The 144,179-nt window shown below is 42.1% G+C and overlaps 3 protein-coding genes across 10 annotated transcripts; 2 read left to right on the top strand and 1 right to left on the bottom strand.

The window, feature by feature from the left end:
- Positions 1-26,288: 26,288 nt before the first annotated feature.
- Positions 26,289-84,217, top strand: LOC310650798 (uncharacterized protein). 2 transcript variants are annotated; one of them, XM_083379535.1, is made up of 6 exons: positions 26,289-26,378; positions 26,535-26,874; positions 80,067-80,120; positions 82,391-82,720; positions 83,481-83,609; positions 83,962-84,217. In XM_083379535.1, the coding sequence occupies exons 1-4, from the start codon at positions 26,300-26,302 to the stop codon at positions 82,401-82,403; spliced, it is 486 nt and encodes a 161-aa protein (XP_083235661.1). In that variant the 5' UTR covers positions 26,289-26,299; the 3' UTR covers positions 82,404-82,720; positions 83,481-83,609; positions 83,962-84,217. The 2 variants fall into 2 exon arrangements, 1 of the variants encoding a protein (XP_083235661.1); XR_014494438.1 differs by lacking the exons at positions 26,289-26,378; positions 26,535-26,874; positions 80,067-80,120 and adding an exon at positions 80,944-81,129 and having other exon boundaries at positions 81,273-82,720.
- Positions 35,643-52,194, top strand: LOC310632486 (uncharacterized protein; the record flags this gene model as incomplete). The annotated part of the gene is made up of 4 exons (XM_083349706.1): positions 35,643-35,721; positions 50,827-51,155; positions 51,242-51,433; positions 51,844-52,194. The coding sequence occupies 3 exons, from the start codon at positions 35,643-35,645 to the stop codon at positions 51,260-51,262; spliced, it is 429 nt and encodes a 142-aa protein (XP_083205832.1). The 3' UTR covers positions 51,263-51,433; positions 51,844-52,194.
- SLC43A1 (solute carrier family 43 member 1) lies at positions 83,154-141,875 on the bottom strand. Of its 7 annotated transcripts, none has more exons than XR_014494435.1 (18): positions 141,473-141,875; positions 140,674-140,738; positions 130,019-130,197; positions 128,248-128,431; positions 127,747-127,802; positions 127,035-127,111; positions 116,914-117,006; positions 116,095-116,228; positions 113,209-113,390; positions 111,445-111,591; positions 111,233-111,268; positions 110,466-110,604; positions 110,217-110,358; positions 109,968-110,041; positions 109,137-109,260; positions 108,137-108,461; positions 91,136-91,307; positions 83,154-83,595 (listed from the first exon to the last, which is right to left on the bottom strand). XR_014494435.1 is itself a non-coding variant. In XM_083379531.1 (16 exons), exons 3-16 carry the CDS (start codon positions 130,170-130,172, stop codon positions 108,288-108,290), a joined length of 1,716 nt encoding a protein of 571 aa, XP_083235657.1. In that variant the 5' UTR covers positions 130,173-130,197; positions 140,674-140,738; positions 141,473-141,875; the 3' UTR covers positions 106,066-108,287. The 7 variants fall into 7 exon arrangements, 4 of the variants coding, with proteins under 4 accessions (XP_083235657.1, XP_083235660.1, XP_083235658.1 ...); XR_014494436.1 differs by lacking the exon at positions 83,154-83,595 and adding an exon at positions 85,802-87,063; XR_014494437.1 differs by lacking the exon at positions 83,154-83,595 and having other exon boundaries at positions 90,976-91,307.
- Between the last annotated feature and the right edge of the window lie 2,304 nt (positions 141,876-144,179).

Here is a 144,179-nt window from a genome sequence, read left to right as displayed (position 1 = left end):
ACTTCAGCATGTAACCAAAACCTAAGTTACCTCAATAATACTCTCAGCCCAGCACCCCTCGTGCAATTTTCTGAACCTTCTACAAGAAGTAAAGATGCTACTAGACAGCTTACAGAGAGCAATCTTGTGATCAAACAGCCAAACACAATAATTGAATAGTACTCACTGGTGCATGGATAACTGTTGTTGTTGTTTTTTTTAGAAAGAAGGGGATGTGAAGAAGTTAGTACTTACCAAAAAGATGAGCCTATTCATATTATAGGGAGAAATAGAATGCTCCTTGCAATATATTAAATTCCTGTTAGTTCCAGGTCAGAGTTAATTCTGAGCTGATCTTAGTAAATACAGTCAGTTTAATTCTTGTGTTATTATCTCTCATAAAAAGCACCGATTGTCATTTAAACACAATTAAGAATGTGGCCAATAGTTAGGAAATTAGTTTTGTATTCATGACATCTAAAATTTATCCCTTCCCCCCCCCCAAAAAAAATTCCATAGTTGCTGCTGCAGTAAACTAATTACCTACCGTCATGCATGTTCCTGAGGGGGTTTCACAGCTCTCATCACGGTAAACGTAAGTGGTACAACTCATACATGGTTTGTCTAATTTCCAACTAGTGGAAATGGGAGGTGTAATCCAACTCAATTCCCCAACAACTTGGGGAAAATTGAGCTAGAATGATGCTCTGGAAACACAAACTACTTGGTACTGTAATTTTACTTCATTGCAATCAGTTATCACTGAGACTAAGGTGCAAACTTTAAAGAATTTTTACAAATGAGCCTACATCCGCTAAAACAGGGGTGTCAAATTGCCGGCCCACAGGCTGGATGCATCATGGTGAAACCACGCCCACCCCACTGCCAGCAATGGGGAAAAAAGTCGTGATATGAGTTTGACACTCCTGCCTTAAATCTCACATGGTAAGATTGGCCCCAACCCTATTGGTCTTCCAGGAAGCCCTTAAAATTTGATTTTGCTATCAGGCAAGGGGAACTTATGGATTTGTGGAACGTAGACAATGGTTGCATGGTATCTAGATTTAGAAGGCACTCTGCCTTGTCTTTTTTGTTATTGCATACTTTTAAATTGTTTTTTATTGTATATTTAAATGGTTTTGTTCTATTTGTGTTGATTGTTTAGTTTTATGTTTTAATTTTGTGTGCTGCTCAGAGTCACAAGCGTGAAAAGGTCGGCTACATAAATTTAATAAATAAATAAATAGCACCAGGTATTATCAATACACATTGTTCCATAGTGATAATTGAGTTTCTAGAAGTTGAGAGGAAAGGGCTAATATTAAAATTCTTTTATATCTGTATTTAGTAGACAGCCTGTTCAGCTTAAATGCTGATGGTACACATGCATTTTTTTTAATTACCTTTTGAACCAGAGAAAAGCTTCTGGAGAAATATCCACTACTGTTATGCATGTTGATTCTTCCATTGTGGAAGAGATGAAGTCTGCTGGGAAATGCCTGTGGTTTATAAGATCTCTTCCTCTCCTTTTCCAAGTTTGGATCTGAGTAGCGACGACGACTGTGGGTTTTTAGAAGCAGCTCCATGCAGATATGAGACAACCCAGGAGTATTTCCATCCTGAGACCCAACTGATCCATCAGATTGCCTAGCAGGGTCTCCCCATGTGACATTAGCAGATGGTAAATGAGGCATCCCTGCACTTTCTGCAGGGCGTTAAGGCTGTCCTGCTGGACAAGCAGCCAGTGAGATTCACAGAGCATGATGTTTTCAAGTGGTTCCTCTCTTATTGTTCCATTTTCCTCCCAAAGCTCCTTTTTGCTGTAATTTTAACCGAGTACTGAAACGTGACATCACAGCATTGCTGTGACCCACTTTTCAGCCAGTCAGCAAGAGCTGAGGTTGCAATGGGTAGTCCCTGGGATCCAGGAGAACTTTTCACACATGCCCTAAACATCAGCTCTCCGTTTCCCTTGCACGCTATACATACAGCTTTGCTTGCACACAGTAGAGTAATAAAGATCAACAAACTTACACACGTTGCCTAGCAAAAAGTCCTACAGAACAGAATGCAGTTAGAAAAGCAGGAGACAGTTGCTGGGTCTTAGCAATTTCTCACATTACCAGAGAAATGTGCTGTTGCACAAATAAGCCATCTCAACCAGTTTATGTCCATTGTGACTCTAACTGCTCTCCCTTCTAGCTATTTATTTAATGGATTGATGGGCATTACAGTTTGCTCCGTGATGACACAACATCCAAGCAAATGTTACAGTCAAAACAATTTGACTTCAGCATTTTCCATTACACTGTCTCTCTCTCTTTGTCTGTTTTGGAAAATATCAAGCAATGACCTTTTTTTTTTAACTTTAAATTAATTTTAAACATATTGTAGCTCTCAGAGTTTAATTGTTTGTTTAGGTACATATTATGTTATTCTTTTCCCTCAATTAAACTCACATACATGCAAAAAGATCCTTAGGGGCAAATATCACATTTAATATATTGCAAATATTAAGCAATAATTTGAACTATTCTGTTTAATATTATAATATCATATGTTAAAGGAGAGCATAATGATTGACATAATTATTAAGGTGCCATGCTAGAAACCTGGAGATTGTAAATTCTAGTCCTGCTTTAGGTACAAAGTCAGTTGGGTATCAGTCAGCCAGTCTCTTTCTGCTCCTCCCTCCCCCCCTCCCTCCCCCCCCCAAAAGGAGGCAAGGGCAAGTCACTTCCAAAAATCTTATCAAGAAAACTGCAGACACTTATCCAGCAAGTTTCCAGGAGTCAAGTCTGACTTGAAGGTTTCCCCCCCACACAAAAAGGGGGGGGGAGGATTACAGTGAGAAAAGGAGAAAATATAGGAAAGTTAAACCTATTACACCACATTTATTCTGTAAAATTAGATCAAGCACCTCCAAGTCCTCTTCTTGGAGGGAGCACATATCAGTCTTGCACTGCTATAAAAGAGGATTGGATTTTTACTGTCCAACACTGCCTTGGACAGAAACAAGGAATAGATAATAAGCTGAACAGATATAAAATGACAAAATTTCATAGTACCGTAGTTTTGCTGTGTGTTGTTATCCTTTTGGACTTATGGCCTGTGCTTAATTTTTTATTGAGTACGGAATGTATTGTTTGTGGGATATATTCAGACCTTATAAGGCGTTTGAGAAACCTAATAAATAACAATAATAATAAAAAGGTCAAGGAGTCAACTTTCTCACTTGCATTTGAAGTAAGGCACAACTTGTGCAATTCAAGTGAAATACGATCAACTCTAGCTAGAGTTTTAATAAACCTAATTGTTTCATTGTTGGCCTGGAGCTGATAAATCTAAGCTTGTTAAGAAACTGGGAAACCATGGTGCAAATCTGCTAGTTTCAGCACTGTGAGTTGTTGGTCTCAGGTGTGTAGAAACAGGGTCTTCTATTTTGGGATATAAAAATGGGCCAGTTGTTTTCTCCAGTTCCACCATCCCATTGCTCCATAATCATTACAGTATAGACCTTGTGATGCTAGTCTATATAGAAACATGGAAATTAACAGTGAATGCTGAAGAGCCCTGTTGGGACTCGGGTCCCCAACCCCCAGTCCGTGGACCAGCACTGGTCCACAGCATGCCAGAAACTGGGCTACACAAACAAGCAAAGCTCCATCCACAGGATGCAGGCAACTGGTGACACCACGCCCTCTCTGGTCCATGGGAAAAACTTCTCTCCACGGAAGCGGTCCCTGGCGCCCAAAAGATTGGGGGCCTCTGCACTAATGTTTCTCAATCCCAGCAACCTTGAGATGTGTAGACTTTAGCCAGGTTGCTGGCCGGGACATCCCGGGAGTTGGACCTGGGATTGAGAAATAGTGAAACATACAAATGGAAACAGCAAATTGCATGAGCGAGGAGAATGGGATGCCACTAGCTCTCCCGCCTCTACTCCTTCTTGCCTGTCACAAAATGGGAAGCTATGCAATGGGATGTTCGATGCACTCTTTTAAATTCCCCATCCAGTTAAGAAGTCTGGAAGATGAAGATGGGTAGGTTCTCCTCCCTACCCTTGATTAAAGAGATGGTTCTCGATTCCTTCCAACTCCAAAGCAAGACTTGCCCAGTAGACAACTGCTTGATAGCCATCTCTTGGGAAATACAAACTGGGGGGAGGGGGGTTGACAGGCTTAGCCATTTCTAACAGGATTCCCAGGAAGCTTACAAAAGTTTTAATTCCCAGGATTTGGGGATTCTAAAGCAAGTACCGTAAAATATACCTAGGGCTTCCTCTAGTTTTGTGTACGGAACTTTTTTTTCCTGCCTGCACGAGTTTAAAGGCAGAGCCATGGAAGCCAAAGGAAAGCTCCCCCACTTTCTCTCTGCGTGTGTGTCCCTGGGAAGCTGGATGAAGTTAGGTAGTGCAACTCTATCTGAGCACTGAGAGAGCCCTCTTTTGTGAGACGGTTCACTTTGATGCTTTCATTAGGTCTTGGCAGGGCACTGTCAGGTTGGAAGCTTCTGATTGCTGTTGCTGGACTTTGACTGACAGTTTCCATTCTTTGCTGTTCATTGATGGAATGTGATAGCAACTCAGTGTTCAGCACACAGACAATACAAGCCTGTGGAGCTGGTAGAGGTAAGGGGGAGGGTGGATGGTAGGAGGGGTCAATAATCTCCATGAATTTTTAATATCACACACACACACACACACACACACACACACACACACACACACACACTGAATCTGCTGAAACCAGGATGATGCCCTTTTTACATTTTGGAGTTCTCCACCAATCTGAAGTCTTGCTTGAATTATAAGGAAGAAGATGGAGGGAGCTTTCAAAAAGTACCACTGCCTGTCTCAGGGGCTCATTTTCAAAAATGGGGGGGAGAGGGGGCTTAATTTTATTTTCAACTACGGTACTCTCTATCCCCATCCTACTCTCCCACCTACAACCCACATTTTGTACTTGTGCAGAACTAACTCCATTGTTTCTCCCCCTTCATAGTACCAAAGCTATGTTTCTTTTGCCAATTCCTTTCCAAGCATTTAAAGAGTGGGAAGTTTAAGACTCATCGTTGATTCTGATGAGATCATTCCAGGTTAATTAATCTAAATCAAATTTTTTCAGCTTCACCCAGAATTACGCTTCAGAGTATTCCCATAAACGTAAGCTGAAAAATAGAGAAAGGGGCTTTTGTTCATCCGGGTAATTCAAAGCATGCTACGACCTTATAAACCCATTCGCACAACTCAGGATTTTAAGAATATTCTTCAGCAGGGGAAGCTTTAACCCTTGTAGATGATCTTTGATTCTCTAGTCTCTTTTTTTCCCCTCTGTAGATTTGTGACCTCTCCTAATTCAGCTTTATTTTTTTCTTGTCCCCAGAGGTATTTTCTCTTGTATCAACCTGCATAGACTTGCTCATCCCGTAGCCTGGCTGATGTCCTCTCAAGTGTCTTGACCCATGCCCCTGTCTGTTATCTCAGGCCTGGGGTCAGAGATATCTGCCCAGAGAAGGCATGCAAGAAATGGAATGGTGTTGGGTAGAATAAGGTAAGATGAAGGCAAAGCAGAAGGCAGGATCCTGGTAGATCTCACGGTCCTTTGCAAAAGATTGCCAAGGATGTCTGTCCTTCAGCAAAAGCACCTTAAGTGATTCTGCTGAAATGAATATAGTTTGGGAAGAAGGTATAGAGAAAGCCATGAATTTGTGGGAAGGTGGTGGTGGTGGGGAATCTATGAACTCTTTTCCCACCTGAGGTTCAATTGCTGGGCTCCAAATTCTTTGACCCCGAGTGTAAGCATTTTATACCCAATTCCAGTTCCATATCCTCAGTGTCCAAATATTGATTTCAAAGGGAGGTTGCATCTAACTGAACATTGTCTTAATTAAAAGGAAGCGTCTGGAAACAAAGTTTGCCCTTGCTGTTGGGTTTGTTGGCCTATACCTTTTCGGCAGCTTGCCTGTTTGTTTTACTTAATTCAATCTTTTCCTGTTCCGTTTCTCACAGTCAAATCAAATCAAGTCAGCCTTGATTGCAATCATAGCCCAGTGTAGGTGTTTTCACAGGGCCCTTCAGCCTTTGGCAGGTGGCAAAAAGAGGGAGGGGGGAAGAGAGGGATCGCCTGGAAGGGGCAGCTGACAATTGGTTTGCACTTCGTAGCAGGAGGACATGGAAGGGAGCAATGAACTTTTTTTCCCTTTCCTGGCAAAAGAAAAAAAACATTAATAAAAGTTAAGGGTAGAAGGTGTCTTCCCTCCCCCACCCCCGGGTTGTTGAGTGTTGGTGTGAAACTGGGGAAATAATTGGCTGAAGGGTCGTTGTGAGGGGTTGGCAACTGTACCTCCTCTGCCACAGCCAAGTTGAAAGGCAAAAAGAACGAGAATTGTTACACAAATCACAACATTCTGACATCTGTATCGACCCATCTGGACTTGCCCGTTGGTCTCCAAGGGTGAAATGTCAGCAGCAGATCAGGAAAAAAAACATGGTATCACTTTGATTTTATGGGCAACAAAACTGAACTAAATAAAAGTGTCATTCCGTTTAATCCAGTCCCAAAGGAGGCTTTGGGGTTGTTTGGGGCCTGTTGCTCCTAAATTTGAAGCCATTATCTAATGAATGAAAACCTAGCTCCTTTGGGGGAGGGGGCTAATTTTACACCAGTCATTTATTTATGGACACTGAGACTGGGACAATTTATTATGGTCACCAATTGCAGACTTTAATTTGCATAACAGCGCATCCTGTTCCTGTAACAAAATTTTATGCAACTATCAGCCCTGTAAAGTAGGCCAGAGCAGGAAGAGCAGAACTATACAAGTAGTCCTCAATTTATAACAGTTTGTTGTTTAGTGACTGGCACTGAAAGAAGTGACTTAGGACCATTTTTAGCACTTGTGATCATTGCAGCATCCCTGTGGTCACGTGATTTATACTTAGATGCTTGACAACTGACTCACATTTATGACAGTTGCAGTGTCCCAGTGTCATGTGACCACCTTTGCAACCTTCTAACAAGCAAAGTCACTGGGGGAGCCAAATTCACCTAACAACCGGGTCTCTAACTTAACGACTGCAATGATTCATTTAACAATGGTGGCAAGAAAGGTCGTAAAATGGGGCAAAACTCACTTAATAAATGTCTCACTTGGCAACATAAATATTGGGCTCAGTCATGGTCGTAAATCGAGGACTACCTGTATGGACATAGGCCATAGTGACCAAATCTTGTAAATCAGCCAGTGTCTGTCATTTCCTGCTTCTTATATCTCAGGGAATAACAGGGGAATCATTTTTCTACCCACTGGGCTTTATGCATGATTCCCTTGCCTCATTGTTGCCCTAAATCGTCCGGATGCCTTTTCCAAGGCTCCCTATGATGGCAACTGCTCCAAAGGACCAGCAAAGTGAGGCAGCCACTCAGGTGGTGGATTTGGTGTATCTCCATGGAGTTTGCAAGCTGTCAAAAAAAGTACTGTCCTCCGTCCCACAAACAAACGAACCTATCTGAATTTTCTGGAGCTGAAATTTCTTGAGACTGGCTTCTGCCAGCCCAGGACTCACGTTAGGTATTTCCTTACGGATACGAAAAATCTCCATGTTTTACACATTTCCTCTTATTCTTCTTTTCTCCCTCTCCCCCTTTTTCCCTGATCTGTATTCTGTCTTAATTAACACATTTCCCCTTTCTATTTGTGATCCCCTGAACATGAAACACATTCCCTGAAATTTGCAGCCATGAGTAAGTGGCAACCAGCTCCTTCCCTCCCACACCCGAACGCTCCAATGCGGAGGCTTAACCCTTCCCTGCCATTCGGCTACCCAACATCTAGGAAAGGGGTCTGGGAAATACCAGTTCCCCTTGTTGACTGACCTTGGACAAGGACAAGGCCTTCTGAAGCCCAATCGTGCTGCATCTGTAAAATGTGAAAAGCAGCCCTCAGGTGCAGGGCAGTTGTGAGAACAGACACGATAAAAGTTGTATCATTTCATAGGGGACAAGGGACCAAAAGATGGCAAGTGTAGAGTGCGCTCCCATTTGCTTTGCTACTGTACTGCAATCTCTCCTAAACCGTGATAATTCTTTGCTTTAATAAGCAAGGTGACATCTGCACCAATACCCTAATCATAAATTATCTGTTATCGCCCTTACACGGTATTATTCCTAGACAAATGTGCTACAATGGGAATGTTTTGCGTTAAAATGTTCAGCAGAGAAAATAAAGCTGCTTTTCTTATTAATGTTATTAGCTTTATGCATGCATGCGTACTGAGCATTTCACAAGAAAGGAAGAGAAAGGCATAGCAAGAAAACCCCGTGATTCTCTTGAACGTAGCAGCAATGCAACTGATAAAAGTAACTATTTGCAATTCTAACTAATAGCTCAAGTTTTACAGCTAAGGAAAGAGAGGTGCAAAAGGGACCAGAGACTTTCTTTGGTGTCATTCAGTAAAATAAAGCCAGGACACCCAGATTTCCAGAATGATCATTTTTGTATTCTGTCACTAGGCAACGTCTTCTCTCAGATATGATTTGCTTTCTCCTAGGACGCTATTGAAAATGTTACTGATATTTTGTCACGGTGTTTGAAGCTAAAGCGCTTGTCTGTTCATCACCAATTTACCCTCCTGTTTCTTTTCTATTCCCCCCCCCTGAAACTGTTTCTATTTTGAAATTTTAATGGTTGAAACTCTTCCCTGCCTTTTGTTTTCAGACAGGTTCTTTGGACTACAATTTTCATATTGCACAATGACATATTTTCAGTAGGTGCAACGAATTAAAGTTTGTGCGTGTGTTTTTACTTCGGAATGGACGTTCTTTCTTTGGAACCGGAAACGAGGGCACTGGCAAAGGCCGGGCTTCATTTTTAATTCCAATCTGTCCAGGCTGATATGATCTGTTTCAGATGGGTCAGAAGTTTCTGTGAGAGCAATTATTGTCCCAGAGCAATAAAAAAGAAAAGCCTGTTCTCATGTTTCCCAAAAGGGACAGAGATTGACTTCGTCTCTGCTGCCTCCAAGATGGGGAAAGCTGTCATTTACAGGTTGATTTATTTATTTATTTTATATAGCCATTCATCTCAAATACAGGACTCTGGACATCTTAGGATTAAAACAAGACAACCTTCCAAACACAAACACACCCCCCCCCAGAATAATAGATAAAATATATAAAAAACATATAACATAATCTGTTGTTGTTGTTAGTTGCGAAGTCGTGTCCGACCCATCGTGACCCCATGGACAATGTTCCTCCAGGCCTTCCTGTCCTCTACCATCTTCTGGAGTCCATACATAATCTGTTACTGAGATATAAAAACACTCAACAATGGCCCATATAGCCACTTAAAAGTGGTGTCAGCCCTTAGAGGTAGTCCAAGCAAGAAGCACTAATCTTGCAAGTCTGAAAGCACATCTCTCCCACTTGCCTTTACAGTCCAAAAAAACTAGGGAACATCCCTTCTGAAATGTTTGCAATCCTTCCATTGCTTCTCTGGACTAAGCTGCCTCTTATCTGACCCCTCCTCCTCCTCCTCCTCCTCCCCCCTCTCTCCGTTGTCACACACATTCTCAAAGACCATTACAAACGTACATTCAGATTCTTCCCCCCCCCCCCCAGTGACAAAACCACATTTTTAAAGCCTTACAAAAGTCCACTAGGGTTAGGACCAATCTGAACTCTGAGATGATTTTTTTTTTGCATTTTTTCTCTGCTTATAGCAGATTCTTATCTTGCAATGACCAGAATATACACAATATTCCAAGCATGGCCTCACTCTAGAGAATGTTATATCGGCAGTTCTATTTTCACTGCTGATGTTTCTAAGCATGTGGCTTTACCATTTGACAGCAGCTGCTCCCTGGGTCAACCGTTCCTTTGCGTTCTCCACTTGCTGACTCTGCTCTTTCATTAATGTATAGGTGAAGTTTGCGGTTGTAACGCCCATATGCACCTCCTGGCCCTTGAGCTGCTTTTCTAAAGCCTCTCACCAGTTCGCAAACGGTGTAAAAATGTACTTTCAGAGCTCTTGGCAATTCCTTGTGGAGGTTATCGCACGGAACAGTTTGGAATCATCAGCAAACACCTCCACAATGGATCTCCATTTTTGTAGAAGAGCTGAAAAGCGCCAGCCCCAACATTCAACCCCGAGGGTCCTCACAACGCACCTCTTGCCAGTTTGAACAATGCCAATCTAGCCCTGTTCTTTTTTCCTATTCTTGAATCAGCTGCCAATCCAGGAGAGCTCCCGTCCTCTTATGCCATCAGCTGGGATTGCTCCAGCGATTTTACCAAAGGTTTTTGAAAGTCTAGCCATATAGTATTGTTGCCATATAGTGTTGTTTTGTAGATAGCCTCTAAAAATTCTAGAAGGATCGGGCAAGCAGGTTTTCTTTTGCAGGAGCCTGAATATATTCATTTTAGCAAGGTTCATTCTTCTATATGTTTGCTTATTTTCTCTTTCATAATACTCTCAATCACGCACTCCAGAACAGATGTTAATCTAACTGCCATATTGTTTCCTTTATCGCCCCTCGATCTGTTTTTAAAAATTATGATCACATTGGCTTTTTTCCAGTCCACAGAAATAGAAGCTGATGTCAAAGAGAGGCTGCATATTTTTGTGAAAAGATTAATATTTTCCTATGTAAGCTCTTTCAGAGCCCTTGAGTAGAGATTGTTCGGGCAAAGGAGGATTTTTTGACTTTAAAGTTTGCTTTTTTTTAGTTTGGTTTGTGCAACTTCCATCGCTTGCAACCTGTATTTATCTCCCATTTTTTCTCAGGAAAAAAAAATCCAGCCCAGAAACCAGTATTTGTCCTACAGGCTCAGCAGCCAAGAGGGAAGGGAAGAATTCATTCAGATCCTCTGTTTGTCTATTTTCTCTCACACCTTTACTGCCCTTGTCATCCAACAGAACCCTGATCATAAATAAATTGGAAGAATCCCATTGCTGCTTATCTTGAAGTTCTTTGTCATCTGCTTCTCAAAAAAAATTTTTTGGCATCTTTTCTTGATATCTTGCTATCTTTTGCCAGTGTTTTATGTTCCTTTTTATTTTTGCTCAATTGGGCAAAGACGTCTTCTATTTTGAAAGAAGCCTCCTTGCCTTTAATAGCATCTCTGCTCATTCATCGCTCTGGCATCCTCCTGGATTTTGTTATGATGACTTTCCTGAACTGAAGTATATCTTCTTTCTACCTGAGATCCAATTATTATTATGGGCTCTCCAAGTACTATGGAGAGAATTGACCTTCCTGACTTTCCCTTTTAACTTCCTTTTCACCAATACCTTTTTATTTCTATTTTATTTTCAAATTGCTTTTCTGAAGCTAAGTGTAATTGTGCTGAAACTTTCTCAATATGCCACCATTTACATGCACGCTGATATGAGGTGACAACATTATGAATACCATAGTTCTCTGACTATAAGGTTAGGAGCACTACTTTGTATCACAAGTGATGCCGAATCTCTTCCCATTGGTTCCTTGTCTAGCTGTTCCAGGTTGCAGTCTTTTAGTTATGTAGAAATTTTCATATTTTTGTTACAACTAGAATGGCACCCATTCATATCAGTGGTTGTTATTCAGATGCCTCTCTAATTACTCTCTCTTCTCCCTTCTCCTCTGAAGCCCTACCTTCAGGTAGACAGTAGACATCCACAGTGATTCCAGGGAAGAGTCTGTTTTGCTTCCTGGGATTCTATGGCCTCTTTACATAAAGGGCAACCCTACCTCTAGAGAAAACCATATGCCACTCGTTATTTCCACTCCTCTATCTTCTGTAATGCTTGATCAATCTAACATTAAATACCCTAGCTCTCACATTTGGCTCACAAGAGCCTGATATTTTTAGATAAACCACCTTGAATTCAACCTTGAATTTCTGTGGCATGGGAGCTTATGGCTTTCTTGACTGACTATCCTATTTTCCTTGTTCTATCCTGTCTCCTGAGCACTTACAAAAATTTTCACCCTCCTCTTCCAGAAGTAATTTTTCATGAACCAAATGCTTCTCGCATCCTAGCAGCTATTCCCTAGAATTAATTTAAAATCTGCTCTGCTATCTCCTGCCTTTGATGTTATGCACCAGCAGTCTCGTGTCTTCCAGTTTCAGTACAGCCATCTTTTTTCTACAACCATGGTTTCTCTCAAAAGTATAGCAGAACCTCACAAATCTGAATCGCCCCTCCCAACACCAAACTTTCATCCATAGATTGGATTATTCTACCCTACGCGTGGTCCTGCTGCTTGAGGAATAGGTAATTTTTCCAAGAAATCTACCTTAGCAGACCTGGGTTTCAGCATCCCATCCCAGGATCTATACTTGACTTATGGGATCACCTAATTACTTCACAACTTTGGTACCAACATGCATCACAAACAGTGGCTTCTTTTGCCCCACCTAGCGATCTGTCTTGATGATGACAACATTTGAACCAGGTAGGAAGTCCCCTATCTGGTCAGCATGCTCAAAGATATCTATATCTATCATAATCATGCACACCAGTACTAGGAGCTCCGCCTACCTGGAATATATTCTCAGTATGAAAAAAGTATGCTTTTTAGGGTTTCAAGACCCAAGAGGACACTAGAGGGCTCTTGAAACTTGAGATTTTGGTACCCAGATCAAAAGAGAAAAACAAATTTAGTAGTACTGTGGTACGACCAGCATGAATAACTATGCTAGCAATCTGATTCATGGTGTAGCCATGTCCAGTCACATATTCTCCAATTCCAGTTAATATGGATTTGGCCAAGCCAGCACCATTCAGGGAATTGAAGCTATTATATCTCTCTACTATAAATGTCTGCTTCCTCCAAATTCAACAGCTTTAAAGTAAAGAGGAATTCTTTAGAAAAAACAAGATCTAATAGGGCTGTTTACTTTCTATTCATCTTTATTTAATTGTTGTCACCAAAGGACTCATTCTCAAGTTCTTCTAGCTGCAGCATGAACATGACTCAGTAATTGCATTTTTGTACCCGGTCTTGGTATCATTGCCTTTGTCTCATTCTCAACCCATAAGAGGCAATTTGAAGTCACCCATGGAGGATATTATGGTCACATGGTCAGACAGATGTTTAAACTGGATTTGGCATTTTCATCCACCCATCGAGTCCTTCCCAAATCCTTGGGAGAGGCAAATGTTGTTTGATGGTGTTAAACGTATCATCACAAGATGTAAGCTGTCCCCGGTAAAGCTGCCTTTTGCAACTGACTGATGGTGAATTTGTCAATGTCAATGGTGTGAGTGGTGCTCCAGCTATTTTGGTATTCCACATAAGGCACTATTGGTGCAGTCTTTGCTTTCTTTCACTATAGTCATTTTACTTCTACTTGCAGGTCTTTGTATTTAGTGATTTTCCCTAGTTCTTTGTCTTCTATTCTGCTGCCTTCAGGTGCTGCAACAACCACTATCCACTTTTTTTGTGTCTTCTTTATCAACAATTGTTAAGTCTGGGGTGTAACATGGCAGGTGCATCTTCATTGCTAAGCTGTATTCCATCATCTTCAACAATTTTGTCTGCCTTTATGACTATAATTGCAAACTTGTTGATGCCAAATCACATTCCAATATCCTTATGCTTTTGTGCTTTTAAATAAGGAATCTACTTCGGCTTCTGTTTTTCCAAAAAAATTAAATCATCCATATAGAGAAAATGAGAAATTTTTACTCCTTTTTTTGGCCAATTCATAGCCACAATTTATCTTGTTGAAAACAGTTGTCACTGGGGCCATTTATAGTACAAAGAGTGAAGGTATTGATTAGTCACCTTGGAAAATTCTACCATTGATTTCGATTTTTCCTAACTCTCCCCCATCAGCAATCAGCTTCATTCACCAACAAGTCATTGAAGTATTCATAAATTGTCAAACGTTTCTTGCTGATTCCACAAATGTTGACATTGTTCTCAATCCAGGTATGTGAAACAGAATTGAATGCCTTTTTATCATCTATCCCAGCCATAAACAAATTTGTTCTTTTAAAAGAATTCTTTAGAACTAATTTGTCAATTATTAACTGATCCTTCATTCTCTCAATTTTTTGGAGTACCCTTTTGTTCTACAGGGAACATGTCATTTTGTTTCAAATAGCTGTAGATTTGATGTGCAATTATGCCCATAAGTAGCTTGTATGCTGTTGGGAAAATGTTTTGGATCTGTAGTTTCCAGGCTCATTTCCCTTCTCCTTTCTGAACTCCAGTTGTTAGCCATTCTGTTTTGTTTTGTTTTGTGTTTTGTTTTGTGTTTTGTTTTGTGTTTTGTTTTGTTTTGTGTTTTGTTTTGTTTTGTGTTTTGTGTTTTGTTTTGTGTTTTGTTTTGTGTTTTGTTTTGTGTTTTGTTTTTGTGTTTTGTTTTGGTTTTGTTTTGTGTTTTGTTTTGTGTTTTGTTTTTGTGTTTTGTTTTGTGTTTGTTTTGTGTTTTGTTTTGTTTTGTTTTCTGGGGCTTCCCAAACGCTATTCATCTGGTCTCCCAACTTCAAGCATAGATTTATCAATGATATCAGCCAGAATTCATAGAGCTCCTCTGGTCCAGAAGCATTCCAGTTTTTGATTGCTTTGATTGCTTTTGTACCACTTCCTCAGTTATTCTACTATCTTTCATGCAGTACTTTCACTGCATTTTCAACTTACTTGATCTATGTTGCGTTCCTGTTGTGACTCCTATTGCTTTTACCCAAAAACATTTCCAAAATTTTAGTGTCTCTTCTTCCACAGCCTTTTCATTATTTGTATCAGTCCTTTCCCATTTTAAAGGGTTTGTAGAATTGATACTGACTTACTCTAAACTATAAATTCTGCTGGATTTGAATTATTTGATTGTCATATCGCTTGATCTCTGCAATAGCCATGACTCTTTGATTGTTTTATAGCCTCTGCAATTTTTTTAGTCTCCAGGTTGTACTTTGCAGAAAAATTGCTTTTGATTTTTCTTATTTTTCAAATTTTCCTGCCTCAACTTCTTCAAATTGCTCAAATCCCTGCAAATTTTCTTTATCTTCAATTCCAATTGCCTTTTTCATTTCTTAATAACTTCATTCCTTATTTCCTGCCTGAGTTCTTCAGTGGTCACATAGGCTATGTCATATAGCTGCTGGTTCATCTGAGCCAGTGTGGCAGTTGGAGCTTCTTTTATCATCAGTCACTCAGTCCTATTTCACCCTTTTACCCATCAGTCAAGCTATTTTAGAACCAGGGTTAAAAAAAACTTTCAGAAAAATCAAATTTGAATCCAGCAGACAGCACAGAACATCTCCATACAGTTTTCTTGTAAAAAGTATGGAAATTGTCTAACACTGCCTTTCTCCTGGGGGTGCAAACTTCTTAATCCAACCTATATTCCTTGGCTCTCTTTGTGGCCTCCCTTCCAAGTGTTAAAGAAGGTCATGCTGAGTCAAAGCTTTGGAAGGACTGTCTCCTTCCCTCATATCTTTCTTCCATGCTGGTGGCCCATCAGCTGAGACAATAGCTAAAAATGTGGATGGGAGCATCCCTTATTCTCCCCCAGCCCCTGTGGTTATGTAGAGAGATTGATGGTTGTTCTCCCATCAGCAGGTGATACAGTGGGAGAGGAAACAAAACTGGGAGAATCCACCCATCCAATTATTGCCTGTTAAATCACTGGTGGAGGTGCCAGTTTCTGGCCTCCATCCTGGGCCTGAATAGGATTGGCAATGAGGTCAGCACTAATTTATGAGGATCAAGGGGGGGGGGGAAGAGAGCATTTTAATCCAGCTGTTGGGTTTGCCAGTTAATCTGTGACAAGAAAGAAAGAAAGAAAGAAAGAAAGAAAGAAAGAAAGAAAGAAAGAAAGAAAGAAAGAAAGAAAGAAAGAAAGAAAGAAAGAAAGAAAGAAAGAAAGAAAAAGAAAGAAAGAAAGAAAGAAAGAAAGAAAGAAAGAAAGAAAGAAAGAAAGAAAGAAAGAAAGAAAGAAAGAAAGAAAGAAAGAAAGAAAGAAAGAAAGAAAGAAAGGGGCTTGCTTGTCCAGAATCCAAGTCCATTAACCTAGATCAAACCCAAGAGGCCTTGAAGGAGAGTTGATGATGGTTTCATGGTGTTCAAAACATACGTGAAAGCGACTGGGTGAGAGAGATTTCGTCCTTGGAATCGGGCTGGACCCGCTATATGCACTCAGTACAGAGGATTTCCAGATCACAAGCAGCGCGGCTCGGCAAGCGGGGGATTTGATCCCGCAAAAACTTCCACGGAGCCGAGCAGCCTAAGCCGAGGGTCCATTTGCCGACCCCGCCCTCGCCCTCGCCGCCGCCCCCACTTCGCCTCGCCTTGGCAAACCCCTCTATGAATGAAAGAAGGGAGGGGAGGGGGGCAGTGGGTGTGGCCTGTGGGAGAGGCCCTGGTTCCGTCTTTGCTTTGCCACCGGGAGCTGAGGGGTTCAATCCTGCCTCTGCCGGGGCCCCCTCCCTAATCTCAGCCCCCGCAGGAGATGCAGCCCTTTCTCGCCATCTGTTCGCTGTTAAGCGGCAGAAAACACGTTGTTTTCCCCGCTCTCGGCCCCTCCATTTGCTCATCGCTGCCGCCTTCCCCCGCGCCCCATTATTATCTCTGGAAGCATATTTGGAACGGGTGGCGGCGGGGAGGAGGAGGAGGAGGAGGAGGGGAGGGCGGGGAAGAACAGAGAGGAGGGAGAAGATTGATCATGGCGACCCTCCCTGCCTCAGGTTCTCCTCTTGAGGGGGACGCCTCGCTCCTTTCTACACCTTTCTGCCTTCTTTTGCCCGGGAAAAGGTTTTCCTGCCCCTCCTTCCGCCCCCCCCCAACGGCGCCCCGGCAGGCAGAAATTCAACGAAGGAAGCTGAAGGGCGCCAGAAAGACCCGTTAGGGCAGGGGTCTTCAAACTTGGCCCTTTTGTGACTTGTGGACTTCAACTCCCAGAATTCCTCAGCCAGCATGGCTGGCTGAGGAATTCTGGGAGTTGAAGTCCACAAGTCACAAAAGGGCCAAGTTTGAAGACGCCTGCGTTAGGGATTAACCGGAGAAGGGAGATCTGACTCCGGCAGATTTGTAGTTTGGAGGTCTCTAGTAATAAAAGCGGCTGGAGCCTCCCCTCGCTGCCTCCCAAGTCGATTTTAAGCTCAGAAGTGGTTCTAGGGCGAATAAGTGGGCCTCCTAAGAATTGGCGCCTAACTTTGTCCCCAAGCCTCGCCACAACTTTTTCCTGTTAACTGAGGTGTTTTGGAGATTAAGAGGATGTTTCCTGGTCCAGGGAATTAACCCCCTCTCCGGACATAACTTCCTACTCAAGTCTGAGAAAAGTAACAGGTTAGGTAGACGTGGAACCCCGAGCAAAACTTTCTGTCTAGTAACAATAAACGCCAAACACGCATCATTGATTTGCACACAAGATGTAGGGCAGGCTTCTTCCAGATGTGTGAGACTCCAGCTGCAGCAGGTGGCAGCATGATCTCAAGAAAAACTGGAGGAAGGCAACAGCAAACCGTTTGGGGCTTTTGCCAATAAAACTGCAAGACTATAGGTCCATTTTATCACCAGTTCCACTCACGGGAAGATTTTCTTCTTTTATATAGCCTGCTGTGATGGAATCTACAGTTTGATATTCAAAAGGCACCAGATTGAGCAAGGCTTATAAAATATACAGATAGCTGGAGCAGCTTTCCAAGATCTTGTTTTTGTGAGAGGAACTTGTGAATTATCCTACATGCATTTAAACTGAAGTAAATTACCATAGCTCAAAAATAATTCTTTACAGAAGCAGTTTCGGTTTTCCAGTAAGTGTATCTTCCAAACAATGGAAGAACCACTCATAGGCTAGAGAATCAAAATGACCTTGACTGATAATTACAACTACGTATGCCTTTTTTCTTTTCTTTTTTTCTTTTCTTTTCCTTCCTTTCTTCTTGTTTGGAAATCAAGGTTAATTTTGGAAGATCTTGTAAGGCTAAATATTGAGGGGGTTACCTTTTTATTTTTGTACTACATCTAACATTTAAATGTTAAATTACTAATCCTTTATTTCCGTACACATTGTCACTGCTAGCTAGATTATGCATTCTCTCTCCTAAAACCTTACATGCTTTAATCAATGAATAATTGAATATGAGTGATCGTGGCTGCAAGATGTTTTTTTAATAGAGTGGGGTCACTTTTCTTGCTTTCTCTAAAGCGCCCCCACCCCCTTGAGATAGCATTATATCTCCTTGTTTTCTGATGTCCCAGAATAAGCTGACATAGTTCTGCAGTGCCACCTACTGGATCCGTCTTTCTCCCAGATACCATTTGACAAATTTCCTAACAAAACAAGCCATGCCAAGCTGGCCATTAAGGATGTTGAACAAGTTGTCCTCTTGCTGCCTTTGTTTGGAACAACAACTTGGAACATCTGGGCCTGATAGTTCCTTCCTGTCACATTGCCAAATACTGTGACTTGTAGCAGGGCATTTTCTCGATTTCCACTATTTTGAATTTTTCAATAAGTAAAATAAAAGTGTTTTAGCTGAGTTCAGCTCTGGTGACCATGGATAAATCCATACAAATTTCTAGGCAACAATGCAGTAATGGTTTGCTATTATCTCCTTCCAGGAAAGCAACTACAGTATATATCTTGTTTTCCCTGGCCTTTTCCTTTCACCAGCTCATGCCTCTATCAATCTGTTTTCTAACCTTTTTCTGGAGACCTTGCCTATTCTGTTCAGTTTCTTCCATATTTCGTTCTGCCAGCCCTTTCTCCTTCATATCCTCAAGCACCACTGCAGTGCTTTTTGCCTTGCCCCTCATTCTCCAGCATATTTCCTAAATATACTTGCTGCCAGTTGTGCTTCTTAGAAATACTGCCAGTCAACTAAAATTTAACTTAACGCTTGTCAGCAATTATCATGCTAACTTTATTGATGAAAATATATCTTGGGGCAGTGAGCAACTCACAATGAGCACGTTTGTCCTCATCCTGGGGGGGGAGCAAAGGAAGTAGAAATTGGTGAAATTGGAAGAAAGATGAGGCTGTAAAAATGGTGTACAGTCCCAGAGATGCCTTCAGTGGTAGCAAGAAACAAGAGGGTGATGAGCTGTGCAATCTTCCTTTGAGCACTAATCTGATAACTTCTGTCTCTTAGCCAAGATGCTCATAAAGAGAAAGTCGGGACTTCCTTGGCAATTCCCCATACTTCCCAACAGAACTCATCTTTCAGCATGAAACCTTCACACATGCATTTTGCATCACTTGATGATGGCATATATGAAGATGTTGCCATAGGCATACTATAACCGTGATGGCAAACCTGTGGCACGCGTGCCAGAGGTGGCACGCAGAGCCCTCTCTATGGGCACGTGTGCCGTTGCCCCAATCCTAGGCTTTCAGCTGGGTTTTCTAAAACCTTTTCGCTTTAGGCCTCCGCCGCTGTGTGCAAAAAACAAAGGTTCAATCAATCAATCAATTTCAACTTCTCACAGGGGAAAAAATGATCTCGCAAAGTTGGAATTGATTGATTGAACTTTTTAGTCACACCCAGTATGCCGTTACCACCGCAGCCACACCCACCCAATGGGCCACGTCCACCCGGCACCTGACGATACATAAGTGGGTTTTGGGTTGCAGTTTGGGCACTTGGTCTCTAAAAGGTTCGCCATCACTGGGCTATAACTATGTAGATGGAATTTGTATACTCAGCTGCCAGGCATCAGCTGCAGAGGAACCAAGAAATAGACATGTACATGTAAAGTTGTACTAAAACAGGGTTCTTCAAACTTGTCCCCTTTATGACTTGTGGACTTCAACTCCCAAAATTCCTCAGCCAGTGTGCCTGGCTGAGGAATTCTGGGAGTTGAAGTCCACAAGTCATAAAAGGGCCAAGTTTGAAGACCCCTGTACTACTAAAAGGTTAAAAAAAAAAGGCCAGTTGAACAAGATATAATTTTGTGGTTCATACCATCCCAAGCCATTCCCTTCTTAACCATGTTGAATCCTCGGCCAGGTTATCACCAGCGCTATGGTATCTTTGTCTCTAAAAATCCTGCTTCAAATTTTCAAATCTGTTCTTGTTTCATATTAACTATATTATACAACAGCTTGCTCCGTAATCTTGCATATTTATCTTTCTCTTTTGGAGATTATCTGAAAAATAATGTTTCTGTCTTAATGTCTCAGTGTGGCAAGTTGTAGCCTCTCTTTGCTGCACTGAACTCACCATGTAGCTCCCTTCAGTCCTAGACTCTTGGCCAGGGGCTTTTCAGCTCTGGTTACATATTCAATAAAGCCCTCCCGTGGTTCTACATAATTCAACCTAGTAAAATATCTGCTCATTCAACATTACTGCACAGGGATTTGTATCAGCCCAGCTTAGCACCCGTTTCAATATGCACTTCAAAGTGACTCATACTTCTTAATGGCTGGCCCCATCTACTTGAACTGTTTTAAATCATGATTGCTCACTCTGGCAGTCAGGGCATTGATTAGCCTAAGGAGCAATAATATGTACGTACCACTAAAATGTTTGAGAGCATCTGCAGGGCTCCCTCAATTTTCTGTTGACATGGGGGCTGGGGGGAGGGGCAGCTGGCAAGAAAACAGGAGGAAGAGACACCCGCAGAAGTCTGGGAGTCCAGAGGCAGGACAGTAAAAGAAGAAAGCAAAATGAGCAGCTCACATTTTTAATGCGTTTGCTTTAATTGCAGTTTGATCCAAGATGTCCAGGGCATTCTGTATCTCTTTTTCAAGGGATTAAATTCTCACTAAAGAGCAGAAGACAATGCCTAATGGCCTTTACACACCATGAAGCAGCCTTTGGACACTGCAGAAGAAGACAGGGAGAATTGGTATTGGTCAGCATAACTTAAGCTTCTCTTACAATTAGAAATAAGGTGATAAGGGCTTAAAACAGGGATGGACAATCCATGCTGATTTTTTTTTTGGGGGGGGTAGTTCTTCAGAATGATCCTGTCAATATTTGGCAGCAAGCAGCTGAACCATAAAAACAGAATTCATATTTATCCCTAGAAAGGGGGGGGTGGGCGAAATGGCTTTGCAATCATAAACCTAAAAAAAAAATCCCAAAGTACAGGTAGTCCTCAGGTTACAACCACAACGGAGCCCGAAATTTATGTCACTAAGTGAAACATTTGTTTAGTGAGTTTGCCCCATTTTACGACTTTTCTTGCCACAGTTGTTAAGTGAATCATTGCATTTGTTAAGTTAGTAACGAGGTTGTTAAATGAATCTGGCTCCCCCTTTGACTTTGCTTATCAGAAGGTCGCAAAAGTTGATCGCATGACCCCAGGACACTACAACCATCATAAATATGAATCCCTTGCCAAGCATCCAAATTTTGATCATGTGACCATGGGGATGCTGCAATGGTCGCAATTGTGAAAAATGGTCATAAGTCACTTTTTCCAGTGCCGTTGTAACTTTGAATGGCCACTGAATGAACTGTTGTAAGCATACTTGCTTAACATCAGGATGTTATTGTTAGCATTTTCTGCCCTGGCTGCCTAATATAACACTGTTTGCCCCTCTGGCTGTCCATAAGTTGCTTCCCAGTGATCTAAAAGGGCCCAGTGAATTAGAGGAAAATGTGAGGAGGGTTTCTGGCTCATACCTTTAAGGCCAATCTTCAACCAGAAAACAAATGGATTTTAAAGTCCCCTTTGCATACATTCTAACCTACTTCTGAAAGCACACACTGAATTAGACTTTATTTTCACTTAACTTGTCAAAACAAGTAAAACCACAAAGCTGAGCTGAAGCAATTGCTCGGAGCTGTCTGTAGAGCAAACGTGAGTGCTCATGGTGTTGGGAGCTGGTCTCAAAACCACCAAAGATCATTGCAGAAACAGGTGTTGAAAGATAAGGCAGCACAGATGAAAAACAAAATCACCCCACAGTAGCCCTCTTATACTGTAACTTTCCCGATTATGTACCTTCTGGGGTTGTTGGATTTGCACTGTGATATTCCAGAATTCCTGCCTGGTAAGATCTTTGGCATCTTTGCTGGGAATTCTGGGTGTTTTTGTCCTAATGCATACGGTGGTTCACAAACCGTGTCATGTTGCATTAACCAAAGTGCATGCAATAGTTGGGGGGGTTTTTTGCAACAAAATGCAGCTTTTTTGCATTTTGTTTGTGAGCCAGATGGCCAGTAGGTTGAAAAAAGTGCTTCTTCCCTTTTGCTTGCATCACTTAGCTCAGTTTGGCTTTGAAATGGACCTTTTGGGATTGTTTTTAGAGCGCATGTGATTGTGATGCACTACTGTACACCATCAATGAATTCATGTGACTCATACCAAAAGTGATTTAGTAGCATAGCTGGCCTTCAGAAATAAAAATCTTCAAATCATTTTATGGCTATACTTTTATTAGGAAACCTCACAGATTACAAAATAGTACATAGTGTTTCAAGAGAGCCAGAATTCTTCATCTGGTAAGATGAAAATAAAGCAAGTTTTAGGGAGTAGGAAAGAAGCTGCTGAGGTTAAAATCAGGATGTTAACATTTAAGGCAAGCAGGGGAGAGAGCTTGGTTTCCAAAGACATGCCCACAGCAGCAACAGAAATCAGTAAGAGCTGGGCAAAGCCCTTGCTGGATTCATGGCAGAAGTGTCACCTATCAGGCATTTAGCGAGGCTTATGCTGAAAGAAGATAGAGAGCATTACTTCTGCATGAATGCAGAAAATAAAGAAATAGCTTTCAGCAATATGCTGGGCTAAAAGAATGGCTGTGCCGTGCAGACATATCCTTCCAAGAATTTACAAGGCATCGTTGAGCCAAAATAAGGGAGTTGTGTAGATGTCCCTTGGTGATCTTCTGAAGATAAAGGTGCAGATTCTGATGTTAGGCTTTAATAAATGCTTCAATATTTTCTGGCTCACCTAGGATTGCTCTTAAAACTGCTTGGATGAAGAAATAAAGAATAATTGATCCGTTGTTTCTGAAAATATAAAGTGGGAATGTTATCCGGACTGATCTCCATCGTATGTCAAGTAGACAGGTGTAGGAGCACAGCCAGGCCAGAATAACTGAGCTCGCTCCCTGTTAACCCCACTTGATAGAGTGATAGCACTCTGTGGAATGAAGGGTGCAGTGTATAATGATGGCCAAAACATAGCAGAAGTGGCCCAGTTAGAACTTTTTCATCTGTGAGCTTATTGGTTTTATGTGCGCACATGTACAGCCACATGCTCTTCCGCCAACAGATGTCCTTCAGATGGCTTGAACCTCAGTGTCATATCTGTACCCAGTACAGGCTTAGATCATACTGGCTGCAGATTATGGGGCTGAAATCCAAGACATCAGGCTGGAGTAAGTTAATGCACATAGTAATGTGTATAATGTGCTTTACTTCAACATGTGGTAAGTTTGGCCTGCTGCATTCAGGAATTCAGCCAAAGCTGAAGAGCAGCATTTGAAAGGCTGAGCCGGAAATTGTCTAGATAAGAGATGGGTAATGGGCCTTCTCTGCTGTCACCGCTGCCAAGGTCTATTATGAGCAATGATATTGACGGTTCAGAATACTAAGGGAGAGGTAAAGGGCTGGTATACCCAAGGAGCCCCTACAGGAAAATCTTTTTCAGTAGCTCTTAGCATGGTTTTCTTTACCTCAAGAGTAAGATACCTGTGCACATTACTGTGCTCCAAGTGCTTAGCAGTTTCCTTGTCCACCTTGCTTTAAAAATATGCTTTCAATTAAATAATAATTAAAATTGCAAAATAGTGGAAAGCTGAAGCTCTGTGTGTGTGTGTGTGTGTGTGTGTGTGTGAGAGAGAGAGAGAGAGAGAGACAGAGAGACAGAGAGACAGAGAGACAGAGAGACAGAGAGACAGAGACAAAAGTCTCCTGACCGTGACTTGGAGGAGGTTCCTAGGAGACGGAGGAATGAATTCACTTGCCAGCAGGTCCTTTCGAAAATAGGTGTTTTGTAATCAGCAATCTCTCCACAAAGACCACTTTGTTTACAAGTAGACCAATTGAATATGCTGTCCTGCACCATTTGCTTATCAATGTTTACTTACACACATGCTTACCATTTTTGCAGAAGACTCAAGGCCAGGAAGAACCCCAAATTGTACATAGATTCTGTCTGGAGTGGTATAGATCGTGTCCAGAAAAAAAGATGGAAGGTCCCTAGTTCCCCCCTCCCCCTCCTCCTCCTCCTCCTCCTCCTCCTCCTCCTCCTCCTCCTCCTCCTCCCTCCTAAGATCTAGGTGCCCAGATCTTCCAGGAAGTAAAACAAGACCTCAATGACATTACACAGTATGGCTTTTGACATTACACAGAAGGTCTGAGATGGATATATAAAGCTAGATATCATCTGTATACTGGTAATAACTCACACTGAACCATCGGATGACCTCACACAGCAGCTTTTTCTACCCTGCAACACACAATATGGCTTCTGACAGGCTGAATCAGCTTTTCTTTTTGTGAGAAGACAGTTGCAAAATAGGAATTATGAAGTTTAAATTTCTTGTTGTACATTATCATCTTGCCATCTTTTCCAGTAAGCAAAAACTGATTGTTTCCTTGACTTTCTTTGTTCCACATATACCCAAAAATGCTTTATTGCGATTGTTGTTATTTCTTATTTAGAGCATTTATTGTAAGCCTTACTTCATTCTTAGCCTTAGCCTTGATTATTTCCCCTTCAGGATTTCCATCAATGGTATTGTTTCTGTTTTTCCCCTTAGCTTATTGAAATCTGCTCTCTGGAAATATAGACCACTAATTTGCTTGCCTTCAGTTCTCCCTGCCTGAAATGTAGTAAATTTCAGAATTGCATGGTCAATCTCTACCAAGGCTCCTACAACTTCCATTTCTTCAGTTCTTTCTTCCATGTTAGTAAATCTTGAATCCAATGTAACCGATGCTCTAATCCCCTCAAGTACCTTTTGGACAACCATGTTGTCCGTAAGATACATCAAGAACCTGTTGGCTTCCTTACTTGGCTGCATCAAAGGGTTTGCTTTCCAAGTGATGCTGGGATAGTTGAATTCTCTCACTATGACAGCAATGATTCCTGGATTCCTTGCCAATCTGATTGGCAAATTTTCATTTATCTCTTTGGCTTGATACATGGCCTGTATGTCAAATGCCAGGAAAATACAGTTCAAATTGATATAAAGGATTATTGTAAGCTTAAGCTTGGGGTCTTCAAACTTGGCCCTTTTATGACACTGGCTGAGGAATTCTTAGAGTTGAAGTCCACAAGTCATAAAAGGGCCAAGTTTGAAGACCCCAAGCTTAAACTCTCTACAAGAATCTGAAATTAGTCAGAGATAAGAGTAGAAGGAATTCAAGGTCAGCTAGCCTTAGATCTCTTGTGAGTGCGAAGGGACTCAAGACTGATGATGCATTTATCCCCTGGTCATCTCCTTCACTGTAATATCCTTTCACAACTTTCATTTATAATTAGGTTCTTTCCCCCCTGTTTATTTCCATCCAGGCCCCTTCAACAGAGTTTTGATCACCTGAATTTTCACACAGGCGTAGTAATTCTTTACATATAATGCAAAACCTACAGGTGGGTCTGTTTCTTTTGAATAAATTATATTCTGATGAATGCTATTCAGATAAAAAGTCTGGAATTATCTTTGTGAAATATCTCATCTTTTCCCTTTAATTTCTGTAAAGGGTGTTGACAGCCTAAGGCCACCATACAAACCACGTGACAGAATAAGGATTTGCTCTCATTCTTTTAAATTTAATTTATCTACTCTTCCACCTTAGCTGGAACAGTAGTTATGTGCAAAGGAGGTATAGTTCTTGCACCAAAATAGAAATCAAGAAATCAAGCATATTTCTTCATGCTGTTGTTGTTAGCTCTGAAAAAGAGCAAAAAATAGTGTTATGCAGAACACCAGAATCATGGGTTATTCCCTACACTTTTATAATCTTCTAAACACTCACATGTTTGTAATCCTTTCTCTGTAGGCTTAAGGACTAGAAACACTGCTAGTGAAAAAACAGACAATTAAATTTTTCAAGCTAAGCTAATGCCTCTCCATTGTCATGCTATTAATGCAACAGAAGCTATTTATAGCCAAGCCAGCAGGTGCAGCAAACCAGCCCCTCTCCAGAAGCTTCTATTTCTAAGTAGCAGAACACCCCTCTCCCACAAGAAGGCAAATGCGCCCCCCCCCCCGCGTTTCTGCCCAGCCTCTGATCTTCTTTCCTCCCTGAGCTCAGGAGCAAAGGCCCCGGGGAGGGGGGCAGGTGTCTGGGCATCCGGTTCCCACCAGCAGGGCCCAGGCTATTCCGCCCTTGCAGCCACATTGCCAGCACGTGACCGGAAACCCAGCAGCTTCTGATCTCTATCCAGCTGCCGCAGTAGCAGCCCCAGGCTGAGATGGCCGCAGCGCCTCTTCACTCCTGCTCTGGGCTCCCCGGACTCCGCTTCTCCCTTGCCCTCCTGGCCTTCTGGTGCAGTAAGTGCCCTGAAAGAGGCCTGGACCCTTTCCTTCATCAGAGCCCCATTTCCCTCCAGAATTCACTTTCCTCCCTTGACCTAATTCTTTCAGAGTCTCTTGGGCTCATCTCTAGCATCCTCGGCTGATTTTGCCTTTTTCTTTCTCCTTCTTCAGCATGTGTGGGCAGTGGCTCTGCCCTGACAGTAATCCAGACTCCAAGTTTTGTCAATGGCTCAACCAGTGACCCTACTGGTATTTCCATCAGGTGCTCTGTGGATGAAACAAGCTACAGGATTTATTTGTATCACCAACTGCCTGGGAAGACAAAACTGAAAGAGCTCGGGTACCTCCCCCCTGGTAGTAAAACCTTTGAGGATATTCCAGATGAATTGAAGGATCGACTGAAAGGACAAGGGTCACAGAGTACAAATCCACCTAAGAGGGAACTTCGTTTAGAACTGTCAAATCCTCAGGCGACTGACACCGGCTTCTATCTCTGTGCTGCAGTTACACGGTGAAAGGGAGAGGAATAGTGGCAGGTGCAAAACTGAGTATCAGGAACAAATCTGCCTTTTAGTCTTTTCTGTTCATGTCCATTTTTTATCTGATATCCGTGGGTAACCCTGACCTACATCCTAATGGTCTCATATTTAAAACAGACCTTGATTAATTTATGCCTTTCCGATTCCCAGAAATGGCATTTTTACAGGGGCTTTGAGGTGAGCCATTTGGTCTAATAAATTAAAACACCAGAAGAAAAAAACCCTGCACAATGAGGGCCAGGCTGTTGTAGGCCAGCATTTCACTTCTTTGGCCAGCCAGACTTCTCCAGGCAGCTGGCAAAGAGAAGATGGATATAGTGGAACTTGGAGACGTGGTGCCCCTAACCTGGAGGTAACATTGCTTTACAAAGGACAATAGAATCTGTCTGGTAAAATGGTTGAGATGTTGGACTAGAACCAGAAAAAGGCAACCTTTTTTGTATTGTCACCAAGAAAAGTGTATAAACATGGGTAAAAATAAGATAAATTGGGATGAAAGATAATGGGACCACGCCCTTTTCCCCAAGTTCTTTTTGGGGAATATAAATTATTTTCACTGCACATTCATTTATATATAGGTTGGGAGCATTACTATTTACTATGGCAGAACATTAGCTTTCACAAAAGGGGTTATGGGTGATGTAGTCCCATCAAAGCCACAAAGAAATGTCCTCACGAATACTGTAAGCATTGAAAGACATGTAGATTTCACAGGTGGAAAGCGATGCACTTCTGCCAAAACATATTTACCAAAAAGTTCTATACTTTGAAATCTGAAAAAAAAAATGCTGAAAATAAGCACAGATACACAAGGTTGTCCGCTGATGGGAGTCAGCAGTCTCAAAATGGTGGATGCAGCCCAGCAACGAATATTTTGCACGTATCAAAAAGGGCAGCAGCTTCAATCTCTCAATGATCTCTACCTTTTGGATGGTGCTCTCCTTCACACAACAGGAATCTGGGTTTTGGGGAGTCCTGGAGAGGAACAAACATTAGGACTATCCTATATGGGCCAAAATCTCTCTGGCCCTCCAAACTCTTCTGAGATTTCACAGCCATCACTTGTACATCTCCAACCTTATCTAGCCTTAAGAACTAGAAACATACTTACTGATAGGCAAAGATGCTTTTTTTGTATCGCCAACTGCCTGGGAAGACAGAACTGAAAGAGCTCGGGTACCTCCCCACTGGTAGTACAACCTTTGAGGATATTCCAGATGAATTGAAGGATCGACTGAAAGGACAAGGGTCACAGAGTACAAATCCACCTAAGAGGGAACTTCGTTTAGAACTGTCAAATCCTCAGGTGAATGACACCGGCTTCTATCTCTGTGCTGCAGTTACACGGTGAAAGGGAGAGGAATAGTGGCAGGTGCAAAACTGAGTATCAGGAACAAATCTGCCTTTTAGTCCTTTCTATTCATGTCCATTTTTTATCTGATATCCGTGGGTAACCCTGACCTACATCCTAATGGTCTCATATTTAAAACAGACCTTGATTAATTTATGCCTTTCCGATTCCCAGAAATGGCATTTTTACAGGGGCTGTGAGGTGAGCCATTTGGTCTAATAAATTAAAAAAACCAGAAGAAAAAGCCCTGCACGATGAGGGCCAGGCTGTTGTAGGCCAGCATTTCACTTCTTTGGGCAGCCAGACTTTTCACTGTACATTCATTTATATATAGGTTGGGAGCGTTCCTATTTACTATGGCAGAACATTAGCTTTCACAAAAGGGGTTATGGGTGATGTAGTCCCATCAAAGCCACAAAGAAATGTCCTCACGAATACTGTAAGCATTGAAAGACATTTCGATTTCACAGGTGGAAAGAGATGCACTTCTGCCAAAACGTAGTTACCAAAGGTTCTATACTTTGAAATCTGAAATAATTGCTGAAAATAAGCACAGATACACAAGGGTGTCCACAGATGGGAGTGAGCAGTGTCAAAATGGTGGATGCAGCCCAGCAATTGAAATCCTTCCCCCTTTTAATGTGCATATTTTGCACGTATCAAAAAGGGCAGCAGCTTCAATCTCTCAATCATATCCACCTTTCTGATGATGCTGCTCTTCACACACCCGAAGAATGGTTTTTGGGAATCCTGGAGAGGAACAAACATTAGGAATATCCTATATGGGCTGAAATCTCTCTGACCCTCCAAACTCTTCTGAGATTTCACAGCCAGCACTTGTACATCTCCAACCTTATCTAGCCTTAAGAACTAGAAACATAGTTACTGATAGGCAAAGATGCTTCAGGATAAGGGCATTTAGAGTTGCGTTCAATGCCAATTGAAATCAGCCAACGGCCTTTGGTTGGGTATATAGAGCCATCACTTTTGAAGGAACAACTGAAAGTGTGAATGACTTTGCCCTTAAAAGTATTTATAGCCAGGCCAGCAGGTGCAGCAAACCAGCCCCTCTCCAGCAGCTTCTATTTCTCAGCAGCGGAAACCCTCCACACACACACACGCACACACAGAAGGCAAATAGGGCCCCCCATTTCTGCTCAGGCACTGCTCTTTTTCCTTCATGAGCTAAGGAGCAAAGGTTTAAAGGGTGTCTGGGCATCGGGTTCCCTCCACCAGGGCCCAGGCTATTCCGCCTTTGCAGCCACATTGCCAGCACGTGACCGGAAACCCAGCAGCTTCTGATCTCTTCCTAGATGCTGCAGTAGCAGCCCCAGGCTGAGATGGCCGCAGCGCCTCTTCACTCCTGCTCTGGGCTCCCCGGACTCCGGTTCTCCCTTGCCCTCCTGGCCTTCTGGTGCAGTAAGTGCCCTGAAAGGGGCCTGGGCCCCTTCCTTCATCAGAGCCCCATTTTCCTTCAGAATTCACTGTCCTCCCTTGACCTAATTCTTTCAGAGTCTCTTGGGCTCATCTCTAGCATCCTCCTCTGATTTTTTCTTTCTTTCCCCTTCTTCAGCAATTGTAGGTAGTGGTTCTGCCGTGAAAGTGATCCAGACTCCAAGTTTTGTCAATGGCTCAACTGGGGAAAATATTACCTTCCACTGCTCTGTTGATGGCACAGACTATAATTTCTTTTGGTATAAACAACTGCCTGGGAACATAGAGCTTGAAGTAGTTGGGTCTCTCTACACTTACAGTAAAAATGTTGAAGAATTTCCAGAGAAATTGAAGGATCGACTGAAAGCAGAACGGTCAAAGAATACAAACCCGCCCAAGTGGGAAATGCGTTTAGAACTGTTAAATCTTCGGGCGAGTGACACCGGCTTCTATCTCTGTGCTGTGGTGTACACGGTGAAAAAGAAAGAAATAGTGGCAGGTGCAAAACTGAGTATCAGGAGCAAATCTGCTCTTTACTCTTTTCTATTCATATCCAGCTTTTACCTAACATCCATAGGTAACCCTTTGCTACATCCAAGTGGTCTCATATTTAAAACAGTCTTTGGTCAATTTGTGCCTTTCAAATGCCCAGAACTGCATTCTTTACACGGGTTGTGGGATAACCCTTTTGATCTAATATATTGCAAGACTTGCACAATGAGGGCCAGACTGTTGTAGGCCAGCATTTCAGTTCTCATAGTGGCCAGCCAGACCTCTTCATGCTGCTGGCAAAGAAAAGATATAGTTCATTTCCTATAACTGGAACTTGAAGACTTGGTGCCCCTAACCTAGCGATAACATTGCTTTACAAAGGAAAAATAGAGTCTGTCCAGTAAAATGGTTGAGAGGTTGGACTAGAACCAGAAAATGCCAAATTCATATCCACCTTCAACCATGGAAGTTCCCCTGGTGACTGTGGGCCTTTCAGCCCAGCCTATCCAAAAGGGTTGTTGTGGAGAAAGCTTACAGAATGGAGTGAGCCTAAGCTCCTGGAAGAAAGAGAAGTTGTAAATCTAACATCTAAATAGACAAATCCTTCAGTCCGCTTTTAAAGCCCTCAAATTAGTAGTCACTACTACAACTTAGTGTTCTACCACGTACAGAAGTATCTCCTTCTTTCTATTCTAAATTACTTTTCAGGTAGCTACATTGGCTGACACCTGGTCCGAAATCTATGAGAGAAGAGAAAGCCTTTTTTCTGTCCACTTTCTCCATGCCGTGGTCATGTCCCCCAACCTCACTTTTTCTTACAGAGAAATGGTGCATCTTCCTTCACCTTCTTTGAGAAAACAGACGGACCACTAAGGAGATATCATTTGGTTCTGGCATAAGGCACCCATTTGTATAGCTCAGCATTACACTGAGTTTGCACCCCTTGTCATCTTTCAGAGTCATCACATGAAATCGATTGATGGTGCACTTTGGACAGGAATATAGAAGCAAGCCTTTTGCCAATAAACAAAATTGTGACAGATCTGAGCACTGCCTCCTAGTGTTTGAGCTAAAGCAGTTCTTGGCCCCTCTCAATCAAGCCCCAAGCAATAGCCCAGGGATGCCAGAAATCATTTTATTTTATTTATTTTATTTTAATCCCATTTATATCCCGCCCTTCTCCGAAGACTCAGGGCGGCTTACAATCTAAAGCACAAATCAATGTGCTTAGCAATAGCCTTCATTCTATGTATATGCCTGCTTATTAGTTAGCTTATTGCCCCCAACAATCTGGGTCCTCATTTTACCTACCTCGTAAGGATGGAAGGCTGAGTCAACCTTGAGCCTGGTGGGACTCGAACCTGCACTAATTGCAGGCAGCTGGTGTTACTTAAGGACATAGTCACAATCAAGTCGTCAAATGAGTATCTGGATCAGAAAGGAGTTGAGGGTCTGAAGCAAGGAAGCAGATTTGGTGGTCCAAGTCAGGGGTTTTGTAGGTAGAAAAGAGAAGGGGGTGGGCTACTCGATGTATCAAGTTCAGATTCAGCATCTGCTTGATCTCAGGAAAAAGCATTAATGTTGAAAAATCCTAAACTTCTAGATACAAATCACTAACATTCATGAAAGCCATTGTTCCAGGGATCCAGGCCCTTGAATCTGACATCCCGTGGCTCTTTGTTTTCTTTAGCAACAGCAGCAGTTATGGGCTTGGTTTTGAATTCACGTTTGCTACCCTGCTGCTCTGTGCAAGCAGCAGAGTTAAATTTTCAGAGTTCCCTGAAAATCAGTCTTAATCCCCAATCACAATTTGGAGGATATCAACTGAAGTAAAAGTGTATCCTTAAATTGACCGTAGAAGAGAAATTCCTCCATAAACTTCTTTAATAATGGGGATCGGACACACTCTTTCTTTGAAATGCAAACTGTTCATTGCAGTACCAGAGGTGGCAAGGCTAATCCCAAAAGGAATGGGGTTGCAACCCTATCGTTTAGAGCCATGCAAATTGCACATATTATTAATACCACAGGTAATTGATTGAATAGGTATGTTTATGAGATACGGATACTGGGATGATAAAGGTGGCATTACAAAGACAACGGGCATTGCATTAAACAAGGGCTCTGTCCTTTGAGTTAGTGTTACTACTAAGGTAACTTTCTCTAAGTATTTTCTCCCAGTAACCTTCTGAGTTCTTTCTTGGTCTCTTAGTGCTCTTAACTCAACATTCTTTGTGTCTAAATGTTTTATGGTTTACCACCAGCATGGATCTGGGAGGAGGGTAATTTACTTGCTTTACCCAACATCATTTTCTTTCTGCTAACTACAGCTATCTACAGCACTAAACTGTAGAATCCAAGGCAGCTGAAGCGTCATCTCTGCTAGGACATCATCTTGATACTGTGGTTTGAGGGGAGAAGGGGCGGGATGAACAGGCTGGGTGCCATTTTTCCACATTCCCCGTTCTTCTCCATTGCCTAGCTTACAGTAGATTTCTTTAAAAGGAAACATGACAGTATATTCATTTGCATACTTATATGTGTAACGCCTACTGTATACATAAACACACATGTATTTATTAAACAAATTATTATAGCCACCCAACTCACATTTAGGTGACCTGAGGAGTTGACAACATTGAAATAATCCACTGTATAATAAAAACCCATTAAAAAAACCCACCGCACCATCCTTTGGCAGAAGCAACACAAATCAGCCACTTGATTGGCTCCATCTTCCTCTTGGTCTCCAGATCCAACGACAAACCATATTTTAGGGGAAAGCAACAGGGTGGGTGCCGTATAGCATTTTAAAATGTAGAAACTGGATTGCTTTCCTTTTTTAAAAAATTAAAGGCACAGACATAAATACTAAATAAAACCGATGTATTCCTCTGTCTTTTTTAACACAAAAATTGTTGTTGTTGTTAGTTGCGAAGTCGTGTCCGACCCATCGCGACCCTATGGACAATGTTCCTCCAGGCCTTCCTGTCCTCTACCATCTTCTGGAGTCCATCTAAGCTCACGCCTACTGCTTCAATGACTCCATCCAGCCACCTCATTCTCTGTCGTCCCCTTCTTCCATTGCCCTCAATTTTTCCCAGCATTAGGCTCTTCTCCAGTGAGTCCTTCCTTCTCATTAGATGGCCAAAGTATTTGAGTTTTAGCTTCAGGATCTGGCCTTCTAAAGAGCAGTCAGGATTGATCTCCTCTAGGACTGACCGGTTTGATCGCCTTGCAGTCCAAGGGACTCGCAGGAGTCTTCTCCAGCACCATAGTTCAAAGGCCTCAATTCTTTGGCGCTCAGCCTTTCTTATAGTCCAAATTTCGCAGCCATACATTGCAACTGGAAAGACCATAGCCTTTACTATACAGACTTTTGTTGGCAGGGTGATGTCTCTGCTTTTTAGGGTGCTGTCTAGATTTGCCATGGCTTTCCTCCCAAGGAGCAAGCGTCTTTTAATTTCTTGGCTACAGTCCCCATCTGCAGTGATCTTGGAGCCCAGGAAAATAAAATCTGTCACTACCTCCATTTCTTCCCCATCTATTTGCCAGGAATTGAGAGGGCCAGATGCCATGATCTTGGTTTTCTTAATGTTTAGTTTCAACCCAACTTTTGCACTCTCCTTCTTCACTCGCAACAAGAGGCTCTTTAGTTCCTCTTCACTTTCTGCCATTAGAGTGGTATCATCTGCATATCTTAGGTTGTTGATGTTTCTTCCGGCAATCTTAATTCCAACTTTTGATTCATCTAGCCCTGCCTTTCTCATGAACACAAAAATTAAAATAACCCAAAGGCATAGCTAACGTAGATGTCCTTCCACAGGATCATCATCTTGACATAATGAGACAACTCAGTAGCATCAATGGCACTGAGAGTAATAGCAATAGCACTTAGACCTATAGACCACTTTATAGTGCTTTACAGCCCTCTCTGAGCTGTTTATAGAGTCCACGTGTTGCCCCCAACAATCTGGGTCCTCATTTTACTGACCTTGGAAGGATGAAAGGCTGAGTCAACCTTAAACTGGTAAGAATTGAACTGCCGAACTGCTGGCGGCTGGCAGAATTAGCCTGCAATACTGCATTCTAACCACTGCGCCACCATGGTAGGGTGATGCCAACTGTTGCAGCAGTGGTCAAATTGGAAAGAAGACGAATGAAGCTAAAAGATCATTCACAATGGGAGGGAGAGTGGCAGAGATTTTCAGCTATGAGGGAAGCCAATGCACTTGGATAAGGAACTCCAAAATCAAGCCTGGAAAAGATAGCTGCAAACCTTTTTTGTATTGTCACCAAGAAAAGTGTGCAAACATGGGTGAAAAATAAGATAAATTGGGATGAAAGATAATGGGACCACGCCCTTTTCCCCAAGTTCTTTTTGGGGAATATAAATTATTTTCACTGCACATTCATTTATATATAGGTTGGGAGCATTCCTATTTACTATGGCAGAACATTAGCTTTCACAAAAGGGGTTATGGGTGATGTAGTCCCATCAAAGCCACAAAGAAATGTCCTCACGAATACTGTAAGCATTGAAAGACATTTCGATTTCTCAGGTGGAAGGTGATGCACTTCTGACAAAACACTGGTACTAAAAAGTTCTATACTTTGAAATCTGAACCAACAAGGGTGTCTGCAGATGGGAGTCAGCAGTGTCAAAATGGTGGATGCAACCCGGCGATTGAAGTCCTGCCTCCTTTTAATCTGCACATTTTGCTGGTATCAAAAAGAGCAGCAGCTTCAATCTCTCAATGATACCTACCTTTCTGATGATGCTGCCCTTCACACACCCGAAGAATGGTTTTTGGGAATCCTGGAGAGGAACAAACGTTAGGACTATCCTATATAGGCTGAAATCTCTCTGACCTTCCAAACTCTTCTGAGATTTCACTGACATCACTTGTACATCTCCAACCTTATTTTTGCAACCATAAGATCTAGAAACATAGTTATTGACACCTATGAAGAAAATGCCTAAAATAAGGGCGTTTGGAACTACCTTCAAAGCCAAATAAAATCATAGAGTGGCTTTGGGCTGGGTATATAGAGCCATCACGTTGGAAGGAACAACTGAAAGTATGAATGACTTTGCTCTTAAAACTACAGCCCAGCTAGCAGATATAGCAAACCAGCAGCTTCTTTTACCAAGCAGCAGAAACCAGAGAGAGAGAGAGAGAGAGAGAGAGAGAGAGAGAGAGAGAGAGAGAGAGAGAGAGAGAGAGAGAGAGAGAGAAGGGAAAGGTGCCCCCCCCCCGTTTCTGCCCAACCTCTGATCTTTTTTCCTCCCTGAGCTCAGGAGCAAAGGCCTCGGGGGTGGGGGGCGGGTGTCTGGGCATCCGGTTCCCACCAGCAGGGCCCAGGCTATTCCGCCCTTGCAGCCACATTGCCAGCACGTGACCAAAAACCCAGCAGCTTCTGATCTCTTCCCAGCTGCCGCAGTAGCAGCCCCAGGCTGAGATGGCCGCAGCGCCTCTTCACTCCTGCTCTGGGCTCCCCGGACTCCGCTTCTCCCTTGCCCTCCTGGCCTTCTGGTGCAGTAAGTGCCCTGAAAGGGGCCTGGGCTCCTTCCTTCATCAGAGCCCCATTTCCCTCCAGAATTCACTGTCTTCCCTTGACCTAATTCCTTCACAGTTTCCTGGGCTCCTCTTTAGAATCCCCAGCTGAAAATTGCCTTTTTCTTTCTCCTCCTTCAGCCTTTGTGAGCAGTGGCTCTGCCCTGACAGTAATCCAGACTCCAAGCTTTGTCAATGGCTCAACCAGTGACCCTACTGGTATTTCCTTCTGGTGCTCTGTGGATGATACAAGCTACAGGATTTTTTTGTATCGCCAACTGCCTAGGAAGACAGAACTGAAAGAGCTCGGGTACCTCCCCACTGGTAGTACAACCTTTGAGGAAATTCCAGATGAATTGAAGGATCGACTGAAAGGAGAAGGATCACAGAATAGAAATCCACCTAAGAGGGAACTTCGTTTACAACTGTCAAATCCTCAGGCGAATGACACCGGCTTCTATCTCTGTGCTGCAGTTACACGGTGAAAGGGAGAGGAATAGTGGCAGGTGCAAAACTGAGTATCAGGAACAAATCTGCCTTTTAGTCTTTTCTGTTCATGTCCATTTTTTATCTGATATCCGTGGGTAACCCTGACCTACATCCTAATGGTCTCATATTTAAAACAGACCTTGATTAATTTATGCCTTTCCGTTTCCCAGAAATGGCATTTTTACAGGGGCTGTGAGGTGAGCCATTTGGTCTAATAAATTAAAACACCAGAAGAAAAAAACCCTGCACAATGAGGGCCAGGCTGTTGTAGGCCAGCATTTCACTTCTTTGGGCAGCCAGACTTTTCACTGCACATTCATTTATATATAGGTTGGGAGCGTTCCTATTTACTATGGCAGAGCATTAGCTTTCACAAGGGGTTATGGGTGATGTAGTCCCATCAAAGCCACAAAGAAATGTCCTCACGGATACTGTAAGCATTGAAAGACATTTAGATTTCACAGGTGGAAAGCGATGCACTTCTGACAAAACATAGTTACCAAAGGTTCTATACTTTGAAATCTGAAATAATTGCTGAAAATAAGCACAGATACACAAGGGTGTCCACAGATGGGAGTGAGCAGTGTCAAAATGGTGGATGCAGCCCAGCAATTGAAATCCTTCCCTCTTTTAATGTGCATATTTTGCACGTATCAAAAAGGGCAGCAGCTTCAATCTCTCAATCATATCCACCTTTCTGATGATGCTGCTCTTCACACAACCGAAGAATGGTTTTTGGGAATGCTGGAGAGGAACAAACATTAGGACTATCCTATATAGGCTGAAATTTCTCTGACCCTCCAAACTCTTCTGATATTTCACAGCCAGCACTTGTACATCTCCAACCTTATCTAGCCTTAAGAACTAGAAACATAGTTACCGATAGGCAAAGATGCTTCAGGATAAGGGCATTTAGAGTTGCGTTCAATGCCAATTGAAATCAGCCAACGGCCTTTGGTTGGGTATATAGAGCCATCACTTTTGAAGGAACAACTGAAAGTGTGAATGACTTTGCCCTTAAAAGTATTTATAGCCAAGCCAGCAGGTGCAGCAAACCAGCCCCTCTCCAGCAGCTTCTATTTCTAAGTAGCAGAACACACCTCTCCCACAAGAAGGCATATGCGCCCCCCCCCCCATTTCTCCCCAGCCTCTGCTCTTCTTTCCTCCCTGAGCTCAGGAGCAAAGACCCCGGGGAGGGGGGGTGTCTGGGCATCTGGTTCCCACCAGCAGGGCCCAGGCTATTCCGCCTTTGCAGCCACATTGCCAGCACGTGACCGGAAACCCAGCAGCTTCTGATCTCTTCCCAGCTGCTGCAGTAGCAGCCCCAGGCTGAGATGGCCACAGCGCCTCTTCACTCCTGCTCTGGGCTCCCCGGACTCCGCTTCTCCCTTGCCCTCCTGACCTTCTGGTGCAGTAAGTGCCCTGAAAGGGGCCTGGGCTCCTTCCTTCATCAGAGCCCCATTTCCCTCCAGATTTCACTGTCTGCCCTTGACCTAATTCCTTCACAGTTTCCTGGGCTCCTCTTTAGAATCCCCAGCTGAAAATTGCCTTTTTCTTTCTCCTCCTTCAGCCTTTGTGGGCAGTGGCTCTGCCCAGAACGTGATCCAGACTCCAAGCTTTGTCAATAGCTCAGCCGGGGCAAATGTTAACTTCTATTGCTCTGTTGACAGTGGCTATCATTTCTATTGGTATCGCCAACTGCCTGGGAAGACAGAGCTGGAAGTCCTTGGGACTCTCTACAGTCACAGTACAACACTCGAAGATATTCCAAGTGATTTGAAGGATCGGCTGAGTGAAAGGATCTCAGAGAATTCAAATAGGCGGAAAATGTATTTGAATTTGTCAAGTCTTCAAGCAAATGACACCGGCTTCTATCTCTGTGCTGGGGTGTACACAGTGAAAGAGAGAGGAACAGTAGCAGGTGCAAAACTGAGTATCAGGATGAAATCTGCCCTTTACTCTTTTTGATTCATATCCATCTTTTACCTGATATCATACCAATCCATGGGTTTTGTTCTAGTGTTCTCATATTTAGAGCAGCCTTTGTTCCATTTATGCCTTTCAGATGCCCAGAACTGCCATTTTTACACTGGTTGTGGGGTGAGCATTTTGATCAAATAAACTGTTAGACCACAAGAGCAGCCCTGCACGATAAGAGCCATGGTATTTTCCATGAGAGTACATAAAATTTGCATATTATGCAGGAAACCAATGCACTAGGAAGACGAACATCAAAATCAAACCTGGAAAAGGCAGCAACAAACGTTTTTTGTGGTGACACCAAGAATCTTAGCAACTGTTTGAACTTATAACCCACTTGAAAAAGGGGGTGATTGGGATCCCAAGTTCTGATGGTCACCCTCTACCCCAGTGATGGCGAACCTTTCAGAGACCGAGTGCCCAAAAATCACCCCGCCCACAGGGCCACCCACCACCTCCACAGCCTGCTGCAGCAGATCACCCAGGCAGCCCAGCAGCGCCATGGTGGCCACGCCCTCTGCCAGCACCCCACAACATCATCTGCATGCAACAGAGCGCAAGGGTGGAGTCTTGTCCCCGCTGCCCGACTGCCATGTCCTTGGCTGCGCTGCTCTGCACAGGCCGCACCCAGGGGCGACTCTCCTGTTGTGACTCAGGGCCAGCCTGTGGGTCCGACAGCCGGGTCCGATGTATCGGAGGACTCAGATGTGGGGGAGGAGGGTAACGAACCGGCTGATGATGATTTGGAGACTTTGCAGAGTCCTCAGCCGGGAACCTCTTCTCAGCTGTGTGAGCCCGAGAGTGCGGAGGATGATGACCCACAGCTGGCCCTGTTCAAGGACGCCCGACGCAGGAGGCAGACGAGCAGGGACAAACAAAGAAAGGCTATGGGACTCCTCGGGAGGAGGCACAGGGAGACCACGCCCTGAGCTCTCTATAAAAGAAGTGTTTGGGGAGGGGCTGGTTGCTGAAAGCAACTTTTCCGTTTGAGTAGTCAAGCTCTTGTATTCTTGTAACAGTGTAATTAAAACTTGGCAGAAGCCTTTTGGTCTTGGACGCTTTCCAGACTCTTCTTTTGATTAGGGGTGCGAGAAGAGGGCTGGTTCAGAACATCTCCTCCGGAAGGGCTGCTGGTGAGGAGGGGACAACGGGGGGAGGTGGGGCTGGGGCGACAGCGCACATGCTCACAGAGAGGGCTCTGACTGCTGCCTCTGGCACATGTGCCATGGGTTCACCACCACTGCTCTACCCCCTGCAGCCATGTGACTGCTCTTCTGGCACTCAGCAACATGGCCACATTTATGGCCTCTTGCAGCATCCAGTGGTGACATGAGTATGTTTTATGATGGTTTTGCCAAGCAGTAGTTTTTTGGCAAAAATATGTGCCATGGCAATCCATGAATTCACTTAACAGCCACCACATTTGCTTAACGACCATCTCATTTGTTTAACGTCTGAAAAAAAAATCTGGTCAATCATCTGACTAACCAATTTACAAGCGTTAAGACTGTGATGGCCAGACTCCATTATGATTGTAAGCTGAGGACTAGCTGTCAGCATGGCTAAAAAATAACATACATTTGGATACCAGATCATGGGACATCCTGTTCCCCAAATTCATTTTAGGGAATATAAATTATTTTTGCCACACACATTGATTTATATGTAAGTTGGAAGCATTCCTGTTTACTGTGGCAGAACATTCACCAGGGGCTTCTGGGTGATATAACCTGATCAAAGCCACAAGGAAATCTACTCACTAATATTGCAAGCAGTGAAACAGGAGTTTTTCCATTTTGTACAAATATATTTATCTAGGATGCAGAGTGTGAGAAACATGATCCAAGAAAAACTAGAAATCTTCAAAGAGGAAATGAAGCATATTACAGTGGGTGCTTTACCAATAAATAAACTTAATTGAACCAGCATAGCCAACTTAAGTCAGATGACTACAGTACATGAAGGATTATTCAGCTAATAAAAACATACAAGGAAATGGCATGTGAATGTTATTCAAAAACCCAGTAAGTATGTGCTTAGGTATAGGCCAGCAAACAATATCATAATATCTATTGTTATTAATGGATATCCATTCAACATCTGTGTTACGCAAGTATATGCACCTGTTACAAATGCAGTGGAAAAAAGACACTGAGGAAAATGACAACAGTTGCAACATGAAAAAAGAATTTGAAGCATTTTCATGGAGTATTTGGGGAATATAAATTATTTGTGAAGGTTGTTTAATAAGGAAGTATTTATGCCATTTTGTGTGCTGATGTCATTATGCAAATAGTATCATTTTCACAGTGATGGAATTATACAAGTGAAACAGCAATTGCCTCATTTGTAGGATGACATCATCGTGCACATGATGTGATTTTCATCATTTGTGTAATTATCATGCATACACACAAATTACATTATTTGCAAACACCTTTATGCCAAGGTCTCACCGTCCTACTTTGTGTGATTGGAATTAAAAAGTCGGAGAAACAGAGGAAATTGGAATCTTTCCCTGACATAGCAAAGTCAACGAGTCATGCGAAAGCATCTTGCGAAGATAAAATGCCCACTGAATTGTTTAAAGATGAAGAAAATCTTTGCTGCATGCTGCCCAGAGTCACTTGTTTTGTGAGGTGGGTGGCTATATAAATTTGACACATAAATAAAGTTATCAGTTTTATGTCAACAAAGGTGGAACGAAACTACAGAACTTCAAAATTGGGAAAGATTGGTGTATATATATTGCTATTAAAGGAGGAAGATGCAAAAGAACATATAGATTACCAAGCCATTGTATTAATTCCTAGAGCAAGCAGTTATGTTTAAACCTTACAAAAAGAAATAGAAATAGAAATGCCAGATGAACAAGCAGGTTTTAGAAAATGCAAAGAGACATAAAAATCAGGTAGGTAAGATAAGATGCGTAATGAAAAGAGCAAAAGAAGACAAGGGAAATATTCCCATTCAATGATTCAGCAACGTATCTGACTGCATAGGTCATGCTAGAATGTGAACTGTACAGGTAATTGTCGACTTACGACCATTTATGTCGCTAGTAAGACATTTGTTAAGTGTTTTGCCCCATTTTATGACCTTTCTTGCCACAGCTGTTAAGTGAATCACTGCAGTTGTTAAATTAGTAACATGGTTGTTAATTGAATCTGGCTTCCCCACTGACTTTGCTTGTCAGAAGGCTTTAAAGGTGATCACATGACCCCGGGACACTGAAACCATCATAGCTATAAACCAGTTACCAAGCATCCAAATTTTGATCCTGTGACCGTGCGGATGCTACAATGGTTGCAAGTGTGAAAAACGGTCATAAGTCACTTTTTCAGTGCTGTTGTGACTTCAAACGGTCACTAAATGGACAGTTGTAAGTCAGGGACTACCTGTATTAAGGTTCATAGTTGTGGCAAAACCCTGAGCAATCTTTCCAATGAACATGAATTTGGAGAATTAGAGAGTTTCAGAACAGAAGAATAAGATGCATTCCAGGAGGCATCAGGGTGAAGCAGGATGCATGTTTAATAACTTGTACAGCAAATGTAGGACTGCAGGATGTGATTCAGGGGCTTCCACATGGAGAGTTTAAAAAGTCAGTGTGATAAGCACAATTGGGTAATCAAAAGGCCCACCACTTTTGAATGTTTATTCAGACTTCGATTGCAAAGCCATGGCCAACCTCTTTGACATACTTGATGTCCTTCCAGAAGCCTCAAAACCTGTGTATCAACAAGCTTTGGTGGAGGGGGGGTGTCTTAGGGAAATGGCGATTGAATGAGGTGGGTACATTAACATTTAATGTTTCCTCCTAGTCTTTTAATCATAGCCTTTTAATAATATTATTACTGGGTTGTTTTTTTTTAAAATTGCAGAGTATTTTCAATATTGATGCCTTACGGCTTGTTATTGTATGCTGCCTAGAGTTACAACTTGTGAGACAGGTGACCAAATAAAAATGAAAAATAAATATCAGCCTTTAGGAGCCCTATCATTTTGTTCCATTTTATTCAAATGTTTTATATGGCCATTCAACTTGCCCAAAAGCAATTCAGGGTTGTTAAAAAGGTAAAGGTAAAGGTTCCCCCACACATGTGTGCTAGTCATTTCCAACTCTAGGGGCCAGTGCTCATCTCCGTTTCAAAGCCGAAGAGCCAGCGCTTGTCCGAGGATGTCTCCGTGGTCATGTGGCCGGCATGACTAGATGCCAAAGGCGCACGGAACGCTGTTACCTTCCCACCGGAGTGGTCCCTATTTTTCTACTTGCATTTTTACGTGCTTTCGAACTGCTAGGTTGGCAGAAGCTGGGACGAGTAACAGGTGCTCACTCTGTTATGCAGCACTCGGGATTCGACCAGCCAAACTGCCGACCTTCTGATCGACAAGCTCAGCATCCTAACCCACTGAGCCACCGCGTCCCTTCAGGGTTGTTACATATGGTAAAAAAAAAAATAAAGCAAAGGGCCCCTAACAAAACATAAAAAGTTTGCAGTGTAACATAACCGAGACAATCAGAACATACTCCAATCCAAAATCAGGCTCTTTTAAAGCTTTGGCCCAATGCTTGGAGGAACAATTAAGTTTTCAAGGCCTTATAAAAGGCTGTCAGGCATGTGAGGTAAACCAGGCAGGAAACACAGTCAGATGAGCTAATTCTACTTTACGGTATGGTTACATTAACAAAATATTGAAAGTCTGAGAGAGCATTTCTCCCTGCAGGTGGCCATGCTCCCTTCTCTCTTTACGGCCCCCAAGATTAGGGAGGATCTCTTCCGAATCATTTGTCCCACCAACATTCCTGCTGTGGGTTAAGCTCCCATTTATCTGACCATTCCCTTGGCTGCTTCTCTTTGCCCTATCTCTCAAGGTCACTCCCACATACCATTGCAAAAGCCAACGTGATTGGGACCATCCAGGATCAGAGATTCCAATTATGAGGTTAAACAATTTTAAAGAGTAAGCACTGCAGCAGAGCAGTCACACATCGTGGAACCTGTTAGATGGCCCTATATTTCATAGAGAGGATGTGAAGCATGCCTACCCTACCATATCCTATAGAATGAACAGACAGGCCGTCCTGCAGATACCATGGTCCTGTGCCATGAAGAGCTTTATAGGTAAATGACTAGTACCTTGAATTGCCTCCAGAAGCCTATAGGGCAGTGATGGCGAAACTTTTAGAGACCGAGTGCCCAAACTACAATGCAAAACCCACTTATGTATCATCGGGTGCCGGGTGGGCTTGGCCCATTGAGTGGGTGTGGCCAATTGGGTGGGCATGGACCACTGGATGGGCATGAGTGCAGTGGTAATGGCAGACTGGTTGGGACTAAAAAGTTCAATCAATCAATTCCAACTTTGCGAGATCTTTTTTCCCCGTGAGAAGTTAAAATTGATTGATTGAACCTTTTTTCTTTCTTTCTTTTTTTTTTTTTGCACACACCAGCGGAGACCTAAAGCGAAAAGGTTTTATAAAACCCAGCTGAAGGCCTAGGACTGGGGCGACGGCGCACGTGCCCACAGAAAGGGCTCTGCATGCCACCTCTGGCATGCGTGCCATAGGTTCGCCACCACAGCTATAGGGAGTCAAACCAGCTCACAGAGTACTAACATTATGTGGTTGAACAGTGGTATTCTCCTAACTACTCAGGCTTCTGCATTCTGGACCAACAGCAGCTATTGGGTAGTTTTCAAGGGCAGCTCATGTTGAAATCTAACTGAGAGGTGACCAAGACCTCCAGATATAGGAATGAGTAATGTGGGTACATAAGATGGATAGGTGAAAATATGCTCTTAGCGATAGAGAATATTCATAGCTCAGGATTGAAATGAGAGGTCCTTGGTGCTCTCTGAACTTAGTTATTTTCTTGCAGATGTTTCCTTATCCAAACTAGATAACATAGCAGGGAGTGGAGGGAATCTCCCTGCTAGCACTCATGATAGTACCTAGTTTGAGTAATGAAACATCTGCCAAAAAAACCCCTTACCAAGCTCAGGAAGCACTAAGGATCCCTGAAGATCCTCTTAGACATGACTGTTGCTTGCTTTTCCACCAGGAACTGAGCATCTAACAAGATTGCCAAATTGTTCATCATTTCTGTCTGAGGGAGTACAACCCCATCCAAAAATAAAGATGGAAAGTTGCCAGAACTGGGGAACCCAAAAAACCCACAGCCATTTTCAATCATGCTTGGGTTAAGCTGAAGCCTGATCTTTCCCATCAGACCCTCACAACCTCTAGACACTCTTTGACAAAGAACCTTGTTGATATTGGCTGGTCAGCCCAGAATGGAAATGTATCATGTGCATACCAATGATATCGAGTCCTGTACTAAGAAATGATCTCCCTCAGTAGTATCATAAAGATGTTGGATAGGAGTGAAGAGACTGTAGAGATCTGAGGAATTCCACAAAACAAGGTTCTCCTCCTCCTTTACCGACACAGCTTGAGCCACCCATGAAGGAAGGAGGAGAATCACTATAACACATGCCTCCAATTCTTAACTCCCAAACCACTCTGGAAGAATACCATGATCAACAGTATTAACAGCTGCTGAGAGATCATGAAGGGACAGGATAGATGCACCACTCCAACTTGGTACCACCAAGCATAACATACAAGTCTAATTAATGCCACTTTGATATTGTATCCCAGTCTGAAACTTTATTGAAAAGAATTCAGATAATTCATTTCCTTCAGGGACCTCTGGAGTATAACTATTCAATCCCACAGAATCCAAGAATGGACTTTTGTGGAGGAGACAGATCACTGCCTTTTAGGTCCAGCAGAATCCCCCACACACAGAGAAGCATTCACCACCATCTTGATCCTCCCACATGCTTTCTCCTGGGAGGCCTTGCCCAACCAGAAGCATGGATCTAATATGCAGGTGGCCATGCTCACAGCCTCAAGGACCATATCCACTTCCTCAGGGCCAACAGGCTTGAACCCATTCCAGAGAACTATGCTAGAACATGCCTACGTTAACTCTATGGAATCTGCACATCCAGAATCTAGCTCAGAATAGAACTGAGTGACTTTATCTGACTGATTCCTAGAACAGACTTCACAGCAATAATATAGATGTTCTTCCAGCCCATTCTTCCTGAGGAATTACCAAGTCATCTTAAACAGAGCCCCAGATAATTATTTACACATATAATAAGAACAGAAGGCTCATTATGATTTGCCACTCTTATCATTACAAGGTAACCCTTGAGAAAGGTTCTTACTCATGGTCAATCAGATTTGCCTTCCAGCACTCCAAGCATCTCTTCATCTCTCAGAGTTCTTCTGAAAACCAAGGATTCATGGATAGAAAGAGTCTGCGTAGGGACAATTCAATTCAGGCTCATCACCATTCCCTCATTCCAGCTGTGGCCAAGACTCTGATCAAACTATGCATCAGTGTCATTAGGAACTGGGCAAACCAATCAAATAAAGACACTGTGGGTGAAAGGATAAAATAAAATAATGAAAAACTGTAAACCCATCAAGGGCAAAAAGGTTTAAGACTGCATACAAATTACCTGGGTGAAGAAGGAAAGAAGAGAAGCAGAATTTTAATTCAGCTGACAAGCTCAAGTCATGAGTCCTCGCTGTAGCAGAATTATCTAAAAATAGTAAGCATACATTTCTATGCTTGTAAGTTTTACTTTATGCAATGAAAATTTTTCAACAGAGGTGTACAATATCATTGGGCAATAATGATCTGGGGAATAAGGAAACTTCCACAAAGATAAGCAAGCAGCCCTGTAATTCAATCTCTCTCCAGGCTAGGTTTATCTAAGTTCAGCAGTAGGCAAGTTTGTGGTGAGGTCAGAAATATATCTGAACCAAAAAAGTGGCTGCAACTGCATCCTTTTCTAGCATGTACAATGTGCCTCTGGGCATAGTCAAAGTCTTCATTTTCATTTTCTCCATAATAGGAGAATAACAAAAGGAACCCTAGGGGTTCATCAATTCCAACCCCTGCCCAGCATAGATCCACAACAACATCTCTGAAAGATGACCACCCAATACCTACTTGAAGTCCTCCAGCAAAACAGAATTAACTACTACATTTGGCAGCCTGTTCCACTGGCAAACAGCTCATATAATCAGGAAATTCCTTCTGATGTCTAGCTTGAATCTCCTTTCTAGTAATTTTAATCTATTGTTTCTCATCCTATTGTCTATGGTTCTATCTGACTCATTCTGAAGAATGCCACCATCTCTCACTTGAATTGTTTTTTCTGTAGGTTAAAAAATTCTCCTTGACAATGAAGATATAGACGTGATAGATTGCTTCTTCCTTTTAGGATCAATCGTCGACGATAAAGGAACCATCAGTCAAAAAATACACCACAGACTAAGAACTATAAAGGCCTTGGAAAAATATTCACAAGCTATGAGGTAACTATTTCTGTAACAATCAGAATCATGCAAGCTGTGGTATTCCATGTAACAGTCCATGTAATGAAAGGTTGGATTTTGAAGAAGCATGACAGGAAGAGCATTGACACTTTTGAATGTTGGTTTTGGAAAAGATTACTGAGAATACTGTAGAAAATCAAGACAACAAAAATGGGTCATAAAACAAATAAGAGTTCTCACTCAATGCACAAATGACCAGGTTCAGATTATAGTATTTCAGACATTATATGAAGGCTTACCTCTCAAGCTTATAATGCAGGGAAGATGGAAGAAAAGAGACTTTAGGAGCAAGGTGAAAGGATTCAGTTATAACACTGATATATGCGCACCTGGAAGACCAGAAGGGCCATGTTGGGGATAGATTATTCTGAAGGGGATCATGGTTACTAAGAATCAACACTGAATTGATGGCACATAATCAATCAAACAAACAAATAAATCCCAGATCTCTTAATTAACAGGGAGAAAGCAGAGCTGCTTAACTCATTCTTTGCATCAGTCTTCACACAAAAAGAAATTATAGCACAACATACCAAAAAAAAAAATACTGCAAAAGGCAAACTACAAACAAAAATTAAAATAAGCAAGAAAATGGTAAGAGAACACCTATCCGACTTCTGCTCTTTAGAAGGCCAGATCCTGAAGCTAAAACTCAAATACTTTGGCCACCTAATGAGAAGGAAGGACTCACTGGAGAAGAGCCTAATGCTGGGGAAGGTTGAGGGCAAGAGAAGAAGGGGACAACAGAGAATGAGGTGGCTGGATGGAGTCACTGAAGCAGTAGGCGTGAGCTTAAATGGACTCCAGAAGATGGTAGAGGACAGGAAGGCCTGGAGGAACATTGTCCATAGGGTCGCGATGGGTCGGACACGACTTCGCAACTAACAACAACAACAAAATCCGACTTTGATGAATATAAATCACCAGGACCCGACAGATTACATCCCAGAGTTCTGAAGGAGCTGGCAAATGTTATCTCAGAACCATTGTCCCATATCTTTAAAAAATCCTGGAGCACCAGGGAACTACTTAAGGATTGGAAAAGGGCTGATGTGGTTCCCATCTTCAAGAAAGGAGAGAGAAAAAAACAGATCCAGGAAACTACAGACCAATCATCAATACCCGGGAAGATACTAGAAAAGATAATAAAAAAACAGATCTGCGAACAACTAGAAGCAAACAAAGTTATAACTGGTAGCCAGCAGGGGTTTGTTAAAAACAGATCATGTCAAACCAATCTTATTTCATTCTTTGATAAAGTGACCGAGTTAGTAGACCAGCAAAATGCTGTGGACATAGTATGCTTAGATTTCAGTAAGGCATTAGACAAAGTAGACCACAATCTATTGCTTGGTATGCTAGAAAAAGATGGAATAGACAACATCACCACCAGATGGATTTGTAGCTGGCTGACAAACCGTACTCAGCCAGTAGTTCTCGATGGTACTACATCCACATGGAGAGAATTAAGCAGTGGGGCACCACAAGACTCCGTCTTAGGCCCAGTACTCTTCAATATCTTCATCAATGACTTAGACGAGGGAATAGAAGGGGAACTCATCAAATTTGCAGATGACATTAAACTGGCAGGAATACCCAACACCCCAGAAGACAAGCTCAGGATTCAAAAAGATCTTGACAAACTTGAACAATGAACCTATCCAACAAAATGAGTTTTAATGTAGAGAAAAACAAAGTTTTACATTTAGGCAGGAAAAGTCAAAGATATAAGTACAGATTAGGTGAGACCTGGCTCAGAAATAGTAACTGTGAGAGGTACCTTGGAGTCCTAGTAGAAGTAGACAATCACTTGACTATGAGCCAGCAATGTGCAGCAGCAGCCAAAAAAGCTAATACAATCCTGGGTTGTATAAATAGAGGCATAGAATCAAGATCATGCAAAGTATTAGTACCACTTTATAAAACCCTAGTGAGACCACACCTGGAATACTACAACCAATTTTGGTCACCACACTACAAAAAAGATGTTGAGACCTTGGAAAAAGTTCAGAGAAGAGCAGCTAAGATGATCAAAGGCCTGGAGACTAAAATATATGAAGAATAGCTGCAGCACTTTGATTTGGCTAGTCTAAAGAAAAGAAGGACTAGGGGGGTGACATGATAGCAGTATTCCAATATTTGAGAGACTGCCACAAAGAAGAGGGGGGTCAAACTATTCTCCATAGCACCAGAGGGCAGGACAAGAAGCAATGGTTGGAAACTGATCAAAGAGAGAAGCAACCTGGAATTAAGGAGAAACTTCCTAACAGTGAGGACAATTAACCAGTGGAACAGCTTGCCTCCAGAAATCATGGGCCCTCCATCACTGGAGGTTTTTAAGAAGAGACTGGACAGTCACTTCTCTGAGATGGTATAGCTTCTCCTGCTTGAGCAGAGGGATGGAATAAAAGACCTCCAAGGTCCTTCCAGGTACTATCCTGTTCTGTTCCATTCCATTCCATTCCATTCCATTCCATTCCATTCCATTCCATTCCATTCTATTCTATTCTATTCTATTCTATTCTATTCTATTCTATTCTATTCTATTCTATTCTATTCTATTCTATTCTATTCTATTCTATTCTAGGGAAGACTTTTTTCAAGCCTAACCGCCCACCAATCCCATAAAGGCTGTTCTATGCATAGTCTTTCCCTGCTTGCACCTGACCATGGGACCAACATGTTCCAGAAATCTCTTTTTTTCCTGCCATGTCATGTTCATCTAATCTGCTGCCCATGCCTGAAGCAACCTAAAATATTCCTTAATTGTTCTGATTTAACAGTAGTGCCTTCCAGTTTCAACCGCTAACAAGGCTCAGTAGTTTTCCTGTTGGACATTCTGACATATTTCACTGGCCAATTGGTGCTGAAGTCAGTTGACCCCATTGGGTGACATTAGCCCATCATCTTATTGGCCACTTTAGTCTGGTTTGGACACACTCTTTCCTATCATTCCCTGGACAGTTTCTGGGGGGCATTCAGCAGCTGAGCAGCAGTTGCAATTGAGGGACTGTTCAGTAGAGACACATAGAGAGGCTATTTTCCCTTTGCCACTCCTTGACCTCTCCAACTGCTTTGGAATGTGGATTTAGCACTTTACCATGCAAATGCCTCTTCTTCTCAAAACTTTGTTTCCTGTCTATTAATGTAGAGTATGAAAACCTCAAGTGGGAAGCCATGCAATTCGTGCAAAATATAAATACGGGTGCCAAGAAGTTCAACACTTTCAAACCTGAACCAATTGCTGAAGATAAGCACAGATGCGCAGGGGTGTCTGCAGATGGAAGTCAACAGTGTCGAAGTGGTGGGTGCAACCCGGCCACTGAAGCGCTGCCCCCTTTGGATGTGCACTGCACACTCTGCATGAATGAAAAAGAGCTACAGCTGCAACCTCTCAATCTTATGCACCAAGATGCCATCACTTGTGCATCTTCAACCTTATTTTTGCAGCCTTAAAGACTAGAAACACAGTTGCTCACGATGCCAGAAAAGAGAAAATGCTCAAAATAAGGGCATCGGGAGCTGCATTCAAAGTCAAATAAAATCATAGAATGACTTTTGGCTTGGTACATAGAACCATTACAACTGAAAGTATGAATGACTTTGCCCTTAAAACTACAGCCCAGCCCGCAGATGTAGCAAATCAGCTCCTCTCCAGCAGCTTCTTTTTCCAAGCAGCAGAAACTCTCCACAGAGAGAGAGGGGGGGGGAGGGAGGAAGAGAGAGGGAGGGAGGGAGAGAGAGAAGGCAAATGGTTTCCCCCCCCCCCATTTTTGCCCAGCCACTGCACTGCTTTCCTGCCTGAATTCAGGTGCAAAGGCCTGAAGAGGGTCTGGGCATCCGGTTCCCACCACCAGGGCCCAGGCTATTCCGCCCTTGCAGCCACATTGCCAGCACGTGACCGGAAACCCAGCAGCTTCTGATCTCTTCCCAGCTGCTGCACTAGCAGCCCCAGGCTGAGATGGCCGCAGCGCCTCTTCACTCCTGCTCTGGGCTCCCTGGACTCCGCTTCTCCCTTGCCCTCCTGGCCTTCTGGTGCAGTAAGTGCCCTGAAAGAGGCCTGGACCCTTTCCTTCATCAGAGCCCCATTTTCCTTCAGATTTCATTGTCTTCCCTTGACCGAATTCCTTCACAGTTTCCTGGGCTTCTCTTTAGAATCCTCGGCTGATTTTTTTTTCTCTTTCTCCTTCTTCAGCAATTGTAGGTAGCGGCTCTGCCGTGACAGTGACCCAGACTCCAAACTTTGTCAATGGCTCAACTGGGAAAAATATTTCCTTCAGTTGCTCTGTGGATGATGCAGGCTACAACATTTTTTTGTATCGCCAATTGCCTGAGAAGACAGAGCTGGAAGTCCTTGGGTACCTTTCCACTTTCGGCAGTGAACTTCAAGATAGCACTAAGAAGGAGAAGCTGAAAGCAAAGTGGAAAGACGCAAAAAAAGAGAAAATGCATTTGGATCTGCTAAGTCTTCAGGCAAGTGACACAGGCTTCTATCTCTGTGCTGCCGTGTACACAATGAATGAGGTAGGAAATGAGACTGATAGAAAACTGAATATCAGAATAAGCTTCCCCAGCTTTTCTTAATTTCTTCTCATGTCATCTCCATGCAGGTCTCCAATTCAGATTGCTGAGGCCGCTCTGGAAACCTCACCTCTACCCACCCGTATCCAATCATAGTCTCTCTGGATATACTATAACTCCCAGGCTGGTTAGGGATAATGCCAGTTGTACTCCAAAGCATCCAGTGTGCATCTGATTGGGAAGGATCCACGCAGACAGCTTAGCACAAATTCATTTGCATTGTTTAGTTTAGTTTAGTTTAGTTTAGTTTTATTGAATTTTTATACCGCCCTTCTCCCGAAGGACTCAGGGCGGTGAACAGGGCATATAAATAGAAATACAAAAGTTAAAAAAGGATTAAATTATTGCCCAAATTAAAACAATCAAAATATAAAAACATTAAAACCCTAACATTCCCCCATCAGGCCAGGCCAGCTTGTTCGAATAAATGGGTCTTTAACCCGCGCCGGAAGGAGCGAAGATCCGGTGCCATCCGGAGCTCAACCGGCAGTTGATTCCATAAATCCGGGGCGCCCACAGAGAAGGCCCTCCCCCTGGGGGCCACCAGCCGGCATTCTCTGACCGGAGGCACCCTGAGGAGGCCCTCTCTGTGGGAACGCACAGGGCGGAGGGGAGTCGACGCCGGCAGCAGGTGCTAGCATTAGCTCAAAACAATTCTATAAAAATTCCATGGTATGAAACATAACATCAATTCCCACACTATTCCAAGCCATGATGTACAGTGGTTTTCTTGTTTGGGCTTAATGTGTGGTGAATTCAGCCCCTATGGTTCTTATACGTTAGTATATTAATGATGGTTTTTCTATATACCATGATTAAATACACAAGACCTATGCTATATGTAAAGCTGGTCCCCAAATGCCTATTTTGTTCTTGTATATGATGGTGGGCCTCTGCATGTGGGCAAATACATTATGTCTTCCACTAAAGTACCTTAAAATCAGCCTTCATAGGTCTACGATTTGAGGTGAGGAAGCTTTGCTTGAGCGTGCACAAACTTTGCATGAGCAAAACTTATGTAAGCGTGAACAATGAAGAAGCGTGTTTGTATTCTTGCATAATAACTTGCATTTTCTGCAGAAACGCAAAGTATTGGACTCCACATCTTTTTCTCCCAGCTGCCTCCATGTAATCCCGAGTGCTGCGTAGCAGAGTGAGCGCCTGTTACTCGTCCCAGCTTCTGCCAACCTAGCAGTTCGAAAGCACGTAAAAATGCAAGTAGAAAAATAGGGACCACTACGGTGGGAAGGTAACAGCGTTCCGTGCGCCTTTGGCGTCTAGTCATGCCGGCCACATGACCATGGAGACGTCCTCGGACAAGCGCTGGCTCTTCGGCTTTGAAATGGTGATGAGCACCAGACCCTAGAGTCGGAAACGACTAGCACGCATGTGCGGGGGAACCTTTACCTTTACCTAAAGGCTTATTGTATTCCATCAATCAGTGAATAAGCTGAGCTGAAAGACAGATTCACCCCAAGTCACCCAGAAGAACCAGTGGAACGATCTGCCTGCAGAAGCGGTGAATGCTCCAACACTGGACGTTTTTAAGAAATTCAAGGTGCTGGTTATCACCTATAAAGCCCTACATGGCCTGGGTCCGGGGTATTTGAGGGAACACCTGCTGCCGGCATCAAACGCCCTTCGCCCAGTGCGCTCCCACAGAGAGGGTCTGCTCAGGGTCCCGCCGGTAAGAGATTGCCGGCGGGTGACACCCAGGGATAGGGCCTTCTCAGTGGGATCGCCTGCCCTCTGGAACCAGCTGCCGGTGGAGCTGAGGACTGCCCCCGACCTCCGATCATTCCGCCGGGGCCTGAAGACCTGGCTCTTTGAGCTCTCGGGCCCAGGCTGAGGAGAAATTTATTTTAATTGGGGTTTTTAATAGTACAGGGTTGATTTAATATTTTTTAAATTGGTTTTTAACTTTTGTATGGTTGATTTTTAACTCCCTGTAAACCGCCCTGAGTCCTCAGGGAAAGGGCGGTATATAAATGCAATAAAATAAATAAATAAATAAATAAATAAATAAATAAATAAATAAATAAAGAAGAGACTGGACAGCCATTTGCCTGAAATGGTATAGGGTTTCCTGCCTGAGCAGGGGGTTGGACTAGATGACCTCCAAGGTCCCTTCCAACTATATTATTATTGTTGTTGTTGTTATCTTTTTGGCTAAGAATTTTCACAGTGTCAGGCTGAACCTGGGAAAGTTGTTTAGCTTGTTTAAGTAACTGGATGAAAAGAATGTGCTGCTCCAAACTGGAAAAAAAATGGCAACATTTGTTTTTTGCGAGCCTTTTTGCAAAAAGAATTGAATAGGCAAGATCCCACTACTGAGAAAATTTGGTCATCCTTTTGATTTCCATTTGTATTGTGTCTCCAGGAAAGAAAGGATTGAAGCAGGATAAATTAACATATTCAGAAACATTCTTCAAATATTTGGGTTTAAGGACTGAGAGGATGCTAAGGAAAATGACCTGCAGCTCAACTTCAAACTTCTTGTCTGGGTTAAACCAATTATTTAAAGCATTGGACTTCAAATTGCTCTTTGGAGGGATGGCTTGTCTTGTTTTCGTATATCTTTATTCTGACCTGTATTGTGGCTGGGAAGCTCAACAGCTGGGAGTTCAACAGCTGGTTCTCTGAGAGGGGTTGAGGATAATTCTGGGAGTGACTGCAGTGACCAGCTCATGCCTGTCCCAGGAGGCTTTTTCTACCCCTTTTTTTCCTCCCACCCCCCTTTTTTTCCCCACTGTAAGATTTTTAGTAACTGTTTGTAACAAAGTGGGGAGTGGAGTTTAAGAGAAGGGTTTATTCACTCTAGCAATGGAATAGGAAAGCAGAGCCTGGGTTTTGACAAAGCCTCATTTGCTTTTTAGCAAGATGGGGTCAGTTGGGCAGCAAGTAACTAAAGCCATAGATGTTGCTCAGTTCAACTTAATGGTGAATGTTACAACCTCTGGAGCCCGTTAAGACTGAGGTTTTTATAAAAGGCAGCCCGAATATGGAAGCTTAGTGGGGCTTCCTTAGTAACATATACTCATGTCCAGGTTTATTGCTGTACTCTTATCAAATGGGCTAGATATTCAGGGACTGTTGAAAGCTGAAATTCAGCAGTGTCTATGACAATTCACTGCGGCCAACTTGCCACAGCAACTCACCATGGCCAACTCATCACAGCCAACTTGCCACAGCCAACTTGCCATGGCTAACTCGCCGCGGGACAAGAATTACACTAATATCAAAGCAAAGGTGGAATAGAAGCATTAAAGAAAGGATGCAAAAGGAGGGACAGAATGAAATGTGAATGACTAAAATTAAAATGAGTTATTTATTTTAAATAACTAAATTGAATAATTAAATTGTCCCGCAGCGAGTTGTCCCACTCCAAATTCTGCAACATCTGCAGTCCAGAAGCTGCCTAACCAAAGCTTGCATGCTTACTCACACACATCCCTACCTAGGGGGAAGTCTCACTACTCGCTGAAATATCTGAACAAACATGCTAAGAAAAAGGAAGCCTGTTCAGAATTATTGATTTCAATGATTGTTTTTTCATACACGATGGCATCACGGACAGAACCAGGAAATCTAATCAAGTAACTACGTTGGGTGGTAAAGCACACAGTGGAGTCCATGGCTGCAGGCAGGAAGTAGTGGTGGGATCAGTAGACCCAAAGCTACCCCAGAGAGGGGAATGAGAGCAGGGTGGTGTATCAAAGTTAATGGCCACCCAATGGAACGAGTTGCCCTCACTCGTGTGATGTCTCTAATCTCAGAGCATTTCTATGTGGCTTTGAGGAACTCAATTAGCTGACTTTTGCTACCTTTGAATAGAACTGTTCCCATGTCAGTAGAGAACAGGGAGGAAAGAGAATTGAGAAAGAGCTGCTCTGAAGATGTGTGATGGTGGTGACAATGAAGATAATAATTGCAAGGGCCTCGTGAAATATGGGAGTGCCGTGAGATCAAGGCTCTTTTTTCCCTTTGTCACTTCAGCGGGGATCACTATGCTTTCTCGTGCCTCACCTGAAGCCTCAGGTTCCTCCCTGATCTCATGAACTAATCCTGATCTGTTTCTCAGGCCAGCACTGAACCAGCTACAAGCATCACTTGGCATTCTGAATTAAAAGTAGCCTTTTCTGCAAGGGTCCTGTCACAACAGCCATGTATACAGTATCTAACAATTTTATAATCTACGTGGGGAGCAATTAACTTAGGTGGCAGGCTTCTGAGTATTGCTATAGGTATAGTTAGAGCCAGATAAAGTCCAGCCCTTCCTTCTGTTCCTTGGACAGCATCACCACCCCATCTCTCCTTCCACGTAAGCCCTCCTTTCCATTTTTAAATCAGATTGATTCAAATGGGAAGTTTTTCTTTTAACTGAATTGCTCATTTAAATGGGAAATATTTCTATATTAAAAAGATTGCAATGAAGGTATATTTTCTGATTCTCCACAAGGAAAAGGGATGGTTTCTTTAAATGTAAGAAAACATGTTCAAATTTAATCAGCCTGCCACTCATTGCCAGAAGGAAAGGCTATTTTGAAATATTTTCTTTCTCAAGTTTAGCAAAACAGAATCTTATTTCTTATTATAGCAACTTCACAAAATGACTCCAAAAATGAACACGCTCAGTTTCCAGCTTAGTTAGAGAAACGCCTGCTTTGAAAGATGTACTGACACTTTTATTTCAGACCAGAAACCAAAACAGACACTGAGTTTAGACATACTAAGCCACTGTTGGTTTAAATCATAGTTTATTTGGTAACCATAGTAACTTAGTCCATACAAAACAGTGAAACCAGAGATGGGTGGCTTGGGATCCATTTAATGTTAGCAGCAGGGCCAGCAGATGAGTAGATGGGAACAAGTCGTGTCCTGTCCCAAAACAGCTATGGTTCTGCAGGATTTGGGATGATGCATTTATTTTTTGTTGTTGTTGTTTTGGCAGGTATTGAAGTCAAAGCTTCCATTATAATTTCTTCCCTCCCTGTGAGTGGTGAAAGAGACCTTTGGGGGGCATGGGGAGGTCACAATTGGCTCAAGGGTCACAGGTTGTCCATTCTTCTGCATTGCCATAAAAGGGTTACCCAAGCATTCAGAGACCCAGTGAAGAAGCCATTTTAAGTCTAGCGAAACCCCAGCAAACTACATCATAATTTGGCAATGATGAACCCAATCTAGCACTAACTTCCAATTGCTTGCATTCCTACTGAAAACACAAGAGTCTCACCCGGAGATGGCAAACATCTGTTAAACTGCCAGGAAAAGCCACTTTTAAGTTTCCTCTTCATCAGCCTGCTACAGTGAAGGCAGCAACACATCTGCGCTGCCTGTACAGCCTCAGATCTCTCAGGCATCTTCCTGATAGTAGTCGAGAATAGGTTTAATTGGCAATTAAAGCTTTGACAGATTAATCACATTAGCGCCCTGCTCCAGCTGAGGTTAGTCATAACAAACGATTTTCTTCCATTGGTTTAATGGGATGTGCAGCTGAATCCTCTCTGCTTACCTGGCAGTGAAGCTCACTTGTATCAGAGGGGCTCATTTCCATGGAATTCTGGAATCCGCAATCCAGCAGACGTATGGAATTTCCTTTGTAGAAAAACATGAGAAAGGAATAGCAGACATCCAACAATCATCCTCACTGGGACCACTGAGCTGGTTAGCATCAAGGTCATTACTTTTAGATGGCAAGATCTGTTTAACAATCAAATCTACTTACTCATACACCATTCAACTTTAATGGAAAGATGAAACTTCACCCATGTTTAACTGTTGCTCCTTCAGTTGCTCACTCCACAAACTCATTCGGACGGTGACTCATGCCCTTATCACCACACAATTAGACTACTGCAATCGTCCGCGTGACATTTCGTTTCATATGAGCTAGAAATTGCCGTTGGTTCAAAATGTAGCAGTTTGGTTACTGGCAGGGACAGCTGGCTTAGCAGCCTAACTGCAATTACTGTACAGTATTGGTAGCCAAAAGGTTAAATCTATAAAGTTCTATATGTCTTGTCTCTTGCTTGCTTTCAGAACTGTCTTTCAGAACTGGAATTGGCTGTCCTATATATTTATTTCAAATGGTTGAGGGAATGGGGAGCTAGGGGAAGATGTTCTCATAGGTGGCCCAAATATAAGGGAATAGCTTAGCCCAGCCTGGCTTCTACAAAACTTTTGAGAATGGTCCTGTGCAGACAGGCATTTAGGCACTAGTGGTGGGATTGGACCATCTTTTCATTTTGCTATATTGTTTTGGTGAATAGAATTGGATTCTGATTGGAAGTTAAATTAATCAGGTAATAAGGGTCTGAATTAATGAAAGTATAGGAGTACAGTGGCATTTTAAATGGTTAGTGTACTTTTTCTTATGTAAACCTCCTGGAGCCTTTATCAGGATACACATTCTATAATAAATCAAGGAATGATGTAAGATCTCTAAATGATCATCAGTGATGTCATGGTAAACACAACCATCTCATTCTGGAAAAATAAGAGGCTGGATCTAGGGGATCTATAGATCTTGGCCTTTCAATATGAGCAGTAACAATATCATAGGAATTTGACAATATGAGGCAGAAATAACATTTGCTAGAGCTACCACTGCAAAACTTCAGATCACCACCAACACAGTAATAAAAAGATAAAGAAACCTCTGGTCATTACAGATTTTTCCAGCCTGGATATGTTTACCCTAAACATTTGACAGCTGAAGCTCTGGTGAAATCCTCTGAATTATGAACAGGGGCACTGACGGAGGTTTCAGATTATATAGCCAGCAAGAAAGACCAAAGTGGAATCAATGATCATACATACAAGTGTGGTGCTGGGCTCAAGGTGATGTTCAAGAGTGGAAGTGGAGAGAATCAGATTCTAGTAGAGGACCTCCTGCTTGGGCAGAGGTTGGACTAGAAGACCTCCAAGGCCCCTTCCAAGTCTGTTTTTCTGCACTGTGTATTTTGTTTTCTATTCTACCTGGAAGCTCATTAAGTAACCTTGGGCTAGTCAATCTCTCTCAGTCCAGGTTGTTGGGACAATGGGAGGAAGGGGTACTATGTACATGAACAACTGAAGAAAAGGCAGGATATAAATTTAACAAGCAAATTAAACTAAATTTGGATGCAACCTTTATCCAGCAGAGGACTGCACTTAACTGCACTTGAAATAGTACTCCGGTAAATGGGCATGCCAGGGTACCCAGAAAATTGCATTAAATGTCAATGAAATATAAATCAAATTAAATTAAATACATAAATGTAAGTCATTCCATGAGTTTAATAATTTTCTCCCTCTGTCACATTAAAATAACTTGGCAACAATTTTTCAAGGGACTCTGAGACTGCATCTAATCTGTGGCTGTACATCATTCATTGTCTATGTTCATGTTGAACTAAAAAAAACTACGTTTTACAAACCAGAATGACAAAGCAGAATGCGAAAGAGACATGTGTGTCATGATATCGGCACTATTTTCATGTGCTAAGCAAACACAGTTCATCATATTTCAATTGGCTCTAAGAAGATGAGAAAATGAACTTGCACCTGACCTATGATCAGGACCCAGTTAAAGAAGGCTATCTCAACCCAGATACAGAATGTGTGGCAGACTACAGCTATCATCATAGCTAGTACACTGGGAGGGAGTGATGGGTTTGGGGATCCTCTTTCCTCCTTTGATGCAAAGGGGATTGTGGTATAATGCTTTAAACTAGCCTTGCAAACAGGGCTACCTCTTTGGGAAAGGCCCGTTTAAAGCATTCTACCGAAATGCTTCTCCACCACTTTATTTATTATTTTATTTATTTTATTTTTGGGACTTATATGCCGCCCTATCTCCCGAAGGACTCAGGGCGGCTAACAACAATAAAAACAATACAAAAGTTAAAAGAAATTAAATAAACAGCCCCAATGAATAAATTAAACTAAACAATTAAAAATTAAAAAACATTTTAAAAAACCCTGTCGTCAGTCCAGGTCAGCCTGATGGAAAAGAAATGTTTTGAGGCCGCGGCGAAAGGACCGGAGATCCGGGGCCATCCGGAGCTCAAGGGGGAGCTGGTTCCACAGGGCTGGCGCTCTCACAGAGAAGGCCCTCCCCCTGGGGGTCGCCAGCCGACATTGTCTAGCCGACGGCACCCTGAGGAGGCCTTCTCTGTGTGAGCGCACTGGGCGATGGGAAGTCGTTCCCGGCAGCAGACAGTCCTGCAAATATCCCGGGCCTAAGCCATGTAGGGCTTTAAAGGTAAGTACCAGCACCTTAGAGTCATAGACTTGCACTGCAACAAAACACAGCCCTGCTGCTTCTAAATTCTATAATCCAGCCAAACATTCCTGCATCCTCTGCAAAGAAATTATGTTTCCAGTCCATAGTGCCAAAGTCTGAATTCACAAAATTCAACTAACTTTCTGCAGCCTCCTAGCTGTAAGTATGTTGGAGCAGCAGATAAAAGTGCTGCAATGGGGCTTAGCTGCGGAAATGACTGAGATACTTTCTAGAATCAGGGGTTTCAAACTGCCGGCCCACTGGCTGGCTTCATCATACCTAAGCCCCTTCCACCCCATTGCCAGCAATGCAGAAAGAGTCGCGATATGTCACGACACGTCACGTGCCGTGGCGAATTTGACACCCGTGTTCTAGATCCCTCCTGGAAATGGCAGAATGTAATGGAATCTTGACTAGGGCTACCAGACCTGACCTACAAAAATCCACACAATTACAAAAAAAACAAACAAACCACAACCCCATGATTCAACAACCATGGCTTACCATTATGCCATATGAGAAGGCTCTAAGAGTAAAGGCAGGACAATAAGCGATGGATGGAAACTAATTGAGAGAACCAATCTAGAAATAAGGATAAACTTTCTAACAATGAGAACAGTTAATTGGTAGAACGGCTTGCCTTCAGTGCTCCCAACACTGGAGGATTTTAAGAAGAGACTGGACAAGCATTTGTCTGAAATGGTATAAGGCAGGGGTAGTCAACCTCGGCTCTTTTATGACTCATGGACTTCAACTCCCAGAATTCCTGAGTCAGCTGACTCAGGAATTCTGGGAGTTGAAGTCCATGAGTCATAAAAGAGCCGAGGTTGCCTACCCCTGGTATAAGGTTTCCTGCCTGAATGGCCAAGGTCTTCAGTTATTCGGTTAAACCTTCAGCAAGGCTTCGTGGCCTGCCACTCAGGTTTCACTTTTCAACTAGCAAAGAGGAAGCATGTCTTTTCCTTAAAGTAGTGATGGATAGAAAAACTCTCCTTCATTTTTCCTTGAACAGTTTTTCATTTAATTTGACGAGAGGGCGATGAGGAATTTTGGAAACATTCTCAAGAATGGAATGTAGCATCCTTGCATTTATTTAGCTCAGATGCAGGCGAGGCTGAAGAAGACACAGCCTCTTTCGTTGATACAGCTGGCTCTCTCATCTGATCTGCAGTCTCCTTGACTTTCCATTGCCCAAAGGAAGACTTTATAAATCAACTCCTCCTATTATTTGTTTGCTTCTTTGTTTTTAATAGTCCTGCTTTCCACTCCTGGTACTCTGGAGGAGGAGACCTACACCCTTGAGAAATGGTTAGAAAATTTATCTCGCTTTGAGGAAAAAAAGTGAAGACATTTTCCACCTAATACAGTTGCCAGCAAAATGCTTTGGTTTAAAAAGTAGCATTACAGTCTGTTCTATTTTGAACTTTAATATGAGTCAGAGTGGAGAAAGGTCCAAACCTTTCCCTGATATTGCTTATAAATAATGTACCCATAGAAGCTTCAAGATAGAAATTCTCCTTTATTTTTCTGCCTCTTTCATTCCATTTTCATTTCTTTTCAAAAAAGAGGACAACCACTCTATTTCTTTAAACTGATTTTTTTTACACCAGATTGAAAGTGACAATCTTTAGACTTTGTGAATTCCAGATCACCAAAATACAAATAAACTATTCAAAATCTGAAGATGAATTTTCAGGAATGCAAGCCCAGCAGTAGTGGTTTAAGATTTTTAATGTGCTATATGCAGGGGGCTGGGCTTTAAAGGAGTAGAGAATTCAAAATTTGATGTGTGCTCATAAATGATCATCTCAACGTTTAAAGTCATGACAGGAAATTTGATAAGGGTTATGTAGTTTGCTGGCAGGTTGGGAGAGAATATTAAATTATCCAAGGTGGTAAAAAACTAAGGGTGATTATAAAAAACTGCAAAAAAAATCTTTAAACTGAATGAATGATCAACGAAACGATAATGAGATACAATTTAGATAAATATAAAACTATGAATATTGGGGCAATGCTGTCTCCCATCAAATATACTTTCATGGGGTCTGAGCCATCTATAACTAACCAGAAGAAAGATCCTGAGGTCATAATATTAGCTCCAAAAAGATATTGACTCAGTATGGCAGCTCTGGAAAAGACTCAGGATTGGTCGGAAAGGAACAGAAAATAAATGCTCTTAAACAAATGAGCATCTGGAACAGTGTGTCTACTTCCGATTGCTATCCTTGAAAAAAAACATAAGAGCTGGAAAAAGCACTGAAGAGAAAAGTTTAAATTATCAAATGGCTCAAATTGCCTTTTTTACAGTACAAACTATAGGATGAGGAGTCTGATTGGAAAGAGAGTTAAAACAGGCCAAAGGAGTGGAGAAAAAGCTTTATTGAATAATTAACTTCTGGAATCCATTACTGCAGGACATAGTGAAGGCCAATAACATGAATTGAATAAATTCTTGAAGAACAGATCCATCCAGCTTGAGATAACTCCATAGTATTTCCAAGTTGGAGCCCCATACCTCCATTTGACAGTTTCAAGAGGGCAATGACAAGAGAAAAGTACCTCTCAGGTTAGCGAAAATGTTTAAAAGTATGTCTAACAATTGTTGGAAATGTAGACAAAAACCAAGCACATATTATCATCTTTGGTGGACATGCCCTAAAGCCAAAAGATTTTGGTCAAGAATACATATATGGTTAGAGAAAATGACTAAAAAACACATAGATTTTAAGCCAGAATTATTTTGTTAGGTACAATTGTAGGAAATTATGAGAAGGAATGTGTGTATTTAACTTTCATGTATTAACTGCAGCGAGAATTGTATTTGCTCAACATTGGAAAGATGAAGAATTACCAGAGGAGGAAGAGATAATTAAGAAAATTATATATTGTGCATAAATGGACAGACTGACACTGAAAATGAAGGAGAAAGAAGATTCAGAATACTTTAGAACATGGGATACATTTTATCAATGGCTAGAAAAAGGAGATAGAGAAAGGAGTTTAATACGTATTAGTAAACTAAACGTTGGAACCCAGACAATATGCTGCTGATAAAATATTAAGGATTTGTGACTATAAAAAAAATAATAAAATATTGAACAAAAAAAGAGAGAAAAGTACCACTCTGTTTCTTGTCCATGTGGCTACAGGTCAGGATAAGGTAACTGAAATCAAAGTATCAGAACTATTCAAAATTAGTGTTTACCAAATTAATACCTTCTTTCATGAAGAGTTTGGAGGATCCTATCATTCAAAGGCATTTGTAGTCATTGTGGCTGAGGAAGGTGAGATTGGCCATCCAATACATCTAGAAGGTACCAGACTGGGAACAGCTTATCTAAACTGGGGTTTATATCTGGACACTCTTTATATCAGAATGGGCAACTGGGCACACACCAAATTTGGTGGAATACTATTCCCCAGTCCCACGGTGTTGGCCAAGCTAGCTGAGCTGATGGGAATTTGAGGGTAAAGGATTTCCTTGTCCTGTTTTGAATAATTATTTAAGAAGAGTTGATTTGGGGAAAAAGTCCCAGGAAATATAAATAATACAGAAAAAAAAAGAAACGAACTCAATTTGTTATTGCCAGATTTACTACAGCAGAACACTGCAAAATACATCTTTCTTTAAATAAATGGTATTTACAAGTGTGGGAAATAGCATGGGCTGAAAAATTAACACAGCAGCACAGTCTCTTGAAGGAACCTTTAATTAAAGGATCATCTTATTCCTATTTGATCTCCATTTTTCTTTGTTCCAGCCCAATGAAAAGTGAGAAAGAAATTATGTACTGTAATTACTAAATTATTTTTAGTAAAACCAATAATGTAATTCCGATTTGATTAACTTGGTTCACCTCAGTGGTTTTCTGGATACAAACATTGAATATGAATGTTGAAAATTATATATCTTTCTTTAAAAGTAGAAACATATTTATATAGACTAAGACCATGATTTTGCTTTTGTATAATTCTGCTTATGTGGTTTTTAATTCTTGTGTCTTGTTGAGCGCATCTTTAGATAACTTTAGAAGTCATCTTCCAAACTTTTTCTCTGCCATTTAAACAAGATCAAAGAAAAAATCATGGGGATGATGGCAGTTCACTGATGGAAATAGTTTTTCAAGATACATTCACCTGTTGTATTTTGAACCCAAGCAAAAATATATCCAATCTTTCAGACTTTTCAGAATCATTAAGGATCAACTTTCTAGTGGAGGACATTTTTTATTTTACCAGCTGAAAGGACTGCTGCTATTTCATTTTGCTGCATTAGCTTGTGTTTTTCTTGTTTTATTGCTGCTGACATTGTTCACCATTCTGGGAACAGCAATTTATATTGAAGAAATGTTGTGGTACAAATTAGTTAATATACCTTTCATGGATATAATAAAGAACTATTTTTGATTTTGGGAAAACAGCCAGCTTGGTTAGTTCCTGATTTTTTTTTACCAAACTGCATTATGAAGAAAATTAGAAATGGGTATGCATATCAAATACTTTTCCAGGAGTTCTCCTATTCTGCATATATGCCCAAGTAAGAGACTGAGAGAAAGAGAGAGCAAAGACTTTTCAGTAAGAGCAACCATTGTCCTTTCCAATGGCAGCCCACTCAAGGTCAAAGGGCTTTATTTGTTTATTTATTTCAATTTATATAGCCATCCATCTCACTTATGCAACTCTGGGTAGCTCACAAGTATAGAGCTGGTCTAGTTCCATCTGGCATGCTTCCAACATCTAGTCTCCTCTTTCTGGATCACACAGCATGGTCAGTGTCTCGAAGGGGGAGCAAAATGTTGATGCCTGGGATTTTGTTTTCTCATTCTCATTGCTTTGCTTTAGTCCCAATCCCTGCAGATCTTGTCCGATTAGTTGACCCCGTGACCAGTTTTCTCTTCCTAATCACCGGTCAGCAGTAAATTCAGCACTGCAGATTGCTAGCCAATTGCAGAACAAGGCACCACAGCTGTCAGTCCAGATGGACATTGCAACTATCATCCTGGCCAATTCCCTAGGTAAGCAACTTTAGGACTTTCAATTACAAGAAGAATACCTTGGGAAAATAAAAAGGGTGAGCTGCATCACTTGCTGAATGGCAATCAAAGTGGCAGTGTTGCATTAGCAAAACTTAGAAACCTACAATAGTGCATTGTTTCAAAGGGGTAGCTACATGCTGCAAAGGAAACAGTGACACCAGCAGGAACACAATCTGTTACAAAACAAATTGTTAGACACTTACAGGTAATCTTCAACTTACAACCATAATGGAGCCTGCCCATTAATGGTCGTAAAGCGGATCACCCACACAACTGACCCAATTTTATGACTTTTTCTGCAGCCGTCATTAAGCAAATCAGGGTACTTTTGCAAAAAAAAAATTAGAAGTAAATGCAAAACAGTCATAAATTATCATCACATGATTGTGAGATGCTGCAAACGGCCATAAATGCAGGCTGGTTGCCAAGTGTCCAAAATGCAGTCATGTGACTGTGGGGAAAGGTAGCCATCAGAACTTCGGAACCAGGTCTTAAATATCTTTTTTTGGGGGGTGGGGGCTTCATTAGGTTGAGGACTACCTATATATCCCTCTCCATATTTTGAGCCAGAAAAACATACCTCTTTGGCATAGGCAACTTTAATTCCACAAATGCACCCAAACATCATGTCTGCTCAGAGTCAGTTATCCATTTTTTCCAATAACTGCTCCCAAACCCACAAGTTCATGCTTGCACACACACACACACACACACACACACACACACACACACACACACACACACACACACACATATATATATATATATATATATATGGATCCTTGGTTTTTCGGGTTTTTCCCCGCGTAGAATTAAATATATATTTATAACTGTTGCTTGAAAATGACCATTTAGCTATTTTGTTTTGCTGTTCTCAGGCAGCTGGCAATGCTTGATTACCCATTAGAAATACTGAGAATTGATTAAGGGCTCATCAGAAGGCTAAAACCAAGAGGCATCTGGGAGCAGTTGCCTATTCAGAAATGTAGATAATATCCTGGACTATTTAAAGAAGAGGCAGGAACATTTAGCAGGAAACAGAGTCTGAAGGATATATAGAAATGTGCCAAGGCATTCTAAATAATCACTATTTTCAAAGTTCTGAGCAGCTGGAGGCACCTAGCTGACCTTGACTGATCCTGAAAAACTCAAGGAAGGTCAGACCTGATTATTACTTGGATGGGAGATCACTAGAAAATCCCAGGCTATCAACCAGTTGGAGATTTATTTATTTTTAAAAAAATAACCTAGAACAGGGGTGTCAAACTGCCGGCCCACGGGCCGGACACTTCATGAACAAACCACACTCACCCCAATTCCCGGCAATGGGGAAATATCACATGATGTCACGAGTTTGACATGTCTGACCTAGAAGAAAACAATGCCAAACCCCTTCTATTCAAATAGTTCTTGAGCTGTAATTGTAATGGAGTCTGCCCATTATGGTCGCAAGTCATGATGGTCCTTAAGTGAGGAGATCATGTGGGCCTACTCTCCCTGAAGAGGACATTAAGTGACTACATGGGTCTTGAAGTGGAGCATAGGGCTAGGGGGGCCCTGGGAGGCCTAGCACAGGCACAAGTTCACCCACCCAGGGCCTCCCAAAGCCTCCCCCACCTCCTGAAGTGCCCTGTGTTCTGCTTTCTGCTGTCAGGGACCCCGCCGGCCTTGGCCTGCTCCCCACCCTGCCATTCACCCAACCAAGGGAGCCTGTAGCCGGACAGCAGAAGCTACCAGTATGTGGGGTTGTTACTGCTTGTAGGCCAAGGCCTGCTTCCCACATAGCCATCCAGGAACTATAAAGGCTCATCCTGCTCTCAGCCAGGTTCAGGGCCCAAGGGCACCCAACTTACCCTTCTGTCTTCTGGAGGGGCTCCTGGCCAATACATGGTTCAGCTTTCCTAAAGAGGCTGCCTCTTGGCAACCATGTGCTATTTTGGAGCTTCCTTACAAAGGAAGCCTCCTACAGGATCACAAGACTAGCACCTGTTTGCAGAATATTTCAAAATTTATAAGTAGCTTTTGCTGCGGGGGGGAGGGCATAACTTCGAGTGGTCGCTAAACAAGCAGTCAGGACTACATGGAACACGAAAGAGCCAGAGATGTGAGGAATAAAGTGGGGAAGATGTTGCTGCAACAGATAAAAAGCTGCATTATTCATTTAATAATTAGGCAATGTTTCTGATATATTGCTAAACTAGGCAGTTGAATGCACTGAAAAGCCAGGAGTTTGCAGGAACACATTCTCTGGAAAAGTTTTAGTAGATGAGAGAAGTCTCCCCATGCTCTTCTTTATGACAGAAAGAAAAAGCCATAGTTGAAGAAACAATAGCTCAGAGATTCACTGGGTTAAAATCCAGCATATATGCTGAGGCAGAGAATAGGGAAAGAAAGTGCCATCTTCCTTCCCATTTTAAAGTTTGGGGTGGTCATTACTTCTTTAATTTACTTTCCAAGAGTAGATTTATAAGCACTTTTTATTATTTGGAATGATTCTACAACATAATTTTAACTATATGAAATTATTGTAAAAGCTCCTAGGCTACTGAGGCACATTTGCTGTACTTGTTAATTGCTGCACACTCCCTCCTTATTTAAATTCATATATGTTTATTGCTTATTTGCTGTATGTTTATCCTACTTTTCAGATAATTACTATCTTCAAAACTGGCTCACATCAACAAAAGAGAGTGAAGGAATGGCTTTCCAGTGGGCTTGCAACTAAGTATGCATGACTCACAAGGGAATATATGGTAAAACAATTGAAAAAGAAATAAAAATGAAGTGGAGCTACATTAATCCAAAAAGGAACATATTTGCCAGAGAAAAACTTAGGTATTTGTTTTTTTAAAAAAAGTTTTACTAAATATTAATTGGTGCATTTCTCATTTGAGGAATGGGTGAAACTCCTTAGTTTAGAAATGAGAAACCACATTCACATTTAATATAGCTCACCATTGGTGTTCCTGTGCAAAAGAGTGAGCACCTTTGCAGGAAACCACAGCTTCCATTTTTCTGTTAGTTTAGAAAAGCTTCAATTGTCTGTTAATTCAAGACCAAGATGGCTGCACTTGTGGCTCTGCCTGCCTCTGTTCTTATCCAATGCCACCTCCTCTTTGTAGCCCAGCAATATGGTAAATATTGGTGCATCTGAGGAGGGGAGGTAGTAATATGCATCTCATCCAATAATATTGTGATGACCTTTCCAACATAGGATGGGCAAGTTGTTCTCTTTCTTTCACCGTTTTTCACCCTCTCTTCATTATGAGAGCAGATTCCCATCTCCCAAACCCACTGGTCTTCTGCCTTTATAGGTTTGGTGAGTAATAATTCTGGAGTGAATTGACCTAGCTTTACCTCCTGCCATACTACTGGACTTCTTCATCAACCAAGATAATTGCTACGTGTGTTGATACCACCTGCTACTTGGACAAATAAGCCTCCAGCATCTGGGCACTTTCACTCTCTCTGAAAAGGGCCAACACAAGCTGGAAGACTTGGAAAATGAGCTGTTGTGGAATCAGTTCAGTCATTTAATTGAAGGCAAGGATTCAGTTTTGAATCTGAAAGACTTCCAGTGAAGTGGCTCAGCGTTCTATCTTTGTGTTGACAGGGATCAGTGGTTGGGATAGGAACAGGGGCTGATCGAAATTTGACAGGCCTCTGTGTGCTCCTTGTATTCTCAGCATGTGATACAAGTCCACACACTCAAAGGCGCCCCTTTCTACCTCTGCATACCTAAGCCATCTCATTCCAAAGCTGCCTCATGATCCACAGCATAAAAAGAAGCCTTAGCTGGCCAAAGAGTTGGAGGACCAGAGTCACATCCTAGCCATTTTCACAGAGGGGGGAAAGAGCATCAAAGTTTCTAGCAAACTTATCATAAATCTTGATTAGACTTTGTCAACCTGAGCTCTCTATCTCAATGGCTAAAGATTCTCATTGTTGTAATTTCAGTACATCTGAAAGACATAGGGGTGGGATGGGGCGTTCTGGGTCCTATTTTTCTTTGACTGGCTACAATGAATACTTCTGGATCCTAGTTTTCTCCCTCTATACTCCAGAGTAGTAGAAGTTACTTCTATTGCAGGAAAATTGCTAACTTTCTCTTTCCCTCTTTTGTTGACCATTTTTACCCTACAAGAAAGCTCACAACTCTGTTCTACCTTTTGTATGATAGAAACTGCATCTAAACATCATATTAAGCCATAATTTGATTAATAACTGTACACTGTATAAATCATGGTGGCTGGGCTTACACAACATGCTGAATTAAAACTAAGTCAACCCCATTAAGACATAATGCAACATCAAAGTCTAGCCCAAAAATTCGCCTCACAATATTCAATGATGGCCACCCACTTGCAATATCATCCACAAGGCATCTGCTCCAAAAGTAAGTCCTATATAGCATTCATTCAGAATTATTTCCAGCCAGGTAAATTACTATAAGATTGCAGCCTCTGATAGTTTCAAAACAATAAACAAGTAGAGTGGAATTTCTCTCAGCTGATGCAGTATATTTCTTTTGAATTCCAACTGGTGGATCAGAACCTAATACTGTATCTCAGCCAAGGTATGATAGGTTGCTACACCAACGTTAGCACTTCAAAAACTTATAATAATAAGTTTGAGCTAAATGTAAGTCATTAGTCTGAAAAGACTGACAAACAAGGGAAGAAAAGGCCATTCTTTTTGGGTTAACATCTGGTCATCAGTACTGAAAATAGGTAGCTTAATTAGATTTATCTACCTACCTTTAGCCGAACTCTAAAGTGCTGCCCTAGTTGCCAGACAGAAAATGGACTGGAGGACATTTCTTCTCTCTGTGAAATCCAGCCTCTGAAATCCTTGCCTGCTAGCCAGTTCTTTACAGAGAGGGAAGGAGAGTCTAGCTATACTTACAGGACAATGGTCTATGGAAGGTCAGCAAAGAGGAATTTAGGGCTTCCAAATAGACATGGTAAGATGGCTCCAGAGTTTCTGCAAAGCAGTCTATCACTGTGGAATACAGGGACTCACTATGATACAATAACAGGCACTACCTTTACAAAAATCTCCTGTGGTGGGAAAAACGAATACTTGGTTTCATCTTTGAAGGCATAAACAAAACATAAGAGGAAGCAGACAGTTGACTCTTTCCTCCCTGGAAACATATTCTACAGAGATAGTCACTAAAGCTGTTGTACAAAATATTGTTGTGATCTTGAGCAAGAAAGAAGGGGAGGTGCAAGGAAAGAAGTACTAGCTTTCCCCCACTGTTTTTTCCCCAGTTTAAACCTTCTGTCCTTCATACTGTTTCTTTTTCTGTATACATAAGAAGATCAATGGAAATTAGGTTTGCCTAATGCTGGATAGGATCAGATTGCCTAACTACTGATGATGAAGTTGGCTATTCTTTCCTGATACTGAAGACAGACAATTAAATAATGATAAACTCTATTTTTGTAACTATTTCACAAACAATGCATAAAAATATTGTACCTTATATCATGCCTTTGTAATGAGCATATGCTGCCCTTCAGACAAAATAAATAATGTATTTATGTAGCACTGATGTTATCTAATTTGAACACCAAGAACCCCACAGTTCAGGCCTGAGTTACAAATATTTTCTTCTATAGATGCTAAGTACAGTAAATATTTCAATATAATAAAAGATAATTATCTCTGAACGGCTACAAGTGTAAGCAAACTAAACACATATAACAACTAGCCTCACAGATCATGCTGAATCTTAAAATTAGCTTTGGCCCAACTCAAATCATACATCCATATGTACTGCAGACTGGGCAGGATGGGTTGGGACAGCATCTTGTTTAGCCCAGCATCATTAAAGAATCACTTATTCCATTCTAAACAAAATTAGCAGAAATAAATAAATGGGCATGTGTACCCTCCAAATATCTTTGGGCTTCCCTGGACACAAAGGAAACTGCCTGTCAACTGACTTAAAGATCATTGATGATAAAGGTAAAGGTAAAGGTTCCCCCGCACATGTGTGCTAGTCGTTTCCAACTCATCTCCGTTTCAAAGCCGATGAGCCAGTGCTTGTCTGAGGACGTCTCCGTGGTCATGTGGCTGGCATGACTAGACGCCAAAGGCGCAAGGAACGCTGTTACCTTCCCACCATAGTGGTCCCTATTTTTCTACTTGCATTTTTACGTGCTTTCGAACTGCTAGGTTGGAAGAAGCTGGGACGAGTAACAGGTGCTCACTCTGTTACGCGGCACTCGGGATTCGACCCGCCAAACTGCCGACCATCTGATCGACAAGCTCAGCGTCCTAACCCACTGAGCCACCGCGTCCCTATCATTGATGATACACTTAGACAATTTGCTCAAAATAAGTAATAAATTAATGGGCCTATGCAACCAAGAACCAAGCCCAGAAGGATTATTTTTATGTGATCAAATGATATATTTTTTGATTCCAAGCTTTGTGTGCATACTTAGCATGGCTAACCAGGGTGCATCAAACCAACTTTGAACAGGATAAGTAGAAAAGGTTAAGATAAGGGGCCTATGCACCCAAAACACCTCTGGGCCACTACATCATGTAACCACATATCCAAGAAAGTGGCCTTAATGTGGAACAGTTTCTCACCTGGGAGATCCATGCATAACAGAAATCTACTGCATGCAAAAGGCAATTATTACATTATTAGTCAGTGGTAGCATATCAAACTAATTATGCTTCAAATAGAAACAAAACAGGAAATGGGCTTATATCTCAGCAGGTCATTATACTTACTTGACCTAGACCAGGGGTGTCAAACTCACACTGTCACGTGATGTGTTGCAACATATCGTGACTTTTTTTCCATTGTCAGCAATGAGGTGGACATGGTTTTGCCGTGATACATCCAGCAGTTTGACACCCAAATTTAAGCAGGATTGGACTGGTTAGAATTTGCATGGAAAACAATCAGCACTTTGATCTGGAAACAAATTTGGAGCATTGATGTTATGTTGTTCAATCTACTACCTCCAGTTAACAGGGGTTTTTTTTCTTATTGGAGGAGTTGAAATATAAGGATCATTTGCCAGACAGTGCAGAGAGGCAATATCTTCAGTTAAAACATTTTTTGACATGATCTAGATGTGGGCCAGCATCCTTAAGTGCTTCTCTCGCTCTAGAGGATTTAACATATTGTTTATAATAATCAGCCTGTAACAGCTATTTATAAAAGGCTATTAGAATACATTAAAGTAGACATCCAAGAATATTGGGAAATATTGGGTATGTAAGCATTAATGTTTATCACTATACTGTCTTCTGGGCCTCTCTGTGTCACATTTCAATATGTCTAAAATTATGGTTAATTCAACTTCATCAACAAAATTATTTTGCATGTGAATACCTATCATTTTTTTAAGCAAGAAATTGATGGTTTCATCTCACAGCTGGAGATGTTATGCTTAAAAAGCAACTGGTTCACGCCCAGATGTCACCAAGCGCTACAAGAGTTCTTTTTGGATAGAAATTGTTTTACATATTAATACTCTTCCCATTCTTTTTATAGAGGCTTATATCCCTTTGAATTATGTATCAATGGTTTGGAAACTAACAGGAAGATAATGGAAATAAATATTGTCTGCTTTTATGATCACAAAAAAAGGATACTATAAAGCTGGAAGAACATCCATTTGCCATCAATTATACAATGGTCTAAAGAACTCATCTCTCTTTCTATATTTGAACATAGATTTTATCACCAGGAGTCCAGTTTGGAGGACTACATATATGAGTTTATAAGCTTTTCTTTTATATTGTTAATATTATAATTTAATTTATGATGTGATATGACTATATTCTTAGTTTTATGTAGTACCTAAGAGGTGTGTGCTTTGTGCCTTTTTTTTTTCCTTTTCCCCACTTTCTTTTGCATATGCCCATATGCACGGATGACAGTGGCATCATCTTCTGATTATACATAGGTTTGGATTGGGGGGAAAAATCAATTTATAGTAGTACTCCTTGGCATAGAGTAACACAAGTTTATTTCTGATTGCTAGTTAAAACACAATCGCCCCATTCTTGATTTGGTATTAACAATGCCAACACAAAACTGATAGTTGAGCCTACTGCCAGTTAAGCTGAGCCCCTATCCTGACTTCTTTCCTTCTGTTTGAATCACTACCAAGTGGTGTTGTCCTGGTTTGTGGGTGAAGAACTCATTAGAAGCAATTGGTTTTTCTCTTTGTTGTTCTCCCCTTCAGCACATCACTAACCAATGTAGGAAAACAGCAATCAGGAGTCTGTAGCACAAATGGAGAAGGATTGACTTCCCTGAGGTAACTGGTCAAGTTACCTGCTTCTTTGCATACCTGTACCATATTTTGGCATCTACTAAGTTTAAAAAAGTGGAGAATATATAGGAAGGCATCTGAGTCAGAAATAATTTTTTATTTTTTTTTGGGGGGGGGATATGATTATTTTTCTACTAGCTAGTCCCTGCAGAGGTGAAGAATTAAACTAAATAGTAACTGGATAATTGCCTTTCTTAATTTATGGGGAGAGGGGAAGTGATGAAACTGATAAAAAAATAGGAAAATAGTATGGAAAGAGTCACTACTTCAAAGCCAGTACATTTATTAAGGACTTAAGGCTGGTTTATTCTTGGGCTGGAAATGAGATGAGATCAATGTCAAATTACCAAGGTGAAAGATTGTGCCATGGTAAAGTGTGAGGCAAGTAAGTAAAATGTTAAGTGTAAACTTTGGCTTAACAATGTAAGATCTCACCAGAGTAATGATATTTGAGCTGTCTAATGGAATGTATTGTCCTCAGTACTAATGTTGGTGGGAGAGATTTTGTGGGAACTGACTGGCTCACAAACAGTCCATGATATGCATTTTCCATCTTCCGATTAAAGCTTCTCTCTGCCGTTATCCAGCTATGATGCATCAACACTGGTGGGGAGAGGCAGGATCAATTAAATATACATCCCAAGGTTCTGTGGTGATAAACCAGTTTCGCATTATACAAAGAAGACTGGTATAACACTATTTGAATCATAGAATGGTCACTGGGGACAAGGCCTATGTTCATGGGGAATCCTGGCTTGCTAAGGCTGTTTCATGCAATATTGATGAAAAAATCAATACAGGAGATCATTTTTGTCTATCAAGTTGCTGATAAAATTATAAGAGCAAAATTAATGGGGGGTGGGAAAATGTATTCAAAAAGAAGTACAAGTTCATTTTTTAAAAAAATTACATTTAGGTGTTAAGAGATAGAATATGGAAAAGCACAAATCTTCCACTAACATCAATGGGTGTATATAAAAATGCAATTTAATGATCTTAAAACTTAATACACTATTCTTTAAAACCAGAGGAAAAACAGTCTGAGTGGAAAGAGTGTTTATTTTGACTCAATGATGCAAAGTGGGTAGTTTTAAACCCTGAAGTAAATAATCTTTTAAAGAGACAGGTTGTTTTTAAATGGTTATGTATACTGAAACTCATAACTGCTTTTGCATACAAGCAAAAACAAAGTTTGCTAATTCTGACTTTAAAAAGATATATTGGCATCTTTCACATTTTAAATCTTTTATAGCTTTACCACAGGAAATGGAGCTTTGCTCAGCTGTCAAAATAAAATAGTGTTTTTATCTACGGAAAGCAAAATGCAGCATACTTGGAAATGCACTTCTAGAGTTCAGAAAAGCCAACTTGAAGAAGTACTATACAACAAGAAGTACTGAGCAGCTTCTCATAGATAAAAAAATCTTTAAGTCAAAGAGAGTACGTGAGATTTTGAACTTCCCATAATTAAGGTACTGAAACTACAACTGGATACTATTTCAGTAAATAGTAAAAAATGAATGAGTAGTTTGAGAATCATTGTAGATGCATAAGGACCTTTTGATTGAGCTAAGAATTAGAAGGGGAATGGAAGAAGGATGCAATCACTAAGGAAGGATACCAGAAAATAGCTAAAATGCAGAAAGCAAGGCTAACACTCAAAAAGCTAAGAGTAATGAAACGTTTTCTTTTTAATGATGTAAATAGTAAGGGGAAGAAAAAGGAAAGAGTGGGCTTGCTTCTTGGAGAAGAGGGTAGAATGGTAACAGGTGACAGAGAGGACAGAGTTCATCATTTCCTACTTTGCTTGGACTTCTCTGCAAAGGAGAATAGTGTTCAAACAGAACTAATGATAACATAGCTGACATAAGCAGGAAGTGGCAATCCAAGGTAAGTAAAGAGGTAGAAAATAGAATAACAGAGTTGGAAGGGACTTTGGAGGTCTTCGTCCAACCCCCTGCTCAATAAGGAAACCCTATACCATTTCAGACAAATGGTTGTCCAATCTCTTCTTAAAGACCTCCAGTGTTGAAACACCCACAACCTCTGGAGGCAAGTCGTTTCACTGATGAATTGTTATAACTGTCAGGAATTTTTTCCTTAATTCTAGGTTGCTTCTCCCTTTGATTACTTTCCATCCGTTGTTTCTTGTCCTGCCTTCAAGTGCTTTGGAGAATAGCTTGACTCCCTCTTCTTTGTGGCAGCTCCTTAGATATTAGAACACTGCTATCATGTCACCCCTAATCCTTCTCTTCATTAAACTAAACATACCCAATTCCTGCAAGACCTCCAGTGTTGAAACACCCACTACTTCTGGAAGAAAGTCATTCAGTGATTAATTGTTCTGTCAGAAAATTTCTCCTTCGTTCTAGGTTGGTTCTGTCCTTGATTAGATTCCACTCTTTAGTAGCGAGGGAGCACCAGGTTACTATGAAAAGTTAAACTTCTAAGACAAAAGTGCTAACAGAACTTGTAGACTGTCATTTCTCTGTGATCTTTGACAATAATTTGAACCACACATAGTGTTAGACAACTGGAAACGAATAAATGCTGTTCCAAAAGTGAGGAGGGGGAGAGGACCTGAGTGCAAACTTTCTTCACAGTAACCAGTTAGTTGACCATAAAAATGCAGTGGACATAGTATATCTTGACTTCAGTCAATTGTTTAACAAAGCCTTCAATGTGATTCTAATAAAGAAGATGGCATAATGTGACTGTGCTAAACTATCATTACTTGGAAACATACTTGATCGAACATTAGCTCCAGGAGTTAAAACGTAATATCATCAGATTGGCAGATGACAAAAAGACCGGAACATAGCAAATCCCTTAAAGCAGGTTTTTCCAAACTGTGAGGTGTACCTCACAGTTTGGGGAGGTTCAGACAGAGTGCAGGGGATGGTTGAAGAACCATTTTGTTGTACATTGTTACAATAAATCCTTGTTTCCCAAAGTTTTATTGAATTGTTTTCATCAGTTTTTTATGCTGATATATTATTAAGGCTTACAGTTTAAAGGTCTGTATATTACGATTACACTAAAGGGAGGTAAAAACAACAACAACAACGATAATGATAATAATAATGATAATAATAATGATAATAATAATAATAATAATAATAATAATAATAATAAGAAGAAGAAGAAGAAGAAGAAGAAGGAGAAGAAGAAGAAGAAGAAGAAGAAGAAGAAGAAGAAGAAGAAGAAGAAGAAGAAGAAGAAGTAGTAGTTGTTGAAGGGACCTTAGAGGTCATCTAGCCCAACCCCCTGCTCAGAAAGAAAACCTATACAATTTCAGACAAATGATTGTCCAGTCTCTTCTTTAAAACTTCCAGTGTTGGAGCATTCACAGCTTCTGGAGGCAGGTTGTTCCACTGGTTAATTGTTCTATCAGGAAGTTTCTCCTTCATTCTAGGTTGCTACTCTTTGATTAATTTCCATCCGTTGCTTCTTGTCTTGCCTTCAGGTGCTTTGGAGAATAGCTTGACTCCCTCTTCTTTGTGGCAAACCCTAAGATATTGGAAGACTGCTATATGTCACCCCTTGTCCTTCTCTTCATTAAACTACACATACCCAATTCCAGCAACCGTTCCTTATATCTTTTAGCCTCCAGTCCCCTAATCATCTTTGTTGCTCTTCTCTGTACTTTTTCTAGTCTCAACATCTTTTTTACATCATGGTGACCAAAACTGGATGCAGTATTCCAAATGTGGCCTTACCAAGGCATTGTAAAGTGGTATTAATACTCCACGTGATCTTGATTCTATCCCTCTTTTAATGCAGCCTAGTACTGTGTTGTCTTTTTTGGCAGCTGCAGCAGCACACTGCTGGCTCATATTTAGGTGATTGCCCACTAGGACTCCAAGATCCCTCTCACAGTTACTAATATTGAGCAAGGTACCACCTATACTACACCTGTGCATTTGGTTTTTCTTGCCTAAATGTAGAACTTTACTTTTTTCACCATTGAATTTCATTTTGTTACATAGCGCCCAATGTTCATGTCTGTCCAGGTCCTCCTGTATCTTAAGCCCGTCTTCTGGAGTGTTGGCTATTCCTGCCAGCTTGGTGTCATCTGCAAATTTGATGAGTTCCCCATCTATCTCCTCGCCCAAATCATTGATGAAGATGTTGAAGATCACTGGGCCCAGAACAGAGCCCTGGGGCACCCCACTACACACTTCCCTCCATGTAGATGCAGTTCAATTGAGGACCACATGCTGAGTACAGCTGGTCAGCCAGCTATGAATCCATCTGGTGGTGATGCTGTCTAACCCACATTTTTTTATCTTATCAAGTTGTGATCTACTTTATCAAATGCCTTACTGAAGTCCAAGTAAATTATATCCACAGTATTCCTCTGGTCCACTAATTTTGTCACCTGGTCAAAGAATGCATGTCTGACATGATCTGTTTTTGACAAACCCATGTTGGCTTTTGGTAATGACTTTGTTTGCCTCTAGGTGTTCGCTGATTCATTGTTTGATTATCTTTTCCAGCATCTTCCCAGGTATTGAGGTCAGGCTGATAGGTCTGTAGTTTCCTGGATCTATTTTTTTTCCTTTTTTGAAGATGGGAACTACATCAGCTCTTTTCCAATCCTCTGGTAGTTCTCCAGTGCTCCAGGATCTTTGAAAAATATAGTTCAGTGGTTCTGAGATCACATCTGCCAGTTCCTTCAGAACCTTGGGGTGTAATCCATCTGGTCCTGATGATTTGAATCCGTCTAGGGTGGACAGGTGTTCACTTGCCATTTTCTTGCCTATCTTAACTCGTGTTTCTAATCCATTTTTTACGGTAGTGTTTTTGATGGCTTGGACTGTTTTTCCCTTTGTGCAAAGACGGATGCAAAAAACAAGTTGAGTAGTTCTGCTTTCTCCCTGTTGAGAGATATTTAATAACAAACTAGAACAATGGTTAGAAATAAATAAAATCCATTTCATCTGGAATAAAGGTAAAGCTTTTTTATTTGGGTATGAAAAACTAAAGGCATGAAAAGAAGCAACAGAACATGCAGAAAAAATCTGGGTGTCTTGGTGGAACAACATGCAGCTGTAAGAAACAGCAAATTCAATCCTGCATCAGCAGAAATATAATCAAGAGAAGACCCTGTTCCTTCTTGGTCTGTCCATTCCTAGAATATTCTGAACCCCTATTTTCAAAAGGACACTGACAAACTGGAGCATGTCCACAGTAGAGCAACCAAAATGATAGGAAGAAAAAAAACCATGAACAAGAAACGTTGGTAGCATTGAATATGTTGGTCTAGAGAGAAGATGGGGATGAGACATGGTAGCTGTCTACAGGCATCTGAAAGACTGTCATGTTGAAGACAGGGCAGAAATTATTCAAAGTTATTTCAGAAGACAGGACAAACGACAAGGGATTTTAATTACAAGTCAAATTAAGTTGGATATCAGGAAAAATTTCCAGATAGTTGAGAGCTGTTCTCAGCCATGGAACTGACAAGTGTTGGGATTTGATGTATCTAAAGTTTGGATAGCCATTTGCTGGGGAGACTGAAGTAAGGGATTTCGGGATTGGTCAGGGGACTGGACTAGAAGCGCTCCCAGAAATCTTCCAACCCTTGTATCCTATGAGTCTGATGTTTGATATGATTCAATATTTCAGCAATGATGATGATCAAACTGCCATCAGCATCATCCGCACGATCTCATCATCTACAGCAGGGGTCCCCAACCCCCGGGCCCTGGACCAGCACCAGGCCATGGCACGCCAGCACAAACAAGCAAAGTCCCATCTGCGGGATGCAGGCAGCACACAAAACCACATCCCCTCCGGTCCGTGGAAAAACCTCTCTCCATGTAACTGGTCCCTGGAGCCCAAAAGGTTGGGGACCTCTGATCTACTGGTTTGACGAGGCACCTGGCGTTGCTTGCTTCTGAGCCTCTGGGCTTGGAGTGGATGCTCTACTTAGGAGGCAGGAGCCGTGCCATGGCCCTCTCAGATTAGGGGTTGGCCCTGGATTCTTCCATAGGTAAAGCCCATCTGGTTCCACTCACCGCATGTCCACTTGGTGGGCCTGTCACCTCAGTGCCCTGCCCACCATTTTACTGAGGGCATTCCTGGGAGACTTGGAGGGTTTTTTACAGCAAAAGTGGAAGGGAAAAAATATAGACACAATGCAGTAGCGCAGGCAAACACCTTTTGATCAGCATCCTGTGGGCGGCTGACGGGGACCAATCTCAATCCACAATCCCAGAAGTTGGAAGGAAGCTGGAGGGGGCGGGATTGCATTTAAAAATGGAAATCGGCGATTTCAAGCTGGGGGATGGTAGGATAAATGAGAACACCTGAGTTGCCTAGGAGTTGGTCCCCGGATCGGAGGACACCCCAGCCCACAGCCCCAACCGTCGGTCTCCGAAACGCCTAACATCCAAGACCTTCGGGCGTCGGAGAAGTGAGCGTGATTTTTTTTAAAAAAATTCCATTTATATCCCGCCCTTCTCCAAAGACTCAGGGCGGCTTACAAGCTTAGCAGTAGCCTTCATTCTATGTATATGCCTGCTTATTAGGGCTTTCACACACACCCCAAGCGGCACTATTACAAAGTCAGCTTAATTGGCCCCAACAATCTGGGTCCTCATTTTACCTACCTCGGAAGGATGGAAGGCTGAGTCAACCTTGAGCCTGGTGGGATGCGAACCTGCACTAATTGCAGGCAGCTGGTGTTACTTAAGGAGGCATTAGCCCACTGCTCCACCAAGGCTCTGTTGAATTAACACTCTGGGTGCAATTTGGACGTCCGGGGCTGCCCGCAAAAAGTGAAAGGAAGTTTTTGCCGCGCCTCGTCTGACTGTGTATACAGTACGGGCACAGTGATACAAAGCGCGTCTGATACTCTAGCCAGGCGAGGGACTAAGGTGGGGGCTGTTAGGAGCCGCGGAAAAGCGTTCGGATCCCAGGTCAGGTCCCGGGAGAGAGAAGTCGTTGGAAGCCGAACTAGGCGTCGGGGCGGAGGGCCTTTTGGGAGGCTGCCGGATGAGAAGCCAGGGCTCCCGCTCGCCGGCCGCCCTCGGGCCGGGCTGAGCGCTTGCGACGTCCTTATCCGAGCGGTGCTCGTCGCCTTGCTCCCTTTTGGACGGCACGGTCACTAAGCCCGGCTGGTCTGGACGTGGCAAGCCCCGGCGGGCGAAGGGGGAGCGGCGAGGCCGGCCGCCAAAAGGCTGGGGAAGAGCCAGCAAGATTTTTGCAAAGGCGCCCGGAAAGACTGCAGCGCCGTGAGAACAAGCTCACTTCGCCCCCACCGGAACCCAGGTCCTGGTCACAGGTGAGTCCGAAAGGCGGCCCGCTTTCGCCTGCTCTTTCCCAACTCCCCGGAGGGGGGGGGTGTTACGTATACACCTGTCCGGCCGACCGGACCGGACACAACAAGGGGGGTGTCCCGCGAGTCTGGGGCGGTCCGAGGCGGGGAGCGGCAGAGGGTCAGATCGCCGGAGTGTGTGTGTGTGTGTGTGTGTGTGTGTGTGTGTGTGTGTGTGTGTGTGTGTGTGTGTGGAGGGGGAGTCTTCCCTTGCCGCCTGCGCAGTGGGGAGGCAAAGTCGGGCTTGCTCCTCTTTGCCCGGGGAGTCCGCCCTCGCCTCTCGTCGGACGGGCGAAGGGATGCGCCCAAGGCAAGCCGCTCGGCTCCCGCGCCAGAGGCTGGAGGAAGCGGCGGAGGAGAAGCGGGAGCGAGCCTCTCCTCTCCTCCCCTCCCCACGCTCAGGCGGCTTTCAGGGGCAGCAGAAGGCCTCTGCGCTTTGCCTTGGCCCGTGCAGCGTCAGCGACGTCCCCGGAGCAGGCCACTTGTCTTGGGCGAAGGGCAAACTGTATCCCCCAGCTGGGCAAGAGGCAACCCTCCTGTGTGGTAGGGTCGGCTTTCTGCCTTCCCGAAAGCAAGCCAGCGGGGCCTTCCGAGCGGTCGCCGTCCTCCTCGCTTTGCCAGAACCGTTAGAGCAGGGGTAGGCAACCTCGGCTCTTTTTATGACTCACGGACTTCAACTCCCAGAATTCCTGAGCCAGCTTGGCTGGCTCAGGAATTCTGGGAGTTGAAGTCCGTGAGTCATAAAAAGAGCCGAGGTTGCCCTGTATTCGAGCTTGGCTGTATGGTCCCTGGCGGAGCTGGAAAGAGCAGGCGAGGGGCAGCTTTGGCCAGCTGGTCGCTGAGATCTGGCCTTGGAAGTGGGCCGTTGGAGCCTTCCAAGTTGCCCTGCTTTAAGAAAACTCAAACTCGGAGGCAGCTCTCATGCCTTCAGGTAGATTTAACGGTGCCTTTCCCAACCATTAGCTTTTCAGATGTAGTAGAGTTTTTAGACCAGGGGTCTTCAAACTTGGCCCTTTTATGACTTGTGGACTTCAACTCCCAGAATTCCTCAGCCAAGGTGCCTGGCTGAGGAATTCTGGGAGTTGAAGTCCACAAGTCATAAAAGGGCCAAGTTTGAAGACCCCTGTTTTAGACTATACTCCCCATAATGTTCCCGCTGTTGGGAGCTGTATTCCGTCCGAGGGACATGGCTGGTGGCTAATTAGGGAAGGCCGATTTAATTGAACCGATGCTTTGGGTGGTGGGATGCCTTCGAGTCATTTTTTAAGAAAACTCCTGGTGACTGCCCAGACAAGTCCCTGCAGTTTTCTTGGCAAGGTTTTTCAGAAGTGGTTTTCCATTGCCTGCTTCCTAGGGCTAAGAGAGAGTGACTGGCCCAAGGTCACCCAACTGGCTTTGTGCCTTAGAACTCATGGTCTCCTGATTTCTAACCTAATGTCTTAAGTCAATACAATCTGTGTCTCAGTTCATTTGAAGGGTTATCAAATAAAGAGAAACTAGATGATAGGAGCAGCTTTAGAAACAAAACAGTGACAAGACCACACTTCATATTTGACAGTTAAAAATCACAGGACCACCCCCCCTACCCCCACCCCCCACCGAGTCTTGAGCTAGTTTATTTCACTGTGGTTGACATTTGCTTGGCCTATTTATCCTACTTTAAAGTTTTTTAAAAAATATCTAGAAAAATGTTCATTTAAGGAATGCTTTAGTATAAACAGTCTTAAAAGCAAGCCCAATTTTGAAAACACACCGGAGCTAAAACCAGAGACTTTATCCCGTTTTAGTCATCTTATTCAATAATATGATTCAAGGGTACCATTGGCATTAATTGATCTGCTTAGTAAAAGCATCCATCCAAGTGGTAGCAAGTGTCATAATTAAACCAAAGTTCAGCCTTCTCCAGCTTCATGCCCTCCAGCCAGTGTGTTTCCAGAGGATTATGGGACTTAGAAGAGGATAGAGGTAGAAGGGACCTTGGAGGTCTTCTAGTCCATCCCCCTGCTCAAGGAGGAGGTCCTATACCATCTCAGTCAAGTCTCTTTTTTAAAACTTCCAGTGATGGAGCGCCCACGATTTCTGGAATATCTGGTGCCACTCCAAGTCTTTCTTGGAGGGCTTGAAGACTGAGAAGGGACCTTTCTTCCTTGACAGGCTGCTTAATTTCTGAGTTTTGCTTCTAATCAGAGATTAAGTCTGTCGGTAAGGGCAAAACACGGGCTACCTCTCTCCTGCAGATCCAAGTTGTGACAATCAGCCACCACCAAGCGTCGTTCTCCTGAGCCCTTTATGCCACAAAAAGCGCATCACCCTGGTGTGCCTGGTCCAGGGCTTCCACTACGAGTGGCCACTGGATGTGATCTGGGAGCGTGACGGCGAAAAGATTAATCGGCTCTCCTTTGCTACTGAGAAGGTCAAGGAACAAGGGAAGTGCAACTTCGCCACTGCCAGTCGCCTGAGTGTGTTGGCAAAGGAGTGGCAGAAAGGCCACAAGTATTCCTGCCTTGTCAACCAAACAGGGCAGGTGGTGGGTGACTCGGTGAAGAGCAGTCCAGACCACGAGACAGGTAAGGAAATGCTGGGCAATTAAGCAAGCGGCAAAGGCAGGGGTAGGCAACCTCGGCTCTGACTGAGGAATTCTGGGAGTTGAAGTCCATGAGTCATAAAAGAGCCGAGGTTGCCTACCCCCGGGCAAGGGGAATGAAGAAGCTGGCCGAGTTCTGTCATCAGGAAGACATGGCTGGAAAGTGGCTTGGTCTTCTTCCTTTCTGGAAGAGAAAACCTTTCTGGGCCTTGGAGATTGACTTACTAGTGGTCAAGCACGTCTGCTTCCCCCAACCAAAGGGCTGTTTGTTATTGGATCATCAGTCTAAAGTCAGTTTTACAAGGAAGAGGGTTGAGCAGAGCTGGCCTGAGTTCTACTTATGGCAACCCACGACCTCCACTGCCATATACACATATAGAGGGGAGGGAGAGAAATGGAGTCTCTGCATAGTCCCCAACAACCAAATTCCTCTGGCATATGGCTGAGGCAAAAATCCTGCAAACAATTTTCCCTAGAAACATCAGTAATAAAACACATTTTAAAATACACAATTTGCTACTTTTGCATGAACTCTCCAAGAGGACTGGCCAAAATCTGTTGCTTATTTATTGAAAGGATTCTGTGGAATGAAATGAAAAAAAGTCCAACTCAAAACATTTGGGTTGCAAGCTTTGCAAACTGAATGGGGGAGGGGGTATTAAAATATCAGCCTGAAATGTCTCCTTGAGCAATGCCGCTAGCTTCTGTTACAACAGCAACCTCTTCTTTCCTTCTTTCTGCAGAATCACCTTCAGGTATCTCTGAGGTTCAACTCACCCTTTATGCAGGACATTTTATATTCCTCCTACTAGGGGCCAAAAGCTTGGCCTACAGTGTTATTCTGGGCATTTACAAGATCTATAGAAAAAAAGGTAAGAGACAACTGTCTTGGTTAACAAAGAACAGCTTTTTGTTTCTGTTGAGACATCACATTGATAGTTTAATTGTAATTTATTGAATCAGCCACAAATGACTTTACTCACACAGCATACTAAGCTGATAAATTATGGTGATGGGTTCCCACTAAGAGTAATTAAACCACATTGTAGTTTAACCTCAACTGCAGATCCCACCTTTGTATAGCAAAGGCCCTGATAGGTATTGGGTATACAGTAAACATACACTGAGGTGTCTTATTTGGGACATATACTTAAGTGACGGGCAGCCATGTGCTGGTGGTCATTGCTGACTATATCCCTACATCTAAATTTACTTCCTTTGCAGGTCTCTAATTGCGTTACCTCCTACAGCAGTATTCACTCCCTTACCAGCCAAGCACAGATTTACGTATGGCTGCAGGCCTTTCCCAGTGAAGATCCATTCCATTTTGAAGTTTCCACATCCTTCATCTCAGCCTCTTCCTTCCAGAGGGACTCGTTGGTCACTTTATATTAAATTGTCCTATGCCTTGAGAAAATTTCAATACGTATTTTCTGCCTCATAATAAAGATGTTAGTGTTTCCTTATCTTTGTGTGGAAATTATTACAAGCCTTGGTGGAGTAGTGGGCTAATGCCTCCTTATCTTTGTGTGGAAATTATTACAAGCCTTGGTGGAGTAGTGGGCTAATGCCTCCTTAAGTAACACCAGCTGCCTGCAATTAGTGCAGGTTCAAGTCCCACCAGGCTCAAGGTTGACTCAGCCTTCCATCCTTCCGAGGTAGGTAAAATGAGGACCCAGATTGTTGGGGGCAATTAAGCTGACTTTGTAATAATGCCGCTTGGGGGTGTGTGTGAAAGCCCTAATAAGCAGGCATATACATAGAATGAAGGCTACTGCTAACGCTTGTAAGCCGCCCTGAGTCTTCGGAGAAGGGCGGGATATAAATGGAAATAAAAATAAAAAATAAAATAAATAAATTATTAATCCGGGTGGGTTTTCATATTGTCTCCAAATATTGGGCGAACTAAAAGAAACTGCAGCTATTCAGAGGAAATTATGATGACACATATTCCCACATAGCTGTCTTCCAAATCACATCGCTGCTCTCGTTAAATCCTGGGTCGCTTGTACTTCACATGTTGGTTGGTCTTCATTGCACTCAGTCTTCTGATGTCCTCCATCAAGGCAATGTGAATATAGAAAGGAACAATGTCACTGTTGGATGGGCAACTTTCATAAAATGTGCTGGAATACGAACCCTGATAATAGCATCATACTGTGCTTCTATCACCATAGTCAACGGAAATGAAAACACAGACGGTTTCATTAGAACTAGTTCAGGGGAAGGGGGAAATAATTGTTATGGTTGCATAGTGGGAGTGAAAATGGATGCCATTCAAGGCCCCAAGTCATGTCAAGCCTATTATCTAAACCAGGATTCAGCCTAGACTCGCCCAGGTGCCTTTCCCATAATCTATCAGACAGCAAACATGAGGGTCAGAGGAGCATGGGAGCAGAAGGGCTGTGGAACTAGGGGTCACAAAGTTTGGGGTTAGTTATCTTTTACAACAGCCTAATGAAATCTATCTGTATATTGGGAACAAAGCTGAGAGATGAACAGCACTTTGCTTTCATTCTACAGTGTTGTATAGAAAGCACATTGCATCTGCAAGTATTTAGTTAGGTGATTTGACAGAAATCTTAAAAGGGGATCTTATTCTTTTGTATTAAGTCTGTTGATTAAATAAGATGCTATGTTTTTAATGTGTAAGGATAAGGATCTAAGTTCCAGTGCTAAAAGCATGTTTCAAACAACAGGTAATAGTTCAGATGAAGAATTTTGCTATATTGAAATAACAAATTAAGCCTTGGCTTGCTTAAAAATGGTTTCTTGAATAGACCATAATTGACTAAGTTTATAAAAATGAATCTAGAGTATAAACACTGGATTCTAGATCCAAAACCCAGATAGGTTGATCCAAAACCCAGATAGGTTAATAATAAAGCTCCCCGGCCCAGGCTGAGAGTTTTTAGTTTTTAATTGGGGGTTTTATTCTCAGGGATTAAATTTAATTGTTTTTAATTGTTTTTAATTTTTGTATCACTGTTTTAAGTACCCTGTAAACTGCCCTGAGTCCTTCGGGAAAGGGCGGTATATAAATCCAATAAAATAAAATAAATAAATAAAGTCCTATTTAAACATACTTTTTTACAGAATATCAAAAATATAACAGTAGATATATATTTAAGATGGAGAAAGTTAAAACGATATTAATTAAGAGAAATCATAATTATTAAAATGAACTTTCTGCCAAGGCTTAATTTTCTGTCCAAATGCTCCCAATAAAAATTGAAAATAAAGTATTAACTGATAGAGACAATTTTTGGTGGACTAATAAATGATTGAGGGTTATATTTAAGTTAACTACAGTAAACTTTAAATTTGGAGGAACAAGTTAGTCCAGCAGCTCCAACCACCTTACTGTCTAACTTGGATTACAGATTGGATCATATCATCTTTTGATTGAGTTATCTTTATTGAGGGAACAGAAATTCCAGATCATTTGTATAAATGTCTTTGGACTGATAGAAACAGGAATAAATGCCTTAAACAGAGATCATGCAATAAGCAGTGTTTTAAAAATTTGTGATAAATACAGAAGAATGATTTATCTCTCACCTAGTTATTAAAATTTTATTTTAATAAAGAGAAAGCAAACTCAGTGGAGAGATAACAAATTGTATAAACGGCAAGAATTGATTAAGAAGAAAATATTTTGAAACTCTCTTTGAAAATGCCAGACTGATCCAACCATTTTCACTTTTCAAATAAACATTATAGAATTAAAAGAATCTCAGAAATGAGTGGGAACACTTGGAGATTCTCAATGAATTTGAAAACCTTTTAATGCAAATTCACAGCATTTGCTGGGCCTTAGGTGTTGAAATATGTTCAGAAACGAAACAATTTAAAAATGCTGTAATTAAATGGATGAAGATCCTACATATGCCTCAAGAGGAACGTCAATGGAAGAAATCCATTAAATTCACACCAAACATTATAGTTAGGGAAAAAAAACTGGCATAAGGTGTTTTATTGCTGATGTTTCACTCCAGTATTGTTTGCTAAAATGGGCAGCTTGCTCTCTAAAAATTGTTGGTAAAATAAAAACTAGGTTGGATCAGTTTTCCATATGCCAATCATTTTGAATAAAGTTATGTTGCTAATGCATTACACTGGATTCAAGTTGGGACACTTTAGGGATTTTAGTGAAAAAAGAAAAGGTAAATAAAACGTCTAACCTAGACTATTTATGACTGGAATGAAACTAGACATTTCACGCCTCGTGTATTCATCTGCAGTTTTAAATGTAATTTCTTTGCAGCCTGAAGTTCAGCAATAGATCTGTCTTCAAAATGTCTTTCAAGCTGGGTGGGACCACACCTGACCAAGACAAAGAAATGGTTGGGGAGGAGAACAGAATCATATTTAAATGTAATTAAAATGGCAATACCATTAATACAATCACTGTTTCTGAATTAATACTTTTCTCCATCTATCATGCTCAGACTTAACATTTGCTACTGGGGTGGGTGGGCAGGATAAGTCTTTTGGTGAGCCATTTTCAGTTTTGAGTTTTCTAGTAGCCATTTTTTTATTTTTATTTTTAAAGAATAACTTCCCATTCCAGAAGCTTTACAAGTATTCTGGTTATCAATTAATATGCTTCGGACACCACTAAAGTGATGGCTTATTTATTTATATTCATTTAAAATATAATAATAATAATAATAATAATAATAATAATAATAATAATAATAATAATAATAATAATAATAATAATAATAATAATAATAATTTTATTTGTATACCGCCCTTTTCCCGAAGGACTCAAGGCGGTGAACAGGGCAATAAATACTAAAATACAAAAATACAAAAATTAAGAAAAGATTAAACAAAGTGCCCAATAACTTACAACAATAAGTTAAAATACGTTAAAACAATAATAAAACCCAAACCCATCAGGCCAGGCCGGCTTGTTCAAACAAGTAGGTCTTTAGATCCCGTCGGAAGGAGCGAAGGTCGGGCGCCATCCGGAGCTCAACCGGTAAACGGTTCCACAAATCCGGCGCACCCGGATATAGGCATATAACACATCCTATATTAAACAGCTCAAACCCTCTCCCTCCCTCCCCCCCTAATCTATTTCATCAAAGAGTATTTGGACCTAATCAACCACTTTATTTCATTATATTTAAAACATAAAGGGAACACTGGGCAAGTCAAACTGGAGTTTGTTTAATCTTTGTCAGCTTCCCCCAACAACTGTTGCAGCCCAAAGCAGAACAAATGTTGGGGGTTCCTACTAATTTTATTGTTGCTGTTTATAACTGTAACACTGGGGGGGGGGAAAGATTCCCCCCCCCAACGCCTTGACTCATTTCTAGCTTCTCTATCTGGTTGATCTGCAGCTGCAGGAACTGTTTCCTGCCGCAGAGAGGCTTGTTTTGTTATTAAGAACAGGGTTGCCTCCATTTTATGAAAGAAACAAAAATTGTAAAAACCTTACCCATTTAGCACCTGCATCATCAAGGCAACTATTCTACCACAACACTACCACATTCTACCACTACAGATGACAGAATAGAGGGTGGAGGGGAGGTGAAGTGAACTTGGCCTTTTAAAAAAAAAGCATTCTTCTTCTGTTGCTCTTAAAGAATGCTGCATTTTCTCCTTTGCATATTGCTATTTCTCAGGTTGTTATCAAATAAAAGCCACATTTTAAGATGCTACTGTGGCTCCAATGTATCCTCTTGCAAAGTTTTAGCTCCCTTCATGCAGATACCCAATGCTTGTATTCACTGATACGGAGCTGTATGTCACACTGAGCTCTACCTCCTTTCCTTAGGCTGCTTCAAGCTGAGCTGGTGACTTCATGCTCAGATCCAAACAGTTTTCTTGGCAATCCTATAAAAATGGTTTGGCCCTGCTATCTTCAGGGATGACTCACACCCTGGTCGGTACCTCTTTACTCTCCTACCATCGGGTAGGAGATATAGAAGTATAGCCAGCCGCACCAACAGGCTGAAGAACAGTTTCTACCCATGGCCTGCCAGATTCCTGAATGGGAAATAACTCCATGTATGATAGACTTATGAGGCCGGCGCGTTGTGCAATAAGTTCACATGGTGTAATAAGGTGGTGGGTTTGTTGTCACTGTGAGTTGTGGGGGGGTGCACGAAGGGAGATGGGGCCTAGAGAGCGGTTGGAGATCCAGCCGATCCGAATCCGATCGATTGCGACTAAGAACCTATACTAGGTCTTATCTCGCTGCGATAAGGGAGGCGAGGTCTAACCACTTCGCCACCCTTATCGCGTCCGCAGATAATCGCCCGGCTGCCCTGTTTAGGGTGACTCGCTCCCTCCTGAATCAGGAGGTGAGGGAGGATCCCTTGCAGGGTCGTGCCGAGGAGTTTAACCAGCATCTGTCGGACAAAATCGCTCGGATTCGGACCGGTCTGGACTCTGACTGGGCAGAGTCTGTCGAGCAGGACACGGGTGGTCTTGTCGATATCACCTGGGAGGAGTTTGATTCTGTGACTCCGGAGGAAGTGGACAGGATCATGGGGAGGCTGAGCACCACCACATGTTTATTGGACCCGTGCCCTTCCTGGCTGCTTTATGCAGCCCGGGAGAGGACACGTAGCTGGTTCCAGGCAGTTATATCGGCCTCTTTGAGTGAGGGTAGCTTCCCCGCCGTCTTGAAAGAGGCGGTGGTGAGGCCTCTCCTCAAGAAGCCTGCCTTGGACCCAGCTATATTGAACAACTTTCGTCCTGTCTCCAACCTTCGCTTTCTTGCGAAGGTTGTTGAGAGTGTGGTGGCACATCAGCTCCCTCTGGTCCTGGATGAAGCGGATTATCTAGACCCGTACCAATTGGGTTTCAGGCCCGGGTACAGCACGGAGACGGCATTGGTCACGCTGGTGAATGATCTCTGGAGGGCTCGGGACAGGGGGCATTCCTCTGTCCTGGTCCTATTAGACCTCTCAGCGGCTTTCGATACCATCGACCATGGTATCTTGCTGCGGCGTCTCGGGGGATCGGGAGTGGGAGGCATGGTTTTGCAGTGGTTCTCCTATCTCCAGGGACGCTTGCAGTCGGTGTTGGCAGGAGGGCAGAGGTCGACCGCGAGGTCTCTCATTTGTGGAGTTCCTCAGGGGTCGGTCCTCTCGCCTCTCCTGTTCAACATCTATATGAAACCGCTGGGTGAGATCATTCGTGGTTTTGGAGTTGGGTATCATCAGTATGCTGATGATACCCAGCTTTTCTTTTCGACCCCAAACCACCCCAGTGATGCCCTCACCGTGATGTCCCGCTGCCTGGAGGCGGTTCGGGTCTGGATGGGGAGGAACAGACTTCAACTCAACCCCGACAAGACCGAGTGGCTTTGCATACCTTCATCCCGGGTTTATTCGGACATTCCACCTCTCGCTATGGGGGGCGAATTATTACCCCCCGTAGATAGGGCTCGCAACTTGGGAGTCCTCCTAGATTCACGGCTCACCCTGGAAGACCATATAGGAGCTGTGACTAGGGGGGCTTTCGCCCAGGTTCGCCTGGTGCGCCAGTTGCGGCCCTATCTAAGCCGGGATGATCTATGCACGGTCACTCACGCGCTCGTGACCTCTCGACTAGACTACTGCAACGCTCTCTACATGGGGCTGCCCTTGAGGACCACCCGGAAGCTCCAACTGGCACAGAATGCAGCCGCGAGAGTTGTGTCGGGAGTTTCCCGATACTCCCATGTCACACCTCTGCTCCGTGAGCTGCATTGGCTGCCAGTTGTCTTCCGGGTGAGATTCAAGGTACTAGTTATGGTATTTAAAGCCCTACATGGCAGGGGGCCGGAGTACCTTAGGGAACACCTGCTGCCGGCATCAACTTCCCTCCGCCCTGTGCGTTCCCACAGAGAGGGACTCCTCAGGGTGCCACCGGTCAGAGAATGTAGATTGGTGGCCCCCAGGGGGAGATCTTTCTCTGTGGGCGCCCCGGAGTTATGGAACCAGTTACCGGTTGAGCTCCGGACGGCGCCCGATCTTCGCTCCTTTTGCCGCGATCTGAAAACATACCTGTTCGAACAAGCCGGCCTGGCCTGAGGGTGGGATTGCTGGGGTTTTTTATTATCATTTTATTGGGGGTTTTATTAATGTATTTATTGTTTTTATGGGCATGTATTTAATTACTTTTTAATTTTTGTAACTTTATGTTTTATTCTTGCCCTGTACACCGCCCTGAGTCCTTCGGGAGAAGGGCGGTATAGAAATATTAATAAATTAAATTAAATTAAATTAATCTCATTGTACACATGTTGCACTTTGACAATAAAGGTTGATTTGATTCTTGGATTTTTCTTGATTTCCCCATATACCAACAGCCCTGACATTCTCTGGAAATCTCCCATCAAAGCACTGATCAGATCTAACCCAGAAGGGGTCTGCCAGGTGATGCCACCTACCAAGGTGAGGTTAGTTTTCCTTCTGTTGAGACAAGTTCATTCAGCCTCAGCTTCCACTATCAATGAGCTGGCTGGGAATGTACTCAAAGTCCACAATGGGTTTTGAAGGGTATGATGGCCAAAAGGAAAGGAATCATCAAGGTCCACTCCTTTCCTCTTGAAACGCAGCTTTCTACAGTTAGTAGAGAAGGAGAACCTGAGATAACTCAAGAGTGTTTGCCTTTAAAGCCATGCTCTACTACTTGATCAGGAGAAAGCAGTATTCCACCTATTCACTGCATCACAATGTGTTCACAGCGCCACCCGCTGGCTGGTACACAAATCATATCAATACCGATTCCTTTTTGTGTCCCAATCTTCCTCTTTTATGTTGCCCACAATAATTGTATTTGCTACGCTTTGTATAAAGCACGAACCAGCCGTTTAGAAGTTTTTGTATTTTAGTACTTGAAAGAGAAGCATTTATGACCATTCACTCTGTTACTTGTCAGGCAAGCGGAAGTGACTAAGAATAGCAAAAGGACGGGCCAATTCATGCTAAGCAGAATTTTCCTCTGCTGGAAACTGACAAACCTTTTTTTTTCTTTCCTAAATTTGATCCTGAAGGGAAGAATGGACTTTTAACCAAAAATTATTCATACAACACCCTGCACCTCAAACTAACCAGCCACTGATTACGTGCCATGAAATAGTTTTCATCTCCTAAGGACCGAATAGCTTTTCACCATGAGGATCGGTCCCAAACTGGTCTTTCAAGTCTCCCAAAGATGCACTTGTTGCCACTGAACTGAACAATCTACCTTGCAGCTAGCCATCCTCTTCTTTTTCTTCCACCTTTCCCAGCCTTAGAGCTTTTTTTCCAGAGAGTGAGTTCTTTGCATAAACCACAGTTTAGCATATTATGTGCACCCAGAAAGTTGGGAGAGGCACTGACCTAGGGTACCAGTTTCAGGGCACGAATGGCTCCTTCCTTGCATACTAAAAATGCAAATCTTTGCATTGGTAAGATATTGATACCATTAACAATGCCACATATCCTTGAGTTGTCATATTGGCACACTCATTCTGTATAGCTGGATATACAATAGTTGGTTCTTTTATCTTCTAGAGGGTGCATACCCAAACCAATTATCGTTCTTTGGAACACTCTGAACAAGCTATATAGTTTTCACAGATACGGTTTCTAAGAATGGGATTTCCCTTCCTTACTCCTAAGAATGGGATCTCTTCAATGAACCGACCTGTATTTTGTAATATGATCCCTGGAAGCGTGTATTGGAAGAAGGGTATAAACATTTTTAAAAGAACATAAATTAATGAATATTGAATATTTGCTATAAATGTAGACAAAGCTTTCTGGCCTAATGACCATGTACTCTTGTTTTGTTCCAGTTCCATATGCATGAATTCCCTACATTAAATGTACCTTTAGTTGAAAGGATTTTTTTCCCCTTTCAGTTTAATTGAGCTGTTTCTGACTCGTATATTATGAATAATGGAAAACAAAGGAAAACTGCTTGACATTTTCCAGGCAGAGATTCTTTATATGTGCAGGAGAAAATACTATTTCTAAAATATAATCAAATGTTCCTGAAATCAAGTTTTTAATTATTCATAGATGGCAATCTTGTTTGTTTTAAAGTCCATTTCAAGAACCTTAAAGCAAAAATTTCCAACATTTTTGAGGTGTCCAATTCTCCCCCCATTTTATTAAATGAAGCACAAGGTAAAGGTTTATAATAATAAGGGCTCAGGAAAACCAATCATACATTAGCATAGACTCCGGTTCATAAAAAGAAGATCTGCTTCAAGATGATTTTGAATCCCGGTGACTTAACGAACTCCTTTATAAAGATTTATTGGCAGCAACATGGAAGTGGTTTGCTGTGGGCCCCCTTCCAAGATATTTTTTATTTTTTACAATTTCCAGTCTAGCCTACAGCCTCAGTGTTCCCTGGCAATCTTCCATCAAGTACTAATAAGGCCTGATGCTTCTCAGCATCCAAGCCCAAACAACAGGGCCCTAAATATGGATTGAAGGAGGAGGCAGAATTCTATCTGGAGAGGAGACTACATGCTGTTTCTCTATGAAGTCATCTAGATAATGTTGCACTCCATGAATTCAGCCACATGCAAGTGTTGGGCTCAGAGCATTCAACATCATGTTAAACCACAGTTCACACCCAATGCCGTTTTACACCCCACCCTTAGCTTCTTAAATAAACACAGAGGCTTTTAGCTCAGGTACATGATGTCATCTGAACCTGGAGCAGATGCCATTGTTAGTTTGTGGAAGCTGGAGTTGAACTTCTAGGACAAGCATAGTTGTGGATTGTTTGCCATCTTTGATTGACAAAGCATGCTGGCTGGATTCAAATCACATCATAATTTACTGCATTATGGGCCGCCAGTTTCTAAAAAGTTTTGCTCTGTTCCATGATGAAAATTAACTTTCTTCTCCTGTCATAAATACCACAACATATTTTACTGATTGCCCTTCCCATCCAAATAAACAAATCCATTTACAGTGCTGCATTAAAAAAAATAGTCGCATTGGTAACAATTGTATGTTGCCTACAAAAACAGACAACCTAGTGGATAATGCATTAAGAGTCTAGTAAATAAACAACTGAGAGAGCTCTGAAGGGCACCGAAGAAAACTGGCAAACATCCTTCAGAATTTATTTTCAAACTTATAATAAAATGTTTCCCCAATAGCATCTCCTAGCTGCCTAATCCTACAAACCAAAAGACCAAAATGACAGCACAGTTAGTCTCTACCCCCAGAAAGGGCTTGGGGAAAGAGTCCAGCAATGAGTTTCTTCCATTAAAAAAGGTGATGGGGGTCTGCATGCACTCCCCAAAAAAGCTCACAATTCAACCAGACAGGAGAGGAAGATGCAGCCAAATGAGACCCACTGTAGTATTTATATAGAGAGAGAGAGAAAGAGGGGGAAAAGGAGGGGAGCAGAAATTACTTTGCCACTCCAGTAATTGTGTCATGGATACCTACTAGATATTCCCTCTGACACTTGTAGAACCCTCGTTAGCTATAGATATACAGATTTTGTGAGCTGCCTGAGGGGGAATCCTTGGATCAGAAAGATAGGATATTAATTAACTAAGCAGAAGGAGCTGTCTTAGATAGAGTCAGACCAATTACCGTATTCATCTAACCCAGATCTGTCTAGCTTGATTGGCAGCAGGTCTCGGGCAGCGCCGTTTCTCAGGCACACTACCTGAAAACCTTTCACTGAAGGTGCCGCAAATTGATTTGGGGACTTTATGTATGCAAACCCATCTCTGCCCCTGAGCTACGTCTTTTCTCTCTGCCATGCTACAGTCACGGAAGCAACAGGTGTACCACCTGGAGAAAAGATGGCACTTTCTAAAAAAAAAAAAAAAAGAATGTTCTACAACGATACCCCATCCTTGGCTATCCTCATGACTGCTGTCGCTTGCTGCTCTCCAGCCGGTCAGTTCAAAAGCTGTGGTCCAAAACCAGAAAAATAACTAGTGGTTACTGGGGAATGGACAGCTGGATGCACATGGTATATATGCTCTCTCCTTACTTCTGAATAGGTGGCTGTGTAAGGCACACAACCAGCACACAACCAAAAGAAGTAAGTAGCTGCCCAGCCCTTTGAATCAGCCTCCTACTTGAAATCAGTGAGATCCCTGCTTTTTTAGGACCTTCCGGAGGTCTTTCCCCCCCCCCCCAAGCAGTGGTGGGATTCAAATACGTGAACAACCGGTTCTCTGTGTGGATGCTGCTTCCGGAAGTCCATTCTGGGCCTGGGCAACAAAAAATTAGCTACCAGTTCTGCCGAAGTGGTGCGAACCAGCTGAATCCCACCACTGCCCCCAAGCACGTGGGGAGAAGCTGTGAGGAAGTCTGGTCCGGCACCTGGGGGAAGGGAAGGAAGGGTACTTTTGTTTTTAATCATAGTTTTATGGATTGCGGCGAGCCAACTAGTCATTACATAAAATAGGCAAGCCATAGAGTTTCTATTTTTTGTAAGCCGCCTAAAGTCACTGAGTGAAAGGGCGGCCATATAAGCCCTCTAGATAAATTAAAAATTAAAAAAAGAAAAGCAACTATCAAAGGATGCCCTCCGTCACTACCCTGAAAGTTGGTCTTTTTCCCCTCACTGAAACAATTGCACAAAATAGCACTGAAAAACAGCAAACGTACTGAACGTCATTCCCCAAGTTATAACCACACATTACCCAATGTAATTCGCTTCTGAACACGAGTGCAATCAACTCCAAATTGTTTAGCTTTTTGAAGTAATGCCGAATGTTTTTTTGTCTCAATCAAGGCTTGAGACTTCTCTTGGTGTCATGGCATCTGGCCACCTTTTAATCTCTACAGCTTTTTGCCATTTCTTATCCTCTTCTTGATATAAGCGCAATGCAAGTTACAAACCTCCTTAGTGAAGCTCTTCCCTCAACTACACATACCAGCAATCTGGTTCAGTCAGCGAGATTTATGCAAGCATTCAAGTCTTGAACAAAATGACAGCTTATTAGTTCAGAACTAAAGCATGTTGTATTAATATCCAAATGCAACCAGGTTATACATGGATTGCCTTGCTTTTGATGTCTCATGAATATTTAGCCTTATCTCCATTTTGGAGCAGTTGGACATGTGTGCAGGTAGTCTTTGATTTACGACTGGCCACTTAGCAAACATTCAAAGTTCTGATAAACCTACCTGGGGGGGGAGGGGTTTACTTACAACACAGATTCAAAGTTCCAACCTTAGGCCTTCCACAGGATAACATGAATGAATTTCAGGTACTCAGTTCAGGCCACATCTACAGTTGCCTGCGGCATCTTGTGATCGCATGACCGGTTTTTACAATAGTTTTGCTGAAAACTGACATTAATTTCTGGTGTTTGGCAAAACCACACTCATAGTGAACCATTGGTTTACTTAGCGACCACTGCAAAGGTCATCACATGACAGACCCCGTTTAAAGACAGTCATGAGTTACAACCACGATGGGCAGGCTCTGCTACAGTCTCAAGGACTACCTCTAAATGCCCTTTTAAGACAAACTGGAATTTGAAGCAGGTGAATGGGGTGGGTTATTTATTGGTAGCACCAAGTATCTGCACATTCTGACCCGTCTCGGATTAAGTAGAAGTATTAGCAGGGTTAAAACTAATTTACCTTTTTTCATTTCCCCTTTCCTGAAGGGTAATAATGGTGGAAAAAGATATATGTGTTGATTACCACAGAAATTAATAAGCTTCACATACACATCCCTTGCATTGGGCTAACTAACTTTAACCTGTTCTGAGTGTTTGTTTGTTTTTTAACCTCAGCACTGATGCTGGGAAATGAACAATTCTGAATGAGAGGAGCTGACTAAGGAAAAGTAAGTCAAGATATCGGTCAAATAATGGCATTGTCCTAAAAGATACAGAAGTCTCCATCACTTGTGTTCTGAAACTTGTCTTACACTACTTAACACTTTAGCTCTGGAAAATTTCTAAGGTCACCATGAATAAAATCCTTCCTATCTTCTGATGCCAGATCAGACAATATCCTACTTAGAGAAAGGCAATTCCTCATTTTAGGCTGGATAGACTGGGAACATCACTATTTCTATGTCTCTGTCATGTTCTAAAATAACCCCCTAATTAAATGCTTCTGATACTGCTTTTAAAGAGGCCTTCTCTCATTCTCTATGCCTTGGCCATTGGCCTGTTCTTATTCTCCCAGTATCTTGGCTAAGGTGATCATGCAGACAGTGATGTATCCACTCCATTTACTACGGATGAAATGAATAAGATAAATCCATTTCACTCTGGTGTTCATGGTGCAGACTGTTCCAACTGCCCCTGTATTGAGGGACGAGAAGATCTGCTAGGCATTTTCTAATGGACAGTGGCTACAGTATCTTTCTGGGCTGCTTCCAAAGGTCGGCACCAGTAGCTTTTCCAGAAGCTCGTCTTCTGCCTTGTAGAAAAATGGTCCAGCAGGAAGAGATCCTGGAAAACTACTGGCCTTCCCAGTTGTACTGCAGGCCTCTACCTCCTCCTTTTGCATTTGTGCAAAATGATTGAGGGGGAAAAATCATTAAAAGGAGTAGAAAGATGGGCCCATTTAAATGCCATTACTAGGTTTTTGCTTTCCCAAGTATAACAGGCATGAGAGCATCACTCAACAGAGGCTGCTTCTAAATCAGATGAGTGACAAGCTGTGTCACTTTGTGTTTAACACACTGATGAGAGAGATGCACACACATACACACACAGACAATAGGAACAGATGACAGACAGATGAGAGACAGACAGACATTGCCCTAAAGCAGGCATCTCAAACTGCTGGCCCGTGGGCCAGATGCGTCATGCCGAAACTGCGCCCACCCCACTGCCAGCAATGGGGGAAAAAAGTACCAATACATCGCGCAACGTCATGCGACGTCGTGAGTTTGACATGCCTGCTCTAAAGGAATGTCCCGATGAATTGAGGTAAAAATGGTGGGTATAACCTGCTCTGGCTCCTTTACGTATTTGCAATTTAAAAGTAACTCTGGACTTCCGGTGGCTGCGCGGCGCCGGAGACAGCCTTCCCGGGCTGCCCGTGGCTCAGCTGAGTAATTTTCACCCGAAACAGCGCCGATCAGCTGTTCGGGTGAATTTGAAGCCCCCTCCTCGGGAGAAGAGGAGGGGGTGAGGCCCCAGGTAGGGGTCGAGTTCTCCGGGGCCGCCTGAGCTTGTAGCTTGGGCGGCTGAAGGATCGAACTCCCCCGTAGCCTGGGTCGCTCCCAGCTGGTCAGCGTCTCTGCTCCGGATTTCTTGGAGCAGAGCCAGGCGTTTGCGACCACCCCTGCCTGAAGGAAGGACTATGGAATAAAAGGAGCAGGCAGAGCGGTACAAGAGGAAAAGGTGAAGAGGATTATTATATTTTACTCTCGAGCTTGATGGACTTTTTAAACTTAAAGTGAAAGTGCGTCACAAGTGAAAGTAAAAGATGGCGGCTAAACCTCCCCCAAAAACTCTTCGGAGTGCTGGAACTTCTCCGGTGCAACAATCATCATTGCAGGCGTTGCATACTCCTGATGTATTGACACCAAAGGATTTACAAGATGCTCTTGAAAAACATGCCCAGGTAATTCTGGAATCAATGGGTGATAAATTTGCAAAGATGGAGGAGAAATTGGAGAAATTGGAGGAGAGAATGGAAGAGAGGATGGAACAGAAGTTCAGTGTGATGAAGGTAGACATTTTGTCTTCAGTGCATAAAGTGGCTGAATGTGTGGAAGATCTGGATGAAAAAGTGGAAGATTTGACTCAAAAGAATGCCATATTAGAAGCAAAAGTATTGGAGAATGAAGATTTAAGAGACAAAATGGACAGAGAACTGAGTCTTGCTCAATATTACCAGATGCAGTTTGCTGTTAGAATCAGAGGCTTAAAAGAGAATATTAAGGAAGATCTAAAGCAGCTGATTTCTGAGGCTCTGGAAGTGGTATTGAATCAGCCAGCATCTGAAATAAAGGGAGGCATGGATAAAGTGTTTCGTGTGAATTCATGGATTGCTAAACAGAGAAAGCTGCCTAGAGATGTGGTGGTTTATTTTGCAAAGAGGGAAATTAGAGATGAAGTTATACAAGCTGCCGATGATACTAAAGTTGTGATTGCTGATCAAGAAGTTTTGGTTCTAAAAGAAATTCCTCCAAAGATTTTAAGGAGAAGGAAGGATTTTACATTTCTTGTGCAAGAGCTCAAGCAACAAGATATAAGGTTCAGATGGGAGATTCCAGTTGGGTTGATGGTGATGCATGAAGGTAAAAGGTACCGTCTGGTTACTGTGATGCAGGCGCGTGATTTTTACAATAATGTTCTAAAAGCAACTCCATTATCACTTCTGGAAGCTGCAAAGGGATCTGGAGAAGGAGAACATCAAGAGGCTGAAGATGGACAGACAGAGGAAAACGGTGCTGGAGGAGATCAAGCTACAACTTCTTTGGATGATCCTAGAGAGCAGAGGGTGACGCGTGCTGCTTTAAAACGATCAAAAAAAAATAAAAGAACAAGATCAGCAGAAGTCTATGGAACTTCCACAACGTACTTACAGCCAAGCAGTGGGAGGGGCACGGCCTAAAAAAGATAGTCCTATCAAAGCAGTGCTCCAAGAGCTTTGGGATGATATGCATGGCAACTAAATTTTTAACTTGGAACGTTAATGGACTAAATTCACCACAGAAGAGGAAGAAAGTTTTTCAATATTTAAAACAATTCAAGATAGATGTTATATGTTTGCAAGAAACGCATATTAGGGTTGTGGGTCAAAAGTATTTATCGAACTCAAGGTTGGGTACGCAATTTGTTGCTTCTGCAATGAATAAGAAAAATGGAGTGGTTGTTTATGTTAAAAGTGCTTTAACAGCAGACTTAATTGAAGCAGATAAGCATGGAAGATACGTTATGATAGAGTTGCTGCTAGAAGGTAAAAAGACGCTTTTAGTTGGATTATATGCTCCTAATCAACAACAAGCTGACTTTTTTAGTTTACTTCATACAAAGCTTACCCAGTTGGATTATAAATCTTTTATTTTTATGGGGGATTGGAATGGTGTTTTGGATGTACAGATGGACAAGGCTGGAGCTTTCAAGCGCGTCCCAAGTCATGCTAGACTGCCTAAATCCTTTTTTGAAATGAAGGATGACTTGGAACTGCGAGATATTTGGCGCGAGAGACATTTGCAGGAAAAGGATTATACTTTTTTTTCTGACAGACATCAATCTTTTTCCAGGATCGATTTTATTTTGTTGACTAATGATTTTTTTTAAGGACTAAGAAGGTGAAGATTTGTGCAAGAACTATTTCTGATCATAGCCCAGTTTGGCTAGAGATTGATAAGGAGAATAGAGATAGGCGCTCGTGGCGCGTAAATGAGAATCTGTTTAGAAATCAGAGAAATGTGGAAGAATGTAAACAGCGGATGAAGGATTTTTTTGAAATTAATATGAATAAGGGCACCTCTATGGATATGGTTTGGGATGCTAGTAAGGCCTATATGAGAGGGGTGTTGATATATATGAATAATAAACATAGACGTGCTGTGGAAGCTAGGAGGAAAGAACTGGAGAATGAAATAAAGGAAAAAGAAAATGCTTTGATTTTGAATTCAGAGGATGTGAAGACTAAGGAGGCTATTAAACTGTTAAGAGGACAATTTGATAAATTAATGGCTGACCAAGTGGCAACCAATTTGCGGTTTGCCAGGCATAATACCTTTTGCAACGCTAACAAACCAGGTAGATGGTTAGCTTATAGATTGAGGAAAAAGCAAAGGGCTTCTAATATAGACAAAATTGAGCATAAAGGAACGGTTGTGTTTCAACAGGACCTTATCAAGGATGCTTTTGTGGATTTTTATTCTAAATTATACAGTATGCTAAGGAGAAGATTAATGAAAAAGACATTGATATATATTTGGAGAATGCTAGCATCCCGGTTCTTACGCAAGTACAAAAAGAGGGGATTAATCAATTAATTACAGAAGAAGAAATTTTTACAGCAATTAAGGAATTGAAGGTGGATAAAGCACCAGGTACGGATGGTTTGTCTGCGGCTTATTACAAAAATTTACAATTAGAGATGATGAAACCGTTAAAGGAACTGTTCCAGACAATCCAGAGGGGGGGAAAGGTGCCACCGTCTTGGAGAACAGCTTTTATTTCCTTGATTCCGAAGGAAGACCAAGATGCTACTCAAGTCAAAAATTATAGACCGATATCGCTTTTAAATACAGATTACAAGATATTTGCTAAGGTGTTGGCTAATAGACTGATGAGGGTTCTGCAACAGGTGATTCATGGGGACCAAACGGGGTTTATTAGTGGTAGGCAAATGAAAAATAATGTGAGGCATATAGTTGATGTGTTAGAAAGGAACAACCAGATCCCTGCGGCGCTAATTTTTCTAGATGCTGAAAAAGCTTTTGATCAATTGAATTGGCAATTTTTGATGAAAGTTTTAGACAAAATGGATTTTGGGGAAAATTTTTTACAACCGATTAGGGCATTATATCAAAAACAAACTTTTAAATACAGATTACAAGATATTTGCTAAGGTTTTGGCTAATAGACTGATGAGGGTTCTGCAACAGGTGATTCATGGGGATCAAACGGGGTTTATTAGTGGTAGGCAAATGAAAAGTAATGTGAGGCATATAGTTGATGTGTTAGAGTTTTTGGAAAGGAACAACCAGATCGCTGCGGTGCTAATTTTTTTAGATGCTGAAAAAGCTTTTGATCAATTGAATTGGAAATTCTTGTTGAAAGTTTTAGATAAAATGGATTTTGGGGAAAATTTTTTACAACCGATTAGGGCATTATATCAAAAACAAACTGCCCGAATTATAGTTAATAATAGCTTGACAGAAGCATGTAATATTGAGAAGGGCACAAGGCAAGGGTGTCCGTTATCGCCCTTGTTATTTGTGTTAACATTAGAGATATTATTGGTTAAAATTCGGAATTCGGAAAAAATTAAGGGGATACAAATTGGAGATCAGGACTATAGATTGAGAGCATTCTCAGATGATCTGGTTGTTACAGTGACCCAGCCAGAGAACTCTGTTGTGGACCTGATGGAGATAATAACACAATATGGGAAGGTTTCTGGATTTAAAGTTAATATACAGAAAACCAAAATTTTGGCTAGAAATATGACAGTTTCGCAAAAGGCTCTCTTAGAAGGATTAACTGGATTTGAGATTGTTAAAAGGGTTAAATATTTGGGGGTGATTTTGTTGCCCTCTAATACAAAGCTATATAAAAATAATTATGAAAAACTATGGGGGAAAATTCAAAAAGAACTGGAGAGTTGGGAAAAGTTGCAATTGTCTTTGTTGGGACGGATTGCAGCAGTAAAAATGAATGTCCTGCCTAAATTTTTATTTTTATTTCAAATGATACCGATTCTTAAGAAAGATTCTAATCTGGAGGAATGGCAGCGAGGTATCAATAAATTTGTGTGGGCAGGGAAAAAGCCACGAGTTAAACTTAAGATTATGCAGGATACTCGTGAGAGAGGTGGCCTTAAATTGCCTAATTTTAAATTATATTATGAAGCTGCTACATTAGTAGGAATAAGTGATTGGATTAATTTGACGCAAGGGAGGTTATTAAATCTTGAGGGCCATGATTTGTTGTTTGGCTGGCATGCATATTTGTTGTATGATAAGAAGGTAGACAACGTGTTTAGGGTGCATATTTTAAGACAGGCATTGCTGAGAGTTTGGAAGAAGTATAGACATAAGTTAAGTTGCAAGATACCATTGTGGGCAATTCCAAAACACGCAATAGAAAATATACATGCTGGCTTCAAACACGATGTGACTACGTACAAGGAGATCCTTAGCTTGGAAAGAAATGTTTGGTGTCTGAAATCATATAGCCTCTTGCGAGAAGAGAAGGTTGTTCAAAATTGGTTTCAATATATTCAGTTACGGGCCAGGTGGAAAGAAGACCAGAAAAATGGATTTACAATCACTGATGAAAATTTGATAAAGCAAATTAGAAATCAGGGACCTGCACATATCAAACGGATATATCTTGCATTGATAGAGATTGACTCAGAAACAGAGCTTGTTAAGGATTGTATGATAAAATGGGCCCAAAACATTCAGGAAGTTATCACAATGGACACGTGGGAAAAGATTTGGGTGAGGAACGTAAAATTTACTCAAGCTCAAAATCTAAGAGAGAACTTTTATAAAATGTTTTATAGATGGCATTTAGATCCTAAAAAGCTTGCAAGTATGTATCCGAATTATCAGCCTAAATGTTGGAGGTGCGGTGATGAAGATGCAACATATTTTCACATATGGTGGACATGTAAGAAGGTTAAGGCCTTTTGGATAAAAGTTTGGTGGAATATGCAGAAGATTTTTAAACAGAGGATAAAGTTTTGTCCGCAATTTTTTTTTGTTGGGAATAATTGCAGACGCTACAGTTGTGGACACCAAATTGATGTTGAACTTAATCACGGCAGCAAGACTTTTGATAGGCCAATATTGGAAGAAAGAGGAACTGCCGACTATAGAAGAGTGGACTTTAAAGGTTTCCGACCTGGCAGAGATGGCGAAGATTTCGGCCTATTTGAAAGACCATTCGCAAGAACGCTATATTATGGAATGGAGAAAATGGATTGAGTTTATCCAGAACAAGTATAGGGTTAAGAAGTTTTATGTAGCATTTGAATAAGTCTTCTTTCGTTTTTTTTTTCTTTTCTTATTTTAGTTTCTTTTTATACATATTCAATATTACTAAGGCTTGTTTATCCTATATAAGCTAGAGAGTGATGGATTTTAGAGTTTATAGTTGTTAGTATATGATTGTTTATGATTGCTTTTTATATATATACCTTGTATTTAGCTCTGGGAAATCTGGGGGGGGGAGGGGGGGAGGGGGGGAGGTAGTGGGGGGGAGGAGGGAGGGGGAAGGGGGGATTTTTAAAGGAAAATTGTATTTTAAAACTTTTCAATAAAAAAAAAACTGCCCGAATTATAGTTAATAATAGTCTGATAGAAGCATGTAATATTGAGAAGGGCACAAGGCAAGGGTGTCCGTTATCGCCCTTGTTATTTGTGTTAACATTAGAGATATTATTGGTTAAAATACGGAATTCGGAAAAAATTAAGGGTATACAAATTAGAGATCAGGATTATAGATTGAGAGCATTCGCAGATGATCTGGTTGTTACAGTGACCCAGCCAGAGAACTCTGTTGTGGACCTGATGGAGATAATAACACAATACGGCAAGGTTTCTGGATTTAAAGTTAATATACAGAAAACCAAAATTCTGGCCAAAAATATGACAGTTTCGCAAAAGGCTCTCTTAGAAGGATTAACTGGATTTGAGATTGTTAAAAGGGTTAAATATTTGGGGGTGCTTTTGTCGCCCTCTAATACAAAGTTATATAAAAATAATTATGAAAAACTATGGGGGGAAATTCAAAAAGAATTGGAGAGTTGGGAAAAATTGCAATTGTCTTTGTTGGGACGGATTGCAGCAGTGAAAATGAATGTCCTGCCTAAATTTTTATTTTTATTTCAAATGATACCGATTCTTAAGAAAGATTCTAATTTGGAGGAATGGCAGCGAGGTATCAATAAATTTGTTTGGGCAGGGAAAAGGCCACGAGTTAAACTTAAGATTATGCAGGATACTCGTGAGAGAGGTGGTCTTAAAATGCCCAACCTTAAACTATATTATGAAGCTGCTGCATTAGTAGGAATAAGTGATTGGATTAATTTGACACAAGAGAGATTATTAAATCTTGAGGGCCACGATTTGTTGTTTGGCTGGCATGCATATTTGTTGTATGACAAGAAGGTAGACAATGTGTTTAGAGTGCATATTCTAAGACAGGCATTGTTGAGAGTTTGGAAGAAGTATAGACATGAGCTAGATTGCAAGATACCACTGTGGGCAATTCCAAAACATGCAATAGAAAATATACATGCTGGTTTCAAACATGATGTGACTACGTACAAGGAGATTCTGAGCTTGGAAAGAAATGTCTGGTGTTTGAAATCATATAGCCTCTTGCGAGAAGAGAAGGTTGTTCAGAATTGGTTTCAATATACTCAGCTACAGGCCAGGTGGAAAGAAGATCAGAAAAATGGTTTTACAATGACTGATGAAAATCTGATAAAGCAAATCAGAAATCAGGGTCCAGCACATATCAAACGGATATATCTTGCATTGATAGAGATTGACTCAGAAACAGAGCTTGTTAAAGATTGTATGATTAAATGGGCCCAAAATATCCAAGAAGTTATTACAATGGATACGTGGGAAAGGATTTGGGTGAGGAACGTAAAATTTACACAAGCTCAAAATCTAAGAGAGAATTTTTACAAAATGTTTTATAGATGGCATTTAGATCCTAAAAAGCTTGCAAGTATGTATCCGAATTATCAGCCTAAATGTTGGAGGTGCGGTGACGAAGACGCAACATATTTTCACATATGGTGGACTTGTAAAAAGGTTAAGGCTTTTTGGATAAAGGTCTGGTGGAACATGCAGAAGATTTTTAAACAGAGGATAAAGTTTTGTCCGCAACTTTTTTTGTTGGGAATAATTACAGATGCTACAGTTGTGGACACTAAGTTGATGTTGAATTTAATTACGGCAGCAAGACTCTTAATAGGTCAGTATTGGAAGAAGGAGGAACTGCCGACTATAGAAGAATGGACTTTAAAGGTTTCTGACCTGGCAGAGATGGTAAAGATATCGGCCTATTTGAAAGATCATTCGCAAGAACGCTATATTATGGAGTGGAGAAAATGGATTGAGTATATCCAGAACAAATACGGGTCTAAGAAGTTTCATGTAGCATTTGAATAAGTCTTCCTTTCTTTTTTCCTTTTTTTATATATATTTTTATATATTTTATATTAATAGTGTTTGTAGTTATCCTATATGAGCTAGAGAGTGATAGATTTTAGAGTTTACGGTTGTTAGCATATGGTTGTTTATGATTTTTTTTTTGTTTTTTATACCTTGTACTTAGCTCTGGGAAGTCGGGGGGGGGAGGGGGGAGGGGTAAGGAGGGAGGGATAGGGGAGGGGTAGGGGGGTTTGTTAAAGATAAAATGTATGATAAAACTTTTCAATAAAAAAAGTAACTCTGAAAACATTACTTTTAGGCATCCAGGTAACTGGTATATCCAGAAATAGCTTTCCAGCTTTGACAGTTATATCAGTCGAACTCTTTTTCAATGGTTACAAACTTGGTAATTTTTGCACAGGTTCAAACTTTACAGTAGTGGAATGGTGTCAATGGGCACCAATATACCAAGGGATATTTTGTGTTTAGTAATCTCTCCCCCTCCCCCGCCCTCCCCCCAGCCCCAATTGGTATTAAACGTAATGGAAAGATGTACAACAAAATGCCAGGTTGTAATTTCACATTTATTTCCAAAAATGAGGAATATTTCTGAAAAAAAGTCCTAGGTATTCTTAGAAAACGATGAATGAACAGCATCATTTTTTTGGAACACTCCCCCCCAAAAAAAAAGAATGAGCAATGTTGGAATGCTGGGCTAGAAATGTTAGAAGACCATCTCTCACCAGTGTGTCTCCTAGTAAAAGGGTGTTTTGCGACTACAAGGCACACCAGGGTAGCCATTCATGAGTAGGCAAGTCCCATTATGGCATCCATTCAGTGAAAGTGTTATGTTTCCAAATGTTGCTCATCTAGCAATTTTCACACTTAGCTTCTGCAGTATGCTATACAGAGAAGTCCTTGAAACCGGTTCAAAAAAATTCCACTGATTCAAAATATGGCAGCCCCACTTTGAGCAGAAGAAGGCCCAATGTGATTTGCCCTGGCTCCCCCGTGAGCTGAGGGTTGATGGCTTTGACCTTTGGAACAGAATACTCAAATCAACCACAGCCAACTGTGCCTTCTCCTCCTTTTTTTCCCAAGTCACAACCATTGAACGGAAACTTGCAGGTATCTTTTGAGTAGGACTAAAGCATTTTCAGGGCTGATTCTAGTACAGGTAGCCCTCGATTTAACAACAGTTCATTTAGTAACCGTTCAAAGTTACAACAACACTGAAAAAGAGTGACTTAGGACCATTTTTCACCCTTAGGACTGTTTCAGCATCATATTTTGATCGTGTGATCAAAATTCAGATGCTTGGCAACTGACTCATATTTACGACGGTTGAAGTGGGATCACTTTTTATGATCGTCTGACAAGCCAAGTCAATGGGAAAGCCAGATTCACTTAACAACTGTGGCAAGAAAGGTCGTAAAATGGGGCAAATGTCACTTAACAACTGCCTCACTTAGCCACAGAAATGTTGGGCTCAATTCTGATTGTAAGTTGAGGGCTGCCTGTATACAGAATTCACTCCCAAGGAAGAGTCGGCCCAGCCCTGCTAAATGCTACTTTTTGTACCTCATAAAAATATTTTTGGCCATGTTTCCACCATTTCTATTTTTAATCTACCTACATTTTATCATTCAGTTGCCAGTTGGCTTATTTAGTTTTTTAGACAGTTATTGGGTTTAATGTTGCATAGAAATTTATTTAATTTTATTGTTGAATTACTGTATGGCTTGATTTTGTTTTAAGAAAAACCACAGCCTGCTCTTAATAGAAAGGCAGCAATACAATTTCCATATAAATAAATAAGAAGTTTGGCTGGGATCTGCCAGTGCAAACCCAGTCGCTAGGATTTAAAAAAAAAATAAAAAAATTTGGAAGGGCCCAGGCAAAGTCAGTCATGAAAAATTGGCACTTCTATTCTTCTGACACAAGTCTTGTTAAATCAATGCCTGCCTACACTTCTGTAGTATACAAACCTTGTCACACTTGCAATCAAGACAGATCAAAGAACAATATCTGGAAAAATTCACAGCACTCAAAAGGCCATTAAATTCATCTCTGGGGGACAATTCATGGGGAGGGGGTTTGTCTTATAAAGCTTAAAACAGGATTGGGGGCTAAGGCACAACCTGCAGCATTCATTACCAAGCAAAGATCTAACACGGCATCTAATTTTTTGACACCCCCAACATTAGTTGCCGAAACCCAAGGGGACAGAGTCACAAGGGACTCCATGGGACTATTAGCAAATAATAATCCCTTTGAATTTACTTCTGGGATTTTGCAGTCACTTCCTGATTTTCTCTGCAATAATTATCAAGCAGGGAAGAGAGGGAAGTGGTGAGAGTCAAGTTCCTGCCCAGGGCCAAACAACACTGGAAAATTACGACCGGCAAGAGCTACATAAGGTGCTGTAGGTTAGACATGGTACTCCACCCTGCCAACTCTTCATTCAAGATCTTTTCATAAATTCTCGATGCTTAGTGACTGATGTTCTAATCGTCTATTTAAAAATCACTGAGCTTTTTAAAATACCCTGCAAAAAAATAGAGTTTTGTTTCTATATATAAAAAATATAGATAGATATAAATATAGATAGGCATTTGTTGAGAATTAAAAGCACCTCAGTTATTTTCATAGTTCCCAAATGTAATGTTCTCACAGTATTGTCTCATCCCTTTGCTCACGGCGCCTTGCTCCATCTGTTAGGCACACCAATTCTGCATTCAGTTCTCCATCATCCACAACCCCCCCCCCCTTTCCCCATGCCTGATTTATAAAGAGGTGGCTTCATTGTTCAGCAAGCCATTGCCAACTGCATTGTCCTGGAATTTCACAGGAGCACCATCTTTGGCCATTTGCTTCTGGATAAGTTTGTAGCGGTAGTAGAAGAGATAGCCAGGGAGCAGGAAGCCCATAAAAGAGAAGATAAGCAGGGCAAGATTCACCTACGAATAAAGCAAGGAGGAACAATCATGAATTATGTCCATTTATGATCAGTGACAGTAACTGGTACGAAATTGCTAATTTTGTTTCTGGACTAGCCTGCTTTGACTACATCAAAGCCCTAATTTTCCATTAATATTCTTTAATTCAAAACGAGATCACATACATTTATTTATTTTAGAGATAATAATTATCTACCTACAATAGATAATTACAGTACATGCCCATATAAAGCCATCCATGAATTGTTCTCCCTATCCTGCAATAACATCCCAGACAAAAAGTCAGATGACAAAGCCAATCAGAGCAATTCTGTAGCTTGTAGAGCTTATGTGACATCACCAATATCTCTCTTTTCCAAATCTGTAAAGCACTTTTTAAAAAGTTGCTGATATGGAGTGAGAGTTGCAAATTAGACATAGGATGTATGTGGGTTTGGGTACAGCTTCGGGGGAAAAAAGGCAAGGGATACGCTGATACACAAAGTACAGAATAAGAAAACTGAGTACCAAAACATATTGTTAGTATGGGAAGAAGCATATCATCTTGGCACTGAGCTTGCTAGAGTGTTTGTTAGTAAATCTAAATAATGAAGTGGATTTCACACCGGACATGAAAAATACACCACATTCCTTCTTCAAATAACTCCTATCTTCATTCAAACAGCTGAAACTCACCCAGAAAGGATCCCCGTGTAATGGTCCCACCATAGCCATGAAAAATGGTTGTTGGAGGAGAGCAAATACGGCACTGATCAAGGACTGGAGCCCGGTCAATGTACCAAAGTGATTGGAAGGATACCTGGTGATCAAACATAATGTGAAGAAAACTAAAAAGCTAGAGAGGCTATTGACAACCTTTACCTCAACATCTACATAGAAATATAGACTCTCAACTACCACAAGTTTCTATTTTGTTTAGAGAAATGGAAATCTATCGGTTGTTCAGGGTTGGGGAGCCTGTGGTCCTCTAGAAACTGCTAAACTGCAACTCTCTGCAGCCCAGTCAATACGTCTAATGATGGAGAACGCTGGGAACAACAGTTCAACATCCTCTAGAAGGCCACAGGTTCCCCACCCTGCTCAAAAACTGTCCAATCTATCAATATAATAAAGATTTAAAAGCCTCAATGGATTAAACATGTATTTAAGTCTAAGAAAACGCTAATGGAAAACATAAGAAGCAAGATAAACTGCCACTGTTGTTTAAAAACCGTGAACAGTATTTAGACTTAGTAATAGGAAAAGAAATTTAACTGATGCTTCTCTTCTACTTCATCCTCTTCCATTCTTAGGGAAGATTTGGTCCCTTGGGAAAAAAAGACAATGGGATACGCAAGGAAAAGAAAGCCAACTCACAGGGCTTTCTTCTTCTTGAACAGACAGCCCTGCTTAGATTAGAAGGACTACCCCATTTTAACCTGAGAGGCAGACCATTCTACCAAACTAGGGCAATACCCTTGCACCCATTCTCAAGTGCAAAAGATTCCATCCAGTGGCAAAACTTACACAGCAGCATAGAGACTTCCACAGGCAGAATGGAAAAAGCCTCGTACCATGGTGTGAAGAATGAAGGTCACAAACTGTAGGGGAAGAGACAAAGAAAGAATGAGGAAACCAACAGGAGTCATTAAATGAAAGATAAGCTAAGGAGCTGGTGAGGGAAGGAAAACAGCGCTGAGGCAGCAGAAGAGCATTATCAAACAGAGGGAATATCAAGGAAAATCAGAGAGGAATGAAGAACGTAACAGAGGTTACCTGCACAGGAAGGTTGTTGATCAAGCAGGTGATACCAAACCCAACCAACAGAAAGTTGGTGGTGACAAAAGCTCGGATAGCATTGGTGAGCTTCTGGATCTTAAGGTAGCGGACTTTAGGTGGAATTCCTTTCATCTCAGGACTAGGAAGATAAAGGAAAGTCATCATCGGTCCTTCTGTTAAATGCCCCAGCATCTCTACCCTCAAGCATGGGTTCCATTTGACATTTGGAAATTATCAAAGTCTCACTTGATAGATCCAGCACGGTTTGTATTTCCTGGTGCGTCCACACAATCCTTTATGCGCCAGTCCATCACATAGCCAATGAAGGGACAAGTGAGAAGACATAATAACTGCATGACACCAAAGATGGAAGAGTAGAAACTGACTGTCCAGCAAAAAGGAAGGAGAGAAGGAATGAGAAAATAATCCAAAAAAACAGGAGAAACGCTCCTTCCCTAACCCAAATAAATCATTTTGGAGCCCTGAGGCACATTATTCTAAGCTCACAGGGGGAGGGGAGGGAGACAGAAGTATAAAACCACATCGTAACAGAAATGAGACCTTCATTCAGAACAGCAGAAATTCTCTGGTCCAGCTTATTTACACACTTGGATCAACTTGCTGACCATCATTTTATGCCTTGTTTTCCCCCTTTTGCCTTGCACTCCCCAGTCCATAACAGGAAGCTCCTGTTAACACTGACAATGGTAATGATGGTTCTGCTGTTTCGGCACTCTGATCTCACTAATGTGAAAAAAATCATCCCCCTACATCTACCCATTAATCAGAGAACATGGAGGGGGCAGATATTTAGCAGTGCATGAGCTCACAGCAATGGCTAGAATTTTTTTTTTGAAGGACATGGAGAATATTTGGAAGGTTTGTTTCCTAGGAAATGGAAGATTTCACCTTAAAGCTTGGACAGAGAACTGTATATAGAAGTCCTTTATCAGATTACATTACACATATACTTTGAGAGACCTATCTTAGCCCCAGGCAATTAAGGCTCCTGCCTGTGTTCTTGGCTTTTTCCTCCAATTCTTCTGGCACTGGAATAAAAAGAAAGGAAAGGAAAAGCTCACATCAGATTAACCAGATTTATTTTCAGGATAGAAAATAGTCAACTAAAAGTTCACTAAGCAGGAAGAAACAACCTGATCCTTCTCTCTCATTGCTTCCTTTTCCCCCTGCATTGCTTCCAGACACCCTTCCTCATTGAGCTCACCAGGGTCCACGCCACCCGTCACCTGGAACTCCAGCATCTTGTTCATAGCTGCCATGTAGAAGATGATACGCAGCTGGGTCATGCCCATTGTGATGAGGCTCCACAGAAAGATGGGAGAACAGACACTGTGGCAGAAGGGGATGGAGCCTGCATCCAGAAGGATGATGTTAGAATGCTTTTCCGACAAACAAATGAATATCCTTTCCCCTTATGCTGTACTTATTAGGGAGGAATTGGATTGTGTCTCAGACAAGACTTCTCCATAAGGTGCTTTATGGCTATACCCTCCCCAAAAAAGTAAGCTGTCACAGCCAATCTATCTGGCATCAGATCTAGAAAGACTGGTCTAAACAATCCTTTCTTAGCACTCTGCTTTTCAACAAGGTAGGTAATAAAAGATTCATCTGAGAGTCAGAGATTATATGATCTCTTAGGAATGTACTGGTGATTTCAGCTAGCTAGACAGAATATATACAGGAGGCTTTAACAGTTCTGAAAGGCCAGTGATGCTTAATGCACAGGAAGTCCTCACTGAACAACATTTCCCCTGTTTGGCACTGGAAATGTAATTTTTTTGACCAGTCTTGTAGCAATTGCAATGTCTCTGCGATCACGTGGTTTTTAGCATGGGGCACTTCGTAACCAGAGGTCGTTTGCAACCAGTGGAGTGTCCCATGGTCACATAATCATTATCCGCCTACTTCACAACCAGTTTCTGACAAGCAAAGTCAATGGAGAAACCAGCAGTAAAATTGTAGCTGAGATCACATGATGTTTTGCTTAGAGAAGAAGTTGCCAGTCCCAACTCTGGTTAAGTAAGGGCCACCTACAAGCAGAGAAGATTTCCGTTTCACAGAATTTGTATCTTAATCAATTAAATAAATCTTTTCTGTTTATTTGTAAACCTGGATTGAACTCAAGCTCCACAAAGGTACTGGTCACATAACTTACTTATTTACAAGTTTCACTTTTTCCCTGGCTGATCTTCTAACCCAGCGTTTCCCAACCTTAGGAACTTGAAGATACGTGGACTTCAACTCCCAGAATTCCCCAGCCAGCATAGCTGGCTGGGGAATTCTGGGAGTTGAAGTCCACACATCTTCAAGTTCCTAAGGTTGGGAAACGCTGTTTTAACCTATACTGCTACAGGATGGCTACCGGTAGAAACCTAGAGAGAAAAGACTGTGTTCCTTTACGAAAACAGTGCAGAGTTAATTCAATTACAACAGCAGTTTTTTTTGTTGGTTTGCTTGCTTGCTTGCTTGTTTGCTCAAAAGAACAGCAGTTGGACTGGTGATACATATCACTCCTATTTCTACCTTGAATATTGTTTTGTTTTCTTTTTCCAGTCACCGCTGCCGAGAACAGGCAAAGGAGGTGTTTCCCTCCAAAATTAGGACTGAAGCCAACAAGCAAAAATGCTCGGGCTGTCTCCTGCCAACAGATGGAGCCAGATGCCAGGGCCTGTCCTGAGCTGTGGCAGCCACTCACCCCTGATGCCATAGGCCCAAAGCTGGAGAGGAGGAACAGCTGGGAGAGAAGATATAACTTAGTGCCCAATCTACGAACTACGGGAGTTCCCATTTCTTAGGAAGACTGGTACCAGCCCCCAAACCGCCAGCAACCCTTCTGGAAGCCGCTTGCAAGCCAGGCACATGACAAAACAAAATGCAAGCTTTGTGGAAAAGGCCCTTTGCCCACATCCTCTCCCGGCATAGCTTCTCTCACGGAGCCGAGGGATGGCAAGGCAAGAAGAGGACTCACGCTGGGCTGATTTGGTGGCCCCTTGGAAGAGGTCCTGCACTGATGGGTAGAGTGCCTTCTTCACACCCTCCAGCTGCGGCTCTCTCTGGCTTAGCCGCTGCCCCACAGCCGTCACGTGCAAGTAGAATCGGTCACCGGTCACCTTGTGATCTAGAGCTAGGCTGCTCAGTTTGATCTTCTTCCTGTTTCAGGGATAAAGGATCCAGGAGGAGGAGGAGGAGAAGGAGAGATAGAGTTGGACTCACACACTGAACAAAGCCTGTACATGACGGCACAGTGGTTAGAATGTAGTACTGCGGGCTAACTCACTGCTCACTCCAGGGGTTTGATCCTAATGGGCTCAAGGTGGACTCAGCCTTCCATCCTTCCAAGGTCAGTAAAATGAGGACCCAGATTGTTAGGGGCAATACGCTGACTCTGTCAACTGCTTAGAGAAAGCTGTAAAGCACTACGAAGCAGTATATAAGTCTAAAGTGCTATTGGTATTGCTACATGGACTGTTTGGCTTTTGGTAGTCTCTCAAATGAATCCAGCCTTCATGAGTTATACATACAGTGATCATCTTTTATTTGGAAAAACAGAGGACAAACCTGAAAAGGGGGCAAATATGAAAAGAGGTCTGTAGGCATTAAAAAAGGTTGATGTTTATAATTATGCCTTACAAAGGAACATTTAAGAGCAAAACCAAAAACATAAATAATTAAATAAATCTAAAACTTTTTCTGAAATAAAGGATCATCATTTATAACTAAGGGCATACAGGACCATTGTAGTTAAAAAGTATAGTAAATGAATTTTGACTTAAATCACATAAAACGCAGCTTGTTTAATAAACTACAAGTACACAAATCACAGTGTACATAATATATGACTGGACAGGAACGATCGTCTCATAGTAGCTACAACCAAGCCTACTGCAGCTGATAAAAAACAGGTTTTTCCTCCCTTGATTTCTGCTACTTGGCAGAAAAACCCGAGGTGAAGAAAGGACAAGACAGCCTGAAGCACAACAGACCAGGGCTTTTCAACCAGGGGTTGGATTCTTAGGTGATTTTGTGACTTTGAAGTTCTGGGATTTGTGCAATGAGGGCTTTGTGTTCTTAAGGAGTGTTTGGTAATTTCTATTGTGGCTGATGTCCGGTGTTGAATTTTGGTTTCTAATTTTATTGCTCTGCTATTGTTAGCTGTAAGTTTTGCTGCAAGGGATTTCAAAGTATTTTGGTCCTGAATGGATTTTGCCTGTAGCATTCATTTACTTAGTGAATGGAGCCATTTGGGAAGGCTACCTTAGCCCGCAGCCAGTACTTGCTATATTTGTTTTTGTTTTTTTCTTACGTACAGGCCTGCTCCTTAACTTTACTTTCTAACCGGTAGCTAATTCTTAAAGAGGAAAGCGCCTTTTTAAGCTAGTTCCCTCAGCGGCTTGTCTTTTCTGTCTCTGGAGGCTTTTCCTTGTTTGAAAATATTGGGGATGTGTGTGTGTGTGTGTGTCAAATTCTTCCTTCAGAAGGAAAGCAATGGGAATGAGAAAGAGGGAGGCACGGAAGGAGGGAGGGAGGGAAAAGGAAGGAAGAGAGGAGGGAGGGAAATTGGAATGAAAGGGAGGGAGGGAGGGAAGTCCCGCCTTAGCACTTGGCCATCAGCAGCCCTGCCAATGACTTTGCTTGTCAAAAGGTTGCAAAACTGGATCACATGACCCTGGGACATTGTGACCATCATAAATATGAATCAGTTGCCAAGCATCCAAATATAAATCACATGACTGCAACGGTCATAAATGTGAAAAATGGTGATAAGTCACTTCAGTGCCATTGTAACTTTGAACAGTCACTAAGCAAATTGTTGTAAGTCGAGGACTATCTGTACTTTATCACTTTTTTCCTTTTTTTTTTGGTCATCAAGTTTTTGATACCTTGCTAGGTGGTACTCGAATATTGTCATATCCTAAAAGTGGTACAATCGGTGAAATGGTTGAAAAACCCTGCAACAGAACATGTACCGGACGAGCCTGATGGGACCCAAGCCAAATACAAGCAGTGCATCAGGGAGAGCCTCAAGACTTGTGGACTATTCCAAGAAAAAACAAGCCTCTCTTCAAAGGCAAATGCCTTGGGGCTGAAAAAAAAAGCTGAGCCAAGGCTGGCATCAACATCTGGCACCTTTAAGAACCTGCCAAGATTTGGATGGGGTATATACTATGCCTGTTTCTGGAAGAGTGCCAGATATTTGGATAGACCATCTTTTTCATCCCCTCTGAGTCTCTGACCCAGGAGAATATTACAGAAGTAAAAACCATTCTCAAAGCCTGACGTTCCACTGCACGCTAAACTTTCTGTTCATCACCAACCAGTCAGAATATCGTAAGCAACCAGTAGCAAGCCTGTTTTCTGCAATACACACTTAACAAAGATGTACATTTTAGCAAAAGGTAGAAGAAATCAAGCCAACACAAGGCAGCCAAAGCATGCCATCAGAAGACAGACAAAGCAATTCAGAAGGAAACAGAGAGTCTATGAAGGAAGCTTTGCAGAACCTGATACATCTCTCTTTAATACTACTTAAGATACTAAAGCAGAGAATGCTGACCCTGATGGGCAAGAAATTGCAAATCAGCCCATCTTCCACTTGGTGTAATGTGCTGTAACTATCCACAAGCTGATGTGCTCCTGAACTCCCAAAGTTTCTAATGAACGTGGCAAATAGGTAGAAATTAAGGATAATAAATACAACCCATCCGATGGGGATAGGTGCAGGGAGGGAGAATAGCCACAATATAAATTCTTGAGAATCATTACTCTTGCACTCTATTTGCTAGATGGTTTACCTGTAGAAAACATGTATAACTTTGATTGGCTAGAGTTACATTGCCGTGCAATTCCTACTTACGTATAGTTGGCCTCTTCTGGAGCTGGGAAGGACTCCTTAGGCCAGTTGATCAGGCAGTTGAGGTAGATGAGGCAAGCCAGGCCTGACCAGACAAGCATGATAACGATGAACGAAACTCCTGCATCATAGATCAGCTAATAGCAATAGGACAAGAGGCAAAATAAACATCTGGAATAGTAGAAAAGCCACAGAGAAAGAATGGGATGGCTTTGGACATTCCAATAAGTAGTCATAGAAGAGGCTGATGAATTATTTAATATCTATACAATATCTACACTATACTATTCCTGTGGATTCTGTGCACACAGTTGAAAATGTGCATCTATCTCTTCACTTAAGCTTGGAAAGCAATGACAGATGTCGTCTATGGAAATTCTCAGTCATCCAGATTATGGTTGCCCCAAAGGAGTTTTTCCAAAGAGAACTTGACTTTCTTGGTTTTTTCTTTGAAAACATTTCACTTATCATCCTTAGAATTGAAGAAGGTTCTTGGATGAGAAACAAAATGTTTTCAAGGGGGAAAAACCCCCAAGAAAGTCCAGTTGCCTTTTGAAAAGCACCTTTGGAATAATAGATGATATGTCAATCAGGCCTGCTTCTACTCTCCTTTCCTCTTCCCAGTGGTAGAATATCCTTTGCTGGTAGACCACACATCTGGATTCCTCATGTGTCTCTCTCAGCCTAATGATGAAAAGCTTTCTGTATCTTCAGCCAAGAGAGAAGAACGTAGACGTACAACCCACAGCTGCCTTTGACTTTCCAGATCAGGAATTTGGGATTAGAACTTTCCTTGCTGCATCATCCAGTCCTACTACATACCTTAACCCCAGGAAATGTAACAGCAGAAGAAGCATAAGAGCCAATCAAAAGGGCCATGAAAGTAGAACGCAAGTTTCCAAACATGTTGGGCAGCTGAAGAGATATAAAAAGAAGCAACAATAAACAGAAATATACTCCCTAGTCTGGTCCTTTCAAATTATTCTTTTATTCTGAAGTCTTGTAGACCATAACGGGCATCAGCTTCGGTACCAAAAAGCTGGATCCTTCACTATGTTCCATATTCTCATCTAAATCATCCCCATTTCTCCCTCTAAATTCTAATTTTGCATCAAAGATACATATTCAAACCAAAGGTATTATCGTTGCCTAACAAATTACAGTGCACAGCTTCACTTGTGTACTCAGAAGCCAAGACCCAATGAAGTAAGTGGCCTAGGGTAGTAGCATTAGCTAACTAATACAATGTTTATTTTAAAATGATATACTAGTTCATTGAAAAACTCAAAGCCTAAAAACCAGCAATTAAAACAATACTATATTGTTTAAAGTATATTGCACATTAAAACGTTATAGGTAATATACAGACTCTATAACAAACTAATAAGAAAGGTAGCAATAGAAGAGCTACAAATCACAGCAACATTATACTTAAAAGACTGAAGAAAAAACAAAAATATATTTGCTTAGCACTGAGTCAATAATCACTCACTTGGGAGACCTTTCCAAAGTCTCTTGAAGATGACCTTGTCAGGTCAACATCTAATGGAAGAGGGATTCCTTTAGATACTACAGTCCCAAACTTATAAAGGGCTAAAACCAGCATCTTGAAGTGGAAATAAATTGCATGACTATGGGGATCATAAAGAACTGGCATGATATGTTCATATTGCCCAGTTCCTTTCAATGCTCTTGCTACCAGAGCTCTGTGCTAACTGAAGCTGCTGAGCCATCTTCAAGGGTAGCCTCACGTACATACATCTGATTACAATAATCCAACAACAAATATTTAGGATATGGATTATTGTTTTGAAGCTACTGTATGTATATCCAGTTAGGGCTGTAGCTAGCATATCAGCCTAAACCAGGGATCTTCAAACTTGGCCCTTTTATGACTTGTGGATTTCAACTCCCAGAATTCCTCAGCCAGGCAAGCTGGCTGAGGAATTCTGGGACTTGAAGTCAACAAGTCATAAAAGGGCCAAGTTTGAAGACCCCTGGCCTAAACTGATAAAGGAACTACGTGCCACAAAGGCTACGTGCCACAAGGCCCGGGGGCCAGATCCGGCCCGCAAAGTGGTTTCATGTGGCCCCCGAAGCCATCCTGGAAACAGTGAGGGAATGGCCCCCGCTACCTTGGCCCTGGCCCAGAGACCCTCCTTCTGCCAGAGACCCCCAGATCTGTCCCACTCCTGCCCAGGCCCCCATAGGCACCCTTGATGCCAATGATGTAGAGCTGGCCATGCCCACCCAGTAGGCCATATGCACTCCAGCTGCGCCCACCCAGTAGGCCGCGCCCACCCTGGCCATACCCCCCACCCCCCCGAGGGCAACCACAATGCTGATGTGGCCCTCAATGAAATTGAGTTTGACACCCCTGCTTTAAGGCACATGCAAAACTATTCAGAACAGACCCTGGGTACAAATGTCGCTAATAGCACACTGTCTTTTCTGAATTGAGCTTCAATTTGTTACTCTTCATCATCCAGTCCCTTTCCAAATGAAGTCCCTCATTCCATGTACGTATTGACCAACATGGAGGATACAATGGAACCTGTGAAGCCCCATAATGGTCAGTCAGAAGTCCTCTATTATCACCTTTTGCAGACAGCCATCCAGAAATGAGTAGAACCACATTAAGGCTGTTCTGCCTATAGTTAAGCTGTTTAATGTCTCCAGAAAGATTCCATGGTTGATAGACAGCTGCTGAAAGAATCTGGGGAATCAATAAAGTTTCACTCCCCCATCTTCTCCAGGCAGATTGTCAAGGCAGTTTCCCTGTCAAAACCCCTAAACCTGATTGAAGTGGATTTAGTAAATCCATCAGCACCTGCAACTAATCAGCTCTCATCTTTGTCCAGGAAGGGAATGCTGGCTACTGGCCTAAAAATTATATAGATCTTCTATAACAGACATGTCAAACTCACGACATCATGTGACGTCACGCAATGTATTGGGACGGTTTTGCCATTGCCGGCAATGGGGTGGCCACAGCTTCCGCATGACACATCCGGTCTGCGGGCCGGCAGTTTGACACCCCTGTTCTAGAATCACTGATATTATTCCCAGGAATGGGCTCACTACACCTTTTTTTAATGAGGTTACGATCATTTATGTAAGCAGGATTTATAACTTTAGACCAAGCTGAGCATGTCATTCTTGCTGAATACAATAAGCCATAAGAGATAACAGGCAAACAGATGTGGGGCTGGCTGACTTGCTCAAACACTCAAACAGTGTTAACAGGCCCTAAAAATAAAATATCCAAAGAAATCTGATGAAAACTGAGCCCTGAAATTGGTCTACAAATTGGTCTGAAGCTGCAGACTAAATTATGATTGTGATCAATAGTTAACATGACGCAGATAGCCATCAAAGATTATGATCTGTATTCAGCTGGATCCCAAACAACCCTCAACTATTCAGAAAAACTGTGCTGGATGACACTGGGAAGAGAAGCAATGATGGAAGAGAAGCTGCTTTTTGCTTCCATCATCACCACAAAGTATGTTTGATAATGAGCTCTTGTGTTTGATCAGATTCAGGATGTGTTTTTCCTCCACTTGGGTATTAGTCATCTCCTGACTTGCCCTCGTGTGTATCAGGGGATTGAACAGGCTGTATGGCATGGGAGAAAATGTTCAGGAGCAATAATCAATCTCTACATTCCACATGCAGCCAAATCATCAACACCAACCACATTAGCTGAAAAATCTCCCCCCAAAGCCTTCTGAAACCCACCCACCTCCTGGGAACAGGCCACTCTAACAGGTTTCCCACCTCTGCAGAGAGGAACAGTCTCAATAAGAAGTAGTCTAAGTGTAACAAGAGAGCAGACGTAAAGCAGATGCCACCATCCTTCTGCCCAGTAGAAGTACAAAAAACAAATCCCTGAAATCCAGCACAGGCCAGGTAATTCAGGGATGAACATTAAAGCATCCCAGGAGTCTTCGAAATTAAGTTCTAAACAATCTCCATCACTCAGATTGAGAGGCTGTTGGATTGTGGAGGGATGATATAGTCCTCAGTTTACCACCACAACTGAGCCCAAATTTTCCATTGCTAAATGAGACAGTTAAGTGAATTTTGTCCCAATTTTACGTTTCTTGCCACATTTGTTAAGTGAATCGTTGCAGTTGCTAAGTTAATAAACACAGTTGTTAGGTGAATCTGGCTTCCCCATTAACCCTCTTTGTCAGAAGGTCACAAAAGTTGATCACATGATCCCGGGACACTGCAACCACCATAAATATGAACCAGTTGCCAGGCATCCAAATTTTGACCTCATGACCATGCTGCAATGCTGCAATGGTCGTAAGTATGAAAAAACGGTCATAAGTCACTTTTCTCAGTGCCGTTGTAACTTTGAATGGTCACTAAACAAATACTTGTAAGTCGAGGACTACCTGTACTATCCGTTTTAAGCTTGTTTCCTTCCCTCTAGAAGAGCTGCAAGGAAGGCATGGTGCCAAACATAACATTGGACTTGGGTAAACAGTGAAGCAGAGAATGGCTCCTTCTCCAATTCCCTAATATATGCCTCTCTCCAAGGTAAAGGAAAAGGTGTGGCACCTTATTCTGCCTGCTCACTGGCTGGTACTCGCCACCTGTACCTTGAGGGTGTTTTTCTGCCTATTCCAAAAAACACATTGGTCTCCTAGTGAAGCAGGTGTAATCCTTGTATGTTTTGAGATAGCAATGTTTTTGAGATAGCAATGGGGCAGAGTTTTTAAGCAGAGGGCTTAGAAGAGCTGTTGGTCAGGTCACCTAGACAAGCAAACAGGGACAGAGAACTTCCTGCCAAGGTCATAATCCTTACTCCTTACAACATGGGCTTTGCAGAACCCGAAATGACCAGGGCCACCCTGTGCCTTTATCAATAATGAACAACAGGAAATTCCAGCAGATACAGATCTTTGAGCCCCAGCTGATAAAGTACCACTAATGTCTCTTTTGTATGGCTCTTAAAGGCACAGGGTATCTTTGGTCACCCAAATTTCACAGTATTGCCTCATAATACATGACTTTCAAGGAATCTCAAGTAGGAGAAGAGACCCATGACTTCTACCAGCTACCAGAGTGATATATACCAGGGGTCCCCAATCCCCGGTCTGTGGACCAGTACTGGGCTGCTGCATGCCAGCAACCGGTCCGCACAAACAAGCAAAGCCCCATTCGTGGGATGCAGGCAGCACACAAAACCACGCACTCTCAGGTCCATGGAAAAAACTTCTCTCCATGGAACCAATCCCTGGTGCCCAAAAGATTGGGGACCTCTGACATATACCGCACAGCCCATACACCTTATACCATCTTATACACACAGCCCAACAAGGAAAATTTAGAAACTCACATTACACACAGAGAGAGCAAAATGTTTAAAACTGTATGTTTGATTTCTACCATTTGTTACACAAGGGTTAAAAATTACTAAATTTTACAACTACAGATATTTAAATTCACTTATCTCTGTAAATTACTTAAATTATATGAACACAGAGAAATGCTAATGAGAGCCAGTAGGGCTGAGAGATTTGACATAAAAATGTGGATGTTAACAGTGATTCAAAGGAATAATGTTCAGATTTTTAATGCTTTTATCCTATAACATTTTGTTTTGCTTTAGATTTACCTCTAGCAAATAAAGGGAAAAAATAAAGACTTCTGTCTGCTGATGGAGGATTGCATAAATGGATAATGCTCCGAACAGAAGGAAAGAAATCTAGCATGTCAGGAAATACTAGACATCCCCTGCCCTGTTAGGTCATTGTTATAAAGATATTTCCTTACCTAATCAGAGAAACTGAATTAGCAAACAGTAATGGAAGCAGCAGCAATTTCTGATTTCCTGCTGGCTTCCTCATTGAATTTCCTTGTGAGAAGCTGGCAAAGAGCTTTAGGAATCCCTAACTTACTTATTTAAGTTCCTTCCTCCCTCTCTGCGTCCCTCCCTCCCTTCCCTAGCTGCCTTCCCTCTCTCCCTGTTATTCTGACATTATCTTTCTTCCTCCCTTTTTCCTTCATGCTATCCTTCCTTCCATTTTTCCTTCTCTTCCTGCCTCCCTCCTTCCTCCCTTCCTTGCATCCTTCCCTCCTTTTCTCTCTCCCTTCCCCTTCCTTCCCTCCCTCCTCCCTGTCATCAGAGTGCATAACAGGTGTTGTGTGGTGGGAAAGACACTCAAAGGGGGTGGTGCGAGCCAGGGAAAGCACTTAGGGGGTGGCACAGATCATAGGAACACATGGGAGGATTGGCATGGGCTGAATAGGATGGGGGGGGGTTCTTCCTTCCTTCCCTAGCAGGCAGGGAAATGGCTACTGCTGGGTGGGGGAGGGAGCAAGGGATTATGAGAGTGGCTGGGAAACTGTCATGGAATATTCCAAATGAACATCACATGACCAAAGCAGCACAACATCAGCCTGAAGCAGCCACAGTCTTCACAATTTATTCCCTTGAAATTCATGGGTTCTGGATTTTGCCCACATTCTGTAAGTTAACCCATTTGAGGTATCTGTTTAAAAACTTTTACCTATAATGCACTGTTTCACCAAATTAAAAGTCGTGACAATAGGAGTTTTAGTAGTATTAGATAAGACTATACTAATATTCTAAATATATGTTTTCTTTGTACAAGAATGTTTTTCTATTTTCTGAAAAAACACTCAGCCTTTCAAAGGGGCATAAAGATTTTATTCTACTCCCTAGTTGTTATACTTGAGCATCAGGTTCCAAAGCAATGCTATATTTATTCTCTATGCTACAAAAGCAAACTCTTGTGCCAAGAAAAGCCATGGATATTTTGTAAACTGCCTATTGTTGGGGTGAGCAATAGTTTTAAAGCATAGCCAAAACTTACGAGTTGTTTAATTTTTTTTCAGCTTTTGACAACCACAGGTATTGTGGCTGGTACTGTGACTTTTCTCACCAAGGGTCTGGGGTTTGTTTTTTGGGAGAATGGAAGAAGAAAAGTTAAGGAAGAAATAAATACTTTAATTGTCATGGAAGCTCATTACATCAATTTTGTTCCTTACTATGGACGAAATGGTCAGAGAACTCTATTATTAAAAAGCTATGGTTGTATCACCAAAATTGGGCAGTACAATTTGGGAGCAAAAAAAGTGGAGCTGAAAGCCCTACTTAAATCTGTCAGCCATGGGAAAACCTATCTGTGATCTTTACTATTTATTTGCAGTTTGGTTGGTTCAGAGAGCAGCTTAATAGAGTCCAGTTTCAAACTTACAAAGGCATTATTGGCACTACTTTCATTTGGAGAAAAAAAATATTCAGAATCTGCTGCTCATTGCTTAATGCAGAGGATTTTTAATCAGTGATGATCAGTATTAAAATTATTTTTGGCTTTTTTTTTACTGTAATAAGGAAGAATGAGAGAAAGAGAAAGACAAGCACATTTTCAGGGTAATTCTATGAGCTTAGTACTTTGAGCAGCCATTAGGACAACAATAATAGATGGGCAAATAGGTCAACAGCATAACAATAGCTAAAGAAACAAGCCTGTGGAGAAAACTCAGCATCTTTCCAGAGAATGGTTCAAGGCCTGCTGTAAAAACAATGCCTCCCTGAAAACCATGTGTGATTACGATTATGTGTCTTGCACAGTCCCGTCAAAATACATATTTTTTAAGAGACAAGTCACTATCAGATCAGAGATCACACCCCTGCCTAAACAGGCTACTCATACGGTCAGGGATGCAACTTTATGGTGCAGCTATAAAATCATTAACTCAGGGCATAGATTCTCATAGATCGTTATGCTTTTGTAAAGAGATGCTCACATCTGCATCCACAAACTACTTGATGAATTATAAATTCTGGAATCAAGCAATTGGTCCCTGTGATTTTTTTTCAGGCAGATAACAATCTTCATCAGTTCTTATCAAGGTGTATTATCATCCTCCACGTCATCCAATATTTACATCATATTTGTTGGCCAGCTGTCTCACAAAAGCCAGAGAAACAGAGTTTTGTGTGTAGTATTGCCATTACTGCTATGTGGTATATTTTTTTTTTAGATTCCAGCTTTAAAATGTTATTTGATGAATGTGAAGCACTCCTGTACTATCTTCTGTAATGCTTTAAAGAAAGTGCATTTTACAGAGGTTTAGTGGGCTGTTTTAAAGACATGCAGGCAGGGACATACAAATGGGTGCCACATGAGCAATCCCTCTGAGCCCAAACTGCAAAGCTTTAATTACCATTGTGAAAACAAAAACCACTCAAACCTGAAGCACAGATGCCAAAAGATGCTCTCGGGTATTACACAGAAGTTATGCAAATTGATTTGAAGGGATCCCAAAGAATGGGTTTTGCACCAGCAAACTCACAGCAGTAGAAGAAAATCTCCCCCACACACACACACACTCTGATATCACCTTTCCCTTAATGACACCAGTGCCACTTTCTAAGGAACATCTGAATGGACTGCTAGACAGACTTCCAGGGGCAACAAGGGTGAGTTAACAAACCCCTTTCATAATTCTCTCTTCTGCTACTGAAGGTGTCTACCTGCAACAGGAACAGTCTCAATAGATTTCACAGTGCAATTTCAATTCTGATAGACGTGCATAAAATCACTGGAAAAAAATTATCCTGAATGTACACCGTGCAAAAACAGATCTGAAGCACAAATTGTCAAGAAAGTTTTTTTTCCCCCCTCTTTTTAAAAAATGCCAACGAGGAAGAACAGCTGTATGCTTTTTCAAAATTGTGCTGAGACAGAGATTTATCTTTGGCACATAGCCTTTTTCTCCCCTCCCCTCCCCTCCCCACAAGTAAAAACGATGTAGAATTTAGAATTACATACGTCCTTCCTCTGATCCTGAAGCACAATGCATCCTGGCTTTTACATGGAAAGTCTGAGTATCCTAATCGTGACTAATCAGTGCTCTCTAGCATCTTCTAGGTGCCAGACAGCACACGATGCATTACAAAAATTATGGATCCATGCTTCTTGGAACTGCTTTGGTCCAAACAGTTAGATTTGAAGCACACATTCATTGTTTTACAAGCAAACTACAGTGGCTATTTAATCAGCCCTGCCAGCCATGAATACAAAAATCACGCAATATAAAGCTCTAACAAGACTGACACGCTGCAGAGCCCATCAGTGAAGAAATGACACCATGCTGGTGCTCAGAGATGTGCTTTCTCTGAGGCTGTTCCCGCCCTCTGGAGCACCATCCGCTCCACCCAGCTCAACGTGGCCTGTTAGAAAGGCCTTGATAGTTTTCTTCAATATATTTTGGGACAGAGCAATTAATGACCTCACTTGGGGGGGGTGTTGTTTTACACTGCTGTTTCCCCAATGTGAGTAGCTGATGTTCTTTTCTGCTATGCATGTTAAACCTGTTTAAATTTTAGTTTCTTATATCGGTATGCTGCCTAGAGCTGCTTGCATGGATAATAAACTCAAGCAAGCAAGCAATCAGGCAGCAGATCAAATTACAGGTGCAGCAATTCCCAGCAGAGCTGTGGCAACGGTAGAGACCTTCACACAGTCTGTCCTCCTTTCTGCAGACAGGCACTTAAAGCCACTGTTGCGTCAGTGGTGTTACAAAGTGCCAAATCTGTTCTTTTTAGAATACACCCCCTCAACAAGGAGGTGAAGTTTTACTAGAACAGCAATGGACCTTCTTTGCAACCTTGAACTTGCTTATGTCTCCTCTGGCTACAATACTAAACTTCGGATTCCCATTTGTTTTGATAAGAGGACCATACAGATGTGCACTGTAAAACTCAAATAAGCTGAACGATGTTTTAAAAACAAAAATAAGCCAACCTCTCTCACAACCCACTCAAGACAAGAACATTCCAAGCCCAAGTCCACAAAGCAGCTGCCCTGTTTGAACTGCCACATCGGCAGAACTAGTTGACTTCAATCATTCTGCCCACCTGATACGTTCAAGCAGAGTGGGAGGCAGTTCAGATCCCCTCAATTAAACCCTCTCATCTTATGGGACTGAGGAAGCACACCTTCTGGATCATAGCTCCTGTCCTCTGGAAAGCCATACCCTTAAGACACCCAAGCTTCCCACTCTTCAATTTTTGCGGGAAATCTTTTAAGATTGTTCCTAGGCCCAGAGTTAAAGTGTTAGTGGAGAACCCCATCACACACCCCATGTGTTTGTGTATGTTTGCATTTTATTATGACTCTTTATACTGTGCTGTTATGTTTTAATTATATATTCGATATATGAAGTGAAGCTGCTATAATAACCCACCCATCATGGCCCTTGCCCCATTGCCCAGCCATCAAATAGTTCTTTGCTATCCTATCCCTGCAATCACTGTCAGAAAGAGCTCTACAAGGCACAAAAAAGAGGTTGGGGCAATGACTTTTCACTTTTAATGTAAGACAGTGAGAATTCAGGAAGAACCAGCTTCTAATCTATGACTGCACTACAAAAGAACTGGATCTAATTTATAGATCTGCTGTAAGCTTAGTGATCTGAGAAATTTCTCTTTTTTTGTTAAGTGCCTCCGGTAATCCTTACATTCTAAAAGACATGAGATTCCTGGTGTGTCTTTCAGTTCAGCCAAGAGTACATCTAGGCTCAATTAAGAATAAGTATGTAATCAATGTGTCTGAAATGAAGTGAAACAGACACGCCCAATCAAAACATGCCCAGACCCAAAGCTATGGTCTCAGCTTAGTAGAAATTTAGTAGAAAATTTTGGCAAAGCCAATAAATTACAGATTGTGCTTGAAAGTTCTCAGGTTGAGCAATATAGAGAATCTGAGTGAAAAGAACAAACAAATTAGGAGTCAGGCTCTGAACCCTAAGACAATAGACCTCTGTATCTTAAAATCCAGGGATGGGCAAAATAACCTAAGGCCAGAATGATCCCAGCCTGACCTTGGAACAGACTGTTCTAATCTTGCTGGAAGAATTCTAGTTAGACAGCAAAAGATTATTTGCGTACTTACAGTTAAGGAGGTGAACGTCAGGCAGATCCCACCAAAACCATTTAGGGAAAGGCCAAGAAAAATCAATGGAGAAAGAACTGGGAAGGAGAACAGAAATATGGGATGAGAAGATGGATGGAGTTCACAAGGAATGGAGGAGATTTGTGGGAAATAGAAGAAATATAACGGAAGACTGAGTGGAATAGCAAAAAGAATTGAGAACATGATATACGGTAGATTTTTTTTTAAGGAATAGATCCATCTTTTCTACAAATGTCCAGTTGGGGAAGACACAAGCTGTAATCTAGCACATTTGAAGAGATCAGGCTGGAGATAGTTGAAGGGATTTAAGATTGCCAATGGGAGAACCTGTCTTTTTAATATATCTAGATCCATTAAGGAGGATGCAGCCATAACCCTCCGAGGGCCATTTCTCTATGAATTGGACTTCTCATAGTGCACATGTGGGGCCAGAGGGGCAGGAAACCAAAATGGGTAGGTTGAGTTGTATGACAGAACCAGAAGAACATTAGGGGAGAGGAAGGGAGGGAGAGAGAGAGGGGGAAGGGAGGGAGGGAGGGAGGGAGGGAGGGAGGGAAGGAAGGAAGGAAGGAAGGAAGGAAGGAAGGAAGGAAGGAAGGAAGGAAGGAAGGAAGGAAGGAAGGAAGGAAGGCTTTCACATTTGCAAGTAATTAAAAGTTAATAATTCAATTAACACAAAATTTCTTCTCACCTAATGGGTTGTAGGCAGCCAGAGCCATGAGAGCACAGGAGAGGGCAAAGCTGGCACTACAAAGAAAGTAATAGGTATATCAAATCATTGTTGGGCTAAGTTATGTCCTCAAAGCAGCTTTCCTCAAACTGTGCCCTTTTGATGTATAGATGACAACTCCCAGAATTCTAGTGGCCATATTGTGAGTTGCAGTGCAACACAACTGGAAAACTCCCGGTATGGAAATTCTGCCTCAGAAAGACGCAGAAAATTATTGAAAACTGTTCCGCAATTATTTCACAATTATATCCTCCACCTTAAAAGCTGCAATCTGTTGTCAGTTCTCCCTCTCCCTCCAGTGCAATTTCTAAAGTTCAGTTTCTAATACTTATTCATTTTCACTGAAATGAGATTTTGCCACCTAGTAACCTCCAGGCATTTTTTTTGGTTGGTCTTCCTAAGTATTTCCTTCAACAGGCCACCATGCTATTCGCCTCAGCCCAGAGACCTTTTTCCTCTTACCTGCCAACTAGGCGGAGTGGCCGGGGTCCAAATCGGTCCATCAAGATGCCAAGAGGCAAAGTGGCTGCACTCAAGAGAAAGGAGCCAATGGTGAAACCCAGGGTAAGCATTTCTTCCTGTTCTACACAGCTGAGCCAGGGATGGGACACGTTAAACACAATTGAAACATTGGTGTTATTCTTATCTAAAGGGGGGAAAATGGCAAAATAGATTAGGACATTGGTTTCAAATCCCACCGTTGCATCTATTCCGTCCTAGGGCAGGATTGTTTTTCTGTTCCTAAAGAAACAACAATCAAGTCCTGTTGCACATCTTCCTTCTTGCTGCACTGAAGAAAACACAAAATTGTGGAGGTCTTTGAAGCTCTCTGAGCTTGGTTGTTTTCTTGCAGACCTTGCCTTACCAAAATAGGTAACATCATCAGTAGTAGAAGGAAGTGGGGTTTGCTCTCATTTTATACACTAGTGGTTTGCCCTGCCAGGGTTGGTGGGAGTTGGTGGCTCCTTGATTAGGCTACTGTTTACTATGAGCTTGTTGGTAGTTCCCTGATTGCGGCATTATTTCTTGATTGTTGATTCGACACTGTGGATTAAACACAACCTTCTCATGCAGAGCAGAGAGAGCAAAACGAGGAACAAAATGACCTGGGAAGGAAGAGGAGCTGAATCATACTCTGAGTCTTCCAGCTGATTGCGGTGGGCCCATTCTGAACCTAAAGGGGCTGCTTTGCTACCACAATCGCCAGCCAAGAAAAGCAGGGAGCGATTCTATGATAAAGAGAATGTGAGCAGGGGATAGTAATGGATTTGGCTATCGTTTACAGTGAGAGCAGCTCTTTCTAAAATTTTAATAAAGTCAGACAGTAATCTGTTGCTTGTGAAAGATTTAGGAGACAGGCCGTGATCTGAGGTGCTGTATCATAAGAAACAATAAAAGCCTGACTCCAGAAAATGAGAGGTCCAGGCACTTGGAGGAATTGTAGTCTGTCTTTCCTATAAAGTGCAAGGTCAATTTTATAAGGAAGAACACTATTATAAGATTTCTCTGGGTCTTTGAGGAAAATAGTAGGAAAATAAGAGCTAATCCAGCCACTGTGTTTATTACAAAAAGATGGTTTGGAAAAAAAAAGCTTTGTGGGACTGTTAAATCTCACCTGGTCACAGTGAGGCAGTACTGCTATATCCTGCAACTTAGAAATCTTCACAGCCCTAGCAAAAGTTAGGACCATGGGAAACTTCACTTGTTGGGGAAGGTACAATATGGAACTACAATGTGGAGGTGTTTTATAAAAAATAATGATAAAGGACCCCACAGAAACTGTTTCAAGCCATTGCCATATAATAAAATCAGCTCTATCAATTTCATACTAATCTGTTTATTCCTTCATCTTCAGTCCCTCGCATAAATGGCAAGATTTGTGTAGAATCCGTGGAAGAGTCATATGAATGCCAGACCCCAAGGTTGAAGCTGCTGGATCCATTTGTATGGAGTCCCCCTCTCAACTTTTTGATCAAGTACACAATATCGGTACAAGTTACTATTAAGTGCTGTCAGATTCACGCTTAAATCTGTCCCCACAGAAGCCTTGTAATAGGACCCAACTTGCTTCATCTGCAAATGTTCTGGTAAGTGCAAAATGGGGGATGAGGCAAGCGAGGATTTGTGGGAATGGAAAGTGCAACACTTTGCTCAGAATATCTCCTGCAAACCTCCCCATATCCCACTTTATCATTGTATCTCACCTAATAGGCTCAGATCCCAGCCAACTCACCTATGCACATATGGGAGTAGAAGCCTTCACGTTGGAGCATAATGAGTAAGGAGCCCCAGCCCAGCAAAACAGCAGAGAAAAAGAGATTTTCCACCACCGCAATACAGGCCATCCACCAGCGTCGCCGGTATGCCTGATGCAAAGTGGGTGCCATCTTCCCTCTGGCTTGTAAGAGGAGGCTGCAAACAAAACAAGATCATCATCTTTCTTGGCACCCAGGTCTTATTTACTATTCCATTGATTTTGACCTAAAAATTATAGGTAAGATATATAGGTAAGACAATCAGTGGTAAGGCGCGTGCTTTACATGCTAAAGGTCCCAAGTTCAATCTCTATTCTCTTCAAAAAAGGTTAGGAAGGGAAGCCTGTAGACCTCTGCCCATCACCACCTATAGTAGATGGAACAATAGCCAGATCTGATGGCAGGAGACACCTACTTTTAAAGAAAATAATGGGATACAAAACTCTCCCAAACTCACTGGAGTTATTAAAAATCTAGAGAAGTAATGAAGCAGCACTCCAGCTTGACACTACACATTGGGGTGGTGATACTTGTCTACTACTATATCCCGGAAGGCAAGACCTAGCAGCAAAATATTGTAAAAAGGGGAATATATAACCTTGAAAACTACTAAAAAAGGAAATTGCTGGCCCAGCTATTAGCCTGAGGGCAAACAGCTGCTAGGATTTCTTCCAAAAGAGGTCTGAGCCGCACAATCAGTTGCCTTGTAGCTACTGGAGTTAAACCAGGGCAGCCTTGGCAGCTGCTACCACTCACAGGGCAGGAGCCTCAGAGAGGTTACAGCCCCCCCTCCCTGCAGAAAGCACATGCATCATTGGAGCCTCCATCTGTTCTGTGAGTTGCCACCTTCCCCTTCGCCCTTTCATTTTTCACGAACAAAAAGGAAGGTAAAATGTAAGATAAAACTATGCCGACAAGTAATGGCAAACCCTGCCCCACAGAAATGTCAATATACATCCCTTCCTTTACGTGCCTGGGTTAAGAGCACCACCATGGAGTATCGTATGCTATGAAAGGAGATCTTGTTCCTTGCTTGCTGGCAAAAACCAGGCCAGGCCAATTTGCTTGTTTTCTGCTTGAAGTTGCCTATCACAGGCTGGGAGTAAACTGGCCTCAGTATATTGCTTACTGGTCTGTTTGTTGTCAGCAAGTATAATTCAAGTACCCCCCCCCCTTTTTTTAAAAAAAAAAAAAACAACAGCGACATGCTCCTATGAGCTTTTTAAAATGTATTTATTTTCTGAAAATCAATTACATAAGTGGTCTTCATCAGCTATAGTGCAGATGCTCATGTCTATGCATATGTATACTAAAGCTTACAATGTATTTGTATCAGAAGTATTATTTTGACAAGGGAGGTCTTCACAGAACAACCTAGAGAAAAAATTATTAAGAATTACCTTGAAGTCATGCATGATTTTTTTTAGCTCAAGGGGAAGGAACCCTTCTAATGTAGCAACTGGAGTACCTAAAGATACATTCCATGAATTCAAATCCCTCACTTGCTTACTGAATGATCTTAAAATACTCTGCCTCTCTCAGGAGATTAATGGGAGGATGACAATGTGGAAGAATAAATCACATTCACTAAGCATAGTGTCTCTTGGAGAAAAGGGTACAAATATTTACGTAAGTCAGAGGAGGCAATCTAAACATATTCAGTTTTAACACGTGTAACAAGTGGAAAGAGGGGCACAGTACTAAGGCAGAATATCAGCAAATAGCCCGAGCCTGCACAGATGAAGCGAGGAAAGCTAAGGCTCAAAATGAACTAAGGCTTGCGACCAAAGTCAAAAATAACAAAAAAAAGCTTCTTTCAACGTGTAAAAAACAAGAAAAAAGCCAAGGAAATGATTGGTCTATTAGTGGGAGAAAGTGGCAAGAAGGTAATAAGCAACAGGGAGAAAGCAGAACTATTTAACTCATTTTTTGCATCTGTCTTTACATAAAGGGAAAAACAGCCCAACCTATCAAAAACAGTACCATAAAAACAGAATAGAAACACAAGTTAAGATAGGCAAGAAAATGGTAAGCACCTGTCCAGCCTAAACGAGTTCAAATCTCCAGGACCAGATGGATTACACTCCAAGATTCTCAAAGAACTGGCAGATGTGATCTCAGAACCACTGAACTATATCTTTCAAAGATCCTGGAGCACTGGGGAACTACCAGAGGACTGGAAAAGAGCTGATGTAGTTCCCATTTTTAAAAGAAGGGTGGGGAGGAAATAGATCCAGGAAACTACAGCCATATCAGCCTGACCTCAATACCTGGGAAGATGCTGGGAAAGATAATCAAACAGTGAACCAGTGAACACCTAGAGGCAAACAAAGTCATTACCAAAAGCCTACATAAAAGGTAAAGGTAAAGGTTCCCCCGCACATGCGTGCTAGTCGTTTCCAACTCTAGGGGCCGGTGCTCATCTCCGTTTCAAAGCTGAAGAGCCAGCGCTTGTCCGAGAACGTCTCCGTGGTCATGTGGCCGGCATGACAAGATGCCAAAGGCGCACAGAACGCTGTTACCTTCCCACCGCAGTGGTCCCTATTTTTCTACTTGCATTTTTACGTGCTTTCAAACTGCTAGGTTGGCAGAAGCTGGGACAAGTAACAGGCGCTCACTCTGTTACGCGGCACTCGGGATTCGACCCGCCAAACTGCCGACCTTCTGATCAACAAGCTCAGCATCCTAACCCACTGAGCCACCGCGTCCCAAAAGCCAACATGGGTTTGTCAAAAACAGATCATGCCAGACAAGTGACAAAAATAGCGGACCAGAGTAATGCTATGGGTATAATTTACTTGGACTTCAGTAAGGCATTTGATACAAGTAGATCACAACCTACTACTTGATTAGATAGAAAGATGTGGGTTAGACAGCATCACCACCAGATGGATTCATAGTTGGCTGACGGCCGTACTCAGTGTGTGGTCCTCAATGGAACTGCATCTACATGGAGGGAAGTGTGTAGTGGGGTGCCCCAGGGCTCTGTTCTGGGCCCAGTGCTCTTCAACATCTTCATCAATAATTTGGGTGAGGAGATAGATGGGGAACTCATCAAATTTGCAGATGACACCAAGCTGGCAGGAATAGCCAACACTCCAGAAGATAGGCTTAAGATACAGGAGGATCTGGACAGACATGAACATTGGGCGCTATGTAACAAAATGAAATTCAATGGTGAAAAAAAGTAAGGTTCTACATTTAGGCAACAAAAACCAAATGCACAGGTGTAGTATAGGTAGTGCCTTGCTCAATAGTAGTAACTGTGAGAGGGATCTCGGAGTCCTAGTGGGCAATCACTTCAATACGAGCCAGCAGTATGCTGCTGCAGCTGCCAAAAAAGCCAACACAGTGCTAGGCTGCATTAACAGAGGGATAGAATCAAGATCACGTGAAGTATTAATACCACTTTGCAATGCCTTGGTAAGGCCACACCTGGAATACTGCATCCAGTTTTGGTCACCATGATGTAAAAAGATGTTGAAACTCTAGAAAGAGTACAGAAAAGAGTAACAAAGATGATTAGGGGACTGGAGGCTAAAACATATAAGGAACGGTTGCTGGAATTAGGTATGTCTAGTTTAATGAAGAGAAGGACAAGGGAAGACATGATAGCAGTGTTCTAATATCTCAGGGGCTGCCACAAAGAAAAGGGAGTCAAGCTATTCTCCAAAGTGCCTGAAGCAACTGATGGAAACCATCCAAAGAAAGAAGCTTCCTAGAACTAAGGAGAAATTTCCTGACAGTTAGAACAATTAATCAGTTCAACAACCTGCCGCCAGAAGCGGTGAATGCTCCAACACTGGAAGTTTTTAAGAAGAGATTGGACAGTCATTTGTCTGAAACGGTATAGGATTTCCTGTTTGAGCAGGGGATTGGACTAGATGATCTCCAAGGTCCCTTCCACCTTTATTATTATTATTATAAAACTTGAAAGAGGCTGCAGAGGTGAATTAGGATATTCTAGTTTGAAGACCTTCCTCCGAGGCAAACTTTCAGAAGTGCCTCTAAAACCTCAAATGTCAAGAGAGAAGTTAAAAATGTAAATGTGTAACCTAAACACGCAAAGGTCAGATTGTCCTGGCACAGAATTTTGATTTTACTAATCCTGAATTGTGAATGTTAGGTTTTTCATTTTGAACATTTGGTTGGGGACTAATATTTCTGAAGTTCCAGAAATGCAAGGTGGGTCAAGATTGATTTAAAGCTTTAGGTAATGAGGCAGAATGGGAAGTAAACAGCTTGGTAATGAAATTCAAAGATGACACCAGATCCAGCAGCATTTGTAAACAAGCACAATGGGGGAGAGAAAGAGATGCTGATAGCTCTTAAACTAGAAAGAAGAAGGGAAAAGTGGAAGAAACAGGACTTGCATCATTTAGCACAGAAGCTTTTAAAAAAAAGGAACCTTGAAGACAGATGTTACTTGAAAGGATCCAGTGCCAAAAAGCTGCTGCTGCTGCTTGAAATGTTTAAGAATCCATATTACAGGAATGTGTTGTCAAACATTGGAAGACTGAGACTATACACTGCACAGCACTAACGGAGTAGGAGTGGCCAGGTTCCCTTCCTAGAAAAATGCGGCCAAATCCTGCGTCACACCTTTGCTCCGCGAGCTGCATTGGCTTCCAGTTGTCTTCCGGGTGAGGTTCAAGGTGTTAGTAATGACCTATAAAGCCCTACATGGCATGGGTCCGGAATACCTTGGGGAGCACCTGCGGCCGGCGTCAACTTCCCTCCGCCCAGTACGCTCCCACAGAGAGGGCCTCCTCAGGGTCCCACCGGTCAAAGAATGCCGACTGGTGGCCCCCAGGGGGAGGGCGTTCTCTGTGGGCACGCCGGATTTATGGAACCATCTTCCGGTCGAGCTCCGGATGGCGCCTGATCTCCGCTCATTCCGGCGCGATCTTAAAACCTACTTTTTTGAACAAGCTGGCCTGGCCTGATAGGCTGGGGTTGGTTTTATAAATTGGTTTTAATTTTAATTTGTACTAATTTATTATGGGCATTGCTATTTAATTACTTTTAATAATTTTTAATTTTTGTATCTTGTTTTTATTATATATTGCCCTGTTCACCGCCCTGAGTCCTTCGGGAGAAGGGCGGTATACAAATTAAATTAATAAATAATAAATAAATAAAAGGTATGAATGTCAAGGTTGGAATATTGGGCCAAAGGCTGGTGTGGCTGGAGGCCCGGCTTTAGTGTGATTAGTCACAACTTTTATAAATCACAGTGGATGGAATGCACAAGCAGTGCTCTATCTGGGCTCTATGCTTTGCAATACTAAGATGTTTTATATAGTTTTTGATACACTGGTCTCATTACTTTGATCTGGATTAGAGAATACATTAAGCTGTAATTTTACTGCCCCCCTCCTTTAGAAAAATGGATTGTTCTGCAACTTCACTGAAATCTGCCTTCCAGTTTCCTGAAAGATTATCCCTACACTTCAGAAAAAGATAGTTGTTTTATACTTCTTACTTTTTTTGTTTTACAATTTCTTTCGTAGTATCTGAACTTCCTTTCTTACTACAAGGTGTTGGGAGAGTTCTTGTAACTTTGGTGGATCCGCTTCCATGGCTGCTCAGGATAAAAAGTGCTGTGGAATGAATCCCTTCATGATGTCATTATTTGAACTGTAATTACATTTTATGGAACTTGGGATGCTGCATATCAATAGAAATGATATGCATATCAATAGAAATGATCAGATTATGCTTGATACTTGCCCATCCTATAATTATAAAAATTTGCCCTTAAAAGGGCTTTTTCCCTCATGGAGGAAAAAAAAGTAAAGTTATTTCATTTCCTCCAAAATGAAGTGAAAAGACTGAAAAGCATGGAAGAAATTCTCTCTATTCTGTAAAAATATTTTTTTTTCTGTACTAAATCAGAATATCCCTTTAACTGAATATGTACGGTAACCAGAAAATGATGTATTTTGGTGCTGTGTTCTGCAAAAGATGGAATTTCTTTTGATGCAAGCTTCCGATCTTAGCAGATACTGACCTAACGCTTTCAACAGTCAGATCAAGTTATAGTAATAATGTAGAATATTAAAAAAAAATTGCACAGTCCTTGACTTACTGCCATAATTGAACCCGGAAATACAGTTATAAGTTGCTGCAATCATTAAGCAGGGAACACCTGCTGCCGGCATCAAACGCCCTTCGCCCAGTGCGCTCCCACAGGGAGGGTCTGCTTAGGGTGCCGCCGGTGAGAGATTGCCGGCGGGTGACACCCAGGGATAGGGCCTTCTCGGTGGGAGCGCCTGCCCTCTGGAACCAGCTGCCGGTGGAGCTGAGGACTGCCCCCGACCTCCGATCATTCCGCCGGGGCCTGAAGACCTGGCTCTTTGAGCTCTCAGGCCCAGGCTGAGGAGAAATTTTTAATTGGGGTTTTAATGTATACAGGGTTAATTTAATATTTTTAATTTGGTTTTTTAACTTTTATATGGTGGATTTTTAACTCCCTGTAAACCGCCCTGAGTCCTCAGGGAATAGGGCGGTATATAAATGTAACTAATAAATAAATAAATAAATAAATTTCATGACCAGACCCGACTTTACAATATTTTTTGTGGTGGTCATTAAAGTGAATACCATGATTGTTATGTGAACCATGGTTGTTAAGCAAATTCATTTTACCCAATGGATGTTTTTTGCCCAGTAAATGCGAGAAATCAGCAAAAAATGAAAATCAGGCACATGACTACAGGATGCTGCAAGAGCCATAAATGTAAGATCTGCAAGGTACCATAAGTCAGTTACCAAGCACCCAAAATGCAATCCTGTGAGTGGTGTGTGTGTGTGTGTGTGTGTTAGAGAGAGAGAGAGGGGGGGGGAGAGGGAGAGAGAGAGAGCAGGAGAGGGAGAGAGGGAGAGAGAGAGGGAGAGGGAGAGGGAGAGAGAGGGAGAGGGAGAGGGAGAGAGAGGGAGAGGGAGAGGGAGAGGGAGAGAGAGAGGGAGAGGGAGAGAGAGGGAGAGAGAGAGAGGGGGGAGAGGGAGAGGGAGGGAGAGGGAGAGGGAGAGAGAGAGAGATCACTGTTAACTGTAAAATCAGGTCATAGGTAGTTTTTTGGGTTTTGTGTTTTTTTTTGGGGGGGGGGGTGTCCGACGTAACCTTGAATGGTTGCAGTCAAGGACTACCTGTACTGTACTTTCCAGAAATCCAGAATGTTAAAACTGATAAAACTTCTTGTGAAAACTGAAAACTATTCTATAAAAGTTAAAGTCCAACACATTTAGAGGCCAGTGGATGGAAAGGTTATGCTATCCTAACAGACCTCTTTCATAATACTCAGCTGATCATCTGATGTTTAGCAATGCTATATTTGCAACTGTGCATACTATTCTTTAATGAAAACACTGTAGAGACTTAATCTAGTCTCACCTTTTACAATTGCTGCCAACTATCAGTTATCTAAATGGAAAAGTTGCTTGATGACTTATTTCAAGAAAAACAAGGATTCTAGAGCTTCTGATAATACTGTGCATATTCCATACATACGAAGTGCATGACAGATCCTTATAAATGATTCAATTTTAATATGGCTCCTTGAATTTCCACTTATCTTAATTCATCCTGAATAAAGTAAATGAACTACTGCTGCATTTTTTAACAGAGCATGAGGTCAGATGGAAAATTTCTTAGACTGAAGCAGGCAAGTGCATGCCTATGCTTTTACGTCCTTACTGCACAGGGCTTCTGACTGTAACTTGTTCGTGACAGAAGGGTATATATCACAAAAATAATACATGCTCTGCCCTGCGTTTCATTTAGTAACAGCGAAATGTTCTGTGAAATACAGTAAGTTGCAGTAATAGACTGGAGGATGGAAAGCAAGATTCTGTCCCACATGGAGTAAAGAAAAGAAAATGTTGGAAATACCTAGTCTAAAGCTGTTAAGATAAACATCCAAGAATGAAGCTGTTGGGTTCTATATCCAACTCCAGTGTGTGTGCCTTGCCAAGTAGTTAAAAATCTATTCCTCTTTTAAGTTAGTTAAATACAACAAAAGAAAAGGAGAAAGACGACTTGTAACAGGAAGACAGATTCTTTCCCTTGTTTCCTTCTCTCTTTGTTGAAAGAATCAATCTATCAGAATCCCATTACATCAAGATCTCTACCCTTATGCAAACAGCATTTTCTGTGAAACAAAACTAAACAGGGGACTGCAAAGGAAAGTTGACTTAGAGCAGACATGTCAAACACAAGGCCCGGGGGCCAGATCCGGCCCGCGAAGTGGTTTCATGTGGCCATCCTGGAAACAGTGAGGGAACGGCCCCCACTGCCTTGGCCCTGGCCCAGAGACCCTCCTTCTGCCAGAGACCCTCAGATCTGTCCCACTCCTGCCCAGGCCCCCATAGGCACCCTTGATGCGAATGATGTAGAGCTGGCCATGCCCACCCAGTAGGCCATACGCACTCTAGCCATGCCCACCCAGCCCCCTGAGGGCAACCGCAATGCTGATGCGGCCCTCAATGAAATTGAGTTTGACACCCCTGACTTAGAGAGATCCCATAGGCATCCTTATAAAGAAGGAAATGAAGAATGGGTACTATCCAATGTTGTCCAATTATATTAAAATTAACAAAGCATGCATTCAAGGATTCCACTTGTAGTAGTGGGCCTTCCTCCATATTTTCCATAGCAGGGTAACAGCATGCAGGTGCCTGAGCGAACTATGAACCAGCAAACACAATTGTTTTCTATGATCCTAGCAAAACTTGTAAGAGTGAATCTAGTTTTTCCACACACACACACCCATTGCTCGTAATGCAATGTGAGAGCAAGAGAAACAGTATATTAGCAGTGAGAGAACATTATACATTTTTTTAGAATTATAAATATGATTGAAAAACCTCTGGAGAACCACCACTTTGCTTCTCAACAGAGGAAGATTCCAATTGGACACTGTCATCTCAGCAGTGGTGCTAGATAACGATCTCACCTGTACGTCACAGGGAATTAACAGCTAACCAGAGAGAATTTAATAGGCAGAGGAAGGCACTGATCAGAGTAATGCTACAGAACTTCACGTTGTTAAGCATTATTCAGGCAGCAATCCAATACATATTTATTCAGAAGCATGGCTCAGAGGAACTTACTTCTGAGCAGGCCTAAGTAGAATATCAATGCAAATCTACCTTTATTATTATTTGAGGGATGCAATTTAGGTTTCTTCCTCACACCACTTTATTCTTGGCAGTCCGTGAAAAAACACCCACTTGTTATGATCAACGGTTTGGGTCACTGACTGCCTTAGTGTGACTTCAAGTTTGGCAGATGAACAATGTCACTATTATAAAATAGCGAGTCTTGTTTGTATTGTTTTGCCTCTGTAACAGAAGTCTGTAGTTGTTGCTGGGAGCTGCATTGAGATGATAAGATAAAATAAGACAAAATGAGATAAGATGAGGGTAAAATCTAGAGAGGTAGAGGGGAAGGATTAGAAAACTGAGCAAATGGATGGTCAAGAGACAACCATGGACTCCTTTTATTATAAAATAGCCAAGACTGTACAGAGACAAAGGATAACTTTTGTATGCACAGACCACTTTGGAGATCTGGATCAAAAATTTTAGGGATGCACTGATAAGGTAGTCCCTGGCAGAAATCAAGGCAGAGGGTTCAAAAGGACTCAAGTACCAGTCCCAGATAATGGAAAGTCCAGGCACACTTAACAACCGAGTCTACAGACTTTTAGGGGCAGGGAACTTGCTTGTGACCACTCAAAGCAAGGTTTGTACTGTAAGACTGCTGGTGTTATCAGCCTGTCACTGACATCAACAATTAAAATGTTGTTAGACTAAGATTCATCAGTTAAAGCCCCATCTCATCTATAACTCAAGTTTTGGCCAATTAAGTTTCTTGGACCTTCTTCACTAGACATGCAGATATTCCCCCCCCCCCCCAAAGCTGATCATCTGGAAAGATCAGGAACATCTGAGGTCATCTGAGCAGGGATAAAATAGGACCCAATGCAGGAGAATATTTGTAGGGTTGAAATGAGGGATCTTTGGTGCTCTCTGAGCTTGGTTGTTTTCTTGTAGATGTTTGATTACTCAAAGTAGGTAACATCATCAGTACTACCGTAGCAGGCAGTCGGGCAAACCCCATTCCCTGATAGCATTGATGATTTTACCCGGTTTAGGTTATGAAACATCTGCAAGAAATCAACCAAGCTCAGATACCAGAAATACCAAAGACGCCTCATAAAACAGTACACTTGGCTTAGATTTGTGATTTGTATTCAGTGAAACTTAAATGTGTGGCAAATTTAAAATCAAGTCTCGGGAACCTCCTCCTTCCATGTGAATCTCTGAAATGGTATCACATTTGTATGGTCACACATATAGCTGTGATCCTACTCAGCTACCAACAGTGGAAACAAAACACCCCAAATCCCTCACCCTTGCATGTTTAATGCAGTTTAATCTCAGTGCAGATAAGCTTTTGATCTGAAAATATCGGGCAAAATTAATAAGAGAGAAGGAACAAAACATGCTCCAGGAAATTAACATCTGTTTGAATTTAAAGTATGAAAATCCAGCAGTTGTAAACAAAAAGCAGCGCACAACAGTTGAGAGAGTAAAGGTGCTCTTTAGATATCTACAAGTCCCTTACCAATTATGCAGATCCAATACTAGCCCAAATTCTTTCTGCAGACTTCTCAAGAGATCCTTTAAAAGGCGGAGGGAAAGCACAGTTCAAGAAAAGTTTGAGGCCTGAGACCCCCCCCCCCCCTTGGCTCCTTCTGAATGCCAAACCATACAAGAATGCCAGACCGTACATACTCCAGCCTAGGCGGGTTTAGCAAATCCTGTAAGTTGCTCCCCACCCCTTTCCTGGGACCCTGTTTTCTTATCCTTAGGGACATCCCAAAATCTGCAGGAGGAGGGCGGGGGAGGGAGGGAGAGAGGCAGGCCGCTGTGGACATCCCAGTTCTTCACATCCTCCAATGCGTTATAATCGCCACACCGGAATCTTTCGTTTCAAACTCTTCCCCTCCTTTCCCCACTCGGAAGATTTGCAAACCCCCCCCCCAAAAAAAACCCTCATCCTCTCCCCGCTTTTTTTTTTTTTTGTCTTCCCGCCTTAGGGCAGGCCGAGAGACGGCCTCCTTTCCCAACTCGAGCAAATCCCAAAAAAGGCCGGGAGGGGCCGCGTCAAAGCTATGGCTGGCAGGGCTTCGCCCTCCGCCTAAGTGGCAGCCCGAGCTGGAGGGAGCCGCGGCCGCTGCCACGTGGAAGCCAGAGCCCTGCCTAGTAAGGGAGGGAAGCCGTACAAAGGGGGGGGGCTTTTTCGGGCAAACCCCGATCGCCTAACTACACCCCCTCGGCCCCCCCCGCTGCCCCTATTGAAGCCTTTCCTTCCAGCCCCGGTTTGCCAAACTGTCCCCCCCACCCCGAGTTAACCAACTCACTTTCGGCTCCAGCCCTCCGGCGGGCTGAAACGAAGGCGCGCCTTTTTTTCCTCCGACTACTCGGGGGTGGGTGGGGGGGTGGGATATGTGCCCTCAAGGCGGTTGCTGCCAACGGGCTGCCCCGGGCGCGGGCGGCCGGAACCTCCCCTGCGAGCCGCGGGAGAAGGAGGCGGCTGAAGGATTCCGGAGCCCGCCTCGGCGCTCCGCTCGCCTGCCAGCTGCCCGGGTCCGCTCGAGCTGGGGAAAGAGAAGCGCGTCTTCCGCGCGGTGTGCCCCGGGTAGGGAGTGTTTCTTGCTGGTGTGAAAACGGGAGGAGGAAGGCGGGAGGGGGGGGAGGAAAGAGAAGAGGACTGGAGAGGCTCGTCCGCCTGTGACTTTATAAGGCAGCGTTTCCCAACCTTAGGAACTTGAAGATGCGTGGACTTCAACTCCCAGAATTCCCCAGCCAGCTACGCTGGCTGGGGAATTCTGGGAGTTGAAGTCCACGCATCTTCAAGTTCCTAAGGTTGGGAAACGCTGTTATAAGGTCATCGGTGCGTGTTTGGGGACACCCCCCCCTCCGAAAAGAACGTGGAACTTGGGGCGAGATCGCGAGGAAGGAGGGTGAAAAAGTGGAAGGCGCAACATTTTATTTTTTTTTTAATTTTTTATTTTATTTAGATTTATATACCGCCCTTTCCCGAAGGACTCAGGGCGGTTTACAGGGCATTTAAAAAAAAACAACAGTCAATACAAACGTTAAAACAAATTCAAAGAGATTAAATAGAACCCTGAGAAAATTAAAAGCCAGTTAAAATTTAAAAAATTACAAATATTCTTAGCCTGGGCCAGAGAGCTCGAAGAGCCAGGTCTTCAGGTCCCGGCGGAGAGATGGGTCTTCTCTTAAAAAGGTGACCGGTTCGTTCGCCCGGGGGCGTTTCGGCTCCGTTGGATTCCAGTTTCGATCGCTTTCGTCCCGGCCTGGCTCAGGAACCAATAGGGAAACTTCGTTTGGGGGAAGCGGGGGGGGGGGGGAAGAGCCCTCAGTTCACAGGTGGATCCTTTGCAGCAACGTCGCCTAAAGTTGTCGCGGGCTCCCTCACCGTAAACGGCGTAACCGGAGCAAGGAGAGAAACGGACTTGGTTTCTCTACCCCGTTATAAGCAAAGACGAGCACAAGAGGCGTTAACAATATAATCGTTGCTATTATCACACAAGTGCGGAAACGTATGTCCCATATGTGCCGTGTTGCTTACGGAGCCGTGCAAAACCTCTTTGGGGTTAGTCCTAAGAAACCGTGAAAATAGAAGAAAACAGGAAGAATTGTGTCCGGAAACAAATATTGTCTGAAAGCACACCTCCTATCGATTGATTCAGCTGAACGAATGCATGGAGTGACGACAGGTTTCAAAGTGCCATGCTGGGCTGCTTGGGCTTGCTCCAGGGTTAAAAAAAAAAAATCAGATCAAATCAAAACATCATGTTTCTCCTTTCCTTCGTGCCTTCAAGGGAGTGCAGAAGGAGCTGACATTAATTCAAAGAATATTTTTCAAGCATTTATTTATTTATTAATTGAATTTCTATACCGCCCTTCTCCCGAAGGACTCAGGGCGGTGTACAGGGCAATAAAAGCATTACATGCAAAAGTTAAAAATACCATATGGTAGTGTGATCGGGATCTCTGCAAGCAGATGTGCAAGTTGTGCACTGCACAAAAGTGCCGTAACAGGGGAGGGGGGGCACCAGAATGAGTTTTAAAAGTCAGTTCTCCATTCTGAACACCAATCACGTGTGGTCGGTTAACATCAGATTTCACTTCTTCCCAAAGGAGTGCTATCTGAAGCTATCAGTGCCGCTAACATCTTCAGGTGTGCATATTGCTGCAGTTCCAGGTAGTTCATCCTAATACACACAAGCTACACAGAATCATCTTCTACAAAGCAACAAAACAACACTTCCCCTTGGCTTTCTGAGTTAAAGCTAATTCCAAACTTCCTGCCTAATCATAATCACTGGCCTGTTGTCTCAGTGTAAAAGAGCAGCAAATGCAGGCAATCTTCCTCGCTTAACAGGCACACTTGGGACTGACAATTCCTTCATCAAGCGAAGGAATTATTAAATGAAACATTATGTGACTACACCCATCTTACAGCATCAGTTCCATCATGGTTGTTAAGCAAATCCCCTGTGGTTGTTAAGTAAGACATCAGAGGACTGTGACTTATTACTGATTTCTCCATTGACTGCTTGTCAGAAGCTGGCGGCAAATGGCAGTCGTGCTTGTGGGACACTGTGACAGTCATAAGTTCAAGGACCAGTCATAGCAGTTGCTTTTTCAGCACCATCTTAACTTCAAGCAGTCATTAAATAGGGCAGTTGTTAACCAAAAACTATCTATAAAATTCTTAAGGGGAGGGGGCAGCAAAACAATATTTTGCCAAAAGTGTCTTACAAATCAGTGGCAGTCCATAATTTTTAAAAAATGAAATGGCTTGCAAGCTAAAACATAGCTCAGAGTATAATCCCCCTTAGATAGGTTTTTCTTGTTCTTCTAGCTTCCCTTCTTCTAGAGTCTAGTTAAAAATTATTTTCCGAGAAAAGAGGATAAGAATGACATATGTCCTGTGTCAAAGAATTCTAAGAATATTGTTTGACGTTCTAAGCCGTATATATCCACAGCTCCTACTGTGAGCTCTTGCTGTGACATTACTGTCCTCTCATCAAGCAT

This window comes from Vipera ursinii (assembly GCF_947247035.1).
Source record: "Vipera ursinii genome assembly, chromosome: 1".
NCBI lineage: Eukaryota > Metazoa > Chordata > Lepidosauria > Squamata > Viperidae > Vipera > Vipera ursinii.
The sequence above is the reverse complement of the archived record's forward strand: the minus strand, read 5'-3'. Positions and strand labels throughout refer to the sequence as shown.

Coding starts and splice junctions, on each gene's coding strand:
- LOC310650798 (XM_083379535.1), top strand. CDS start 26,300: ATGGCCGCAGCGCCTCTTCACTCCTGCTCTGGGCTCCCCGGACTCCGC. Junction 26,379..26,534: donor CCTCCTGGCCTTCTGGTGCA/GTAAGTGCCCTG, acceptor CTCCTTCTTCAG/CATGTGTGGGCAGTGGCTCT. Junction 26,875..80,066: donor CTCTGTGCTGCAGTTACACG/GTGAAAGGGAGA, acceptor GAAAGACTGCAG/CGCCGTGAGAACAAGCTCAC.
- SLC43A1 (XM_083379531.1), bottom strand. CDS start 130,172: ATGGCACCCACTTTGCATCAGGCATACCGGCGACGCTGGTGGATGGCC. Junction 127,803..128,247: donor CCACTCCGCCTAGTTGGCAG/GTAAGAGGAAAA, acceptor CTTTCTTTGTAG/TGCCAGCTTTGCCCTCTCCT. Junction 127,112..127,746: donor GGCTGCCTACAACCCATTAG/GTGAGAAGAAAT, acceptor TCTCCTTCCCAG/TTCTTTCTCCATTGATTTTT.